Source organism: Halichoerus grypus, chromosome 8 (genome assembly GCF_964656455.1).
Source record: "Halichoerus grypus chromosome 8, mHalGry1.hap1.1, whole genome shotgun sequence".
NCBI classification, from domain to species: Eukaryota; Metazoa; Chordata; class Mammalia; order Carnivora; family Phocidae; genus Halichoerus; species Halichoerus grypus.
Genome location: NC_135719.1, coordinates 11,760,131 through 11,880,681, shown reverse-complemented (window position 1 = coordinate 11,880,681; position 120,551 = coordinate 11,760,131). Strand labels below are relative to the sequence as shown.

The window sequence follows — 120,551 nt, the reverse complement described above, 5'->3', positions numbered from 1 at the left end:
CTGGGCCCCTCCGGTGAGCTGGGATCCGAGAGGAGCAGGCCCTGCTGGTCTCGGAAGGTTCTGGGCCGAATGCTAAGCCGGGGCTGCCCTCCGGGCTGGGCAGGTGCCCTCCTCAGTGTCCGCATCCCCCGCCCTCCCAGCAGGGACTGGTGAACACTGTCTCCCTCTGCGTAGGCCGTAGGGGGGGTTACAGGCCTTTAACACCACGCTCTCCCGGTAAAACCACGTGAACCCGAGAAGCCAGCTCCTTCGTGTGCAAATGAAGATGCCCAGGCCACCTGCCCAACTGCACACAGGGAGGGGCCGAAGGGAGACAACGCACGCCCTTCCTGCCAGCCCCCTGTAGACCCCCGGGCCCCCCCAAGGCCACCATGGTGCACAGGGTCAGTGCGCACCGCGCTGTAGCAATGACAATCCCCTTTTGCGTCACAAAAAATTTTAAGAAAAAGATACCAAGTGCGAGCCCTCCACGGGGCAGCTGGCTCCAAGCAGGGGATATTCTGCCTGCTTTTGAGGGGAGAAGGCTGCAGGTCGCAGACTCGCCCGAGTTCCCGCACAAAACCAGATCTCAGGGCCACACAACCAACCGGGAAACACCCAACCCTCAAGCCTAAGGAGGGGGGGGTCCCCCAGCACCATGAGGGGCCTGATTTCTACAGGGCCAAAGGCTTTTATTGGGTCGGGCTCTGTCTCTTCCCCAAGGCAGGGAACAGAACAAATACACAGGCAGGTTGGGAGGCGACGGGCCGAGCGGGATTCCAGCCTCAAGGTGTGGCGGGCAGAGCGGGCGCGGGGCAGGCAGGGCAGGCACGGGGCGGGCGCTAAGACGGGGCCTCGAAGGCAGACCTGGTGCTGCTCCTTTAAGAGCCACAGGTTGGAATCCCGAGTCCAGACCCGTCTGGCAAACTGCAGGGCCTTGTGTTTCAATAAGTGACCTTTCTGTTGGTGCTAATTGAGGAGGACTTGCTTTGATGCCAGACATGCGAGGCCCCGCCAGGCAGCAGGGAGGGGGCCTGGGCCTGCTGCTTCCAGTAAAAGGCAGGCTTCTTGGCAGCCATGGGTTTAGAAGCCGCGTTGCTATTGTAAATCATAAGCTGATTATTGCAGCGCTTTAAAGTTTCCCAAAGCGGTTCCAGCCGAGCTGTGAGTTGCAACACGATTGCTAGTTGTTTATCGAGTTATCGGCAAGAAGAACCCTCAACTCTTCTTTGAGTCTTTGACTCAAGAACTCTAGGCGCTAAGAATCCCAGCCTCTCCTTCCCGCCCAGACCAGGATGAGCGAGGGCCCCTGCCACCAAGCCTCCGGGGTCGACGGTCACGGGAGCTGAGTGAACACACGGGTTTATTTGGTATCAAGAATTGAGAGCCTCGCAAAGATCGGAGTTTGGTTTTGCAGTCCCCAAAGTACTAGCAAAACCCCTTGGGTCTGGCAAACTCCTCCAACTCCTACTCAGACGGGATCTCCACCCGTGGGCTGTGCCACGCTTCCTCCGTCTGGGCCTCGCAGGAGCTGGGCCTGCCCGTGTGCCAAATTGCTAGAGTTAACATTTGTGTCAGTGTTTCCATTATAAAATGCCTTTTTCCCCCTTCATGAATATATAACCCAACTGTTAAATTACCCTCAAGGCAGTGCGCTGGCTGACACGGTGTTTTCACTTCCTCTGGATGGAGGGGGTGGGGCGGGACAACAAGGGTCTTCAAATGCACCTTCCCGGGCTCCCGGGCTCCATCCCCAGCACCGGCAACGTGGGAAGCTAAGGGAAGCTCTGCTCCACCAGGGGCTGCAGCTCCTCCGGCTCATCCCTCCTCACCCCGCCCGGTGCAGGGACGCGGGCTGAGGACGCGAGCTGCTCGGCCAGGGGCTGTTACCCTCAGCGGGGGCTGCTCAGAGACAATCTCAGAAACCTGCGGTGGTCAGGTCCCGGGCCCAATGCCACCGCTGGTGCCGGAAGGAAAACCGATGAGACTTTTAAGAGGCTCCATTTCAGACGCCGGCAAGCAGTCTGAAGGCCCCAGCGGCCAAGGGAAGGCAGCAGCCAGAGGCGTAGCCAGTCAGAGTTCACGCCGACGCCACGCAATGTAACAGTGTTCGCCCGATTCTAAAAATCCTTAGTAACACTTTTTAATATACAAGAATCAAAAGTACAGCAGTTTTACAATGTAGGAAAATTTAATACATACTATATAAACAACATTATTTACATCAGAAATCACTAGGACAGTGGCATTTTTCACAAATATAAATTAATTACTGTTTAGTCAACAGGTTTTAAAAGTCCACAATTTTACAATAAAGAAAAACCACCCGTCCCCAAACGCGTGGGGTACGGACGGACTAAAGCAGCCTGGACCCTTGGCCTGGCTCTCCCCGCCCGACACGGCAGCCCTCAAACAAGCCGGAAGACCACTGGCGCTGGGCCCCGGGCCACCGCTCCTGCTGACGAGTGGATTTTGGTCTGTAGGATTCCAGTGTCCCTGTGTGAATTCGTAACTGACTCGCGTGTGCACCGCACACCCTGACGCAGCTCTCGGGCATCAGGCTACGATGTCTGCAGCACGACGTGAGAAGTGTTCTGGTTTCCCGTGGAAGGGTTAAAGGAATGACCGGGGCTGGGGGCCGGGGGGGGCATCAGATCGGGCTCTGCAGAGGGCCTAGCTGTTTCTCTCCAGTCTCTGAAAAGACCACAGTGCATGCCTGGACTTTCACGGCATCCTTGCGCAGGCTATTTCTACTCAGATCTCAGGTGATGCTAACTCCCCACCCTCTTCCTCAACCCCTGCTGTTTCTACCCAATCATTAAATCCTTCAAAGCCAGGCTCCGCACAATACCACCCTCGCCGATTCCTGGGGCAGTTTACCCCATCCACAAGGGAGAGAATCCCTACCTGTGCAAATGTGTTTGTGATAAAAGCATACAATATACTGCTTCAGGTCAATGAGGAAATGCCTTTTTCCCAACCCACTCTTCAAACATACTTCAACACCTAAAGTAGTTGCTTTTACGGGGATACTGTAATTTTATAATCAATTTAACACTGATCTGGCGAATATTGCCTTTTGCTACATCATATGGCACTAAAAGTCCTGAATGTAAACAAAAGGAAGTTCCTTTTTCTTCATGATGAGACATCTTTGGGAATAACTCACATCTCTCACCAACTTCAGAGAAAATCACCCTTGCCGAATATTGAAATTCAGGGCCTCCTGTAAGGGAAGGGGGACGCCGCGCCTCCCAGAGGACACAGCCGGACTTCCCAGGGGAGAGACATGCTGGGGCTCACCCCTCCCCCCCAACCCCAAAGGACCAGGCAAGCCCATCTAGCCTTCCTCTTTCAGCGTCAGTACTGGCGGCAAGAAGCGAAGCTGGTGGCGGCCAACACGACACGTGCTCCCCCGAGCAGTCACAGTGGGATGACCGTGGCCAGGGGCGCCTATGCATTCCCTTGGGCTGTGCCCCAGGCCTGCTGACCCCCTACGAGCCCACGCTGAGCAACCCTACAACCCTAGTACCATGAGGAGATCAGTAAGGATGGGGCCAGGCCCACGAAGCTCCCAGCACCAGCTGAGAGGACCCAGACTCTGCTCTGGAACCCCCCCCCCCGGCCAGCCCCAGGACGCTGCATACAGCAGGCAGCAATGACCCACCAAAGCCACCTCTGCTCCGCGGGGTGCTGGGACTTGGGGATTTCTTAGTAAAGGCATGAATGGTGCTGCCCAGGGTACCGGCAAGTAAGTGATGATCATTTTATGAAGTCCTCACAGGTTAGTTCAGGGAGTTTAACCCTGTGTGTGCCCAACGGGAAGGTTTTCACCAGCTCTGAGCCTGGACACGTTTAGGCACGGTGTAGGTTCAAGTCAGTTATTCCATCCAGAAAGGCCTTTGGATACTCAAACAATACTGGTGATATCTAAAATGAATAAAACGGAAGGCCCAGTATCAGAACGAAAGGAGCCTGATGAATTGGGTGCAACCAACTTGCCTTCTGACTCCGTTCAACCCTGGCAGGACTCTGTCGGCGCAGTGCCCTGTCCTTGGGGGCTTCCTAGTTCGCAAAAACTTTTAACTCAGGTTTATACTTTCTTTGATCTCATTCTAAAAAAAACACCGGAGTTCAATTCTACTGATGCCCGACTAGCCGTAGGAGCCTGTTCCCACAGGCCACTGAGCTTCACCTGCCCACCCGCCACACAGCGTCAGCAGACGCTGTGCCACACGCCGTCTACGTCTTCACGCCGTGCGAAGGGAACTGAAGTCGCTACAAGGCAGTTGCAGAGGCGGAGCGGGCACAACACCCAGAGCCCCCTCCCCGGAACCCGCTCCTCACCTGCACCTGGGCACCTGCTAGCAGCAAGCCCCCCCTCCACCCCGGCCCTGGACTGGCACTTCTCGTCCCCGATCAGAAATCCACCGGGGATTCCGAGCCCCTGGCCTCACTGCCCCCACCCCAGCCCCGCTGTCAGCCCACTCTCAACCAAGGAAGACCCACGCCGGTGCCAGTGCTGCCCCACTCACAGTACTCAGGAGTCTGCCGGACGGGCGCTCACTCCCCTGGCACCAGGGCGGAGGCGGCCCACTCCGGAGACCAGGCCTCTGAAATATACAGATAGTGTGGGAAAAATTAGTGTTGGTCGGGAAGGGGCCGCTGCGGAAGCGCTTCCCCTCTGTCCTCCTGCAACACAGGTGTCAGGCTGAGGCCCGAGTGTGCGGTTTCTCCCAAGAACACGTCTGAGGAGCGTACCTGCTCCCCTTCAAGTCCCATTGGCGAGACCCACGCCCCGCTCCCCGTCAGCAGCATCCGTCACGTCACAGTGAAGCAAATTATGTGCCGTCCCAGCAGGTCCCGGCAGCCTGCACACACACGCTCCTACCCAGCCCACCGCACCCAGGCTTCCTTCCCTGGGGAAATACAGCCCACGAAGCTGGTACATACACAAAAGTCACCTCTCCCTCCTAGCACCCATCGCAGTGACAGGCCAGAACCAGGCTGGAATGGGATGGGGTGTCAAAGTGCAGGAGTGGCGACCCAAACCCAAGCTGGACCAAGTGAAAGGCCCCCACTCCTTGAAGTGCTCCTTCCGCCGGCAAGCTGGCAGCAGCATGTCCAGAAACTCCGCTTGCTGGTCTAGGTAACTGGCTCCTACTGGATCAGACCAAAAATATCCAGGTGCTTAATGACTCTTGCTCTCCCCTTCTTGCCCAGCTGTCCTTTATGTTTTCCGAACATTCCAGTTATAATCTGGGTTGTTTTTCTGTTCTAGTGATCTCTCCAAAGGAGACCTGTGATCCAGGGGTGACTTGGAATCGTGGGGAGACTTCTGAGAAGGGGGCGAGCGAGGGTCTGAGACTGCAGGGTGCAGGGGAGGCAGGGGCTGTTTATACTCCCCCAGTTTGTCTGTGTGGAAAGAGCGGTAATGGTCCGAAGGTCCTTGGCCATGGTAGCCCATAGGGGGGCGGTGGTCAGACATTCGTCGGAAATCCTGCTGGTGGTAGTTTTGAGGCCGAAATTCATCGGATCTCCTCCGCTTAGAGTCATGATGGTGCCTGAAATGGAGATGCAAGGATTAGCTGAAAAGACCAAACCCATCCCTTTCTTCTTCATCCACCGGCTCTTCCTCATGCACTCATATTCAAGGACACTTCTAAAGGACTCGAGAGTCTACAAATGCTTACATTACTAGGAATCGGGGGGAAAAAAAAACCCCACAAAAGTAGTAACAAAGGGCTATTTATAGTTATTGGCAAAACACAACCTATGAAATGACATAAGCCTCGAGTCTGCCATGAAACAAGTACACACTTGAATCACTGGTGGCTTTGTAAAGCCGTACTCCCTTCAGGAAAACTGGCAAGATCCACAAACATTTTCACATTCTTTGACCTGGCCCAGGAGAAAAAGAGCCACGGAAATTATTTGAGAAGTTATTAGTAACAGTAAAAGCCACAATCAACCCAAACAGTCAACAATAAATGAAAGGTTAATTAAATTATTTTAAAAATTGACTCAATGTGAAGAATATTAAAATTTTTAATTAGCACCACAGTAAACTGCTTGTTATCCTATTAGAAGAAAATTGGTACTAGTCAACAACAAAAAGACAAACAACCCAATTCAAAAATGGGCAAAGGACACAAACATTTCTCCGAAGATCTACAAATGGCCACTAAGCACATGAAAAGAAGTTCAACATCTTTAACGAAACAAATCAAAATCACAATGAGCTACCTGATTCACACCCACTAGGATGGCCTCGTTTAAACAAACATACAAACACATACACACACGCACACGCACACACACACTAGGTAAGTGTTGGCAAAGAAGTGGGAAAATGGCAACTCTGGTACATTGCTAGTAGGAGGGTAAAATGTTTCAGCCACCGTGGAGAAGTCAAACACAGAACTCCCATATAACTAAAAATTCCCTCCTAGGCATATACCCAAAATAACTGAAACAGGTATTCAAACAAATACTTTTACACCCATGTTCGTAGAGCACTGTTTACAAGAGCCAAAGGTGGAAACAATCTGAATGTCCATCAATGAATGGATAGATAAAAAATACACAATGGAATATTATTCAGCCACGAAAAGAAACAAAGTACCAGCATGTGCTACAATGTGGATGAGACTCAAACATGATGCTACATGTTCAAAGATGCCAGCCACAAAAGACCACATCTTTATGATTCCATTTATACAAAATATCTAAGGGAAGTAAATCCATAAAAACAAAATACAGATTGGTAATAATCAGGAGCTGGGGAGACAGCAGAATGGAGTGAATGCTTAATGGTTATGCAGCTTTTCTTTGGGGTGACCAGTGTTTGGAACTTGAGACCGAGATGGTTGCATGACATTGTGGATGTATTAAATGTCACTGAATTGTTCCCTTTGAAATAATTAATTCATATTATGTGAATTTCCCCTCATTAAACGAGAGAGAGAGAAAGAGAGAGGGGACAAAATGTATAGAACAATGGTTCTCAAGACACCAGATGTCAGGTAAACAAAGAACAGTGATTCCCTGAGGGATGGAAAGCAAATGAGATGAAGCTCATAATAAACCCCTCACTGCCTTGAGACAGTTTCCAGGCCTCCGCACAGGGGGAGGGAGACTTCCAGAATTAACAGGCAGGGGCAGAACCAAGGCAGCTGGAGTTCAGAGGATGGAACGCAGAAGAGAATTCTGCACACAGAAAGAAGTTCAAAGACCTGCAAACGGTTCCCCTTGGGGATTTGGTGAACACCGTTCAGGGTGTGCATGTGAAGAAACTACCCAAGGCCAGGAAATAACCACCCAGAAGGTTGGAGGTGCAAGTGCCCTGTTCTCACCAGCTATACCAAAAAACCTCAAGTTTCAAGGGACATCAGTAGAGTACCATGAAGCGTTCCTGCCTCTGGTGGGAAAAATTAGCCCTTGCCAGAAAGCAGCTCCCATTCTGCCCAAAGAATCTTAACAGCAAGACCTGAAAGGGTCGAACTGTTTGCAAGTAACCTGTGTCTCACAACAAAGCTCCAGAATATTTATAGGAATACAAAATACTTGGCACTCGGTGAGGCATCTAATCAAAAATTACCAGGCATGGAAAAAACCAGGAAACTAAGACCATAATGAGGAAATAAGCTAATCAACTGAAACTAACCCAAATGGTAGAATTAGCCAACAAGGATAAAACTATTTATAAGCTGTATCCCAGATTTCAAAAGGTTAGAGAAAGATTTAAATTGGGGGGGAAAAAAAATGCCCAAATACAACTTCTAGCAATAAAACTCCAATGTATGAAATGCAAAACATATTAGATGGGCCTCAAGGCAGGTTGACATTGAAAAATAAATCTCAGTGAACTTGTAGACACAGCAATAGAAACTATCCAACGGAGACAGAAAACAAAATTTAAAAAAATAACCAATACAAACAGCCTAATTATAGGTGTAATTAGAATCTCCAAAAGAGGTGAGAAAGAGGACAGAAGAAATAATGGTAAAAAAATACTCCTAATTTGATAAGAAAGATAAACCCACAGATCCAAGAAGCTCAACACTTCCCAAGCAAAACAAACACGAGGAAAAATACAGCAAGATGCACTATAATCATTGATAAAAACTAGGAATAAAGGGAAAAAAACACACGTTATGTAAAGAGAAACAAAGAGATGACAGATTTTTTCATCAGAAACAGTTCAAGTTGACAGAAGAGGAACATCTTTAAAGTGCTGAAAGTATTCATCTAGAATTTATACCCAGCAAAGGTATCTTTCATACATGAACGCCAACTAAAGACTTTCTCATAGAAATGCTGAAAGAATTTATCACCAGCAGACCCATAGTAAAATGACAGTTCTTCAGGCAGGAAAAAAAAGTGATACTGAATGGAAATACAGATCTAGACAAAGAAATACAGGGCAAATGCCCACTGGAGCCTGACTAGACGATACGGAAGGGTGGGAGGTGAGGGGGACACAGACCCCTCTCAAGGAGACAGCAGCCACTCGGCTAGAGCCACTGTGCTAATGTGTTACCAGATCCTCCAAAAAAAGAGGAGATGTTTATACAAAACTTTCCAAATTTAAATTCAAGCCCAAAGCATGTCGTTAGCCTAAGGAAGACCAAAGCGGCTGTGAGGTTAAAATATAGTCAAGTCCTAAAATTAGGAAGAATAAATAAAACCTCTTCAGCCCTTCCCATAGCTATTCTCACAGGTTACAATGCTAACTGGCTCATAATGGTCTTGTACAGTTGTAGACAGGGTACGACTTCAAAAAGCCCTTCACCCCTAAACTGTGGGGTTGTGGCAGACAAGGACCACGGGCTGGGACCCATCTCAGGATCCTGCTGCCTGAGAGCCTCGCACCAAGCTTAATAATTTGGTTGCAGACTCTAGTATTTTAAGGCTACCACTTCTCTACATTTCCTCAGAGGAAGGCAGAAAACCTTTCCTGGAACTACAGATGGCCCCCTACGACCCACAGAACACAACTTAAGACCTTAACTTGGCATTCAAGCCCTTACTAGCCAAAGTGTTCATCTTCTGGGCTTCCCTCTCTGGGTGCTGACCCTTGGCCTGGGCCTGTGATACCTATTCCATTTCTCTCCCCTTAGCAGACTCTCCAGGGCCCAAAGCAAGAATCAGCAACCTCTCCTCTTCCTCAGCCCCCAGGAAAAACCTCAAAAACCTCGACTTTCAACCATCCACTCAGCACATGGTGTCAGCTGCCTACACCAGGATCCCTCCCCAATACCCTGAGGATGCCCTGACAGCAAAAACATCAGCTCAGACTAGGGACCATGCCTGGCACACAATGAGACGTTCAACGAACATTTAATAAAGACATGAATGCGTGTGTCACTTGTCTCTCCCCCTCCAAGAGTAAAGCTCCTGGCAGAGATCAGCGCCTGGTGTCGCAGGACCTTCCGCCCACCTGTCATAGTAATCTCTGTGTCCCCTGTGGTCTCGGTCACTGCTGTACTGGTCATAAGGTCTCTTTCTGGACAGGCTGTTGGGTCTATAGCTCCCGGAACGGTGGGCGTCCACGTGTCGCCGGTCCCCATAATGGTGGTCCTTGTACCAGTGCTGCTCATATTGGTGGTGCCTGTCGCTGCCCCACGGAGGGTTGTTGCCACCACCATAGTTGAACTTTCTTTCCCTCTGCCAGTCTCCTCGATCTGCAGGAAAAGAAAGAACAGTTTCACGACTGCAACAAATGGCTGAATTTCACAACCACTGAAGTTTAAACTCAAAGGCTGACACGTGTTACAGAAACAGACATTGTATTTCCTCCTCCGTAGCCTCTTTGCTGCGGGTAAACACACCAGTACTGAGTCCCAACATTCTCTCCTCAAATTTTAAGGCAAAAGAAAATTCATGGCCTTTCTCTTAGGAAGTCCGAAGAACTATGGCTTTTTATTCTCCAAGCCTCTTTACCTTCCATTCTGCGGCAGAGCCTTAAAACGAGATTTCACTCAAAAAAAAACAAAACCAAACATTAATTCAGAGAACAGAACTTGGGGAGTTTCACAGCCGCGAGGTAGTGCCCTCTGCTCACACGTCGGAAGTTTACCTACCTGCTAGTAACCATAAGCTGTGCCCGGTCTCTGAAAGTACTTCCAGACTGGACATACGGACTGTATTACTCTCTCCCAGCCCACACCAAAGAGATGAACCTCCTCCTGTAAAAAGTGATTCCTTTCACTCTGGGTTTGGATCCGTATGCTACCTCTCAAGGGCAGGGCCAAACTGAAACGTTCTTGCTTCTTCAGCCTCCCTTTTCCCCTGAGAAGAATCACACTTATTTGAATCAGAAAAGGTAGTGAACACACAGAAGTCCAGGAATGGAGGCTACAGTGGGCTCAAGTGTGACCCCAAAAATATAGGTCCACTTAGAACCTGTAAGTGTGACTTTACTTGAAAATAGGGTCTTTGCAGATGTAATTAAGGATTTCGAGATGAGATCATCTTGGATTTAGATTGGGCCCTGGATCCAATGACAGATACTCTTCTAAGAGAAAGGCAGAGGGAGGTCTGAGACAGACACAGGGAGGAAGGCCACGCACTGATGGAGCCAGAGACAGGGACGACACAGCCACCGGCCACGGAGCACCGAGGAGAGCAGGCAGGCACTACACAGCAGGACAAGGGCTGGCAACAGATTCTCCCTCACGTCTCCCAGGAAGCAACAACCGACTGACACCCTGGCTTCAGACTTCTGGCCTCCGCAAGTGTGAAAGAATACATTTCTGTTGTTCTAAGCCACCCAGTTTGTGGTTCTTTGTTACGGGCAGCCTTAGGCTTAACCAGAAGGAACTATGTGGCCTCACAGGAAATCCATCTTCTATCTACAACTACGCTAACACCAAAAATAAGCCACCAGATAGATGTCTCTCTACTCATTTTGCTGCTCTTCTAAGCATTTTTGTATAGAGTCACAGAACAACACCCTGAAGGAACCTGCGCAGCTCGGAATCTGACACCATTGAAGTAACATGCAGTCAACCAGCGGCTTCAAGTCACTGCTGATCCACGGCGGGTCAGGCCAGAGAACCGACAAGTAAAAAATGTCGACTACTCAGCCTAATAACTTAATGGACAACAACAAAAAAGAGACACCTTCACGACATGAAAACAAATCACGTGAAGATGGCTTCAAACTGAATGGAAAGTAGTGTTTCAAACAGGGCGTCAGTGTCTGCAGGATAGTGGAGATGCTCACAACTCGAGCCAAGCCATTTATTTCCAGAGAAACCAAACAGTGCTTTTCTTTCTTCCTGAACCCACCATGAGGTAGGTCGCTGGTTAGGAAGTACTGAGCTATTAAGGAGATGGGTGAGAATCCAAGACTTAAATAAAAGACTACAGTGAGTGCACTAAGAAGAGTTCTTTCAAAGGATCAGAATATAAATTCAGTGACGTCACATGAATAACACAAAACCAGTCTGATCCCAGGGAAAAGTCAGGACAAATACAATTAGATCTACGAACACGGAAACACCGTCCAATCGTCTTGTACAGTAATCACCTTTTTCCCTGTCAATCAAATGGGGATCAGTTAATTCTGAACTACTTAGATTTTTAAGATTAGAAGACATGGGACTTCTGCTTCCGGGCAGTTTACAGCAGCAGAACTACATTCCGCCAAGAACAGTGAGAAAGGCCGCGTAAGCAAAACTTACCTGCCGGAAGACACCAAAGATCAGCCAGAGCCATCAGGACTAGAAGGAATAAGACTCCACAGAGCAGAAAAGCTCAGAGGTAGAGGTGACTGCCGAAGCCACGGCGGGCAGGGAGGCTGTGATTCTGCGCACAGTGAGAGGCTGAGTATCTGCACTGCTCCCAGCACAGGACCAGAGACACGAGCAGAGCCTCCGGAGGGCCTTCTAGGCGAGAGGGGCATGGCAGAGCCGAGGGGCTCAAACGCACAACCAACCTTCCCTTAGGACATGTGCTGAGTCTGCAAGGAGCAGAAGGCTAAAGACCTAAACTGGAACCCTCGGAACAGCAGAGCAGCCTGTGGCGGTCTCACGGTGCTGAGAAAACCAAGACTGAAGCTCAGAGCCTGCGGAAGGGCAGGGGGCAGAGAACGCTGCTACGGGCCCTCTGCTGAGCACTCGGAAGAGCTAAGCTCCAACAGGGGACCAGCGGCAGACTGGATCAGAATGATCGCCTCACACTCCATGTGCCCAGGGGAGGAAAGAATGAATCCTCTCTGGGGAAAAGCAACATCACCTGGAGCTTGCACAATTTCTAAAACACAGGTTCCCGCTTTTATTTTTTTTAAAGATTTTGAGAGAGCGAGACAGAGCGAGAGAGAGCACAAACGGTGGGGAGGGGTAGAGGGAGGTGGACTTGATCGCAGGACCCCTGAACCCAGGACCAACTAAGCCACCAGGCATCCCGTAGATTTCTCCCATTTAATCAAAAATAATTAGGCATAAAAGACAGGACTGTAGAACTGAAAACCAAGAGAAATAAAACATACAACATATGGCGCACAATAATTCAGATACTAGAGTTAGCAGGTTAAAATTTTTAAATAACTATAATTCATATGTTCAAAAAAAGAGGAAAAGATGGAGAAAATCAAGTTTTCTAAAAGCTTGAGAATTTTACAAGACTGAAATGTATTTTTCAAAAGAATCAAATGGAAATCCTAGAACTGAAGTTTAGAAAGAAATTAACACTTCATCCTAATTATTATGGAATACATGACCCTTTGCAAAATCCTACACTATGATTTCTATATATTCCATATACTTTTAGCTTTGATTCTATACACTTTTTTCCCTTTCTTCTTACTTGTATCTTTAAAATCCATGCTCAGTATAACCAGTAAAACAACAGATGGAGAAATTATTAACTTCCCGCAATCACCCCTCCATTCCCAACATCCTGAGGTCACTGGTCCTGGGTGTGTCTTCACATCTTTCTCTATGCTTATTCAAACATATACTACGGAAAACAGTTTGGTGGTTCCTCAAAAAATTAAATTAGAATTCCCATATAACTCAGCAATTCTACTGCCAGGAATATACCTGAAAGAGTTGAAAACAGGTCCTCAAATACGTATTACACACAGATTTTTCACAGCAGTACTATTCGTGATAGCCAAAAAATAGAAACATCCTAAATGTCCATTAACCCACGGATGGATGACTGTGACCTGTGTCCATACAAATCAGCCACAAAAAGGAATGAAGTACTAACACACATTACACTGTAGATACACCTTGGAAATATTGGACCAAATGAAAGAAATCGACACATATAGTAGGATCCCATTAACAGGCAGTGTCCCAAACACATGAATCCAGACAGACAGAATACACACTGGGGCTGCAGGCAGGGGATGGAGAGAAACGGCCCCACAGATGTGGGATTTCCATTTGAGCTGATGGAAACGTTTCGTGACTAAGACAGAAGTGGTGGTTACGTAACACTGTGAATGTACTAAATGCCACTAAACGGGATATTTAAAACGGTAAAGTTTGGGGCGTGTCTGCCTTCAGCTCAGGTCATGATCCCAGGGTCCTGGGATGGAGCCCCGCATCAGGCTCCCTGCTCAGCAGGGCGTCTGCTTCTCTCCCTCCGACCACCCCTGCTCCTGGTTGCTCTCTCTCTCTCATGCTCTCTCTCACAAATAAATACATAAAACTTAAAAAAATAACATAAAAATAAAATGGTAAAGTTGATGTTATGTGAATGTCACCTTAATAAATCTAGACATACACAGATTTTGTTGTTGTTGCTGCTTTCTCTCTCATCTTTTTTATCTCTAAAGCCAACTCACTCTTTCTAATAATAGATAATATGGAGCACCAGTGTCCTACTATTTATCTTTTTTTTTTTTTTTTTTTTAAAGCAGGCTCCCCACTAAGCAGGGAGGCCGATGTGGGACTCGATCCCAGCATCCTGGGATCATGATCTGAGCTGAAGGCAGATGCTTTACGACTGAGCCACCCAGGTGTCCCTCCTACTATTTATCTTATGATTCTCCTGTTAATGGATATCGAAGTTACTTCCAGCTTTCTGCCATTTTAAGACTGGAATGGCATCCTCATACATTGTTGTACAAACCAAAAAAAGGCTTATGTATTTAGATATTTCAGATTAATTTCTGGAAACATTGCAGCAATTCACACTGTTAGCAATTTCTGTGTATTCCACCCTTTTAATTTTTGTTGATCTGAATGGGCAAAAAAAATTGGTTAGTTTGCTATTCCCTTAATTTACATTTCCCTAGGAGCAGTGCTGGTCACCTTGTCATAGTGGCCACTTGAACTTCCTCTTCTATATGAATTCTCTATTCCTAACCTCTGTCCATTTTTCTATTTGCTAATTCTTTTGTTGTCAATTTACAAGGCTCTTTCAGTATTAACAGTTTTAACCATTTCACCATCCTATATAATGTAAATTGCTCATCTCAGCCTATTACTTGTTTATGGTGGCCATGTTCTTCTTCAAGCTGGAGTAACAAACGGCCTTTTGGACCTTTACTTCACCCTCTGTCTCACTGAGACAGAAGACAAAGTCCTGAAGGAGAAGACAGCACAAAGGTCTAGCTGCTATCTTCGGAAAATAAAGTGATTCTTTTGGCATCTCCTTTTAAAACTCCACTTAATGACCTACCTGCGTTACTAAAGTGTCTCTTGTTGGGGTGATTATAGTTATCTCGTGGGTGTCCGTGCATCTGTGGGCCATGGGAGGCAGGCAAGTGAGGCTTTTGAGGGTGAAGGTTGTGCGGGGCGTGCGACTGAGATATCAGGGAGTCCCGGCTGGAGCCCGAGGCCTCTGGTCGAAACGGCTTCTTACCACCAATCACATCATCTTTCTTCTTTTGCTCCTGAGAATAAAAAGAAACCAAAGCATCTTAAGCCCCCCGCGGAATTCCCAAGAACAGTACAGAGATCACCACCTCTAAGTATTCCTTTCTTGGCTTCCAACCCGCCATCTATTACATACTTATAAAACATGTTCCGAAATTCCCGAGCTCCCGCAGCACACCAGTCTCTCAAAGCAGCACGTGCTGCTCTGACAAGAAAGTCACCCCCCGCTGGCAAGTCCTGTGAGCACGGATCACGGACTGCTGGGTGCCACCCCACCGGGCATGCGCGGAACAGATGCCCAGGCCGTGCGCGTTCTCAGAGATTCAGCTTGGACCGCGTAAAACTAGGACCACCAACTTTCCTAGACTAACTAGAACCAACAAGCCCTGACTAGCCCAGGGGGTACTAGTTCCTACGCCAAAGTCAAGCTAAACATCTGTTTGCTTCTTTACCACACAAGTAAAATGTGACATAAAAATAGAAAATACAGTAAGAAAAAAATAAGAAATGCAAAGTGACCTAAAATCTCACCACCAAGGGAATTAATGTCTGTAATTTGGTCCATGTCTTTCTAAGCTTTTTTTTAACAACAAAAATATTATTTGGTATTCTTCTTTCACTTCATGTATTGTGAACATCTTCTCATGTAAACACTCATTTGCACTATTTTATTATGGCTGAGTAACTCCCCAGTATGGATATATCATGACACATTTCATCTATTCCTTATTGTTGGACGTTTAAGTCATTTCCACTGTAAACATGTTTAAATCCTTAATTACCTCATTAAGTTCTCAGAACTGCTTTGTCTACTGACAAATCGGACCTGTCCTTCGGCACAGCTGGGACAGCAGCACCCAGCAGCAGGACTACCACGTTCACTCAGCGATGCTTCCTTCGGAGACTCAGACGAACGTGGCCCTTGACCATCATGTGTCTGACTTCATCGTGTAGAACTTCCAATCCCCACTAGAGGGTCTTTCCCCCCTCGGGCTCTTCCTGACTATCCTCTCGGACTTTTACAATGCTTAAAATTTACATTAACATGCAGTGATATTAATATATTATTTCTGTATGTTACTGCTATATCATACTCTTCCATGTAAAATTAAATTAGAAAGTACTTGAGAGTACTACTCTACAGTCCCACACAATGCTAAGCATAGTGTTAAGTTCATGCAACAAATACTTCTGGGCACCTGTCCCGTGCCCAGCACCATTCCAGGCACGGAGGACATAGCAGAGGATGAAAGATGTAACATCTCTGCCTTCATGGAGCTGACATGTTAGTGGCGGAGGTGTTCAATGTTCACAGATCGGCCCTGAGTGGCTGATTTGGGTAAGGACCACATGGCAAGTCAGCAGATCTGGAAACAGGCATGCAGGCACAAGGAACACAGCCCCTGCAGAATCAGCAAAGTCACTTATGTGCCCATCCCCTACGCCAGAGAAGGGAAGGAACTTCTGGGTACCTTCTCCTATCTGCTCCTTTACATGAGCAGTTGAGACACTACGTACGAAAGCTGGAAGGACACCAGGTATACATGGCCAGAAAAGAACAGAAAAGTATTTTCTGCCCACAACCCTGTTACTAGTCAGGAGCCACGTTTATAAGCTACCACAAGATTGGTGAATAAGTGATTCCGGGACATAGGAACACAGGGTAACAACTCCTTGTCAGAATTTTAATACGCTTTGGTTCTAATACGTTGGCTATCTCACCCGTCCAGTCTCACTGTTACTTTCACCACTAGGGGAGCGTGCCGAGAGACTGCAGAGCTAACACCGTACCAGAGCACACTGTGGCGGGGACAGGCGGGGACAGGCGGGGACAGGCGGGGCCGTGCTGGGCACCTCCACCCCATCTGTAGTGAGGACGGAGAACCAAGGACCCTTCTAGCACCAACAATATCATCCCATGACCATCTCCCCAGGGAAAAACTGTAATGAATTTTTCTGTGGAACTAGTTTTTATCTGTTTGTATAAATTAGGATTAAATTTGTATTTTACCTCCTCTTCTTGAGATCTTTTCTTATGAGCCATCTTGTATAACTTATGCAATTTTCGAGCATCAAATTCTGTAAACTTGGAAACAAAAATCCATAGATTCCTAAAAAAAAATAAAAAATAAAAAAATAAAACAACAGTTCTAAGCAAATTATAGAATTCTTTAAATGACTTACTATTCTCCTTATTGATGGCAAGCTACTGAATTCTGCCATGGATACTCGACCAAGTGTAGAAATTAAATAACAGAAATATTCTTTCAGGCCTGCGTTTCATTAACACATCTTTAGATGCCAATGTCAACAGAGTGTGGCCGATGGGTCTGGAGACGAGGGCTCTGTCTCCCACCTAAAACCCCTTACTTCACCGGCACCCAGGAAAGTCTTGGAAGTCTTCCTCCACGTTCCACACCTCCAGATTCAGCCACACAACCCATCATTACCACCATCTTCCTGGTTGGGACCTACATACATTCGGGCATCCCCATGTTGCTGTCCCTTCTTCCGTCCCAGTTGTCACCACCAAGACCTCTCGTTTCTTCCTTAAAACTCCAAGCAGCACCTCCCTGCAATGCCACTGCACTCACCCTAGCAAGGCATTACGCTGGATGGCAGAGTGACTAACAAGACGGGCATCTAGAACAAGGAGGCGGCGGTACTCGCAGTGAGCTAGAGAAGGAGTGTCACCTCCTTCTTTGACCACGTCATGCCACCCACAGAAATGGGACTGGCTCCCGGAGTAGTAAACCTGCTGCACCTTCCCTTCCTTTTTAAGATCGCCTAGAATGGGCTTCAGTGGTCTTAACGAACTGCCTTTAAACCCTAAAAACCTCCCAGCCCCCCTCACCGGCCCACCTGTAAGCCTGTGCCGAAACCTAAGCAAGTCCACCCTACTCTTCCATGCCCAGCTCAAGTACACCTGCCTGCCTCTCAGAAGAGCATCCTCCCTGACTGCTCTTCTGCAGGCCCCTCCTCCTTCTCCAACACCTATCACACCTGGTCGTGCAATGACCACTTCAGGATGGACAGTGTCTCTGGAAGGGGCAAGGACCTTCTTATGAACGACTGTTAGCCAGGTCAGTGTCCCGCACACTTCAACACAGGCCCCAGTGCCCGGCAGGAAGCTTAGCTTCAGAGATCTATGTATTAGGATGACCTTTTGTTCTCTTCCAACAGGGATTAACTTGACTAGAAAAACAGCCCAGTGGCTAGGCACAGGAAGAAGTTGGTAACAGTATAAAGGGGAACAAAAATAACATTTTGAAACTTAATTTTTTTGATAGGTGTGAAGCATGCTATGGATAGCATCATGACAGAAAGTTTTCTTAAATCCATTTTTCACTCAAAACCAATCCACTGTGATTGGGTATATTATACCAAATAATTACATGAACCATGAACTACATGAGTTCAAAGTCACTTTGGATTATGGAAAGAGACTTAATGTTACAATTATCTTTGAGAAAGAAATCCCAGTTGTGTTTTCCTAAAAAATCAAAAGTGAATATATAAATGACTATATACGAGCCATGATACGCCTTACAAATTAAAAGTTCTGGATTAAACCGCATTAATACAAATTACTACTAGAGTTCTTTAATTATCAGAGAGAATGGAAAAATCATAGTTCTGGTGATTTTAATCTTTGTTTCACTTCATGTGTTAGTAGAGAACTATTCAAATAGTTATTATATCTATCAACCTGAGGTGGGTGAAGTAGTGAGACTAGATGATTTCTATCCCTTCCAGGTTTACAGACCAAGTCTTTGCTCTGAGAACAGGCCAGCAAATCCAGTCTCCCTGCTGTTCTCTTATAAAATAATGACATCATCCTACCCATTCAAAAGACTGTCTCAGTGGAATGGCTATTGCAGGAAAATGAAATTGAAACCTGCGGGTACGTTGCCAATAGATGGGTTTTATCGGGGGGAAAAATTCTCATTAGATGGCTATGTCAGCTTTTATAAAACAAACACAGAACCCTCCCCACACACACATTGTCAAATCACACCAGGCAATCTGAGGCCGAGGTCACTTACCTTCTCCACAGTTTGATATGCTCCTGGTCTGAGTAGGCTTTAAGGCACTCGGCTATCCGGTCTCCGATTTTGAGCAGGCAGTTTCGGGTGTGCTCTAGCTGTTCTTGCACGTTGAGCCCCTTGTCGGGTTTGTCCAGTTGTTTCAGTGCCTTCTTCACAGGCCTCATCCGCTCTTTGCACTGGAACAGGCCAACAGAATAGAGACATAAAACACTTGCAGCAAAGACATCTTGTCTTTGTTCCCTGTGCCCTAACTTCCCAGAGAAAACCCAGCCCACCCTCACGGCATGTTACCGCTAGGGGAGGAACGGGTTAAAGCCCAGGGAACACGCATAAATGTAAAGTCAGGAAAACCTGAGGTGCAGGTCCCAACAGCATCTCTTAGAGTGATGACTTCTGTACCTTCCTTTTATCATAGCTCCAAATGCTGTCTCCTCGTCTGCAAGAGGGCTGTGATGATGCCTCATCAGGCCATTATGAAGATAAAATGAGAAGCAAGATTATAGGCCTAACCCAGAAACGTCCCACCACCAGATAAACTATCTGAAACTGCACGATAAAATGGTTACAAGTCCTTTGGGCATATAAGAAACTAAGGGGAAAGGCTTGCAGATAAAGATGGTGAGCTGAACACAAAAGTTGTTTTCTCCCCCGCCCAACTCCACTGAACAACAGTAAAGGGAATGTTTCAAAAAACCCACAAAGACAAGGGAAAATGAAAGAGAAAACAAAAGCAACAAAATATTGGCAGCAAGAGAAATGACTTAAGAGGCCCGAGATGAGAACCAACCTGGCTTATACTACCACATTCCACCCCAGAGGCAAACTAGGTGCCTCTGAAGTAGGAGAGTTAAAACTGAGTGGTTTTTTCCAACAATGCTTAGAAGTAACAAATACCCAGATTCACAAGAGACACCCAAACTTCCAACTGGGCCCAGCAAAAGGTACAGAGGTTATTCTCTGCAGAAGATAAAGGAGCGGTGTCTGAACTGGGCTACGTACTGAAGCAGGAGTGTATGAGCAGACACACCCTAGAGGAGCCCGCGCCTGGCCTTCTGCCTCCCAGACTCCAGAATGAAGAGAGCCAGGCCTTCACCCTCCACTCAGGAGACTGGAGGGTCCTTGTCCACAAAATCTGACCTTCTAAGAGGGGGAACTACCCAGTGCAAGCCTCCCAATGAAGCAGCGCAGCGACATCACCAGAGAGTAAACACGGGAAGTCGACCAAGCCCCACCCACATGCTCAGAGCTTCGGGTCGGATGGTTAGTGCCCTACTCCCAAATGTGTGTGCAGACAACCAATGATTACAAGTCATCTGCAAAAATATCTAACATCAACAATGGAAAACAAGTTAAAGGGAAATATAAAAAAAAAAACATTCAGAGAACCATGGGCAGGGGAAGATCATGGATATAAAACATGACAAGAGAAGTAAAAAGCTTAAAAGAAATACTAATGTGAGAAAGTGGAGGGGCTCTCCTAGAAAGTAGAATTTAAAAAGCAGAAATGAAAAACATGTAGTAATATTATGGACCACTCCCAAAGTCCCGTTTCCCAGAACAAAAAGTTCTGAAAAGATAAAACTAAGCATTAGGAGGAAATCACCACAAAATAATTCAAGAAAACTCAGACCCATAGGGCATGGCTGTCAACCACGAGCTATCTGGTACAACAAACCACTAAGGCACATGAGCATGAAATTTCAGAACAAAGAAAACCCTACAAACTTCTATCACTCTGTGGTAATTCCATCTGTTTACTTTTCAGAGTTAAACCTCAATTTTCAAGAAGTACACAAAATAAAAAGATGTACCATAACCTGGAAGGTGTCTGTAATGACTGTAATGGGTAAGAAAGAGATCAGTATCATGAACGCATAAAGGATTGCTATAGAAAAGGTAAGACCAAATTACCCCAAAATAGGCAAAGAATACAACAGACAATCCGCTGGAAACATGAATGCCTAACAGATACGAAAACAAATGTTCAACTACACCACTGATCAATATTTCATACCCCTCAGACTGGCAAAAACTGAGAAGTCAGAAATAAGCAAGTGTTTCTGAGACTGGGAAGCGATCGGAACTCCAATTCCCTGCTAGGAGTGTATAAACCTCCACCATAGCTGGAAGGGCTAATTCAACAGTACCTAGTGAAGTGGTCGATGTGCGTGCCCAGGGAAAGACCTAGCTCTGCGCAAGCTGTACACTACTCTAGAGAAGTGCTTACACATGTGTAAATAAAAATATTTACAAGACTTTTGCTGCCATTTTTGGTAACTAACCTTTGGAAAGCCCCAAGGTTCATCTACAGGAGAAACAATGAGTTGTGGAAGTCAGGATATAAAATACTATGAAACAGGTTTGTTTGTTTTTTTTTAATTTTTATTTTTAAGTAAGCTCTGTGCCCAGTTTGAGGCTTAAACTCACAACCCCGAGATCAAGAGTCGCATGCTCTACCAAGTGAGCCAGCCAGGCACCCCTGAAACAGTTTAAATTACCAACATGGACAAACCTCAAAAATAGAGATGCTGCGGGAGGAAAATCAAGTTACAGGATATACACAGTATGGCATTTTTATGAAGTTTTTGAACATGGAAAGCAATACTGTATGCTGTGTAGACACACGGGAGGCTGTCCAGAAGGGTTAAGAACCCAGGCGCACTAACTTTTGCCCTACCATCTTAACTATGTTAACACACAACTTCTGTGACTCTCTTCATTTTATTTTTTTTTAAGATTTTATTTTTATTTACTTATTTCTTGAGAGAGAAAGAGAAAGAGAGAAGTGTGAGTGGGAGAGCTGGAGGAGAGGGGCAGGGAGAGAGAGAACCTTAAGCAGACTTCCCGCTGAGCAGGGAGCCCAACTCGGCGCTCGAAAGCACAACCCTGAGATCATGACCTCACCCGAAACCAAGAGTCAGATGCTTAACCGACTGAGCCACCCAGGCGCCCCTAAATATTTTACTTTTAAGTAATCTCCACACCCAACGTGGAGCTTGAACTCACAACCCCAAGATCAAGAGTCATGCTCTACTGAGTAAGCCAGCCAGGAGAGAATTACCTACCCCATAGGATTGTTGTGGAGAAAAAAGACAAAAATGCACCAACAGTGCCTGGCTGTTTATTGTCGTTACTGTCTTTACAAACAGAAGTCATAAAATGCTAAAACCAAGCGCAAGAACAGTAACTGGATCTAAAACTACCCTTACTTATGCAGAGGTAAGAAAGGAAAAGCGCGGGTTTCTTTCTTTATTTTTAGATTTTTATTTATTTGACAGAGAGAAAGCACAAGAAGGGGGAGCAGGAGAGGGAGAAGCAGGCTTCCCGCAGAGCTAGGGAGCCCAACGCGGGGCCCGATCCCAGGACCTGAGCCCAAGGCAGACGCTTAACGACTGAGACACGCAGGCGCCCCAAAGCATGGGTTTAGAGTGAGAAACACCAGGGGCTTCAACTTTACTCTGAGTCTTAAAAACTCACACTTAACAAGGCTTCGTGGTACCTGTTATCAATGTCTACTTTATTTCTTAAATTTTTCTACATTTTTTAAAGATTTCATAATATTAAAACATGGTAAAAAGAGCCAATATGTGAAAGCATTTTTAAAAATAAATGGTTATTATTAGAAGCATTAGGTTAGGATTTTCTCTTATAAATACTGGACTAAGGAAAAACCAGAACAGATCAGATCAGAAGGCTGGTTGTACAATGAATTTATTCATTTAGTCAGTTTATGCATTTACTGATATCCCTTTTTCTTTAAAAATACTTCTAACACCTAAATGTACTTTACATAAGAACCACTACTTGCCGTCAGACAGCTGAGGACAGAACAGTCCAGAGAATTAAGAAAAATGAGGTAAGTGCAAAGAAAAAAAAAAAAATATATATATATATATACATACGTATGTATGTACACAGATTTTTGAGAACACAGAGAAAGGAGCAATGAGAGAGAAGACTACCTTACAGGATGAGGTCAGTATTCTATCCTTTGCTGCCACACAGCAGGAGTATTTTGAGATTTGGAAGACGAGGTTCTCTTTGAGACTGAATTAACTGATCAAGGGAGCTGTGATTTATGGAAGGCTGGGCAGAGGAGGTGGGAGGAATCATGGAGAGCAGCACAATGAAGACCATGCAGCTCCACTGAGGGGCTAAGGTCCCTGAGGACACGCTGGCCTGTTTCCGTTCCTGCACAAGCTGGTCCATGCGCTCCCCTCCTCCATCACATTCCCTGTCCCGTATGAGGAAAGAGACCATGTCCTGGACATGTCTTAGCCCTGAGCACCGCAGTGTGGGAGCATGGAAGGCACACCACGCTCACGCTCACCACTGCTCTCACTCACTCAGCCAGGACCCTGGCCTCATCTTGTCATGCTGTCCCCTGGTTCTCACCACGCCAGCCACGGTGGCCTTCTGTGACCTACTCGTTGCACCACAGGTGGTCCTGCCACAGGGCCTTTGTGCATGCTGCTGCCTTGCCTTGACATGTTCTTCCCTCCCCTCATCTCTTGTGACCTTTCCCTCTTCCTTCAGAACCCAATTCAAACATCGCCTCCTTAAACACGCCTTCCCAACAGCCCCTGCCTGGGTCAAATCCCCTTCTCCAGGATCTTCAGAGCATCTGCTAACGATCCCCCACAGCCCATTAGAGTAGCATGAGCACGATCCGTGTGGCTATCTATCTCCCCTACTCAAATGTGAAGTCTGCAGAGACAGAAGCAATTCTTGCAACATGGTAGGTAAATTCAGGGTTGACACACAGAAAGTACTCAATAAATGTTAGCTCAGGGAACACTTCTGTTTCCCAAATGCCTCTAAGGGCCCCTGCAGCCTTTCCCTTTTTTTAAAGATTTTATTTATTTATTTGAGGGAGAGAGGGAGAGCGCGCATGCACGCATGGGGCCGAGGGGAAGGGAGAGAGAGCAATCTCAGACTCTACCCTCAGCACAGAGACCAACACGGGGCTCGATCCCACAACCCTGAGATCACAACCTGAACCAAAAGCCAGAGTGTGATGCTTCACCAACTGAGCCACCCACCGTCCCCGCCCCCCCAACTCCCACAGCCTTTCTGCCTAGGAGCACAAGATAGGAAATCAATTCCCCAAAATTCTTCTCACTAGAGAGTAAGAAAATCTCTTCCTGCCTGCCTAGTCCAGAGCAAAAGGTCTTCAGATGTTAGAAGCAACGTGTTCTAAGGTAACATACTAATGCTCAGGCCGGCTGAGGCTGTGTGGCTGGACCGGGGGAAGGCAAGCGCTGTAACCGCACACACCAGCACCCCTCAATTTCAAGACTTACTATGCTGAATGTCTCCTGGTCCAGATCATCCTCCTCATCCTCTCCAATAGGGACAGGCTCACTTCCTGCTGTAATATGGACAGGACCCTGAGATCGCTTTGATTTACTTGAAGATTTGGCATCACCACCTTTAGGCTTTTAAAAAAGAGTTACAAGGAATCATTGTCATTTGTGCAATCCTGCCTTGCAAGCTGGACATCTTACCTGTCACATCACTCCAGAGAACAAATGTGACAGGCTAAGTTTACAAAAAAGATAAAATAAAGTCTTCTGAAACATCATGTAATCAAATCTACATGATTAACGAATGGCTTAATCGTACATCACTTCCATTTCTGTCTCCAAACACACCCAATTATAACTTCAGCTTCAGGACAATGCTGTTTTGGCTTCTATTCCCTCATCCATAAAATGCACAAAAACATCAACAGGTGGAGATTATAATAAACTGGCAGAGCTCTTGTACAGTATGATACAGCAACTTTTATTAACAGCTTATAATCGTACACTTTGACCTAAGAATCTGTATTAACTACAGTGCTGTAAATGACTGAAATGTACATGACTCCACATGAATAAATCTCATTTATCCATGAAAGGATGCAGAAGGATAGAGGTGACTTTGTATATGAACATTTAAAAAAATACTCTTTGTTTACGACTGTATAATATATAGTAGAAGTATAAAAACATGGATAGGAAAGGTCTCAAACCATGGGAGGAAAAAGGAGAGAGGCAGAGTAATGAAATCATGAAAGAGGAATTGGGGGGGTGGGGGGGGCTTCAACAGTATTGGTAAGATGTGCACAAAACACAAAATACACCAGCCCAACAAAAGGCACTTAGAGTAAACATGAAAAAATGTTGGCCACAGTTCTATCTTGGGTGATGGACGAGTGGATGCCTGGTAAAAAGGCTCTCTGTGCTTTTATTTTGGAAATATTTCCCTTAAAGAGTATCTTTCTGTGGGAGCAGAAATGCAAAGGTATCTGGCATAGCAGGTTTCCTAACATAAGATAGTGAAAGTGATTTCAATATGGGAAGTCTACATTGCTTCCAAGATGTTATAATCAAAGAGAATCTTCTTTATCTATTTAAAGTGATTTTAACACTTATTTACTCATTGGGAAAGTTGTTTCTGATGTACTGCTTCAGGGGGGAGAAAGGGCTACTCAAAGAATCTGATTTGATCTTCATTTTGTACTTATACGTATAAGACAAAAATTCCAAAGATGAAGAAATTTACTAGAGATTATCACTGGATGGTGGAATTATAGCAGTTACTTGTTTGTATGTTTTAATGATTACGGTTAATGGCAAAATAAATTTCATCAGAAGCCAGCAAGCATACGTGCAACATTCTACCAGAATCTGTGGTTTGGAATTAACCTCACAAAAGTCCCAAAGTGAAAATTATATAATAGCAGGGCTTTTCATCCATTTCTACTCCAAAACCTTCTCTTGATATATTTGGGTTGACTCCTAAACTTTTCAAATATTCAAATTCATCTATGGATTGTACTCTTCTACCATGAATATGAGGATGGACATATTTCACATCATTACCTGTAAATGCAGCTTTCTCTCACCTGTCCTATCTCATCAAAATTTCCCCTCTGAAACACGTAGTAAGAGATCAACTAAAGACCTTCTATATTAAAAAAAAAAAAAAATACCCCACAACTGCATGTTCCCCTCTCTGTAAGAAGAGGTGCAGGCATCCCTCTGACAGCCCCATCCTTCCTTCTTGGATGTACCCTTAAAGAGACAATTATTTCAGGATGCTCAAGCCCCATTCTCTGTCTAAATCCTAGAAGAAATTTCAGAGGCTATGAGTATCTCAGTAAGCAGAAGGACACGGATACCTTCTCTTTCTTATCTTTTGACTTCTTCCTTTCCTTGTCCCCTTCTTTGTCTTTCCTAGAACTCATTTGTTTCTCCTTGTTCTCCTTGTTCTCTTTCTTCTTCTGTTTCTTTTTCATTGGACTTTTTTCTAAGCCATCATCCTAGAAAACAAACAGGACTATGAGCTTTTGCCACAAACTTTAGATCTACTCGTCTACTTTCTGGAGAGAGGAGCACTGTCCACAATGGTTCATACTTGCATCTACACTTAGAAGCTTGTTTTCAAGCACACAGCCCTAAAGCACTTGCCCATACAATTCTAAGCTCTCTGGTAATAACCAGATAAGCCAGTAGAAACAGATGCTCTGCAACTCACATCCTCTCTTTAATTCTCATAGCAACCCTTCAACCATAAGCATTATCATCCCCATTTCACAGATGGTAAGAACTGAGGACCAGATATATTATAAATCCGTCACCTAATAATTGTCACGGTTGCTACTGCTTTTTGAATTTATGCGTGCATGACAATTCATGCAGTTTCTGTCCCCACTGCTGATCCTCTTGGAGCTAATCTCAAAGTACAATCACACTTGAAGGGCAACGACATAAAATCCCATAAAGCTATCACTCACTGAAAGAACACACTGAATGCTACCAATTTTTCACTTTACTCAAACGAGAGGTCACAAACTGGCAAGCCGTGGGCCAAATCTGACCCACAGATGTGCTTTGTTGGCCCACGATGAACTCAACTGCACAGGCATGAGGCCCCTGGTGAGCCACAGTCCCCACCACCACTCCCTACCTTTTTCAACCACAAGGCTGGGTGTCATGGGCCATTTATCATTACACCTTGCACGGTTCCCCCTTCACTGACTTCCATTACCTATGAATCTGTGACGGCTGGCTTAAATGAACAAATCGCTCTCTCACACGGTCAACAGAGACATATATATTCTATTTCCACTTTATTGACTCTGCATGTAAACCAAACACATTTGAATGGTTTTACACCAGCTGGCACGATAAATGTAGCCTAAACGACAACCCTCAAGTGAAATCCAGCCGCATACCTTTACTTCTCCCTCTTCCGATGGATTGTCTGAGTGTCTAGGAGATGAAAACTCAACCCCATGCTCATCTTTCAGCCTGGGTTCTTTGTTTTCCTTCTTTACTCGAGGCTTCCTCTTCTTTAATTTGGCCTGGAAAGGAGAGAAAAAAACGATAAAACCACAAACTTCAAGAAGCATGACCAAATAACGTTATGACTATTCAGACCAGTAACAGCCATGTAACTCAAACGAGAAAATTCAGAGGCAACTCAAAGGAGTGCAACCAATTTCACCTGGGGGAGAAAAAGGAAAACAGTAACGCAGGCCCTGTACACGTCCCTACACCACATAAAAGCATCCGTATCCTTGAATCTATTGATTCCAGTGTTCGAAATTCATGCTAAAGACAGAATTCAAAAGAAGGACACGTACTTTCATGCACAAAGACACAAATAAATATATGAGACTTAAGAGTAACATTAAAAAATCCAGATGTATGGTCTATCTAAAAATTAAGGTAAAGGATAAAATGCTCTCAATCCACTCTAATATGACACAGAAATCTAAAACAAGTATAAACATAATCTAAATCCTTCCCTCCAGAACCTAACGTGTAATTCATGCACGTGTTATCTGAAGAATGACACTACTTATGACACTATTACATGAAAAAGGACAACGTATGTGATTATGGTGATTTTTCTCCCCTAGAAATCATTTTGTTTATAATATAGGGAAATTAATGCAAATGGCAGAGCTCTAAGAGCACTAGGAACACGCACCCAACAAAGACTGCTAGTACCAGATGTAACATCTCACTGTGATTCCCACCTTTCTAGGCCTGACTTTGAAATGAAAAATTGGGAAAATAAAAGCAGATAAGGTTCAGATGAGTTCGTTAGCAACTTCCGTTGGTGTTCTGTACTGAGTAAGGCAGTCGTAACTGAAGGTCAGTTTCTGAATGAACTGTAGATTCTAACTATCCATACTTTACCTCTGGGACCCATCATTACAAGCAGCCCAGAGTCAGCTGTACCAGGTAAACCTGGTGGTATTCATACAGTAACCACAACTATGTTCCAAAATTGAGGACGCAGCATAAAGAAACAGCAACATATGTCTGGACCAATGGCACCTGCAGAGGTGAGGACTATTTTGAGGCAAAACTGGAGGAGAATGGGCATCTAAGAAAGTTGCCAATTATCAAATGAACATTTCTATTATCACCAACGAAACCATCATGACTGGAACCTCAAAAGCAACACCTGACTGTGGGAAGGTACCATTCTGTGCAGTGCCTGGAACGGGCAGGCAGCCCTTTTCCTCCCTAACTCTGCAGGGTCGGAGCCTCGGCCCTCTAAAGGATGCCCGGCTGGCAGCCGCACTCACCTCTTCCCCACCTGTCACGGCCCCCTTCTTCTCCAGACTCTTCCTGAGCAGCTTCAGCAAGTAGTCTGCTCGGGTCTGCAGCTGCTTCCCCTGAGGCTTTTTATCTGTCTCCACAGGCAGAATCTTCAACAGGAAAGGAAGAGAAGCACCCGCCACCACCCATGTCCCGGTTAGTGGATCAGGATACACAGAGACAACAAAGAACTGAGCAGTCCTTTCCCTCCCCAACCACCCAAAATACAGATAAAGCCTCAGATCCTATCTCATGTCCATGGCTCCCAGTCACTGAAAATCCCTTATGAGCCGTTCTCGTTTTACAAAATGGGATGGAGAAATCCAGCTCTCCCACTGGCTCCTACCTGTGCTGTTAACAGGGTAGAACAACTCAGGTAGGAGGGGCTTGTTGGCTTCATCTGCTAGAGCATCCCAGCCGTCGTGGATTTCCTCCTTCCAGGAGCAGGGAATCCCTGGAGCTAGGTTAAAGCTTCGTTTTAGATTGAAAATGCTTCTTAGAGCATTGCCGGAGAGCACTGAGCTATGCCAGGACATGATCCGTCCCTGCTACCCCAGCTGGACCTCTCAGGCCAGACTGGATTTGGTCTCAGTGCTTATGGCGGGGTGCTGTCACCCTCTGAGAACATCACACATGGGATGAGCATTGTTTGACGTGCCAGGAAAAGCCCTGCCAGGAGCACAACATGGAGCGCATCCTACTAAAATTTGAGCCAGTCAGCCTTCCCTGCTTACAGCTCTGAGCACGGCCTTACTACTCGGTAGCCTGATTCACAACGGATAGGGTGGGAGGCTCGATTCTGTGGGAGAAGTACGGCCAGTATTTAATTCCATTACAAAAAATACCAAGGTATGGCTCCTTTGTGTTCAGAACTGAAACACGACAGCTTCAAATACAGTTTTAAACAAGAGGCCAATATTTAAGGCCGAGGAAGCCTTAATAGTTAATAATCTTACCCTGGTATTTGTTGCAATGAGATTGGATGTATAAGAATTAGAATTTTAAGATTTCTCCTGTGATTTCCCCAAAATTTCACCTGGCTATTATCTTTATCTAACAGTTCCACAGTCCACTAAAGATGGTGATATTCCCCAAAACAAAGAAATCCCAGGAATGTATTACTGTACTGATTTCCGATTTGATCCCCCACCCCCCAGAAAATAGTTAAAAATAAGTTATCGATATAAAAATATTGTATATAACAAATCTCTGGGAATCTCCAGCATCACAGATTTACTTACTTTGTCAGTTAACTTAAGCTCTGGATCCGTTTTAATTAGCTCCCAGTTTCCATAGCCATGTTCATAAATTCCCAGCAGGAGTCGCGAATCATCCTCCACTCCCCACTCTACATCGAAATGTGCAGCTTTCACTCGACAGGTTAAGCAGTATCTAAAGGGATTTCAGAAACAGGAGGACATGAGAGGAGAGGCCTTTCGAACTTGGAAATGAACACAAATGAACATGGAAAAAGTATCCTGATGCGTTACACAAAAGACAATGAAAACACTACATAACACACAACTAGAACTTCAACTCTTTCTTACAGCACAACCACTCATGCATGTGCACAGAATAGACTCACTTTTTTTTTTCTTCAGGGTCCACAGGGATCGATTTATGCAGCATCTCAAACTCTTCCTCATGTTGTATAATGGATTTCACATTAACCTGAACCCCCGATATTTTGATGGTTGGGCCTCTTTTTTTCCCCGGTCCTTTCCCTAAAGGATACGAATTTCACATCAGTTAAGTGAGAATTCGCTGGAGTTCCACAGAAAACATTATCGGCAAACCCTGAATGCTTATGCACTTGATATATATCTCTGGCTTATTTTTAGTTCAAAAATATAACATAAAGTCAAAAAAGTTTCTCAATTAACGTTCATAAAATGATCTCTAAACAATTAAGCTTTTTAAGATTTTGGATTTTTTTTAATCCACTGGTATTTGTAATTCTATTTTAATCTTTCTATCTATTTTATACTTTGGTTCTAAAATTGAAAGTAAAAAAGATTCTGTAGGATTAGTAATAATACTGAGGGTTTTTTTTGTTTTCTAACTATCCTATTAACAGAGTTCAAGAAAACTCAAGTGTTTTAAAGATGATTTTCTCTACTAAAAAAAAATAGGAGACCAAGTTAATACCATTTGAAATGAACAAAAGGTGCCATGGAAGGATTTCCTTAGCCCTAGTACCAAATTAAAATAATCCTAGAAGTAAAAATGAAACCCAGTCAACTCTAGCCAGATGTTGGCAAGATGATGGTACAAGATAATGACACTTGTCTGTGAGGGGAAAGATGGCTCAGAGCCTGGGAGAAGATTTTTTAACATTCAAGTTGATGAAACAGTACTATAATCATAAATATTTAGATATTCTCCTGTAATCCTCTAGAATTCACTTGCAAATGCTATTCCCAACAATTCTGAAGACAGCTGGAACAGAATGTGTGAAAATGAGAAAGGCACTTCCCTAAAAATCAGAAATCTGGGATTTATTCCCAAATGTGCACAAAGTCCCCCTTCCTCCCTTCTCTTTTCCCCTCTCACTTCTAGTTATTGACTTCTCTGGGTCTCAGTTTCCTCATCTGTAAAGCAAAAGGATTGCAACAGAAATACGGGCAAAGGTAAAGAGACAATTCAGAGAAGGAAAAACAAATGATTCCTAAACATTTAAAAAATACTTGACCTCACTCCTGATGAGAGAAATGTAAATTAAATACAGACACATACCATTTCTAACATATCACGGTGAAAAATTCAAAAATTTGAAAACATTATGTTGATGAGACCAAAAGCAGACAGACACCCTCGTTCAATGCCTGGTGGGAGAGCACAGTGCAAAATGGCGTGCATACAAAATTATCTACCACAATACTAAAGCAAGAGATTATATAGCTGAAATGTCCCTTAACAGGATTATGCATGTCTTTAAAAAAAAAAAAAATCAGGCAGTGGGAAAAAGACTAACCATTTTTAATGGCATTGAAATATACAGTAACCATATAGAAAAATAAGTAAAACTGGATACGCCAGGAAAAACTCCAAGTGGATCAGAGATAAAAAAGTAAATGAAATCACACAAGTACAAGAGGAGAAAGTCACAGTGAATTCCTCTTTATACTGGGCGTAGAGGCAATGTTTTTAACTGACTCAAAATCTAAACACAATAAAGTAAAAGACTGATACATTTAAAAAATTTCTTCTAAGTTTTCTTAAAATGCCATTAGCAAAGTAAAAAGACAAATCACAAACTACAGGAGAAAACCAGCAACTTTAATCAGAAAAAGAAATCCTAAAAATTAAGAAAATGGACAAAAGAGAAAATGGGTGGTTCACAAATGGCTCTGAGAAAACACTCACAATCTTACTCATTAGAAGAAAAACAAGATACCATTTCTCACCTATTAGTTTGGCAGAAAAAAACACCATTTGACAACACCCTCTTGTTTGTGAGGCTTGTAAACAAGCACCAGTATCCATTGCTGGTGGCAATATAAATTATGGTACCAGACTGCTGGAAAGTTTGGTAAAATCCAACCAAGTCATGTTTCCCCAGGACCCAGCAGTCCCACTTCCAGAAACCTATCCAGAGGACATGTTGGTAGAGATACAAAAGAGCATACCCATTATACTACGAATTCATTGCGGCTGTCTTTAGAACAGCCAAAAACTAAAAACAACCCAAATATTCATTATTCAGGAACAATAAAGTCTGAATTAAGATCTACCTAAGTGGTGGAACACTGCAATTACAAAAGAAAAGAGGATTTCTACACGATAGAGAGTGATCTCCACACGTGAAAATACATAGGTGCAAAACACAACAAATGGTATGCTATCTTCTACAGAAGAGGGGCACACACACCGAAATTCTTTGAAAGAAACAGTGAAAAGATAAACCCAAAATTAATAGAAATGGTGACCTATGAGAGGAGCAGAAAGCAGGACTTGGGGGGGGGTTGCTGGCACACAAGTAAGGTTCTCCAAATGTACCTTGTTTCAGAGTTTTGACTTCGGGCCATGCAAGTGTTTCAAAGTTAAGTCAAAATGAGAAAAGCAATCCCTAAAAACTGAAAATAAATGAAAATGAAAAAGACTGTACTATCTATTAAGTTGGTGGCCTAACTACACAGAGAAAAGTACTTCTAATAATTTTAAAACACGGTATTTTAACTGCACAGAGCTAGTGGGATGTATTCCAAAGACCAAAAAACAAAACAAAACAAAAAAAAACTTTACTTTGAGCAGTAAGATTGGCACTGATGTTTAGAAACTCGTCTAATGTAGGATAGAACAAATACATAATTATGTTAGCACTGTTAGAAACAAAAATTTTCCACTTAAGAAAAGAGTTATCAATAATCTTCCATCTGAGGGGCGCCTGGGGGCTCAATCGGTTAAGTGTCTGCCTTCAGCTCAGGGTCCTGGGATCAAGTCTCGCATCAGGCTCCCTGCTCAGCCGGAGTCTGCTTCTCCCTCTCCTGCTCCCCCTCCCCCTGCTCATGTGCTCGCGCTCTCTCTCTCAAATGAAGAATCTTAAAAATAATAATAATAATAATCGGAATCTGAATTAGAAATGCCATCCTGGATCCAGAGTACACTAAACACCAGTTCATGGCAAATACAGGTAAGGGCAACGAGTTACGCAATGGCAGGAGGAAGCAATCAGCCAGATCCAGAACACGCATCAAAAAAAGAGGGATGTGGGAGGCAGGCGACTGTTACAAGGAACTATCTCCAAAATATATTGTGAGATGGAAACAGCAAGGTGCTTCTAGAAGACGGTGCCTGCTGCATTTTTTGTAATACAAACTTTCTCATTTCTAGAAAGATAAAAGAAATAGGGATACCAGTTTTTCAATCTGGAACCATGTGAATGTGTAATTTATTCACAACAATTAAAATGAAAAATGAAACCATGGTACACTTCAAGCTGACTCTTGGCTGTATCCTGAGTGCTATATAAAAGCATGTATTCGGACCACTGTCCAAACCACGTCAATTTCTTTTACAAAAAAGGAAAATACAACCAATGAAAGTTTTGACTATACTTAAGACACTTTTAAATTCTACTACCTTCAATAATATCATTAAAAAGAAAATCGAAAGCACAAATACTTCTTTCCTGGTATTAGTGAACACCACATTAAGCACTTCTTGTGAATGCAATTAGCCAGGAATCACCCAAACCCTCTGAGGCAGACCCTGTTATTCCCCTCTGCAAATCAGACCACTGTGAGGGTATAACCTGTCCAGCCCAATTATAACAAATTCTAGTGCCATGAAAATCTCACTGTAACAAAAATGTTTACAATATTCACATCCAATGTTTTATTTATTCCAATTAATTCCCTAAATCCTTTAAGTTTGCCTAACACAATCCGTATTTGTATATCCAGGATAACTAGTGATGCTTGTGATCTAATGTCCTCATTTGCAGTCAAAATACAGATGTATCCACTCAATTTGCCCACTCGGGTCTTTACATCATTCAAACCAATCTAAGGTTTCTGTAGCAACATCAGAAGAAACCATTCTCGTTGCTCATCACTCTCCATTCTCCACCTTCTGCAAATCAACTTCGTTTGTGAGTTCTTTGATGATCTTACAACACTGAGCTCACATAAAGGCAGGTCAGAATGCACACCTCAAGGATTAGGGATGCATGGGATAGAAGTCTGTTCTTCAAAAACAAAGCCCCTTAGCAGCACAATTCCCAGTCCACATGTGCCAGGTTTGGGAGAACTTACCCTCGCTGGCATTTTCCTTCAGCTGCTCTTCATACTCCTGCATCGCTGACACACAGCTGTTGTGAATCAGTTCCCCCAGGCGTTTCAGATCTGCTACAGACTTATCCACCAGCTCAGCATCGCGTGCTATGCACTCCAGCCTGGGGAAGGTCAAATACGGGGACACATTAATGCCCTGTGCCCACTTTTCTAATGTCCCACGAGATACCACAGGTCTCATATAAGCTTGCTCCTGCAAAGACAGTCTTCTTAACTTTACTGATCATTCCAAGTGTCCAACAAGAAGCCTCCAACAGTGACTGAGGGCTAACTCATTCATTTTCCATCATCAAGAACTGTGCTTTGGAATAGTCCACAGAGTAATTTCAAAGAACAGAGCGGAAAGGAGTCGGCTTTCCTTACTAACTAGATGGGTTGCCTGACGATGGCAGCAAATGTGCCAAGACTGTCTGCACTCCTCTGCTCCTTTCATTCACTACAATATTCCTAGAAGCAAAGTACTTACTTCTACAATATGTTTCACTGATCTCATATGGAGCATGCAAACACATTAATGTCTAAAAATCAGTCTGCCAGAAGGGGCCAGATGAACTTTTCCACACCCTGGTGCTTTTTATGGTCACTGGCTCACAGGCAAGCATTCCATCCTGGGTGGCCAGCAACAACCCTGGAAAGGTGCACCTGACTTCTTTGGCCTCACTGTTACTACTGCTACCCATCACTGCTTCCTCTCCAAATGGAGAGGCAAACACACAGGCTGTAATCTTCCTCCACTCCAGAAGTTTATCAGGAAGAAGAGAAAGGCATCTGCTATTTCCTTCAAGTCAGTACTATTATTCACACGACATATTGCTGATTCTGGACAAAGCAAAGTACTGAACTAGTTGACATAGTCTTTTGTTAAAATCCAACTTCTGAGTTCATTTCCTGAATGCTTGTAAGACAGGGCAGCCAACCCTTTAGTAGTTACTGCTGGCAAGGTGTTAAAAAGTTACTTGCATTTAATCCTCATGACACTCTACTAAGAAGCAGAAAGTTATAAAATCACAGATTTACTAAATAAGGACTAGGATGCAAATACTAAATAGGTGCATTCTTCCAAATGGAATTATCTGAACATCTCTTCTGGAAATTATTTCTCCGTATTACAGTTTTGCATATACTTGCTTCATGTTCCTCAAGCAAAATCTCTGTATAGATGGTCATTTTTGTCATCCCTCCCCGAAAGGACATGTACAATAACACAATATATAAATATTTGTAAAAGAATGTTTCCAGGACAAAAAAACATTCCCAGCATTAGTATTAAGTGGAAAACAGTACCAAAAAAAAAAAGGCCACTACATAATAAAAATGAAAAACAGGTGGATAAGGAGCTTACCGTTCAAGAGGGAGACCGAACTTCTTATATGCCTTGATGAACCTGAGAATATGATCAATAAAACACATTAAAAAACAGACGCTTTAGCTCTGTTACTGCAAACATATCCCGTGGTGAAATATGCCACACACACTGTGTCCAAACAGACTGAGCCCAAACCACGCCACGAAATAAAAGAACGCTGAATGTCTTTGAAACTGGTCCACTTAAAATAATGAGTGCTAAAGATGCAGTCAAATTAAAGATCAATGTTATTCTCAGTGAATGATCAAGAAAATGTTAAGGGACTTTAACAGAGAACAGTGACCTAAATCTAGTATTACCCTTTTAGAAGGTACAAGTTCATGGAGTTCAACACGTAATAAATGATTCAACCACAACTCCTGTGATAAGACCCCAATATGGTTAACTGCTCTATTCAGTTACTGTTACTACCGATTCCCTACCGTAGTATTTATTATTTTCTGGTCCATGACACAACTATAAGATTTTTAAGACTGCCTCAATACTTTTGGGAATAAGGCAAAGTAAAATAAGTATGTGATTTAAAACTTCTTAGACAAAACTATTTTGGAAACTCTGCTGACTCCTCCTGCCCGACCTTGTCTCCAAACAAAAATCCAATCAATCCTACCACAAGTCTCTACCTTATACTACACGCCAGCCATGTCATCCGCTACATCACAGTCATCACCGTAATGAGCCACATTACTAAAATCATCTGGTTAGGTAACAGTGTAAGGCAAGATACTATGGGGAGATAAATGGAAACAGAGAACATAGCAATTAAAGAAAAAGGGGACAGGAATGAGGAGGCCCTTAGCTGAGAAACAATACTAAAGGAACAGCACGAACACAAGGATTAGGGAAGTATTACATGGGAAAGTGAACGTGAAGCTTATTCCTCAACTCCACATTTCTCCTTCTTAATATATACTGAAATAAAATTTTATGTGTGAAATAGTAAGATATTTGGGAATTAGTTTGAAATAATACTAGGAGGGAGAAGCATTCCTGGAATGGTGGAGTAAGAACCTCTGAAAATCTGATCCTCCATAAAAGCAACAAGAACACTATCAAAATATTGTCAAGATGGACTTTGTTAGAATGAAATTAACCAAAGGCTTGCAACCATCTAAGGAGCGTTTACTCAAGCAAATGGCTGGATCTCAGCAGGAACTGAAAGCTCTCTGGCATTTTAACTTGCTCCTCTCTCCATGCTCCACGACAGCCTTGAAACCAACACCTTTCAACTACAGTGGTCGTCCAAAGCAGCAGCAGAACACGTCTAGAGCTACCCTAAAGCTCTTTTCCACAAGAACAGTGCTATTTGACCTGACAACACCCTAAGAAGCTCCATTCTCAGGCTTGCTTTGCTTGACCTCTCTGTGAGAACTACTGTCCATAGTTCATTGGTGAAACAATTAGAAGCAAAGGTTTAAGACCACAGCTGCTTCAGGCAACATTACCAGGTTGGGGTAAGAACATGATGACCAAAACCTGAAAAGGGAAAACTGATGGGAATGTCCACAGGGAGCTTTGAAAAGCTGACATGTTCCTGAGAATCTATAAAATCACACATGAGCAAGGCTATGTGAGGAAAAGACCTACCTGAGAGGTTGTTCATCTCTCACCTCCAGCTGGCCCAGGGCTCTGCGCAAGCAAGAACTGAAGGGTAAGGCAGAGCCGTACAACATGCCCCCGATATACACACGGAGCCCTTCAGCGAAGGCTGGTAGACTTATTGGCTCAAGGCACTTAAGGAAATCTCTGTCCAACCATTAGCTAATGGCTAAGCTAGATGAGCAGAGACTTGAAACCACATGACAAAGACTAGTTTCACTAGTCTTAAGTCTTAAGAAAGTTACTTAATGAACAAAAAGCAAACAGCAAACACAACAAACTCTGGCTGTCATGGGAAATTTGATTTCCACACTTGCCACATTATATTACTTACAATGTCCAGTTTTCATCAAAAAATTATGGAAAACACAAAAACAAAAAAGGCCCATATACAGGGAAAAAAAAAGCAATCAATGAAAATGGTCCCTGAGGAACTCCAGAAGTTGAACTTAAAAACTGGACTTCCAAAACAAAGAAGAAATTAAGACATTCCCAAATAAACAAAAATAAAGAATTTGCTGCTACCAGACTTGCCCTAAAAGAAATACTAAAGAGTCCTTCAGGCAGAAATCAAAGTACACCAAACAGTAACTCAAATCCACACAAAGAAGTAAGAGCCTCACTAAGAGTAACTGAATAAATATAGAGGCAGCATAAATGTATTTGTTTGTAAGTCTTTTCTTCTGATTTTTTAAAAACTGCATAAAGCAGTAATTATAAAACTGTGTTGACAGGCTTATAAAGGGTAAAGATATAACTTCTGTGACAATAGTAACACAGAAGAGGGGAGAGGAATGAAGTTATACTGGAGTAAAATTTTAATATACCACTGGAATTAAGTTGATGATAATCCAAACTAAACAATTCCAAGTTAAGGTACTAATTATAATCTCCAAGGCAACCACTAGAAAAATAACTTCGAGAATATAGTAAAAGAAACTATACAGGAGAATAATAAGAAACACAAAGAAAAACAAGGGAATTAAAATGGTATATTAAAAAATACTTATATAACACAAAAGATGGTAGTAATGGGGGAATAAAGGAACAAAAAAGACAAGACAAAGGAAATAGCAAAATGCAGACATAAATTCTATTTTATCAGTAATTACATGAAATGTAAATGTGATTAAAGACTCCAATCAAAAGGAAGAGACTGACAGAATAGATTTTTAAAAAATAACAGAACTATATATTTTAAGAAACACAAGCTAGATTCAAAGAAAGGCATACTGAAGTGAAAAAGACAATGTGCATACAATACCCAAAGGAGAGCTGAAGTGGCTATATTAATATCAGATTTTTAAAAATGAACTTTAGGACAAAAATTATTTCTAGAGACAAAAAAGGATATTTTATGAGGATAAAGGGCCAATCCATCAGAAGACCTATCAACTATAAAATGCATGCACCTAAAAACAGCCCTAAAATACATGAAGCAAAAACTGACCAAAGCAGAGGGAGGACTAGATGATATAACAATAACAGGTAGAGACTTCAACACCCCATTTTCAATAATGGCTAGAACCACCAGGCAGAAGATCAATAAGGAAATGGAAGACTCAGATAACCCAGAATCAAACAAACATCTGTAGAACACTGTGTCCACCTACAGCAGAATACACATTCTTTTCAAAATAATACTGAGGGTAGGAGGCGTGAGGACGTTACATACAAGACTGACTACAAATTTAAAATGGTTAGGATGATAACATGGTAAGTATGGGGGGTATATACCCTATTCTTTCAATGTTTGTATATATTCACACTTTTCCATAATAAATTAAAGAAAGAAGAAAATAATAATTATAAGATTTAGGGGACAATAAAGACTTCATGATTTAAAGTACATTGACCTAGAGGACTATCTGATACAATTATAGTATGGATTGGATCATAAAGCTACCTTCATACTATTTTCTTCAGCCTAAAATATAAAATATCATGCAAAGTGGTTGGAAAAATGGCTTGGAAGCAACAATTTTAGATCTTTTTGGAAGGCGATGTGTGTGAATTAAATACCAACAAATGCGCAGTAAGTACAGACATAGATATCTAAAATCAATTACAGGTGGAAAAAAGGCTGCAGAACAGTATGCCGGGTGTACTACTAATAAACCAAACCACCACCAAACTGGTATCAGTACTAACACTGACAGGAACTGAACTGGGGAGACGAGGAATGAAGGCAGGGTTTATCCATTTTTTATATTCATACTCTTTCTTTTATATACATAGACACGTGTGTGTCTCTATGTATGTTTTCATGTATGTATTCCTATTCGTCAATAAAAACAAGTAAGGAAGGCTCAGCCCAAGTCTGCCTCCAACTGTCTCTTTTGCCTTGGCTGGACTTTCTTTGTGAAAATGCTCAGAGTAACCAGAGAACAGGAAGAAAACAAGAAGAGCTGAGCAAATGACGAGAGAGTGCTCAAGCGAGGAAAACCCTAGAGGGCAGAAACTTCTGGAGACTTGGGGCATGACTCTGGCCCCTGCCTTCTTTGCAGGTACCAGCCTCTGCCCGCCCTGTCTTCAATGTCAGGAATGCCATCGACCCACAGCGCACAGCATACCCTCCACACGCACCCCAGACAGAGAGCAGAGCCCCACCAACCTGCGTATCTCTGCGTCGGTAAAGCCCTCGACGAGGTCCTTCCGCACGCTGCGGGGGCGCCCTCTGCGCTTTGGCTTCTTGTCATCATCAGAGTCATCTGTCTCGCTCTCAGACGCAGAGGATCTCTGCGCCTGCCTCTTAGACTCAGTGTCAGAGTCACTGTCATTTGTCTGAGCCTGAAAAGGCAAAGTCACATTGCAGCAAGTGCCAGGTGCAAGAGGGAAAAGGACTAATTCAGCCCATCTTAACTCTTTCACACTTGGGAACTTTTCATCATATCAAAGTCCATTTTCCTTTAAGAAAATAAGGAGGCAGGTGTAATGTAAAAGGAAGACCTGCTTGGCACAGTCACCTTTCCGGAGACATACTGCGACGTAATGACAAATGAAGTAGAATAAAAATATTTGAATTGTAGGTTCGTGTTTACTTCCTTAGGTAAGTTACCCCTTTGTGACTTTGTTTTCCGTTTGTAAAATGGGGATAACTACCTATTACTTGGGTTTGCATGACGATTAAGTGAGTCAATAGGTGTAACAGCACAACTGTGCCTGGCACACAATTAGCGCTCAATCAATACTGGCTGCTATTAGCTAATACTGATTTGCTATGGTCTTGGACAAATCTATGTCCAACACACTGGGTGATAAAACTTACTCTACCTGCTTCAGTGTTGCAAAAATCAAATTAGATCATGTTTATAACGGTTCTTTATAAGCTGTGAAGTGTATGTTCTTTGTTTACAGTTATATAATCTCTTACAGTAAGTATTTAAACCAGTGCCACAAACAAATACTTACAGGCAAAAAGAGGTTGGCTCTGAAAGTCAAAGGCACTGTGAGTTAGAACCAAATCTTTAGGATTACTGGTTCTGATCTCAACAGCAAACTGCAAATGTCTGCCAAACTCAAATCCCAGCCGTCTACCTCACCCAGAGCCAATTTACAAAGATCAAATGTCCCACAGGTGTACGCAGGGGCACGCCAGTTTCCCATCTCCCTCCACTGGTTTCGCTGTAACTGCCTCCCATCCCCAGGCAACAACGCCAAGCCTCTTCCTTGAATAACTAGCACTTCTGTAGCCTTTACAACAGAAGAGGTCCCTTCTTATCTTTCATCTCACTCGATCACCTTTTTGGTGGAACTCCGAATTCGAGGCAGCATGTAAATTTCTTCCAGCTCCTTCTGACGCTCTTCCTCCTCAACTTTTTTCCTTTGCTCCTCCGGAATGATCTCATCCCAGTCCTTGTGAGGACGCTCTTCCAGCTCTTCTTCGTCTTCCATTGTCGCAAAGTTGGCAACCTTGGAACATGGACAACTCATTGTCTGACATGTCCCTATTTCCCAAACACTGCCTGCAAAAACACCAACTCACCCAGCATTTTTAATCTAAGACACTATGCGTAATATCAGAACTCCTGTGATATTATACAATCAGATAATCAATTTTCTGCTAATCTCTCCCTTATCCTCCCCCCAAATCATCTTGCCAAACCCTCAAGTTCATCAGAAATATTACCGAGAATTAGGGAAACAGATATAAAGTTATAAACTGTCTTACAAGTTTTACGGAAAGACTTATTAAATCCTACACATTTTCTAATAAATATGATACTAATTGGAAAATTTAGATTTACTTAGATTTACCAATCCATTATGAAGTTACAGTTCCAAATTATAAATTGCTACTAAATAGCACTCATTTGAAACCATGCATAATTCAAAGCCCTAGCAATCACTAGCCAACTACCTACCTTATTCATTTTTATCAGAAGTACAGAAACTAAAGGTATGTAATGATTTCATATACTCCAAAGTACAATGTTAGAAATGAAAATGAGAATTTAAAATGCAAAAAATTCAAACAAACCTAGAAGAACACTCCATTTATGACATACCAAATATTTAATATCTGGCATCAATTTGTACTGAGAAGATATACATATCCCAGAAGGAAAACCATCTAAGTGTATGTATTTCAAAGACTCAGCTGTGGTTACACAGACACATCTACCAGCTCTGGCCGGCCTATGACCAGTGGTGGGCAGGCCCCAGGCATGGGCTCCACATCCTTTTTATTCCTTCCCACCTAGTCTTTAAGGCTACAATCAAGCACAAAAGAGCTTTTGGAGGTTCCATTCCTCAAAGTCATTTGGAATGGACAGTGAAGTCAGAAGTTTATGACTTTTGGCCACAATTAATTCTAACTTCCACCACAGATACCGTGATCTTCACGATCAGATTTTTTAAAATTGCAAGACAAAGACAAGTGTTAATTTCTTAGACTGAAAACTTAACATTTTTTGTTTTATAAAATGAATCATTTGACCAATCTCTTAAATTAAGTACTATCGGTAATTACTTTAGATCTGACTTTTAAAACAGCCAGACGAAAATTACATAAATGATGTAAATATATACATTAGTGGTTCACGCAGTTGGGAAATGAACTTTTCCGAGGGTGCAGAATGGTTAAGGGCCACATTAATCAGGCCAGACCACCTGTCTAGGATGTAATCACAACTCCACATATGTGTAACCTTAAGAATCTACTTAGCCTGTCTGTGCCTCAGTTTCCTTATCTATAAGTGAAGAAAATAATATCTGATTCATCCTACGGTTGTAACAGGGCTTGACACACACAGTAAGAGATACAAGTATCAGTTATGATTACTTAAGAAAATTATAATCTTAAATTATCTCAAAAAAAAGCTTTGCATGTTTCCAACATGTTAAATTAGGGTTTTAAAAAAAGAGAAAGGAAAAAAAAGAAAGTGTTAGTGGAAAAAACAAAGTCAATTCAGTTGAAGCACTCCAGAAATAAAAGAGCCCCTAGGTAGGCAGACTCCTACTATTAATTAAATCACCTGACCAGGTGCTAAAATGTAACAGCCAAAAGAGCTTTAGCAAGGCAAAAGTCACCAGCTGACCACTTTTGATTAACCTGTTAATACGCAGAAATTTTTATACCTAAGTCATCATATAATATTCTAACTAAAACATTATCATGAGGATTACTTCTCTTTAAAAGGGAGCAATGGGTGGCTCAGTCGGCTAAGTGTCTACCTTCAGCTCAGGTCAGGATCCCAGGGTCCTGGGACGGAGCCCAGAATCCGGCTCCCTGCTCAGCAGGGAGCCTGCTTCTCCCTCTGTCCCTCTCCAACTCACTCTTTCTCTCTCTCTCTAATATATATAAAATCTTTTAAAAAAATAAAAGGGAGCAATAGTCCTAGAAGCGGAGTCCAGTTGAAACAGTAATAATTTACCCTTAACCTCAAAACACACTGACTCTGATCCTAGAGCTCTCCGGTCTATTTAGTTCCTTCTGTGTTCTTCCTCTGAGACAACTTCTACTTGTGGCCAACACTGAATCTCATCACACAATACTGCTTCCTTCCAAACACCTCACCATGTCTCCCTCAATCCTACAGAATCTACTGAACTTAACCATCACTGGAACTTTCAGGTATCTCCTGCTTCTCTAACCGGTATGGAACGAACCCATGCCAATTCTTTCAACCATATTCTCACATGAGATTGGGAAACCTTTGCCACTTTGACTCTCCTTAGTCTCCCAAGCCCATCTTCCACTTTGGGACCACGAAATGATCAGTCCCTCTGACCTCAAGTACTTGCTGGAGAAAATCATAGGACCCTGCTGACCAGCTCCAATGTGAAGTCTTACCTTCCAAATACAGCTCACTCTGTATCAAGTTCCTCCTTCCTGGCACCACCTGTGGCTGTCCCAAATCATTTCTACTTATTTACTGGGAATTACAGTCACAAAGGAAGGAATCCCACCTCTTCTCTCCCCTCCTAGTCCCTGAAGTGTACTTTCCTTTTTCTTTCGAAGGCCAACTGCGCCACCTGTGTTTTTTATTACATCCCTTCCAGTCTCTTCTAAGACAATGTACTATCACATTTTCCTTCTTTCCTTAGAACCTTCGATCTCTCCCTATTCTCAAGCTCTTTCCTCAACCTGGAGACATTATAACGTCTTTCAAAACCCTCGCCTTGGCTCTTCCATCCTCATAAATCACCTTCGCTGTTCTCTTTATGAGCTTTTAAATTAACTCCACACTCAGTGCTGCCACCTCCTCTTCATCTGGTGCCCAGCTTCTGCATTTAATTTTCTATCAGATACTTAAAAAAAAAAAACCATCACCAAGTCATCAAGAGCTTTCTGTCACCTTGTGTTTTATATATTTGACCTCTCTTTGTCACCTGATTCTATCAATGTCTCTCCCATAACACATTCCACACTTCCCAGAGCTCCACACTATCTGGGTCTCCACCTATCCCACGGATGCATATTCTTCCCTCTTCACTGACTTTTCCTCTGTCCACTGACTCTGGGCAGAACCGACCACGTCAGCCATTACCTCCATGCGGAAGACTGAATGTACACTCACAACGCGCCTGGAACTCCGGAGGAGAAAGAAAGGAGTCAAGTTACGTAAAGGAAAAAGTAGAGCGCCTTGCACAGAGAAGTACTCACAGACATTAGTTATTATTAGTTAATAAATCAATGCTGAGGACTCCCTCCCACAATAATTTCCATACCTTAAACTGTGACAGAAGCTCATCTGTTGCACTCGTTGACACTTCGTTCTCTCTGGTTTCAGCCAAGCGCAAAATTTCATCTATGTCCATTTCCTAAGGGACACGAACAATACAATATGGTAAACAGTCAAGTTATCAGTATGGACTGAAAACACTTGGTGCAAATAAACCAAATCTCCTTCCTGGGATCCCATTTACCGTTACAGTATTCCGATTTATATCCTGTACCTCTAATGTCTCAAACTATTATTTATACAAATGACAAGGTGAACTTCAGAGATTACATGAAATACAATTGGAATTAAAAAGACTAAGGACAGAATCCTCACATGTTTTTCTCTTTCCTATTCTATTTAGTAAGAGCTTTGAGCTCTATAATAATAAAAAAAAAAAAAAAAAACAAACTATATCTTTCAAATAATTACTATTCTTTAAAAAAGCCTCTAACAGATTCAAAATCTTCTTCCAGAAAAATTAAGACTCTCACAAATACTTGTCAAAAAAGTTTTTTACTCATTGTTAATTACCTGAGGCTCTGACTCCTCCCCTTCCAGTTCTTTGAAGAGATCCTCTGCTCCAAATTTCAAAATAGCTGTCAGCTCTTCTTTATTAAAAGGATTTGAGCTGTAGAAGTAAAATGTAGTTGTAATCTCTCAGGAATGTCAAATAACCACCATGAAGTTCTACTATAAAATAGCTACCCTTCATAAAGGGGTGAAATTACTGGTGAAAATATAAATTCTGCCAAGAAAAATGATCTCTCAAAGATTTTTTTTTTTTTTTTTATCCCCAGGATGAGTCTGTGATGGTAAACCTAACCCAGCAGAAGACTAGAAAATGAATTATTTTCCTGATGGCTCATCTATTACATGATTAAGCAAGAAACTTAATTAGCAACATGAAAGAAGAGAGTTCTTTGCTCTTTGCCTTTTGACTCAGGAAGTTATCATTCACCAAGAATTTTCAACCTTCTCATCTCTGGTCTAAAATAAAAGAACTAAGCTTTTTCCACTTAGGTTACTCTTGAATGGAAGATTATCTGAAAACATTCTATTTAGGGAAGGCTCATTTGATTTCCACCTGGGACGCAAGCTGCAAGACGGCCACAGAAGACGCTGAACAATCTGGTCAAAATGTGAACTCAGTCAGAGAAATAGCTGTGCTTCTAAATAAAGTCAATTGAAACTTGACTATTTTCCTTCTACACCCTTCTGTTTTCAATAGGAAGAGTAACAATCTCCACACAAACATTTTTACCAATTATAAGAAACCAGCTGCCAACTCCATCTGGCAGACTCTTACTACTGACACGTTCAAGGCAACCCTGCGCTGGGATGAAAGCCTAATGGAGGACACACGGTGATCACTGCTGCTGCGTCATACGTCACAGAGCCAAAAGCAAAAGGCAAGAGAGAAGGGCAAGAAAGACAGAGGGAGAGCACATGAGCATAGGGCTGATAGGCAAAAAAGAAAAAACAGGGAAAACCGATAAAATGAAAATTACATCTTCTCGTGGTCTTGGCTTGGCCTCTTCTAGGTAATTAATAGGTAACGTCAATTATAGAGAATCCTATTAGAAGGATGAATTCTATCAAATGCTGATGTAAAATCACAGTTTGGCTCTGACCACCTCCTCCACCTGGAACTTACTTGGACCTCCCCGAGTTGTTTTCCAGAACCGTCCGGCCAGTGGTATCCATGCGCTGAATCACCAGATGGTCCAATACCATCTTCTTTTTGGCCCGTTCGATGATCTCCTCCTCCACAGTCCCCTTTGTAACCAAGCGGTAAATATTTACCTATAGAAAAAGAAAATGTTATGTTTATACCTAATCACCAAAAAAAAAAAAAACTACCTCTGTCTAAAACCAAGAGAAGAAATAAAAAAGACTTATTCTCTTCTACCAGAAATGCCTGTAAGCCATTCATCCAAAAAGACAGCTTAACTAGATCCAATATTTTTACTGTAAGAGGTTATAATCTTAAATAAAACTGCCTCTAAAAAACTATTTCAGCCTATTCTAATGATAAAAATCTTGTTAAAGAACAATCAGTTTCACTGATGGAAAGTTTCACCAAAACCAAACCTTTGGCCGAGTATGAAACTTAGGAGTTACCCAATACTAGAGCAGACTTTAAGATTCGCACGTGAAGGAAACACACATGTATTTCCCCAACATAGCTCAGAGCTACGTGTATAATAAAAGTAGACCACCCTGAACAATGATAGATTAACAACTTATCCACATTAAAATAGAGAAACATTCCAGTTCTGAATCTATTCATCATCGCTCTTTCTTGGAGTAAACCTGAAAGCCACTGGTGACATAATCTTCAAACAGGAAAAGAGAACAGTTCCCTACTAAGTTCATCTTAGCCCCAAAGACACCTTCTCTGTACTAGTTAACAGAAAGGCATCTACCCTTGGGGAAATGAAAGCAAAACAGGAAAAAAGCATTTTACAAACAGCCTGAAAAGGCTAAATAACACACCCCCTCTTCCGCCTCCCCCAAACCATGTCCAGATGTCTCTCTCCACCAACCTGCTTCTTCTGACCAATTCTATGGGCTCGGGCTTGTGCCTGCAAGTCGTTCTGGGGGTTCCAGTCAGAGTCAAAGATGACAACTGTGTCCGCCGAAGCCAGATTGATTCCCAGGCCACCAGCCCTTGTCGAGAGCAGGAAACAGAAGTCCTGTACACAATGCAATATACTACTTTATGCAGTGGCCTTCTCAGAAACAGTTTCATAGTCCAATAAGCCCTTATACCTGGAAACCCCTGCAGGTGTGAAGAAAAGTGAGATATGATGGACAAACTTTATGGAGGCTACAAGAATGCTAGGGATTTGATGGTAGAGTGAATTTTCATTTCATTAAGCTGAAAGAGTCAGTGCAGGGAACTAAGAAGTAAAGCTGATTCCGATAAGTCAACCAGAACAGAAGAATTAGTGTTCTCTCCTGGCTAAAACTAGTGTTACAAGCAATTAACAAAATCCAGAAAAACTTAATTAGCAAGGGGATCATTCCAGCAAGTTGCCTACACACTCATTCTCTGCGTAAAGGTAGATTACACCACATAAGGTAGTCGGTATAAGCAAGGATACTTTATTGTTAGATGGGTGAGAAACACAACAACACTGCACCAACAGATCACGTGCTGGGACTGCTGAGAAGCACAGGGTCCTCGATCAGCACAGCACATGCACAAAGAAAACCAGAGCACGTGTGGCTGAAGACCCACGTGCGGGAAAGATTCATATTCTGGGGTGTCCACAGCAATGACAGGGACTGAGCAGGCATGGTGCACCTGCCTGCATCTGAGAGCTCAGAAGTACGGGGCAGGAGGCAGAAAATAAATTACCCAAAGAAAAGAAAGCCACAGAGATTTCTATTTTTAGGGTATGTCAAAGGCTGACACCCTTTTGGCACACAAATGATACTCAAAAGCTGGTAGTTCTGAGTTGTATTTTGATCAATGGGTGTATTTAATATACACAGACACAATGAAAAGCTCTTCACATTCTAACTACACTCACCAGCATCCTGCCACAGAAATAAAAATGGAGAGAATGGTCTCAGAAGAACTTTAAACAAATGCTGAGGCCCATATACTCTGTGATCCTTGGTAGAGATACCAAGTGCCATCACACTCTAATTTACAGAAGCCTACAAAGAAATAGTGGACACCTGAGAATGAGATACCTAAATCAAGTAAAATCTGGGGTCTGAATAATCATATAAACAATTTTCACTGTCATTCCTTTTTTTTTTTTTAAGATTTATTTATTGGGGGGGGGCAGAGGGAGATGGATGAGCTGAGGGAAATGCTGAGCACGGAGCCCAACATGGGGGTCGATCCCAGGACCCTGAGATCACGACCTGAGCTGAAACCAAGAGTCGGATGCTCAACCGACTGAGCCACCCAGGCACCCCTTCACTGTCACTCTTTACCAAAGATAATGTGACTTATAAGATGTTATTTGTGTCTATTATCAAATTGAAAACAAACTCAATGAAACACAATGCTGCTAAGGGGGAGATGGAAATATTCATCACAAATAAAATGAATATAAACTGCTTTGGGAAATCTAGCAAAGTGTATCAAAAACCTTTTTTAAATGCTTGTACACTCTTAACACACAACAAGAAGTAAGTCATTAGGTTTAATTACTGGGTTAAATAAATAATGTTACAAGCATGAGAAAACATTAGAAACTAAAATTTTTTTTAAATCTTTAATGACATGGGAAAAATGCTCACAGAATTTTGAATAAAAAAATGACAACAAAACTATTTGCAGAATGATCCCAGATAAATAATCAGTTTCATCTATTATGAATGGAAACACACCGAATGATGTGAACAACAAAAGTTGTCTCTGGGATGGGAGATGGGGAGGGGAGCTGTGCAATTTTTCTTCTTTGTACTCTTCACTATCTTCTAAATTTTCTCATTGTGCATATAATATTTCCCCCAATGATAAAGTATTTAATTTTTCTTAATAGAAAAGGCTCAGATGTGCAGAATAATGGTAGAGAACCTGTATTCTATAAATAGCCATGGGGTGGAGAATTGAGAATTATAAAGAAAAGGCAGCTTTAATAATGTTTCTCTGAGAAAGAGCAATATGAAACATTCATACTATTTTTTTAACTAAGAGTAGGGAACACAAAACCAGTTTGAATAAATACTAAATAATAAAACTAGCTAGCATTTACTGAGTGCTCACTATGTACCAGGCAATGAGCCTAGTGCTTGCTGGGTGCTGGTCACTGCATTTAATCCCCACAGCAGATACTGGAATTATCATGATGTTACAGGAGGAAATGGAGGAGAAAAAGAAGGGACGGGAATTAGAGGGTGAGCAGTCTTCAGTTAATTCAATTCCTTTTCTCCTGAACTATTCAGAGCCTCAGTTCTGTCCAGATTCACACCCAAAGCTCCGCAAGGAGAAATAACATTTTAGGCTAAAGAAGCCAGAATGCTATAGTCTAACTGGGACCACATGCATTTCTAGAGGCAGAAGACATTACCATTTTGGAGTAACACAGAGTTTTTAAAGCCCTACAGAAAGCAGAATATGAGGTCTGGTCTGTCTATACGAAGTAGTGGCCCAGGCTTCAGAAGCGCTCATGTTCTCCCCAAAACACTAGTTCTCCTTCTGGCTCTCTCCACTGCAACCTTCACCCGCACACAGAGCTGCAGCATTATGTCCGTGGAACATCATCTCCCCCACTTCTCTCACATCCCACAGCATTTCACAGCTTCCTATACACAAACTACAATGTTACCATGGTTTCTCACTTTTCCTAAGCACCCCTTCTATATGTGCCTTAAAATCACTTTAGAATGCAAATCCAAGCTGGACAACAGAACTTAAGCTGTATCAATCGTACCAGCAATCCACACATCTGAGCCATGGCCAATGTACTTTTCAAGCCTCAGTCACCAAAAAAATACAGATCAGAACCTTCTGTCATACATACATGTCAAAATTAATCCTACTGGCCAGCCTTCCCGACTCTTGCCTTGCTGCTCTCCCAGGCCCAGAAATTTGGTATCTGGAAGCCACTAGAGAACACTCACAGTTGCTATTAGAACTACTCTGTCACTAATCCAGACCAGGGCAGATAAACAAGCATGCATATGCTTTTCTGGAATAACAAACAACAAAATTAAGAGGCATCTTTTATTTTAGTGATCTCTCATTTCCTTCCCAAAGCAGGTGAACTGTTTCTGAAACGAAATACATTAAGCCAGAAAGGCTTTCCCCTGGACAGAGAGCCCACGCTGCCCAAATAATAAAGCCATGCATGGTGTACCTCAGACCCATCTGCATTGAAGTGGTCCAGTGCCTGTTTTCGGATTTCTCCCTTGATGGAACCATCCAGACGCTGTAAAAATAGACCACAAGAAAATCATAAGGTAGGACGATCAGCTATACTCAGAAGAGAACACCAGACTTGCAACCTTTATCACTCCAACACCCACTTAGCAAAAATAACCAGAATGTACTGGCAACATGCTGTCAAGGGACTGTGCTTAAGCAGCATATCCTACTTGTCCAAGCTCTCCTGTTACAAACTCAAGGTCAGAAGCTTCTGACTCAGAGGGCTATCTAGGTTTATCCAAGGATCAGAATGACTGCTAGGACCTGTAATGAGAAAGATGGCAACCCCCACTGTGCTCAGAAACGATGTTTGCTTCTATATCCGTAGGGACTGGAGAGATTAGGTCACCGTACCACTGCTCACCTAATTAGCTCATGCAGAAAATGATCCTTCTTAACTAGTATGACTACAAGTTGCACAGTTATTAAGTGCTACACAAATCAAAAAATCATTTACATAATTTTGTTTGGAAACATTTTGCCATAACATTGTATTAAAATTAAGTTGATCATATATTCCAGCCTTTCCAAAAATTACACTCTGAAATCAGAGCGAAGTGTTTAAGTAACCAAAATGCATATTTAAGAAAGCCTCTGGCATTTACTAGTTCTTTTATTAGAGTTATGTGTCAGTTCTAGGTCCCAAACAACGTCACCATGGAAAACCACATGTCAAATAAATACTTGAGAATTATTACCTGTATGCTATACATACAAAGTGCTTATTTCTTACTCTTTAAAATCATTTTCACATGTCTTCCCCTTACAATCACATCTGGAGATGAACAAAATACCTCATTTTACACAAGGCAAATCTGACCCAAGAGGTGATGTCAGCTGCCGAGTGATGGGTGAGTGGCTGGGGACATATCTGTAGAAGGACCTACCTCTCCCCAGCTCAGGTCTCTGCTGTTCAGGCCCACCTGAACACAGTCAAATCACACCAGGGAACCCCCTTTCTTCTTTCTACCAACTCTACTCAGAGCCTCAACCCAAAGATATGTTTAAATGGCAGTTAATAGCCTATATTTGATATGAGAAAACCCAAATGCCTTCCTTTTAATATTCCCATTAATAGAAGATAGCAGACATGACAGACCCGAGTGGACTCCAGCCAAATATTCCCTACAGAGAAAAGCAATGCATTTTTACTTTACTTGACATCAAATGATTAGCTTGACCTGAAAGCTCGCAGAGATCCGATGCACTGAGAGACAACAGTCTTTTTGCAGTGTGCTTGGTTTTTCTTTTGTTTTTGTTTTTATTCCTAAAATAACCACAGTATCAAACCATATTCTAAGACAGCTGCTGAAAGACCACATAAGGTATTTTGGATAGGACAATAACTTTCAGGGCATTTTTAAAAGACAATCTGTTATTGAGCTTAAAGCTTGGCCTTCTTAGGAGAGAATCACTGACCCCAGTTTCTTCAATAACAGGATAATTCGTAAGTTGGTTGAACAGTCCAACCAAAGAAAAAATATTAAGTCAATCTTAAAAATCAAAGCACTACAAAAATGTTATGCCCAAAGTCAAGAAAAATAGCATGCACATCCATAAATAGATCAGAGAGAAATTTCACACAGTCTAACACCCAGAAAAAAATATTGTGTTGAAGAAACTCATTTCCCCCTTATCTTTTCTTCTTATCTTGTAGGCGACAACTGAGTGAAGATGAAAATCCCCAGTAACAATCCTACAGAGAAGAGGGGGCCACCACCACCTGCTTCAGGGACCAGCAAGCCTTCACGTGCACGGCTCTGCTGAGTTCCCAGCCTCACAGCCAGGGTCAGCTTCCCCCTGGTGTGAACGCACAGAACTATCGCCTCTCTTTCTTCCTAGGATTTGGGCTTCTGGAATTAGGTCCACACCTCCTTCCTCGCTACTCTTACCCCAGAGTTGGAGCTGGAAGACATCATCTAACACCCTTTCTCTTGTCTGCTTTTCCTCTATTACCCATCTCCTTACTGCCCCCCAACCCGAAAAACAGAATGACCTCCCATGACCACTTTCATTATAGGGCAGCTTAAAGGTATGGAAGTAAACATAAAGACCCGTCTGGAACCTTCGTCTCAATTTGTTTCCAACTAGAAAATCTGTCTCCTAATTTTAGGATAATTTAGCAAGCAAAGCATACAACCTGGTGGGAGGGAAGCAGAGAGGGACTCCAATCGCTGAGCATCCTTACCTGGAAAGGATAGTGCTTGATCGTCAGGTACTCAGCCAGGATGTCCAACATTCTGACCATCTGGGAGAAGATAAGGACTCTGTTGCCCCTTTCTCGAAGTCTTGTCAACAGTTTATCTAATAGAATCAGCTTCCCACTGCTCCTGATCAGGGACTAGAGATTGAAAAGACATTCCAATCATCACACTCAAACCCATACTTCAATCTGCCCTTAACTGCTAAGAGTTCCTAGCTTGACAATCTTCCTTCAGCTTGGTGAAGCCGCCTGCAGTCCGGCTGACAATTCCTGAAATGCTCTTTACCTCGCATCTGTGACATTAGACTTCCCGTATTTTTCCTAGTGAACTACCCTCACCAATTTTCAAAGCTTCTTCTGATGCTCCTTGAAGAGTCATCAGAGGAGGAAAGAGCTTCTACCGACATTGGAGGATTTGAGAACGTAATTATAAACAAGGTGGCCACGTACCAGGAGAACCTCCTGCCCATTCTCTCGCTCGTTCTCCTCGGGGGGCTTGATCAGGTAGCAGTGGTTACAGCACTTTTTCAACTCCATCACAATATTCAGGAAACCAGACGTGCTGCCTCTTGTCCCTTTGGCAAGAGCCTTGTAATTCCTGGTCAGAATCCATCTGCAAATCAAAATAATGATGTTCTTCAATTAGAAGAAACAGAGAATCAGAGGCCTCAGAAGACTGTGAGAGAGAGCAGTGCTACTGGAAGCACAAAAACGAGAACATAAAAGACATGAGACCATTAAGAAGGCATGGAGGGATGTGGTATTCTGCACCTCCTGCCACCTGTCTGGGTCTGCTACATCTTTGGTCTGATTCAGAATGTTAACCACAGGGTAAACACTGCTCTACTGGGCATTTCGACCTGAGCACAGAAAACTGAAAGGAAATAACAACAGTGAAACATATATATACACACATACGCACACGTGTCAAATAAGGACGGTTATTGAAGCACTCTTTCTCACATCATACAAACGGAAGAAAGCTACCTAACAGGAGGAGACTAGTTAAATTAGGATTACGATCAGATGGAAGCTATGTACCCATTTACAAATTGTTGTGAAAGGGCATTTTACACGATAAAATGCTCATGGTAACTGTGTTTTATATCCAAATTTTAAAAAAGGGAAGGAGAAATACGTATGTATATCCACATGTAAGCTTTAACCATACACTATAAAATATTAAAAGTGCTTTTCTTTTTTTTAAAGATTTTATTTATTTGACAGAGAAAGACACAGCAAGAGAGGGAACACAAGCAGGGCGAGTAGGAGAGGGAGAAGCAGGACGCTTAACGACTGAGCCACCCAGGCGCCCCTAAAAGTACTTTTTTTCCTGAGCAATGGAATTTCTTTACACTGTTAGCAATCCCACTTTCAGGACTCTACCTCAAAGTAGAATGCTCAAGGATTTTCACTGAAGCCCTACTTCTAAGAGTAAAGTATTTGAAACAATCTAAATGTCCACCACTAGGGGGCTGCGCTGAATAAACTATGCTACAGATCCACAATGGAATACTACACAGTTGTAAAAAGAAAAGAGGAATAGCTTTATAATCTACTGTGGAGTGTTTTTCAATCATTAAGTGAAAAATGTAAGGTACAGAAAAATGTATATGGTATGCTGTCGATGTAGGAAGGAGGGAGACAGCAAAAAAGTTAAAATGCATTTGCTTGTGTTTTAAAAATTAAAAAATAAAGGAAAGGTAGACATTAAGAATTTTAAAACTGGTAATTATTATTACCTCGGGTAAAGAGGGACTAGAATGAAGGGGACAAGGAAATAAACTACGTATCTTTGAACACAGCAGGCTCTGTAGCTTTGCCTTTGGGAACTCTACAAATATTACAAATAATTATGAAGCAAAATTAAGCAAAGCCAACTTTAAAAAAAAAAAAAAAACTAAATGAAATAAATAACCCATTGTATCTAGCTGGCAGCCTAACCATAAGTAAGAAAAACTATCTCAAAGTACTTTAAGACTCATCCATTTCTAATGGAATATACCTTTAAAAACAAAAAAATACCATTAAAAATTTTTGCCCTTCCTCTGTTTTTGTTATTCACATTGCTGATGGTAATCCAGGCACTATTACTACTAAGACTGTGTGTGTGGTGTTAAACAGGCTGGTGCCGTTAAGAAGTGGAATTTCTGGTATGGGTATAAGACCATTAAGGTCAAATAAAATCTCTCAGTTAAAAAAATCATGATGTATTTCTTATCTTTAAAAACAAATTTCCTAAAACAAATAAAAATAAAAACAAACAAATTTCCTAATTCTGTCCACTGAAAAAGCCTGTCAACGATGTCCAGTGCGGCTGCAGTCACAGCTCCCGTGCCCATTCTGAGGTCTCCAAATTCCACTTTCCAATAAAACAGTACACAGAGCTTGTTGGATATATGGCTGACTCCCGCTGTGGAGCAGGAAACAAGATGAATGTGAACATTTTATTCCAGAAAGCAAAAAGCTCTGAGCTACAACTAGGATTATGTCAAAAGGACTCCAAACTAACTTGAATGAGCTCCTCCTGGCTAAAAATGGAGCCATTAGACCAGGAGTATAAAAGAATAACTGTCACAGAATAAAACATGAATATGCTTATCGATGAATTTAAAATCATACCAAAACAAATCTCACTGGTCAAAACTTTTGAAGAAGGGTCAATATAACCTATTATTTCTTTTAAAGATGTAAAAACGCCAACACGAATGGACCTTAAGCATATTATGCTGAGTGAGATAAGTCAGACAGAAAAAAACAAGTACCATATGATGTCATTAATATGTGGAATCCGAACAAGCCAAACTCAAAAAAACAGAATGTAAAATAGTGGTTACCTAGAAATGGGGGAATGGGACAGATGTTGTTTAAGGGTACGAACCTGCAATTAGTAAATAATCCCTAGAGATCTAATGCACCGCATATAGACAACAGTATCTGCTAAGAGACTGGAACTCAAACGTTCCAACCATTAAAAAGAAAGGGTCATTATGTCATGTGATAGAGGTGCTTAACTATCGCTACAACGGCAACCATCTCATTACATATCAATGTATCAAAGTAACGTGTTGTACATCTTAAATTTACACATTATATGTCAAATATATTTCAGTTTAAAAAATAATAGAGGCAGGGCGCCTGGGTAGCTCAGTCTGTTAAGCGTCTGCCTTCGGCTCAGTCATGATCCCGGGGTCCTGGGATCAAGTGCTGCATTGGGCTCCTTGCTCAGCAGGGAGCCTGCTTCTCCCTCTCTGCCTGCTGCTTGTGCTCTCTCTCCCGGCTTATGCGTGCGCTCGTGCTCTCTCTCACACAAATAAATAAATAAAATCTAAAAAAAAAAAGAAAGAAAAGAAAAAAAACGAAAGCACATTCTATACCACCCCCGTCCCAAACCCAGCTTTCTGCCTATCATAACCTAACCAAGCCCACAACCTGCCCAGGCCACGTGGAGTGCCAAAAAGGAGAGCGTCTCCCCCTTGCAGCACAGAGCTGAGCACTTTTCCTTCTCAATTCCCACAGTGCCCTGCATATGCCTTGGTTATTAAACAACACTGTATTGACCCCTTGTCTCTACTCTGTCTTCCCTCTTAAGCAACACTTCTGGCAGGAACACATTGCACTCATCTTCATACTCCCAGTATGTAGCAGGATGCCTACCACACTGCAGAATCTTAATAAATGATTCAGTGAATAGCAGAGAAGAAACAGATGAATGAGTGAAATATGCCTGTTTGTTGGAGGGGGATTAGCACTAACTAACATTACTTCAGACCACCTACAGAATGAAAAGTGCTAAAGTGCTATGCAAATTCTCACCCAAATAAAAAAGCAAGAACAATAAAACTTCCTCTTTCTAACCATGAATATACTGCTACTCACATCTGTGTTCAGGCATCACTGAAAAAAGCAGTTTGTCAACTGTGTACCTCATGGCTTCCTTGTACAGATGCTAATCCTAGTGTGGCGTGACCCAGCCCGTAGCTTACTTGTAATACTGCTTCTGCAGAGCCGACATCTCCACCCTGAGGATCTGTTCCACTTTGGCAGGAAGGGATTTCTCCACGTCCTTTTTAACCCTCCGGAGGAGGAAGGGCTCCAGCACCTTATGGAGACTCTGGTAGCCATTCTCCCTCCCTTTCCCGTGGTCCTCTTCAAAATCTTCCCAGAATTCAAACCTGGAAATAAAACAAGACAGCATTTGTTACAGAAGCAACCAGGAAGGGGGGAAAAAAGCATTTTTCAAACTAAAATTTCAATTAACTAAATGGAAAAAAACAAATCTGAGGGAAAAAAAAAAAGTCTCTTCCCTATAAGGAAACGTAAATTTTACCAGTCGCTAGCTCATGGACACAAGAGAGGGGTAAACAAAAAGGGAAGGGAAAACCAACTGAATCAATCCCATCTGTCTACAGTGTGATAACATTAGGTTTCCAATGCTCAGACTGGGTCTAGAGTTCACAAGACATTTCAGTATAATATGCAATGAGTATATAAGCATAGATAAGTTATTGTCATGAAACATTCTGCAGAAAAATTAATAAGTTATCTTTAATAAGCTGCAATTTCTTGGGAAAACAAATTCAGAGGTAAGAGAATAACTAGTGGCAATATTACAGCTGTCACCGCGTAAAGGTGAAAGTTTGTTACACAATTTCCATCAATAATCTTCACTGTTCCTAAATGAAGAAATGGATTATAATGACAGTCAACAAGACTATGGCCCCCAAATAAAAATAACAATACAAGTGATAACAATTTAACAGTATTAGAACTTGGGGACACAAATTTTACTAATAAATTTAAAAACCTGTCACCGTAGTAATTCTGCCTCAATTCTATAGATAAAAGTTTCTCATGTTTAAATCTTAATTCAATCATCTCTGACTCACTAAAAGACCTATGGCAGAAGTCCAGAATAGGTCACTGTGAACAGATTTCTTTCAAAAAACAAAAAAAAATTGAAGGAAACTTCTTTTATGAGGACTGAAAAAACTGTGCATTGTCCTGCCACTAGAAGGCCGGGGAAGCGCTTGGAGAACCAGCTGGACCCTGTGTGCAGACTGATGCTCAGCTGGGGAGAGCAGGCCAAGGAAGGAGGTGAGAACCGTAAGCTTCCCGGCCTGCTCTCTGACAACCAGGCGGCCCCCCTGTGCTGAGACCAGTCATGCCCCAGAAGACAGAACACTACCCAGAGTCTGGAAGACGCAAGAGCATCTGCCCTCTGCGTCGCGACGGCAAGTCAGAGCACAGATGCCAGCACCCCACAGAGCACCACAGCGTCAACAGCGTCTGCTGCTGTTTCTGCACGGACGATGGCCACTCATGTCATCACGTACTGGGAGGTGGATCAACACCTGAGCCTCAGTAACACCCGGTAAACACACGAAACAGCCACCTTCGGAGAAGCAGACAAAAGACCCCTGGAGTAGAAATCTAAAAACATCACTAAAGCTTACAAACTGATAAACCTGAGTGTATTCTGTCACACTGCTATGCAAATACTCCAGGAACAAAACTAAATGAGGAATTAAAACTAGTAAGCGGATTAAAAGGAACTACGCCAACTGGACTATCTCGGTGCTAGGGGATGGCACGTCACCCACAAAACTTATGAAGCAACTGGAAGCCAGGGACTATCACTGAATTAGGCTATTCTCTGAAAAGCTGGGTGACAATTTCAAGCTAATATTTTAATTCACATAATACTCGCTATCATGAAGTAAAACTGTATTAGTCTAAAAACTTCAATATAAACCTTATTTACAAGATTTACTTCCCCTACTGTTTTAGGCAATAAGTATTTTCACCTGCCTAGTGTACTCTCACCAAATTAAAAGTTAACTTGACACAGTATTTCTTTATATACACGCTGAGTGGTTTATGCATTGTCTATGACTTCTTTCCCTCTAAACAGCAGAGATGAGTCGCTGTAACAGAGACCGTAACGCCTATAAGCTAGAAATGTTTATCAGGTCCTTTAAGAAAAAGTTTGCTGTTCCCTGCAACAGAAAACTATCAACTTAAAATACTACATACATAAAAGATAGAGGGTTACAGTGATGAACTTAATAATGACATCATGCCACAGCCTAGAGATTATTTTAGATCTATCCCTGTTATTAACTTGCGAACATAAAATGTGACTCTCACGAAAGTACAAATAATTTTGATTACTTAAATTTTCCAGACTTTGGGATTTTAGAAAATAGAAGTTCACTCTACTGAAGAACAACAAAGAAGAAAATTAAATCAAAGCAGTGAAACGGTATGCTAGAAGTCATGTGATTAATATGTAAAGGGAAAGGTGCAAAAAAAAATCAGACCGGCCTAGACAGCAGAAGCAAAAGTAAAACAAAACAAACAAAAAAAAACCCACACATTTCTTATACTAAGAGCTTACATCTCTGAAATATGCTCTATCAAGTTATTTTGTGGAGTGGGTATGCAGTATACTTTGCAAGTGATTATGAACAGGCTTGCCTTATCTTTTTCTACCTTTAATACCAAGCCCCATGCTTTGCAAAACAGTACAAACAAAATAATTGATTGGCACATATTTATAATAAGGGTAAGTGATCAGATTTATAAAAAGGGTGGTAGTGTGGTCAGAGCCACCATGCAGGAAAGAAAGTAACATTTCAGTAGGTTAAAAAGACGACTAACTTCTGGATTTAAAAACCAATGGCCTGTCACAGTCGAGGAGGTAAAGGTTCAAAAGTTATCTGACCAAACTTAATTCCTTTCTATACACTAATATTTCTCCAATGGATCATTTCTTTGAAAGGACTAAGTGGTTCCGTAGAGCCACCTGGAACCTAAGGAACTACCACTAAGGATGGGGAAAATACTGCACAGGATTTTGGTCACCTGCAAAGCAAGCTCAGGCAGAAACAAAGGTAAACCTTAACTCCTTGACTAATGGAATTATATACATCTTTGTGGCAAACAATCTTTTTAAAAATGTTTGAAAATGATAGTATTTTTTTAAAAGTTTTATTTGAGAGAGAGAGTACGAGCACAAGCTGGGGGTGGAGGGGCAGAAGGAGAGGGAGAAGCAAGACTCCCCACTGAGCAGGGAGCCCAACACAGGGCTCAATCCCAGGACCTGGGATCATGACCTTAGCCGAAGGCAGACACTTAACGCTTAGCCGAAGGCAGAGTCACCCAGGCACCCCGAAAATGATAATTTTTTTTTAAAAGATTTTATTTATTTATTTGACAGAGAGAGACAGCGAGAGAGGGAACACAAGCAGAGGGAGTGGGAGAAGGAGAAGCAGGCTCCCATGGAGCAGGGAGCCCGATGCGGGGCTCGATCCCAGGACCCTGGGATCATGACCTGAGCTGAAGGCAGATGCTTAACGACTGAGACACCCAAGCACCCCAATAATATTCTAAAAACAAAGTTTTCAAAGAGAAAAAGCTCTCTTAAACACACACACACACACAACTGCATCTCTAATTCCATCATTCCAAAAGTAATTCAACTGGCCACAAGGAACACTTTAGAAGAACTATTAGAACGATAATCTCTACTAGGAATGCCACAGTTGCTAAACAGCAGCAAAAAAAATTAATTATGAACAATTAGGAGCCAAAATCTCTACCACCCAATTCAGTAGTCAAGCACAAAAGGGCAAATCTAGCTAACCATTCATTGGTGAAAACTATGCACCATTCTTTTTTGAGGTGACAAGCACAGATGTCCCCATGGTGCCTCAAGACTCCTACCATGTAGAATGCTTTTACCTCATCTCAATGGTGCTATGAAGGATATACTTTTTGTCTTAGAATCTAAAACTCAAAGGACATTTACCTTGGTCACAGAAGACCTCAAACTAATCTCCGTCCAACCAACTCATTAATTGTCTGATATGGGACACACTTCATCATCTAAGTCAACATTCTGAAGCTAAACTGTTCCAGTGTATCAAAAAGATCCGACACGAAAAGTTTAAAGTAATAGTTTAAAGTAATACACATGAAAATTCTCTACTCATCTGAAGAGTCTTAAAACTCTCCTTGAAAAATAAAAGTGAAAAAAGGACAGCCACAGACAAACGAAAACACAGAATTTGTTGCTAGTAGGTCTGCATTACAAGAAATAGTAATCTGTTACATTTTACCAGAGGTAGGTCAGCATTAATCTGAAGAAGAATGTGATGAGATGCACATTAAAAACTCTAGCAAACAGTAAGAAAATAACTTTTACAAAAATCAATTAACAGAAGAAGTAAAATGGCACATTAGAAAATAATTGTTCAAACAAAAAAGCAGTAAAGGAGGAATAGAAACAAAAAAGACAGACATATGGGGGAAAAAACCAAAATAGCAGACATAAATCCAACCATAGCAATAATTACATTAAATGTGAATGAACTAAACCCTTTAATGAAAAGGCAGAGATTGTCAGACAAAATCCAACTATATGCTGTCTAAAAGAGACACATTTTAGACTCATAAAAAAAAGTTAAAAGTAAAGTGATGAAAACAATATACCATGCAGTTACCAAAAGAGAGCTAAAGAGCTGTCATATCACACAAAATAGATCTAAGGAACAAGAAATATTACTAGAGATAAAGAGGGAGATTTCATGATAAAAAGATCAATATATCAGGAACACAGAACAATTATGAATGTGCACAAACCTAACACCAAAACCCCTCAAAATACATGAAGGAAAATCTCACAGAACCAAAAGAAGTACATCATTCAACAACTACAGTTAATTACTGAAATGTTTCACTGTCAATAATAGAATTAGACATGAAGTCAGCAAAGGTATGTAAGACTTGAATAAGACTATTTATTAACTAAGTTGATGTAATGGACAGAACTCTACCCTATGAAAGCAAAGTATTGTTCTTTTCAAGTGCACAAAGAACATTCTCCAAAATAGAAAATATACTAGACCATATAACAAGTAACAGTAAATTCATTTAAAACATGTTCTCTAAGACAAAATTAAATTATGAATCATTCAGGAAATACCTAAATATTTCAAATTAACCAACACACTTAAAACAAAACCCATGCACCAAATAAGGAATCACAAGAGAAATCAGAAAACAGGTGAAACTGAATGAAAGCCAAAACACATGGTATCAACATTCGCTGTAGAGGGAACCTATACCTTTAAACACCCATATCGGGAAAAGGAAAAAAGGCCTTAAATCAGTAATCTAAGCTTCCACCTTAAGAGAAAATGAGAAAATTAAATAAAAGGCAATAATAAAGATGAGAACAGAAATATGTAAAATAGAAAACAAAGAAAGTCAAAAGTTGGTTTCTTTTGAAAACATCCCCCAAATTGTTAAACCTTTAGCTGAAACGACCATGAAAAAAAGACACAAATTACCACAATCAAAAATTACTGAGATCACAATTTATCCTTCAAAAAGTAAAAGGATCATGAGGAAACACTATAACATTATGCCAACAAATCAGACAACTTAGACAAAATGAACAAATTCTTAGACACAGATTAACAAAACTAAGTGAAGAAGAAACAGAAAACCTGAATAGATCTGTAACTAGAAACTGAATTAAGTCATTAAAAATTTTCCCACATAGGGACACCTGGGTGGCTCAGTCGGTTGAATGTCTGCCTTCAGCTCAGGTCATGATCCCAGGGTCCCGCATCAGGCTCCTTGCTCAGCGGGGAGCCTGCTTCTCCCTCTGCCTGCTCTGCCTGCCACTCCCCCTGCTTGTGTGCTCTGACAAATAAATAAAATCTTTAAAAAATTTTTTTAATTTTCCCACATAGAAAAGCTAGGGCCCACCCACATGGCTACACTGGTGAATCCTATCAAGTATTTTTAAAAAGAAGTAACACCAATCCTAATAAATTCTTTCAGAAAATAAAGGAAGAAAGAACATTTTCCATTTCATTCTATTATCCTGATACCAAAGCCAGGCAGACATCACACACACACACTCGAGCACACGCACACTTGCATAGAACTAGAGACTAAAATCCCTCAAAAACAAAGATGCAAAAGTCTTTTAACAAAATATTAGCAAAATGAATCCAGAAACACATAAAAAGGATGCAACATCATGACTAAGTCAGATTTATCACAGGAATGCAAGACTGTCTTAACGTCTATAAAGTAACTATTGGTAGAATAAAGAACAAAAACCATAGTCATCTCAATAGATCCCGGGGGGGGGGGGGGAACACGATGACATGAGACAAAAATCTAACACTCATTCATTATAAAAACTAGGAATAGAAGAAAACTTCCTCAACCCATTAAAGGGTATTTACAAAAATTCTATAGCTAACATCCTGTTCCCAATTCTTATTCAACATGGACATTCCAAAGAATACCACAGGGCAGGAAGTAAGAGGCATCCATCCACATTGTAAAAGTAGAACTTCTTTTACTTGGAGAGGTGATCCTATACCTAGAAAACACTAATAAAGAAAGAACAACAACAAAAAGAGTGGAAATAATTTTTGCAAGCTCCTAAGATACAAGATTGCTATAAAAAACTCACTCTATTACAATCTGAAAATTAGATTAAAAAATCAAAATAAGTATGAATAAATTTAACAAAAGAAGTATAAGCCTAATAACATTGAAAACTACTAAACACTGTTGAGAAAAATTACAGAAGATCTAAATAGAGGAAACTTTCTATGATGATAACTTAGAAGGCTCAATATTGTTAAGATGATAATTCTAAATTGATACCTACATTCAACACAATGCCTATCAAAATTCTAGCAGAATTTTTTTCCTTTCAGAAATTAACAAGCTGATCCTAAAATGCCTATGGGAATACAAGGAACTAGAACAGCCAAAGTAATTTTGATAAAGAACAAACTGAATTTGTATTTCACCATTTTAAAAATCAGTATAAAGCCACAGTGATCAAGACAGTGTGGCATCAGTATAAGGGCAGAAATACGTTATCAACAGATCAAAACTGAGAATCCAGAAACAGAACCTTACATTCATGATCTCATTTGATTTTCAACAAAGGTACCAAGGCAAAGGTATGCTTTTCTTTTTTTCTAAGATTTTTATTTTATTTATTTATTCATAAGAGACAGAGAGAGAGAGAGAGGCAGAGGGAGAAGCAGGCTCCCTGCTGAGCAGGGAGCCCGATGCAGGACTCAATCCCAGGACCCGAGGATCACCACCCGAGCCGAAGGCAGACGCCCAACCATCTGAGCCACCCAGGCACCCAAGAAAGGTATGCTTTTCAACAAATGGCACTAGGACAACTTCCAAAATCCCACTGCAAAAAAATGACCTTAAGTCCTCACACTTCACACTATAAACAGAAAGTGCAAAATGGAACAGAGACCTAAACATAAGAATTAAAATTCCTATAAGAAAATAAAGAAGAGGGCACCTGGGTGGCTCAGTCATTGGGCGTCTGCCTTCGGCTCAGGTCATGATCCCAGGGTCCTGGGATCGAGCCCCATCTCGGGCTCCCTGCTCAGCAGGAAGCCTGCTTCTCCCTCTCCCACTCCCCCTGCTTGTGTTCCCTCTCGCTGTCTCTCTCTGTCAAATAAATAAATAAAATCTTAAAAAAAAAAGAAAGAAGAAAGTCTTTGTGACCTTAGGTTAAGCAAATATGTCTTATTTTATGACATTAAGCACAATCCATTAAAAAATTGATAAATTATACCTCATCAAATTTATAAACGTTTTGTTCTTCAAAGACAACATTAAAAAAATAGCCACAGATTGGGACAAAATACTTGCAAATCATAAAGCACCTGAATCTGGAATACACAAGAGTGAAGGAAGGAAGGAAGGAAGGATCTCTTCGACTCTTGAGACAACCTAATTTACAAATAGGCAAGGAAGACTTAAGACATTTCACCAAAGATACACAAATGGCTAATGAACACATGAACAGATGTTCAACATTATCATTCATTGTAGAAATGCAATTCTGAGCCACAATGAGATACCACTACACTCCTACCAGAATGACTAGAACCCAAAAGACTGACAAGTATTGGTGACCATATAGAGAAACTAAAAATTCAAACATTTCTGGTGGGAATGGCAAATGGAAAACAGCCTGGTAGCTTCTTAAGTTAAATACATACTTTCCAAACAATCCGGCAATTTCACTAAGTATCTAATGAAGATAAATAAAAATATATGTCCACGCACAGACGCAACAGCCCAAAACTGCAGCAACCTAAATGTCCATCAACTAGTGACTGGACGCACAGATAATGGAATACTACTCCATTTTAAGAGAATTAACTCCTGATAAACTCTATGACACAGGTGAAGCTCAAAAAAGTATTATGCTGGGGGCGCCTGGGTGGCTCAGTCGTTAAGCGTCTGCCTTCGGCTCAGGTCATGATCCCAGGGTCCTGGGATCGAGCCCCGCATCGGGCTCCCTGCTCCGCGGGAAGCCTGCTTCTCCCTCTCCCATTCCCCCTGCTTGTATTCCCTCTCTTGCTGTGTCTCTCTCTGTCAAATAAATAAATAAAATCTTTAAAAAAAAAAAAAAAGTATTATGCTAAATGAAATAAGCCAGAAACAAAAGACTACTTATTAGGATTCCATTTATATGAAATTCTAGAGAAGTTAAATCTCTAGAGATGAAAACCAATTACTGATTGCCTAAGGCTAGAGGTAGAAGCAGAAATTAACTAGACAGACAAGACGGAACTTCTCTGGGTAAAGAAAATATTCTAAAACTAGATTATGATGGGTGCACAACTCCAGACATTTACTGAAAAATACTGAATTGTATCCTTACAATCAAGTATTTCATGGTATCTAAACTGTATTTCAACACTTTACAAAAAGTTAACAACACATGGGGGAAGGGACCACTTTTATGTTTTTCATTATGCTATCCAAAACACGCCTTGCTCAGTTTATGCACGTAGTAGGCACTAAAATCTTTTCTGAGTTCAAATAAAAACAAACTGTGGAGCATTTCTCTATCAGTGTGACCCCTGACTGCTTACTGCACGCCAGAACCTACTCTAGGCAATGTGGACCACTGACGGATTACGTAAACCAGATCCCTGCTGCTTCTTATGCATAAATCTAATGACATGAGATGAATGAGGAAGAAATTAGACAAGGGAAGTGCCGTGAAGAAAATAAAACAGGGTAAGGTGATAAGCCCGTCCCACAGGCAGCTTCAGTTAGGTGGTCTGAGGAGACATCTTAAAGGAAGTGGTCATGTAGGCTGAGGCAAAAATGTTAAGACGTGACTGGCCACGTGAAGATGAGGAGGGAGAACATTCCAGACAAAAAGAGTGGCAGGGGCCTGGCACATTACAGGTAGAGGAAGATGACAAAATGGCCGAAGCAGAATGAGTGGTGAACAAAGTGGGACTGGAGGAGTCCGAGTACTATTGAGGGGCCACACAGACCAGGGTCTTCCAAGTTAGGGTAACAGATTTAGATTTCATTCCAAGGATCACTGAATACCACTGGATAACTTTTAAGTTTCAGGAAACATGCATAGCATCTCTCCCATAAAAATCTTCTCAATAAAAACATTCCACGATTCTTTAGTAAGTTAAAGATCTGAATAACACCTAATGCTGACAGCTTATTATCAAAGGTTTGGGTTTGGGGCGCCTGGGTGGCTCAGTCATTAAGCGTCTGCCTTCGGCTCAGGTCATGATCCCAGGATCGTGGGATCGAGCCCTGCATCGGGCTCCCTGCTCCGCGGGGAAGCCTGCTTCTCCCTCTCCTACTCCCCCTGCTTGTATTCCCTCTCTAGCTGTGTCTCTGTCAAATAAATAAATAAAATCTTTAAAAAATAAAAAAATAAAAATAAAAGGTTTGGGTTCAAGATATTAATGCTTATCACACTGTGTATCTTATATACATCATTTCAATTATTAATTACCTTGTAACAACAGTGAGAAGGTCTGAGGTTTCCTATTTACCAATTATTTCCCCAAAGCATTAACTGATTTAAACATCTGGTAGGTAACTCCTCCTTGATATGCTGAATTCTGTGCCTCCTAACATTTATTATGGAACATTTTACTAATTTTGTTCCTGCACCAGTTTAATGTTTTGCTGTCCCCAAATCATGCCATCTGTTTTCCCTAAGGTCTATTTTTTAAAAGTTAAAAAGCATTGGCATTTCAGACATTCTCCATCTTTCGAAATACATAGGAAGGAGCTTACTTCTCCGGCATAATAAAGTGCAGCAAGGACCAGAGCTCCTTGAGGGAATTCTGAAGAGGGGTCCCCGTAATCAGGAGCCTATGGTGGGACTTGAAATCAATCAGAGTTTTATACAATAAAGAGTCATCATTCTTCAACCGATGGGCTTCATCCACTCCCAGAAAGGCCCAGTTAATACTGCCCAGCACAGTCTAAAGTAAAAACAAAACAGAACGAGCCACCAGGTCAGAAGGGAACCCAAAAGTACTTTCAAGTGTTAATTATCTCTGTACAAATACCATCACAAAGGTATACATAGAAAACATTTATTTTTCATGGACTTAAATTGTATTAGGACTCCTCTGTTTATTCTGTTTTTGGCCAGATTGGTGTCTACTCAGAAGAGCACATCACCATCCAAAAGGTTTTGGGGAGAGGGGGAGTCTCTTATGCCAGGCATTGCTGCATGCCCCACAGCAAGAACTCAAAAATTGGTATGCTGGGCAAAAACAATACAAAAACAAAAAACATGATTTTGCACTCTCGTTAAGTCTTTTCTGCCTATTCTCCACCCCAACCATGAAGCACAGAAACACCAAGAGCCACCAAATTGAACTCATTTACACTTATTATCACCAATGGGACCACCTGCCACATACATTTCTTAGTAATTGTAGAAAGGAGATGGTGTAAAGACCTTCATTTTTCTGTCCTCCTTGTAGAGACCATTCACATCATCTGCTGTGGAGAAATTCCTTGACAATGATATGATGGGAAATGCCCGGGATGGAGCTTAGGTAAGTTACTGGCCTCAATACCCTTTCATCCTGTTTAATTCAAATGGACTAAGCAATCTCAAGTCCCCTTCAACTGTAAAGTTCTGATTTTTATTTACAACCTCAACATTCTCTGTGGATTGTTTGTTCATTTGTTTGCTTTTTAAAATAAATAAAGAAAAGTAACAAGGCAAGCAGGAAGCAAGGACCCCACAATTTGGACAAGTCACACACCTTATCTTTTAGGAGGATCTCATATGTTGTTATAAGTGCATTGAACTTCAGCCTTTTAGTCTGAGAATGAATCCATTCATATTCCCGTATCTAGAAGAGAAATCAGTAATTAAGATACAAATTCTACTTTTACCTTTCTATATCACCAGCAATCTTGTGATAGATGCAATAGCAACATGCCAAATAAAAAATAAACCTGACTAGAATTTAATGAATATTTTATACATTCTAAATTGACCTAAGCAACCACAATATAGAGCAGTTATAAGAGAATTAAAATATCACTGAGCAGCAAAAACTTTACAGCCAGGTTTCAAATAAACTGTCATCTTCCCCCCCCTCCACTCCAACACAACTGACCAAAAACACGCATTGCATCTGCAATTAAACCCTGGTGACTTGAACTTATCTAGCAATCTCCCAAAATATGAATTTTCTTAAGAATATTTTATTATTCTTTGTTCTTTGGTAGGATAATACTTTTATTAATAAGTAGAACAAATCCCAACCTCTGGCTCAGTCAGAAATGTCATTAATCAAGAGCAGAAAGATGTGGCCTCCAAGAAAAAGGAAAGGGAAGGTTACAGGATTAAATGTAATTTAATATGAATGAAAATAATGTCAATGTAAAGGAACACAAAAACGAACATATCCATATGCAGTATAACTGGACACCCAGCAAGCATGATGGCCCATGACAAAGCTCCTGCAGTCTGGTTGTCCAGTTAGGAACTGCAGAACCGGGCAATGAGTGTGTGTGCAGGTGATCACCACCAAGTGGGAAGAAAGAGCAAAAAAAAAGGAGTATTGGACTCCACATAGAAAACTTCCCTGACTCAAGTTTTTTTTTTTTTATGTTATGTTAATCACCATACATTACATCATTAGTTTTTGATGTAGTGTTCCATGATTCATTATTTGCATATAACACCCAGTGCTCCATGCAGAACGTGCCCTCTTTAATACCAGTCACCTGGCTAACCCTCAAGTTTTCAGAGTTCACTTTGTCTTCACCTTTGAATGCAGTGCTTGAAGCCATTTTGCATTATCTAGGAAGGTTTTTTTTTCTTTTGTAACGGTTAACAAATGGATTAGCAAAGCTAAGAACTGCTATATGCTTATAAACTCAAAATCAGAGCAGTGAAATCTGCCAGGGTTTAGGTTAGACAATTTGAATGAAAATATTTAATAAAAACAAACTTCAATCAGCATAATACATAACTCTCAAAGGCTTGAGGATTCCTGATGGCTTGCTCTTGTGGTAAGAAATCTCCCAGAAACAGTTTACTCTAATATACAGTAATGAAAGAGCAAAGGTCTGGGACCAGACACTTCTCTGTCCCAACCCCAGCTCTGCCACATTCTAGCTGGCCTGGAACAATGTTAAACTCTGAGAGTCCTTTTCTTCATCAATCAGTTAGAAAGAGCACCATCTACTTGGAGGACAATCATGAGGGTTACAGGTAATATACACAAAGCACCCAGCATGGGCCCTCACACGTAACAGGTACTTTTGAAAAAGTCAGTCATTATCAAGAAATGATTTGCTAAACAGAGATCAACTCAAGCTGCCTCTGTGCTCTATGTTCCTGATGCTCACGTTAAGGTTGAAAACAGACAAGTAATTCTCATTTCTATAGCCCTAGGATGGCTCATTGTCCTTTCTCTTTATTACTTCCTTAAAAATTCTGCAACCTCACCAGAGAGAGTAGCTCTCTGCTAAGCCAGCAAAAATAATATTAAAATTCCATGAGGTATTAACTCCATCTCATGATCCATTATAAAGCGGTCTTGGAAATACAAAAGACAGAGAAAACAAAAATACTGTAATCCAACTAAAAGAGATTCCCATTCATATACTGTCATTGCTTTCCTTTAAAATAGTAAGCATGTTTTAAAGAATATCTGAGTTGCATTTTTGTGATACATAAATCTCCCAACATTGGGGGCATAGCACAATGTCAGAATCATAATGTTACTGAAGACTATAATGGCTTTAGGTCAATTTCCAAAATACATTTATAACACAGATTCTATCCCAATTCTTTTTGTTTACACACCGTATTTCTGCTCATCAGGTCACCTATGTAAACCACTACGTTAATCTCTGGTGCCCAGATTTCAAACTCCCTCTGCCATGAGGTGAGGGTGGATAAAGGGACGACTATAAGAAAGGGGCCATACAGCTGGTGTTGGTGGAACAGGTAGGAGAGGAATGATATGGTCTGGATGGTCTTTCCTAGGCCCATTTCATCAGCAAGGATTACACTGTTACTTCTGCAGAAAGAGGAAAATAAAAACAAAACAAAACAAAATCATTAGTGTACACACACACACACACACACACACACACACAAGGACACCAACGCCCCACAATTCACCAAGCGGGCACTGCTCCGAGCCTTGACTGTATTACTTCTCCTGCATGAGAAGAAAGTAGAAGCTATAGGAGAGCAGAATAACAAGCGCTCTGAGTACAATCGAACTTTGGGTCATGACAAGAGCCTCTTCAGACTATGTTCTTGACCTTGCGTTTGGGTGTTTGTTGTACTTCTAACCCTGGTAACAGAGGAGGTCACTTTTGTTACATTGAGGTGTCCAAGAACATGACCTTGGGCTCCATCATTCCAGAAAGCAGGCAAACTGGCTATTCCCCACTGCTGCTGAACCCTACAGTCTGCCAGTCACGTGCCTCTGCCCAAATCACCCGCCCATTCCACTGTAGGCCACTGGGCTGTTGAATGCTACGCACACCACTCCCTGGGCCTACGTGCTGCAGTGCTTGTAGCCTGTTCTAAACACAGGACAATCTACAGCAGAGGCGGGCTACAGACCAGATTTCTGAATCCACCCTACACCTACCAAATGAGAATAGCTGGGAAAGACCTCTGGGAAAGGCCTCAGGGATCTGTACTTTTAACAGAAACTTCCGGATATTCTGATGTAGGTGTATTCCTTTGACCGCACTTTGAGTAACATTGCTCTAGGAGACAGTCTTGATTTCAACTGGATACTAAGAGGAGAGGATTGTCCAGATAGAAGAAAAACACTCAAAGAAATGGCCAGAGTAGGAAAGTATGTTGGGAAATAGAAAACAGCCCATTTGGCAGGGAATTAGGAATAGATGTATGGCAAAAGGCTGCAAACATTAAGAGTCTTGAAAATCAGGCCACTGAAGGTTTACACATACTAACGAATGCTTAACCAATGAACCAGAAAGAACCAAAGTAATATACAAGTTAAAGAAAACTGATTACAAAATAAGACATTCAATTTATCAAGAGATTAAATTTTTAAAAATACATTGTATGTTCCACAGAATGACTAATTTTAGGGGAAAAGAACAGAAAAGGACAAAAAATATACTGAGGGAAGGAGAAGGAGGAGCCATACCTCTATAAATTTCAGGTTCACCTGATTTTATGCACTATTCAGATACAGTATGTCCCTTTGAGTAATTTCCCTCCTATTTCTCTCACCATTCCACAGTAGTGGGGAGGAAACAGGGTTCATTTTCTCCAACATTTCCTCTCCCTAGTAAGCTGCCACTGTTCGTATAAACACACTATAGAAGATTTGATTTGCCTGTTTTTCTAAAACTAGGCCAAAACAGCATATTACTTAATGTGAGGTTCCGGTGACCCGGGCCTAACAATTGCGTGGGCCCTCTGCAGCTGACTCTGAATTGTTCAGGTGGAGTAGAGAATGCCTGCTGGCCAAGGACTCCACATGAACACAGTGTGACTGTGAACCAGGTACATGACCTCTTCGTTCCTAAGAGCCTTCACAAGAGGGTCAAACTACATAGCTTGAGGTTCCATCTAGCCTTATAACTATCCTAAAGGAAGATTAGATCTCACTGTTCTCTGAAACAAAACCCATTTTCAAGCAATTTAGAATAGTTCTATCAGACCCACATTCTTAGTCATACAAACAGCATATCCTCAAGAGCTCTAATGTTCCTAAATGTTAGATACTGTATTAGATTTTATAGGACAAAGAGGATAGGTTGTTTTAATTGGGAAGCAGGCATTGTGTATGTATCCCTAACTAGAAACCACTTTCTTGGCATTGAGAAAAGCAGCTCTTATGTTTTTATTTTCAAAAGGATGAAGTTTAATTCTGAAATAAGAATTTTTGTTTTACTATAAAACCCTGAAAAAATTAAAAGCTGCATGTGGGGGAAGGAGTTTGTAGGCAAGTCTTAAAGGTACTTCTCACACTGTATGCCCTGTGAGGACAGGTAAATGATGTCTGTCTTGGTTCACTGTTCAACTGTCAAGGCCTAGAGGGGGCCCTCATACACAGTAATTAGAGACTAGGATTTGCAATTGAACTGAAGAATGAAATTCATGAGTACTGCCTCAAAGTACCTTTAACCTTCAAATGCTTTTGTCGCAACTTTTTTTTTTTTTAAGGATTAAGGTGGTTTTGTTACAAAAAGCCTAATTTTATAGGTTCAACCATCAGAGACCTTCCTCTAAATGGGACAGCACGTACAGCAATCTCAGGAGGGGGCAGATTTCACGCTATTCTTCAGCACTGCTACGGGACATTAAGTTGAAGGATTCCCTGGCCTAGAAGGAAAATGAACAGAAAACAGACATTTTCCTCTTTCTTCTGAGGAATACTCCTTCCATGCCAAAGATCTGGGCAAATTATCTTGCTATTTATACCCATGAATAACATGTTATGACACAGGTCTCTGGCTATAACGAATTACCCCCAAATAACTAATTAACCAAGTACTCGTTACTTCAGATTAAAATGAAATCACACACACATATAAACTGCTAGAAGAGCCTTCCCTTAATCACATACTTTTTCTGTTTCTGTAATACACAACAGAAAGAAATAATTACTTGCACTTAATAAAGAAGCCAGAAACTGTAAAGAAAATTTCATATTTTTCTACCTACTTGCACCAGGAATGAGCAAGCCAGTTGAGACCTTCTAGCTGATAATCACGGAGCTCCAGATTCTCCCCTCCTAAATATGCTGGCTGTTTCTTTAAAGCCACAAATCGTGGTCTCTGCTTCAAGGCCTGAAAAACCAAAATTAAAGCCCCTGAAGAAGACTTTCTTGCAGTTCCTATGTTAAAATGCTAGCCATGATCTATGTGCTCTGAACCACAGCCCGAAGGTCTAAATTTCACATCTGCATCACCAGCTCTACCCATCTGAGCCCACCCACCTCCTTTCATTGTGGTCTGTATTCCCAAACCAGATGCATCCCAAACAGTTTTTGGTTCACATGCTCCTGGTCCTGAAGTCAGTCTGTGAACATAACTACACAGCACTTTTTTTATGTTGTCTCCATCATTCAGCAGGGAGTGCTGTACTATCATCTTTATGTTATCTCATTCTAAACTATATAAAACAACACCTCTGGGAAAGTCTGTATACGCTAAACCCAGCAGAACTTTACTGTAATAGCGTTTGCAAATTGTGAAATGCAGCCCCCACCTAGCTGGAACCCCCAGGTATGCTGAGTTTGGTTTTCTAAAGGAAAGGGTTTGAAGGACAGTGTGGTCTAGTAGGGCCATGTCTCTATGGTTTGCACAGAATACAGATTCCATGGCTAAATCCATTTGGGAAACAATGTAATAAAAGTTACATAAATTTCGTTACGCTTGTGCATATTGTGAGTTTACAGGGAAAATTCATTTAGGAATGCTTCCCAAAGTTCTTTGGCCACAAAGTCTTTTTTCAGGAAGTATTTCCCTAAAGGGCTCTGTGGAATTAGCACCCTACTATGTGAAGTATCATCCTAAAAGTCTATTTGATAACGTGATCACTGATCATCTCAGCTCTCCTCTGTGAGCACCCAGCAGTAAACGGAATCTGACTCCTCGCGCTCAGCCACCGAACACCGCATCCACTTCTGCCAAGTCTCCCCCATAAGGCTCCTCCCATCCGATCCTTCCATCCCACCACAACCTCCCTTGTCCTCACACTATTCTTCCCTCATGGACTTCTATGGCATCTTCCTGGCCGGACCTGCTGGCTTTTGTAAGCGCCTCCTCTAGAGTCTCCTACACACTGCTGTGAGATGGAGATAAATAGTTTCCATCCCGCTGCTCTTCTCACATCAACACCCACAGGGTAAAGCCCAAACTACCTTCAAGGCATTCAAGACATGCACCCTCGGACCTAAATGCACTCACTGTATCACTTTCCTCTCTTCCCACCCAAAGAACATCTTTCTCCTGCATCCTTCATGGGAGGGCAATAACCTGGGCCCCCCTTCCTCTATCTGGCACTAACCCATTCTTCAAGGACCAGGGCAGTTCAGGTACCACGACCTCCTCTTTAACTCTTTAAAACCTCCTCGAGGACTACTGGAGCTCAGTGATTTCTGCCTCTGTACTTCTCTGACCACAAATTCTTGATTATACTCTGCCCCAATTACACACTGCATTTCAGAGGGAGGTTTGGTGCCATGAACTGGATGTCAACTTCTCAGAGACAGAGCCCATGTTTACAGACTTTTATTAACGAGACACACCACTTTACATGGGCAATGGATTCCAATGAAGGGAAAGGATTTGTATAATCGATCTAGCAACTAAAAAAGCCTACGTATTTATATATATATATATATATACACACATATATATATATATACACATATGTGTGTATATATATATATATCCCCTTTTCTGTCACTTCTCTTTGAAGTGCTTAAATTCTCTCAAATATTCTGCACACTATCTCTAATGAGACATACCCAGGTCTGTGAATTTAAGAATAAAGAGCTCAGCAAAGCCATTATACAACTCATGCTCTCCCTTTGTTTTAATATTTTACTTTGCTGTCAAGCTTAATTCATCTTCTTTCACTTCAAAATGGGAATTATCATTTACTTTTGTAATATTTTCTCTTCCCAGTATCTATGTGACCAACCCTTTCTATCAATACCTCTTTCCCCTGGAAAATCAAAAGCCAGCAATCACCACACCTTGCATTCTCTCGTCGGGATGGTTTTTGAGTTGTTGCGGCTATGGAAGCTGTCGATACAGCTCTGGAACTTCCTGCCAATCAAGGCCTCATCCTCCCAGCTGCACTCTGAATAGGGCAGCCCCATCCACTTGCACAAGTATTCAGGTTCATTAGAAGGCGCTGGCTTCCGACTATGAGCTATTTTATATACAAAAATTAGTAGGTTAGCAACTTGTCATTAAAGGAGGGGAAGTGACAATTCCGTTTTACATATAACCATTGAAACACCACACGGCAAGACTGTATACTCTGCAGAACAGAACTGCTCTTAAATGCTAACATTTATTAACCAAAGCTTCTGCTTACCTGGAAAATCTGTCTGACCCAGTGTAGATTTGCTTGTCTTCACAGCTAAGCAAATGGAAAATAAAATAGAAAAGTTATCACTATAACCAAGGAAAGAGTGACATTTTAGGTCCTATGAGTAAGAATACAAATTTACTCTATAATCTTGCATCATAAAAAAAAAAAAAAAGAAAGAAAAGAAAAAACAGTCCTGTTCTCACAGCCCTGTGTAGCTATTACCCCATTCCTCTGTTCCCGCTTTACAACAAAACTCCCCAGGAGACATGTTTCTACTCACTGTCCCCCTCATTCTCTCTTGAAGCCACCTCAATCAGGTCGGATCCACTTCACCAGCACCACACCGGGGCCAAGTTCAAGGATCCGGTCTCAGTCCTCACAGCATTTAGCTAGCAGCATCTCCTCCTTCCCAAGCCCCATGAATTGCTTGGCTTCCAGGATATACTCCCTCAGCACCCCTCTGATCTCACCGGCTGTTCTTCCTCGTCTCCTGTGGCTTCTCCCTGACTTCCAGAACCTGGAATGCTCTCAGACTTCCTGTTCTCACTATGTATACTATTCCTGATAATCTCAGTAAATCTTAGGCTTTAAATACTATCTACGCAGTGATAAATTCCCAAATGTAAATCTCCAGCACAGACTAGGAGGTCTGAACTCCAGGCTCACATATGACAGCCTCCACAATACTTCCCACTCAGACAGCTAAGACGTGTAGCAAACTTAAAAGTATCAAACCAAGTTCTTGACTTCCACTCCAAAAATCAGCTCTTCCCTTAACCTTCCCATTTCAGTAAATAGTACCTCTATTCTCCTATCTGCTTGGGTCAAAAATCTTGGCTACATACTTGACACCTTTCTCTCATCCCCCACATCCAAATTTACCAGCAAATCTTGTTAACTTTTCCTTCAAAATAAACCTAGACATCTATTGTCAAAAAGTAAACCCACAAAATGCGTTTTTTTAATTTACATTACCCCAAAACCAAAAGCCATTATTCGTGGACCTCAAACACTGCTGAAGTAAGTTTCCATGTGCTCACCAATTACTCTTTCGACTATCTGATACTGTTTGTTCAACTCTGAGGCCAGCTCTTGTTGGCAGTTAAAATATTCCACATCTTCAGGAGAGACTTTTCCTAACCTAGACAGAAGACAAAAAAATACATCCCAGTTAAGATTTGAGAGACCTACACACATCTATCAGAGTAAAGTCAAAAAGAGGAAAAGAAACTGAGTCTTTACTTCCATCTGTCCCTTTAGCAATCCTTTACTAGTAATTAAACCAGGTATTTCACAAAAAACATACACTTTTAGAAAACAGACTCTGGGGCGCCTGGGTGGCTCAGCTGGTTAAGTATCTGCCTTTGGCTCGAGTCATGATCCCAGGATCCTAGGATCAAGCCTCAGCAGGGAGCCTGCTTCTCCTTCTCCCTCTGCCTACTTGTGCTCTCTCTGTCAAATAAATAAAATCTTTAAAAAAAAAAAAAGGAAAACCTTAGACTCATAGGACACACCAGTTGTTCTTTATAAAGACCTAAAAGTAACTACTTTGTGTGATAAATTCATATATCTAAACAAAATAGGACAATAAAACTGTCTTCCAGATTTAAAAGGAAACGTGCCTTTTTTCATATAGGTATGTGCTTTAGGAGTAATTCAATGTAGCTTTTATGGAAAACCAGTTATTCCTGGCACCAAAATTCTATAGAAGGGCGACAGGACAACCTGACATGAAGAACTACTGTACTTCTGAGGATTTTAAATCTCTAACCACTTTACAACACACCCCATCTTCAGAACACGCAAAGGAAAAATAAGGAATTTACTGAAGGAGCACATTGTGCACAGTAGTGAAAGGGGAACTAGAACCCATCTGGCCCTATTTCTAACACAAAATAACCTGACCACGTTACACTAACAGGTGTGTCTTCAGGGTTGAACTTGATTATTAATTAGTTTAGGCTTGTGGGGGCTACAGTCCCCAATATTTCTCATCTGCAACTCGGCCACATTCAAAGTTGTAAGAAAACTAAAAACACAATGGTCTTATCACAGCTTCAGGAGTTACCTGTTTCTGTCACAACATTTCTGCAAACTGTGTAAAACTAAGAAAAGTGTTAGGTGCCCCAGAACCCAGACGGTTCTACAATATGAGCTCCTGACATCTAAGCTACCCCAGCATACACGGGAAATAACAAGGTGCTTAGGAGCTCTGGCTGCCAGTTACAATCCTGGGTCCCCCCGGAAAAGCTGCTCTGTGCCTCACTCTTCTTACCTACAAAATATGTTATGTACAACGGGGAGAGTCTCATGGGCTTATTGTGAGGATTAAAAATATCGCATGTGCAAAATGCTCCATGAACTACTTATTATTATTAAACTCTACAAACTTGGTGGCCATATAGGGAAGTACGGAGTGTCTTTGGGTCTCATTTTATAAAATGGAATTGCGGCTAGCTCGGTGCTCAGATAATCAAGGCAAAATTAGAGTTCCTAGACAGCTGTGTGCTCCACGCATTACTGAAAAACCTTCCCTTCCCTCAAGGCTGCAAATATACCACTGCTTCAAAAATGTACCATTGCTTGATTTCATCCTCTTTCTTCTTGAAGTTCTCTAATTTTTTTAGGCCCTTCACTTTCTGCTGCTGTAAGGATTCTTCGCTCTCCCACGTGCTGTGGATGTAAGACCAACCCTTCCACTTGATGAGGTACTGGACTTCACCTTCATCCTTTTCAGTGTCAAAATCACCACTAGGGTCTCCATTAGCTTCAATCGCATATACAGTAGTAGAAGCTCCAGTGGCTGCAAAAGGATTCAGGTAAACTTTAAAAAGTGTATTAAGCCAGACATTGAAAAAGCTTCTCAAGCATGCATTCATCTAAAGAGTCTCTTTTCTGGAGGAAGCACCAAAATCCTCTGACTTAAAAATACGCAGAAATTCACAAACAATACAGGATGAACAACATTTATAATTTCAAATATTGTCAAAGTGCAAACCCAATTTCTACACTTTAAAATGTTTTCCAGAATTTGCTGGTGAAATCAAAGAAATCCTTGTGTCCAAACACAATTAAAATGGTAGAGAAATGTGCTTTTGGTTTGGTCCATACTAATTCAGAAAACAAGTCCGTCTCTCCAGGAATATTAAGAAAATAAAAATCCCCCACCACCACCCATGCCAATTACCCATCCACCCAAAGTTCTCTATTAACTCTATTAACCTCGAGTGAGGCTGGGTGAAAAAAAGACAAAGAAAAAAGAATTAGGTAATATTTTGACATTTTCTATATGGAAGGTTACTTTAAAGAAACTGAATTAGGAGATACCTCAAGTTAAATACAAAAAAATCTTCACTATAGTCCACATATGTATTTAGCCAGTTTGATATGTTTCACAAGGAGATTCAGAAACACCTAATTAAAGGTAAATTTGTTTAACGTTTGTAAGCAAGAATCTCTGCTACATCACTGCTTTTTAAGAGATTAACACATCTTTACTATCTTAATTTTCAAGTCTCAAAGACATATTGCACATATCCCTACATCCTCAGCAATGAACCATGAGACTGGGTCAGAAAAACTTCCAAATTTCATGCAAACCGGTGCAGCCACTGTGGAAAACAGTATGGAGGTTCCTCAAAAAGTTAAAAATAGAGCTACCCTATGATCCAGCAATTGCACTACTAGGTATTTATCCAAAGGATACAAAAATACTGATTCGAAGGGGCACCTGCACCCCAATGTTTATAGCAGCACTGTCAGCAGCAGCCCAATTATGGAAGGAGTCCAAATGTCCACTGACAGACGAATGGATGAAGATGATGGAATAGTACTCAGCCAAAAAAAGAATGAAATCTTGCCATGTGCAACAACATGGATGGAACTAGAGTATCATGCCCAGTGAAGTTAAGTCAGAGAGCGACAAATACCATATAACTTCACTCATGTGGAGTTTAAGAAACAAAACAGGTGAACATGGGGGGGGGGGGAAAGAGATGTGAACCAGAAAACAGACTTTTAATTGTAGAGAACAAGCTGATGGTCCCCAGAGCAGAGGTGGGGGGGAGGGAAGTGATGGGGATGAAGGAGTGCACTTGCCGTGATGAGCACCGGGTGTGGATGGAGGTGTGGAATCACTGTACTGTACACCTGAAACTAATATTACACTGTATGTTAACTAACTGGAATTAAAAAAAAACTTGAAAAAGCAAAAACAAGACAAACGTCCACATTTCACAACCAATGTGAGCACGGACTGAAATTCATCATCTTAGAGCTGAAATACAGAAGACTTGGGCCTTGCTGAGCAGATAGAAGAAATTTGCTTCCCGTAGACACACACCTCCTTTCTTTCCCAGCCTCGAGTCTAGGACCTTCTCAATAGTCTCGCTGTTATCCTGCTGCTCGTCGGCTCCTTCCCCAGTCATTTCAATGAGGTCGTCGGAGTCTGTCTCAAAGTCATCGTCTTCCTTGTAACTGCATGAACAAGAATGCTGGATAAAGGAGCCTTAAACACCACCAAAGAGAACATCAAAGAACCACACCCTTTTGGCTCCAACATGTTGTTTTAACATCAGCTACAGTTAAAGTGGGCTCAAAGTTCTTTTTTCTCCTAAGTAATAATGCCTGTCCATAGAGAACAGCAGGAAGGCTTACTCACAGTTCAAAATAAAACCAGACTACACTTGCAGTGATTTGTGTAAGCAAGACACACACAACTCCAAGAACACAGCTATGCTTTTGTTTGGTGATATGAGATCATGACTATATAAACAAGGGAACAACTACAAAGAAAATGCACAATAAATGAAAAAAGTTACTGTTTCATTAAGCAAAAAGGAAGCAGTATGTCTAAGACTAAATGTTCGAACCGTATAGTTTGTCTCCCGATGACAAGAATATGAAATTCAAGTATTCTCAAACTGTTGAAAACTTCCACTAACATACTTCCTGGTAATAAAATACTAAAATGTCACCTCCCACCATATATAGACAAATAATGGTTTGGGAGTCACACGAGAGAAAAACACACTCCTGAATGTACAACAGTCGCAGGAGGAAAAAGTGCCAAACTATATGTTGGCATACTCAGCACCTAGTCCTAGCTGTGGAATCATTAACTGGACACAGGGATAGGTGAGTATCTATCTCCAGGACTTAGCTTCACCATCTTTAAGTAGACCAGAAGAAACCTGTGTATACTCTAAAAGAAAATGAAATGCCCTTCGACTCATATAAAGTAAAATACTGATGTTTGCATCTGTCCCTTCCTCTATTTTATTTCCTGTTAGTGCTTCATATCCTATTAGTAAACTTAATAAAACTATTACGCCCGAATATGTAATCTGATCCTCAGGAGAATCTGATTAAAGGAGCGATTTAAAAGTGAGAATACGATCCAAACATCTTTCCTGAGAAAGGATGATATGAAATGAAGACAGTATCACTAAGTCATCTCGACAGAACATCAACCTGAAGCGGTTTTCTTTCCAGGAACGAAGGCCTGAAATGAGCCACTGCTATGCCTTACACATTCCCACTGGCCCACACCATTCCTTCTGCAAGAACACTGATCAGATTTCTGAGTACAGCCTCCAGACCCGGGTCATTACTTTTGCCTATCAGATGCAACATACTGGACTTACCAGGGCCAAGTTCGAACCAACTACACTATCACCCTCACACTAATGAAAGACTTCTGGGGCATCACCTACCTAACATTTTTAGCCGCTCTGCGACGAGTCTGCCTTTTAGGAGCTTCATCATCTTCATCATCGTCATCAGAAGAATCCTGCCTTTTTCTCTTCCCGCGCTGAGTCTTAGGCTGCTTTTTAACACGAGCTTTGGGCACTGTTCTAAAATGAGAAGAGAAAAAAATGGCGAAGTTTTCACTCTATTCCTTGGTGTTTATTTCAAATCTTTATAATTTCCCAGAGCAGCAGTACACACATAGGATTAACCTGGGGAGTGTCAGAAATGTATATTCCTGGGTCCCATTTGCTGAGATTCTAATTGACTAGAAAATCTGCATTTTCAACACGAAGGTGTTTCTAATGCCGAGAATCCTCAATCACATACAAGAGACACACTGGATTCTCAGGCAATGGTTCTCAACTGTTCTTCAAGATTACCGGACATAAAAATATACATGCAACATGTTGCTCATGGTACCTCGCCCAACTCAGAAATGTTTAACAATTTTACTTCTGGGAATTGCTCAGATACAGGCATAATAAGCTATTTATCCTAGTATGGTTTACAGTAACAAAAAATTAGAAAAACACTAAATCTTCATCAACTGGGAATCAGTTCTTGAACAGAATACTAGGTAGGTAGCCCCCCCCTCCAAAAAAAAGCGAAACTTTTCCATGTACTAAGAGGAAAAGATTTCCAAGAGAATGAAAGAAAAAATGCAGAACAAGACACATGAAATGTTACCCATGTAAAAGGAGCAAAGGACAAGAAATCACTACACATGTATTTTTGTTACGTAATATACCTGGAAGACAACCTAAGAGTGTGCGCACCCTGCCACACACCAGCGGAACAGGCTGAGGAGACAGCCCCATGCGTGACTCCCATGCACAGCCAGGACCGAGGGCCACAGCCTGGGTGCTCCCGGAAGGAAATCCGCAAATACGCTACCCGTGGTATAAAGGTGAAAGGACAAAGAGGGAGATGGAAACCCATGGTCCTGTCTGTTTCTCTCGTACCTTCCATAACCAACACTACACAGACAGATGACCAGGGATTCAATAAATGACGAGTAAGCTCTGGAAGAGACAGCTGAAGTGGCTTCCCAGTCCTGTGAGCTCAAACTTGGACAAAAGGAGACCAAACTGAGATGATGAATTTCCCTGCTGGGGTGGGGGCTGGTGTACAATGTCCTAAGTCAGAGGTACGGAAATGCTTTGCTGCAAATGGCCAGAGCATAAATATTTCTGGCTTTCCCAGACAAGAAGCAAAACTGAGGCCACTACACAGGCACACTGACATACGAGGGAAAGTAAATTTTCACACAATTCTTATTGACAACACTCAAAATAATCATCACTCAATACACTTTCTGTGATACACATCTAATGAAAAGAACAGAATTCTTTTTGTAGGGATAACATTTCACTTAATTAAGGTTCACATTTAGTGTTCCCTATCATCAAACTGTAAATGTTTACCTGTAAAAGCTATACTTACTTGCAGGCCATACTGAAATAGGTGGTGAGTGGGATCCGGCCCACAGGCAGCAGCTTGTCACCCCATCCCACACAACACCGTGAGGTAAACTCCCCTGCGACCTCTCTCTACCTCCTGCCTTCCTCTGTCCAACACCAGTACCTCTGGCCAGACATCTGACCAGAAATTACCAAAGTCTCCTGCCACCTCAGCTTGCTTCCTCCTCTGCTTAATGTTAGATTCTAAGACCAAGGTAATAAACAGTGAAGCATGCTTTCAACAGCCAGTGTTTTAAACTTAGGAATTACTTCTCCCAAAAAGAGCCTGTACACTATTCAAATACACAGGGAGCCTTTTTTAAAAGCAGAAGACATGTCCACCCCTCCTAACTAGCACGCCATGGGGTAAGAAACAGAAGCTTCGCTTTGCGCGACATACGATACAGAGGGTCAAATGTAAGCGTCCCCATCATCTAATCACTTGCTAACAAGGTAGCCTGGCAAGAAGTGAACCCCAGACTTCCAAAGCCCAGAATCACAACATGGCGTATCCCATCAACCCAGGCCGTCGTTCTAGCACTGCATCATCCTTCTCCACCTAACAGAAATTAAGCGCCACCAGAAGCAGAGATGTTCAAGCAAACACTGCACCTTCTGGGGACAGGTCTTCTGGCTTTCACTTTTTTTTGCTCTGGTTCGCTCTCTGCACTGGTGCCTTGTTCCTGTTCATCTTCTGAGGGCTCCCGTTTCCATTTTTCTCTGTGATCAAAAGCAAAGCAAAATGATTTTTTTTTCTAGAAGAACTCCTCAAGATTGTTGAAGCTTGAAGAATCTGACAAAACCAATTTCAATCAGATTCTCCAAAAGGCAGAACATGTATATTTTAGGCATTAGGGCTAAAAAAGGTTTATTCTAGCTCCATTTAAATTTTGGCTGTGTTCCTTCCTGGACTGTGTAATATCTATTCCTATGTTTTCTCTGGTGACAAAAATAAATGAAAATGGAAACTAAGGAAGTATTTCTTAAACTACTCTGGGGGGAAAAAAAGCTGTTAAATCTCTCATAACTCTATTTTTATTTACTACTATCATTGAACAGATTGAAGCTGTAATATATACTAGACTAGTGCTTCTCAAATTTAAGATGATCAGAACTACCTAAAGGACTTACTAAAAGAAATTTCTGGACTACAGCCACAGTTTCTGATTCAGCAAGTCTAGTAAGAGGCCTGAAAATTTGAATCTTAACAAATTCAAAGGTGATGCTAATACTGGTTAGAGACTCGTTCTAGAACTACTATACTAGATATTTTAGTATCTTTAGAATATATTTGATGAAACAGTTCCTAAAATTATTTTTCACTGATAAACCTACCACCTACTAAATAATCTGTTCAGCTAAAGATGTAGTTTTTAATAATTATTAGATACAGTAGGTGTTCCTTTGCTCCTTGAGATCTTAGAAGGCTTTAAAGAGCCATATCTTATAGGTCTCTCCTACCACCCCAGCGTTTTTGAGGTTTAAATAGCAAATACGGGACTTAGGCTCATTTCTAGGAAAGAAGGAAGAACATATAGCCACTGGGCATGAAATATCCAGAAAAAAAAAAACACACTGAACTCACAGGCAAGTACCTGAGGTATGACAAAACAATCACCACTGTGTCATTTCCCTTGGCGTAGGTGACTGCTTCTGGGCAGGGCCACTTCTGTTCCTCTTTGTACCAGAGCTTAGCACAAAGGCAAGCAAATGGAGGGAGATACTCCTTTGTTAAATAAGTAAATAATTAAGAATGAACCCTATCAGTCTAACAGACAGGTAGGGTACTTTTTGGAAGCAGAACTGCTAAGACACTAAGGCCTATTAATATTGCCTAATAACCTTCCTTCTCTCTTTTAAACAAAGACGTCCTTATGTCTAACTATACTCTGGGCACCTGTCTTAGTCTCCTTCCCTAGAACTTAGTACAATAAACGTTTGCTAAGGAATCAAAGGAATAGAAGGGGATGGCCAGGAAGGAAGATGTCTCCAGGCACGGCGAGATTGGTACATGAGGCTGTATTCTTCCTTGGACCAAGTTCAGAACAGTTTAGCCCTTGGAAGGGGCTCACATTGTCAAACTGGAGATGTGGTTTCACAGGAAAGAAGCTTGAAAGAATACAAACAACTAAGATGTAAGGGAGAGAAGATCTTATGAGAAAGATCCACAGTCAAATATTAGTTGTAATTTACGTAACTCCACAGGAACTGAGGATCTCAATCAGGGCAGCTAAGGAGTCCACTTCTACAACTCTACGATACTAAAATGGCCGTCTACTTGACAGAATCAGTGTTGAGGCTGGAGTTTTCCAGTTAAACTGCAGGTGTATAGACTTACGGACAACGAGGAAGACTCAGAATCTTCCAGTATTGAGAATGTACAAAAACTGAGCAAAACAACTGGCCCAAAGGCCTCCTCCTAGAGAAGGAAACTAAAGCCCAGTGAGAACAAGATGTTTGGCATTTTTTGTCAAACCTCCAGCCTTCCTCCTCTCAATCATAACCCATTGAAGACCAGAGAATCAGGAAAAGCCAAGCTTACACATTCTGGGAGGATCTGAACAACGGAAGGCTTAAAAGGCCTAAATGAGTTAGTCTATGCAAATATTTGAAATTCGCTGGATTATTTTAAAAAATTTTTTTAAAGATTTTATTTATTTATTTGACAGAGACACAACAAGAGAGGGAACACAAGCAGAGGGAGTGGGAGAGGGAGAAGCAGGCTCCCCGCCGAGCAGGGAGCCCGATGCGGGGCTTGATCCCAGGACCCCGGGATCACTACCCGAGCCAAAGGCAGACGCTTAACTACTGAGCCACCCAGGTGTCCCTGTTTTAAATTTTATTTTAACTTTCAAGAACAGGGGGGAAAGTAACTTAGGATCAGTGACACTAAGTCACTTTGTATAAAGAGGAGGTGAGAAGAGTGATCAGTTACAAAAAGATTACTTCCCAACCTTATAGATGTCAAGGGCTCTCCTAGAGCACTGGTGTCTTATAGATAATGCAAATTTTAGGAGGAGGACTCCCTGACTAAGCCATACATTACAAGTCAGGCTACAATGAGAACTTGTCTAAAATATAGATTGTGATTGGGATGCCTGGATGGCTCAGTCAGTTAAGTGTCTGCCTTCGGCTCAGGTCATGATCCCAGGGTCCTGGGATGGAGTCCCGCATCAGGCTCCTAGCTCAGCAGAGAGCCTGCTTCTCCCTCTCTCTCTCTGCAGCATCCCCTACTTGTGCTCTCTCTCTCTGATAAATAAAATCTTTAAAAAAAAAAATAAAAGATTGTGATTAAAAAAATTTTCACATGTCAAAGGAGACTTGAATTGCCAGATCCAGCTCTAAGAGGGCATAAGCGGGATTCCCTAAGAGGGAATCAACAGAATTTTTTTAACCAAAATTTTGGGAACTGGGGAGAAAAATACTAAGATTTGGCCACTGAGGCCCCAAGGCAATGTAAATAGACATGAAAAAGTCAGAATGCAAACTAACTAGGTATAGTTTTCTTCCTTTACTGGAAAAAGGTGTTTGGCAGAACACAGACCCTGAGACACAAATCAAATCTAAACAGCTATGAAGGAGGGAATGAACAAAATTCCTTTGCAAATAAAACAGGCCTGAACTCTGGCCAAGAGTCACTGAGGCTTCCTACTAACTATCTCTAAGAACCCAAAGAAAGGGATCTCTTTCTCCTCTACTGTAGAAGGCATATCAGGAAAAAAAGGAAAGAGCTGTTTAAACTTCATTTATTTTTAGTACATTTTCCCAGAGAGAACACCTTTCAGGAGCAAGTTCCAATGAAGAAGGAAAATCTGGGGCTACCAGATTCTCCTCCACTGTGTCACGAGTTTGTGATCGAGTTCCAACTCAAAGTACTGGAAAGAAAAAAATAACTATGATCACAGGAGAAAAACTTCAAGTGATTTATGGCTAACACTTTTTTTTTTTTTTAATTACAGTTGGGAGAAAAGGTTCTGGAACCATTCTAGAGTGGTTTGAAGCACTGATGGGACCATGAGTCAGCAAAAATCCTATACAACATTTCACGAATTTGGACAACATTAGTAAGTACGGCATGGAACAGAGTTCAGTGACCAAAACAGCAGGAGGGGGTTAAACACAAAAATTTTGTTAGTTTATATGACTAGGTCAGGGGTTACAATCTCAAATACCCACTGGGCCAGGTAAGGACTATAAATGGGATCAAATGGAGAACCCCGAGTCCATCAGGTTAAAAAGACCACTGTTCCGGCGGTCAGCATTGACAGATTTTTCTCAAAAGAAGCTAGAAATCTGGATTATTGAGCACCATTTCTCAAATTTTTAACGTTGCCAACTAACTTGAAAAATGTTTTCAATATTGTACAGAAGCATTACACTGTATAACTTCTAAATTTTTAAAATGCTAATTCACATTATGACTCTGGGGAGAGTTAGTCCCTTGTGAGACTCTATTCTTTAAAAATGCCAAAGTCAAAAAAGCAAAGAAGTGTGAAAGCACTGTGAAAGTGCTCTAAAGAAACCTGACTACTCATACAGTATCTAACCCTAGAAGGGACCCTGCAGTGGAGGTAGGAAATGTTTTAAGATATTATTGGGTCAATTAACAAAATGGGAATATGAATTAAGACAAAAGTATTTTAGCAATGTTAAACCTATTTATATTAAAACTACCCTGTGCTTACGAAGTAAGAGTATTCTTCTTCTTAGGAAATCCACACTTCAGTATTTAGGGGTAAAAGGTCATGATGTGTGTCAATCTTAGTCTTAAACGGTTCAGAAAAAATATTACGTGCATGCATATATTAATATATACAAAGAAAGCACCCACAACAATAAAGCAAATGGGGCAAAAGTAGTAACCAGTGGGGCGCCTGGGTGGCTCAGTCATTAAGCGTCTGCCTTCGGCTCAGGTCATGATCCCACGGTCCTGCGATCGAGCCCCGCATCGGGCTCCCTGTTCAGCGGGATGCCTGCTTCTCCCTCTTCCACTCCCCCTGCTTGTGTTCCCTCTCTCGCTGTGTTTCTATCAAATAAATAAATCTTTAAAAAAAAAGAAAAGAAAAGTAGTAACCAATGGCAAATCTGGGTAAAGTACACAGGCATTCCTTGTACTATTTTTATTCTTATAACTTTTTTAAAGTTTGAATTAAAAAGAAAAGTTAATAAAAATAGCTTTTAAAAAACTTCAAAATCTGTGGTACAGTCTGAAGGGTTTCAGAAAAGCATTTCCCTGTGCTCATATTTCAAAATTTCCACTGAGTCTCTCAATTCTGAAATCCACATGCCCACACACTAGGTTCTGTTAAGCGTGCTCAGATCACAGAGGGCCCCCTTCAGTGCTGTGCCTTCCAATTTGAGTCTTAACAGCTGTAACACCTCCTCAATTAATCCTACTAATTAAACTGACTCAAGAGAAGAGCTCCCCATAAGCCCCAGTACTCACCTGCTGCCCAGAGGATGGCAGGAAGTGAGGCTAGCCCAGTGCCCCCAAACAAACAAGCATGAGGGGAACTCCGCAGCTCTCAAAAGTTCCTAAGGAAGAGCCTGGGGCGGGGAAGCAGCCTTATAGAAGATACACCCACCTACAAGGAATCTTAGTTCTACTCAGCGGAAGGAAGGCCTCTGAGGGCTGTCAACTTTAGAGAACTCTCCGGATTGACAGAAGGAAATAAGTACGGGGGCCAGTGGGCTTCTGCACAGTAGGTTTTCAAGCATAGCACCATTTAGATCCCAGTCAAGAGACCAGCAGAACGTAGCTAGATGGTGGAGAAAAGACCATGTACATGGACTTCCCAAAGGCCCCCAAAAGGCCATTAGACCCAGAATAGCTTCCCAAGCAGGCCATAGGACTGGAGTAGAACAAAAGCCTTCTAAGATGCCAAAAAGTACAGGCTTGCCTACAGTTTTTCCTCCAACTCTTAACTAAATATTTAAAACACAAATGAAAATTGGATGTGCTCTGGGGAGGGCAATACTAAATACCTTAACTTTTCCTAGCATAGTTTCCAGCAACCCTGTTAGAGTTTTGGAAAATTCTAACTCCTTTGCCTTAGGCCAAATACTTATTAAGGAATACTAATATTTTAGGACAGAGAATATATATAACTGGGGTTCTATTTTAATAGGCACCATGGACAACTATTCACCATGAGAAACCCCTGAATTTGTCTGCCAGGTTTTCAATATCTGCATTTTCAAATGCAGCCCCAAGGAGATGGGCTGTAGAATTCAGATTGTCAAAGAGATCCAGACCCCCTCCAAGGATGATTTTTAAATTCTAAAATAAATAAATAAATAAAATATTTTTTCACCATAAGTAGAATTTGCAAATTTTAAATATAATGAATATATAATCTATGTTCTAAAGGAATTTCACACAAGCCCAAGAATTAAAATTTTCTGGCTTGTGAACTGCAGTATTAAAATTATACAGTAACAACAGTGTGAAATTTCATACTACATTGGGTGTCCAGTCCAGCCAATATAATTTTGCCACACCCAAAGAACACATGAAAAGGAAAAAAAGCCAATCTACATTTGTTCCTTGTTCAACCAGAACAGAATCTGTGCACATCTTAAAGAAAACCACAACTGGGCTAATGGGCTAACCAGGTGGGACAAGCTGTAGCCCAGCCCATGGGGGACACATACAAGACGGAGCCTCTGGGCTTCGAGGGCTGCCGAGGCAGCGGGGCACAGTGGACAGTGGCCCACAACAGCAAGAGGGGCAGCAGACTCTGGGACCCAGGGTGGACTACCACACAGCAAAGGCGGTGCCACAGCAGTGGATGTGCTCAAAACCCCTGGGTGAAGTACGTGCCCATGAAAGACTTACTGTTTCTTCAGCTGCCTCTGGCCTCTTCTTTTTGGGCTCCCACTCTCAGACCCGCTACTTGCCTTCAGTGTGTGGGGGGGGGAGAAATGATCACAGACTTTAATTCACAGTTCTTAGGGACAACACGACCCCCTGGTTCAACAATCTGCTCCGTAATAACATTATTCAACATGAGCTTTCAGACAAAAGAAACCTGTGTTTGGTGGTGCTCACTCTTCTCTTCCTTTGAAAATTAATTCGTCTATTATAATGGGGTTACCTCTAACACCAGGAAGTATTTCTCTCGGCTTGACTTCTACAAGGGCGCAGTCCAGTAAAATTCTCTGATGACAGAAATGTTCTATATCTGCAGGATCCAATCTAGTAGCCAGCAGCCACATGGGGCTGCTGAGCCCCTGAAATGCGCCTAGTGCGACTAAGGAATAGAATCTTTCCTTTAACTGGACTTTAATACGAATTTTAAAAGCTACATGTTAGTGGCAACCATACTGGATACTGCAGATCTAGAATATCATGTGAAAATGCCACAACATTTAGTGTACCATTAAAGGTGGTGACCTACTGATCTATTCCATTTCAGATTCATTAAAGAGCACGATCAATCACGAGCCAACAGTGCTCTGCTGATAGCACTAGGCCAAGGGAAGTTTATAGTCAAAAACATCTGAACAGCTCTTTTCCCCCAAAGTTAGGCAAATTGGCAAATATTCCTATTGCTGTTAGTCCTGTGCCCTACCAAGAATGTGTTAATTTATATACAAAAGAGGAAAAGAGTGACACAACTATGTGACTGGTTGTAACCAACATGGCTCAGGAACCTAGTCCTAGACATCGAGGAAAAAGAAAGCTAAGGTAAACCAGCTCAGAGGTCATTCAAAAGAAAACACCATGAAGGCAATATGGACATTACAGTCAATTAGATCTGTATAGTACATTTACCAAAATCCCACCCCCAACTCACTAACCTGTGGATATTAATATTTAACTTTCATCAAAAGGATGTTACATAGTTAAGAACAGCAAAGTCCTCCTAAGAATGCAGGAAGGGCATTTCACTGAGACACAAAAGAGCATCTCTTCAGAATGCGGTCTATAAACCTAATATAGAGGTAAGAATTGACAAAAATACCAAACGAACTGAGAAAGGTGAGAAAAGTCTGATGCTATAGAAACAACAGAACCCAGTACATAATACCAGTTTTTAAAAATCACCAATCTGTTCAATCTCTCACAATTAGATCAGAGTAAATATGTGTGAAGTATTTTATACTGCACACTAAAAACGGAAAGCAAATTTAAATTAGTTAAAACACATTACTTAAGTTAAACAAACTCTCCTTCCTTTCTCAGAAAATAAATCTGAAACTACGTCCACTATTACATTTACCAAGCAAGTGACTCATTTAACAAAATCTAGATTTAGAAACTAGGTATTTTAAAAGGTAAACGTCTTGCAATAATCAATTTCGCTTAAAATACAGAAACATTAAAAAAAAAATGAAAATAAAAATGTGAGGCCAATTCTGTGTAATACTCTAACACTCTACTAAAACATTCATTATGACACAATCTTCCTGGTAAATTTCTTTAAAAGCCACCTGTGGTTTTCCTTGCGGTTCTAGGTTGAGAAAGCTCGCATTAGAGTCACTTAACTCTCAGGCATAAAGCTCAGTCATGCTAATGGGAACATACACACCACAGTTGAAAAGGATGAGGTAAGGTAAGGAGTTTAAAGTATCCCCTTAAAGCATTTCTTTTTCTTACCTCCTCCTTAATATTAAATCGTGATGGTTCTTGTCTGCTTCGGTTTGACCGCCTAACCCCATAAACATCAGGATATTCTTCCCACATCTGTAAAATTAACAGACCATGTGTGAATCCTTTTTTCTTGATCCCCCAACCCCCATTTACTATTTTCGTTACTGGAACATGTATGTCCACCTAAGAATATTCAAGTAACTAAATATCAAAAGGGTTGTTTTGTGTTAGCTTTGTTTAGAGATAATAAAGTACCATTTGTATTATCCTGGAACACAGTGAAGTTTAACAACGCCTCTTCTTTACTGAATGACTCTTAAAACTACATGGCACACTGATTACTCATCATTAAAATATGAACTTACAGTTGAATAACACGGTAAGGCTTCTACTAAAGACAAAGTCTTTACTGATGAATTTTAAGTCCCTAATGCTTTCCAGTTTCAGCTGTGACTGCACACTGACCCATCTGGGAACTCAAAAAACAAGCAGGTTCCCAACATGTCTAATTAAATAAGAATCAGGACATTTGTCTATTTCTTTAAATTCCTCAGGATGCATAACATGCCAGAAGCACACATATTGGGCATTTCTGACACTCAGCTAGAAGTTCCCAGAACGAGCACCACTGCCACTCTTTCTCTGGAACATTCCATGTTATTCTCCAACAGTAGTTACCCTTTGCTTGATTTTCGGGACTTGATTTTTAGTAACAATCCTCACTAGTGATCCAAAAAAAAAAAAGCAGGGACACCTGGCTGGCTCAGTCACATGCAACTCTTGATCTCAGGGTTCTAAGTTCAAGCCCTATGTTGCGTGTACAGATTACTTAAAATCTTTAAATAAGTAGGCAGCTCTTTCTGCCCATGGGTCCTATTCCCGTGCTTTCCTAAAACCATCTTTTTGCACCATAAAGAAAGAAAGAAAGAAGAAAGGAAAGTTTAGTTGAAGAGAAAGGGCTATTTTTGACAATATACCAACATCATCTTATAAAAAGACTCAAATCAACAAATCTACAGAAAAAATGTAAAAGGCCCCGCCAACCTCTAACAATGAGAGTCTATAACCCCCAATCTCACTCTCCTTCCCACAGTAACTACTACCAAGTATATCATGTGTTCTTTTAATGAAATCAGTCACACAGAGGCAAAATGAATCTGGACGGATTGTGGAACACTGAAATGAAGAAGTTAATAAACATGCAGAAGAAATGCCTGAAAGCCAAGATTAGAAATGTGGGTTTGTTGTCAAAATACAGGTGACAGCAAATGTCATGAAAATATTTAGAAAGTGAGGCCAGACGAGAAGCCACTGGCTGAGACTCATGAAGTGTGTGGAAAGTGGACCCCAAAAAAGACAAAATCGATGAAAGACAACTCAGAAAAACAGAATGTCACTAAGGCAAGGGAGGATATTACCAAAGTGCCTTAAAAAAAAAAAAAAAAAGCCAAGTAAGCTGAAGAAAACCAAGGCCTCCAAAGAAACAAGCAAAATGTTCCAGGAAAAGGCATTTTAGAACAAGAATCCAATTTAATCACGTAATCCAGTGTTCTCAGTTTATAAAGGTGACAAATCCATAATGGCCTTAAAATAACCTCAGAGTCAAGAGGACAAAAGGTCCAACCAGAAAGAGTTAGGAATAACCAAGTAGCAGGAAATCTAGGTGACAGAGGCAGCAGAACACTGAACAAATCTGGAAGAGAAAGGAAGGGGACAAAAAGGTTTACTCTAGTCATGCCAACCCCGACCTCGACCCTGACCCCTTTCTGGACTTCTGCTAGAGCTATGAAATTTCTTTACTCAGCACAGGTATTTAAGGAGCTTTTTATAAACTGGGATGGCTAAATCATTTAAAAGACCACCAATTAGTTTTATCATTTTAAAATATTAGGCATCCAAGCTCAACTGCTGGGACTGTATTACAGGATATGCTGTAACGTATACATATTAACATCATCCTGAGTTCATCTCCGTCCTTTTGAGGGCTATAATATCTAATTCAACCCTTCAGTAAAAAAGCTACCATGTAAAGGGATGTGTATACAGAAAACAAAGAGTCTTCCGCAGAAGTTCTCATTTTAGACCAGTATCATTAAAGTCACAATCCAATCATTCTAACTGGTTAGTACACCCATCCCCGAGTTAGCCTTATTATTTAACTTCTTGGAATTGAAGGCCTTAACTTTGAAAGTATATTTTAGTATTTCTGCCTGAAGCTGTACTTCTATTTTGAAATTCAGTCTTAGTAATGATTTCCCTTCTTTGTTCCCTTTTATTTTTTTATATAGGATTAAATATATAAGGTCTTAAAACTTAACCACTGTGAATCCTGATCAACACAATTTCAGTGAAGTTTTAGACACTACGTTAAGTAATCGTTTCTATGGTTTCCTTTCATCTCTGCAAGTAAAGAACTCTTCACTGCACAGATGAAAGTTATATCCACACTTTTTCCACCCACTATACTTCCTTCAAAAGTATGCGGTGGTGTTCTGAAAAGAGCACCTGATCCAGATGTAGAGGAAACCAGGCTCTGACATTTACACTCTGAAGATTGCCAAGCAAAGCCTTCTGCTACAAGCCTGGGTAGTAAGTTTCTGAGTTTAGTGATACTCAGAGCAAAATCTCTAAGAGGAGCTTCTACACGCAGGGTCTTCTTGAATTCCTTCTTATGAAAGGTCCACCCACACATTGAGCAGGGAACAAGGTACAGTACTTGAGTGTCTGAAAGTCACTCCTCTGTTGACTAAAGTAGCAAGGACAGCTTTCATTTTCCTACCCTCACAGCACATCTGTTGAAGCATCTGTTGAAGCTATTCTGCAGAACCTGCAGGTAATTTAAAATTGTACTACTACAAAAATCTGAGCGCTTAGATGAAGATTTCTATCTTAGAAAATAAAAACGGATTTTGCATAAAGCTTTTAATTTCATTAGGGCATTTTATTTTTAAATTTCTAAAAGAATATTCTTTCCTATTTTCAGTGACTGAAACACAATTGTTTCAAAATGGAATTTTAAAAGATCAGCTGCATTCTTATAATTAGGCCAAGTCATTAATTTTTCCCCAAAAGGAATGCACTCCAAAGTTTGTGCATCAAAGAGAACACACTATGCACTTGAATTTTTGCCTTTTTGCATTCTTTGCTAGAAGATTCTTCTGTTAAGTGAACCATACCTACATTGCCTAGATGCAGATACTTTTTTTCCTGAGAAGTATTTCTCTTCCATCCTTCAGGTAAGAAAAACTACCCTTATTCTTGAATTGTTATCATCCATCACTAAGCTTTACAACTGCTTCCATAATCATCTGTCACTAACTCTCTCTGGTACTGTGCAGTATTGACTACTAAAATGTTAAAAACCAAACTATTAGGGGTGCCTAGGTGGCTCAGTTGGTTAAGGATCCGACTCTTGATTTCAGCTCAGGTCATGATCTCAGGGTCGTGAGATTGAGCCCAGTGTCGGGTTCCGTGCTGGGCATGGAGCCTGCTGAAGATTCTCTCTCTCCCTCTCCCTTTGCCCCTCCCCACTGCCGCTCGCTTGCTTAAAAAAAAAAAAAAAGAAAATTATAAAAATTTGCCTTTTTGCCTTGTAATTTGAGGGTTCATGTAATTATTTTCCTTATGGCCCTATGTCTACTATATCAAATAGCAGAAGAGAAAGCAGTCCCCGTTTATATCCAAAGGCAGTAGATTATTACAAAAGGTAGCTATAGTTTTCATTATCCAGATCCACTAATGAGTTTTCCATGGGAAACAAAGGTCTGCTAGTTTGTCCTAGCTAGCAGAACATTTTCACTGTATAGCAAAGTAGATACCTTCTTCACATCAGCTATCCGCTCCTTCTTAGAGGCTGGCTTTTCTTTAGCTTCTGGAAGGACTGGCTGGGATTTGGAACCCGCCGACTCACTTTCAGATTCCGACTGGCTCTCTGAAGACTCAGAACTGCTATTTGACTCACTGCCATGTCCACTTCCTGGATCGCTGCCCTGCTCACTCTCAGACTGGCTGCCTGAGTCTGAACCGGAAGCTTCTTCAGATGCTGAGTGACTTAATTAAAAAAAAAAAAAAAAATTTAAAATTTAAGAACTGCCACATAAATCTGTTTTTAAAAAATTTCACATAAATCTGTATTTTAAAAAGTGGTAAAATGATAGCAGAGAATAATTCTGGTAATACAAAATCAAAATCTTCAAATTCAGATTTATATTCTCATATTGCAAATAATGTCATTATTATCATTCCCAACACCCTTAGTAGCTACCATTTCCTGAGTGCTTAGATCATGCCATATACCACTTAATTTGTATAGGTTAGCTCTTTTATAAAACTCCAAAGAAGGATATTATTTTCTCCTTCACTCAGATGAGGAAAAACTAAAGCTCAGAAATAATTAAGCAAGTCTCCCAAGTTGACAGAGGCAGAATTTGAAACCAGGTCAACCAGTCTGGATCCACTAAGTCTTATTTGTTCAGTAAATCAGTCTCTCCCTCCTCAAGACAGACCCCCATACACACACACTCAAAGGAAAAACCCAACACAGAACAAAACAAAACCAAGACAAAGTTACCCAAAGAGTAAGAATGCAATCTAGTTGCAATTATCCAATCACTGGTTCTCAACAACAGGTGCAAATCAGACTCCTCTGGAGAGCGGTATGAAAACAAATACACATTCACCCCAACCAGAGGTCCTGCCTTGCATTCTCTAGCAAGGAGTTCTGGCCCTGGTAGACTTAACAGAAAAAAATAAAAAGAGCATTCTGAGTCTGATGTGAACCCCTAATCCAAAAAAGACCACTATCGGCTACCACACATTCCACCCCTTCCTCATTCCAAACACCCCTCAGGAAAGAGCAACCTAAGGAGGCAGATGACAGCAGAAGCCACAAACACCAGAAGGCTATGGGAAGACAGGGTATCAATCCCGGGAGCCAAGTAGGCAATATGCCCTCCCCGTAGAGTAAAAACCAATTCAGGGGCACATTGGTAGCAGTGAAGTTACTTTAAAGGAAAAGACCTAAACTGGACGGACTCCAGAAAAAAGACCTGGGCAGTTCATTCAACTCTTCTGCTTAGAGCTGGAGCACAGGAGGGGGGGCAAGTAGCAACCCAGACCCCAGGGTTAACGGTAACTTAACAGAAGGGGCCTTGAGTTTAGCACGCAGGAGAGAAAAGACACATGGCATGAAGCCCAAGAGGGTAAAGAAGGGATGCTTTGAATTTACCACCACTGTATCTTCCCAACTAGCAATGAGGGCCTATCACTTGACAGACATGTCCACAGAATGGATAGGGCAGTACACGGGGACCTGGGATTGATCCCCCAAATCCCATGTGATCCACAGTAAGGACATTACAGCACAGGGGCCTTTTAGTTAAGATGAGGAAGCAATCAGTGAGTACGGGGGGGGGGGGGGAGCCTAACTTGAGGAAGGGGAAAGAAGGGAAAAACCACATATTAATTGCCTAATCATCTAACAGGTACCCAGCATTACTCGAAGGACTTTATATGTATTATCTTGCTTATTACCCAGAACAACCCTATTAGGAATTATTATCCCCATGTGAAGGATGAGAAAACAGAGGGACGCCTGGGTAGCTCAGTCGGTTAAGCGTCTGCCTTCTGCTCAAGTCATGATCCCATGGTCCTGAGATCAAGTTCTGCATTGGGCTCCCTGCTCAAATGGGGCCCCCTACCTGCCACTCCCCCTGCTTGTGCACCTGCACACGCACGTGCACGCTAAATAAAAATAAATAAATCTTAAAAAAAAAAAAAAAAAAAGGATGAGAAACCTGAAACAGCAGGGATCCCAACCCCCAAGCCTGGCTCTAATGCCCATATTCTATTTTACCACAAGGGTTCAAAACCTTAGCGACTCAGAAAATAAACCTTTTCCCTGTTATACAATGTCCAAAACCAGTCAAGCATCCCTGTAACAGGTGACTCAACACTTCCAAGGCCTCATTATACGGACTCCTTGGCCCTTTGGACAGTAAAAGCTGACTAATCCAGCTGACTAAGGCATCTTAAGTCACTTATTGTCCCCCTGTGACCAAGCATAATGTGGTCACAAGGCAAAGAAAAGAAGAGGAAGGCTGGACAGTGTAGTGCCAAGTGCAGGCTTCAGCATCCATGGCTCGGGTCTCGGTCCTAGCTCCTCTCTCACTGCCATGCCACTCTTTAACCTGCGCCATCCTTGGCAAGGTCATGAGGGCACCAAATGGCAGGCAGGACAGCAGGACCCTATAAATGACGAGGCCTTACCCAAACATTAGGATTTTCAGAATTTCACATCTAAGCTCAGGTTCCCCTTCTAACACAAAGTTCTCCCCAGCTAGCGCTCATTAGTGAATCGGTACCACACAATTTATGGCCATAGTTGGAATTTATTACCTTTGCCTCCACCATTCGATCACAGACAGTTTTAAAGGTACAGAGGCAGCTCCAGAACTTCCTCAAGAGGAGTTTAGAAAGAAATCCCTTTTGGGCGCCTGGGTGGCTCAGTCGGTTAAGCGACTGCCTTCGGCTCAGGTCATGATCCTGGAGTCCCGGGATCAAGTCCCGCATCGGGCTCCCTGCTCAGCGGGGAGTCTGCTTCTCCCTCTGACCCTCCTCCCTCTCGTGCTCTCTGTCCCTCATTCTCTCTCTCGCAAATAAATAAATAAAATCTTTAAAAAAAAAAAAAGAAAGAAACCCCTTTCCACTTGAAAGGGTGTTAGGAATGTACTTGGAGGCTGCCATTTACATAGCCAAAGCACCCACGTGCTCAGAGAGGCCTGGAGGATTAGGAGCTGGCTGCCCACCTCCCCCCCAGCCACCCTGCGCCTGGTCACTGGGAATACCCAATCTCAGTGCCCTGTGAAACCTCCCTCCACAAGTTCTCAAGACTCAGTGCTTCAGCCTCCCTTCCCCCACCCCCACCACTCCAGCCTTACCGAACCACTTGTAGGGCCCACAGGAAGCCCGAATATTGCTCACCTCCAATCTCTGCTGGTGGCAGCTACCTCTCCAATTCTTGAAGCCTCGGGTATTACACCTTCTCTAGGAAAGCATTCTTTGTGCCCTCTCCAATCCTAAACTCAGTGCCTATTAAGTACTTCCCTAATACTCTGCCACAGCGTTACTGCCCCTGGGAACTCAAGCGGACAGCCTCACTTCCGTCTGAGAGTCAACCACCACGTTCCACCGGCTCTCCCCACTTTTAGCAATGACACACACCCCAGCCGGGGAACGGGCTCCAAAGCCCCAGCTGTTCACACCTATGCCTCTTCGCCTCCCTTGTGTCCCATCCTATACAAGTAACGTGGTCACTTGTCAACCTCCCCAACAGACCTGAGAGCTAAACTGTCTTCTCTGATGTTCCCTGTGCCTGGTGTGCTAGAGAACGGACAGGGGGACTCCCTGACTTCGCCAGGATACGCAATCTTTTTGAAACCCTTTTGAAATGAATGGTTTAGTTTTTTAATTACTATAATGCGTATTATCTCCAGACAAGAGATTAAGGCCAGAATCACATATTGGCAGTCACCACCAAATAAAACTGTCACAAGACCACAGGATGTTCCATGAAATACAGAACATTCCACCAAGACAGAAAATATCCAACTCTCAACTTAAAGAACAGAAAGCCACAAATAGCAGCATTAGTCTGCTGAAGATAACCAGAATAGTTCAGTTAGCTGGAAATCCTGTGAGCATTTTGTGCTGAAAAGCAGTAATCGCTGTAGATGTGATGGGAATGTCCCATGCCAGCACCTACATCCAGGTATGTATATAAGTAGGATCCTCACTCCCTTTAACTGCCTCATAATATGGATACACTACATTTCATTTAATCTGTCCCCTATTCATGAGACATTGAGGATATTTTTTTTTTAAAGATTTTATTTATTTATTTGACAGAGAGAGAGACACACACAGTGAGAGAGGGAACACAAGCAGGGGGAGTAGGAGAGGGAGAAGCAGGCTCCCTGCCGAGCAGGGAGCCTGATGCGGGGCTCGATCCCAGGACCCTGGGATCATGACCCAAGCCGAAGGCAGACACTTAACGACTGAGCCACCCAGGTGCCCCGAGACATTGAGGATATTCTTAAACGGTTCTCTTAACCAATAAGCTACAAATATCCTTGATATACTTCTGTATTTCTGTATTTCTGACTAGAATATTTAGATTTCCAAATCGCTCACTGTAACCAACAAACTATAAATAACCTTGTATATGCCTTCTTGTGCAGCCGCCTACTTGTGTTTGTGTAGGAAAGCGACCTCTGGAAATGTAACAGTGTAACAATAGCTTTTAAGGAAAAAAAAACACAACCATGTTTCTATCAACACCTATCTACGTGCATAGATACATTTTATTTTTTTTTAAGATTTTATTTATTTATTTGACACAGAGAGAGAGCACAAGCAGAGGAAGCCGCAGGCAGAGGGAGAGGGAGAAGCAGGCTCCCCGCTGAATGTGGGGCTCGATCCCAGGACCCTGGGATCATGACCTGAGCGGAAAACCAAATGAGCCACCCAAGCCCCAAGCATAGATACATTTTAATCACCAAACTGTTAACAGTGGTTTATTCTGTTGGATGAGTTATTTCAAGTATACTAATGGATAGGATGAACTACTTGTGTAATTTCAAAAAAAAAATTAGTATGAAAATCAAACCTCTAAAAAAATAAACACCAAATTCACAACTGTACTTACCTCTAGAGGTGAGGGAGGCAGATGTGATCAGAGCATAATGATATTGATGATGTTTTGTGACTGAAGATTAGTGGTGAGTTGTAAGTATCAGTCTTTTCAACATTGAAAATGGTTCATAATAAATCCAGACAAAAGAACCAAATGCAAAGCAAGGGATAGAAGTACCCCAATCCTACACAAAATGAGCTACAGATTTGAATGAAAGACTGTTTTTTAAATTACTTCTGAAACTATCAAGTCAAATATGACTTTAAACATAAATGACTTATTAAATATAAGACTTAAAATAATATTCAGGGGAGGGGCGCCTGGGTGGCTCAGTTGGTTAAGCGACTGCCTTCGGCTCAGGTCATGATCTCAGGGTCCTGGGATCGAGCCGCGCATCGGGCTCCCTGCTCAGCGGGAAGCCTGCTTCTCCCTCTCCCACTCCCCCTGCTTGTGTTCCCTCTCTCGCTGTCTCTCTCTCTGTCAAATAAATAAATAAAATCTTAAAAAAAATAATAATAATAATAATATTCAGGGGAAAACAAAAGTGTTTAAAAAAAAGAAAAAGCCTTCCCACAGCTAATGTCATACTCAATGGTGAAAAGGCTGAGCTTTTCCCATCAGATGAGGCACAAGACAAGTGTGCCCACTCTCACCTCTCCTATTCAACACAGTACTGTTAAGTCCTAGCTAGAGCAATCGGGCAAGAAAAGGAAATACAACATAACCGAAAAAGAAGTAAAATTGTCTCTATTTGCAGATGACATGATTTTATATGGAGAAAATCCTAAAGACTCAACCAAAACACTGTTAGATCTAATCAGTGAAGTCAGGAAAGCTGTAGCATGCAAAATTAACATACAAAAATCAGTAGTACTTCTACACTAAAAAAGTTTCTGAAAAAGAAACAAAGAAATTGATCCCATTTACAATAGCATCACCAACCATAAAATACTTAGGAACACATTTAACTGAAGAGGTGAAAGATCTCTACTCTGAAAACTTTAAGACATTAATGAAAAAAATAAAAGATGACACAAATGGGAGGCGCCTGGCAGGCTCAACTGGTGTAACGTGTGACTCTATCTCAGGGTTATTAATCAAGCCCCACACTGGATGTAGAGATTACTTAAAAATAACTTAAAAGAAGACAACACAAACGGAAAAGTATCCCATGTTCATAAGTATGAAGAATGTTATTAAAATGTCACCACTACCAAGTGCCAGCTATAGACTCAATACAATCCCTATCAAGATTTCAGTGGTATTTTTTACAGAAGGAGAAAAAGCAATCCTAAAATTTGTATGAAACTGCAAAAGACCCCAAAGAGCCAAAATAATTTTGAGAAAAAAGAATAAAGTTGGAGGCATCACACTTCCTGATTTCAAGCTATACTATAAAGCTACAGGCATCAAAACAGTATGGTACTGGCATTTAAACAGAAAAATAGATCAGTGGAACAGAACTGAGAGCCCAGAAATAAACCCGAGCATACACAATCAACTAGTATTTGACAAGAAAACCAAGAAAACTCAAGAGAGAAAAGACTGTCTCTTCAATAACTGGTGCTGGACTAGCTGGATATCCACATGTAAAAGAATCAAACTGGACCCATATCCCACACCACTCACAAAAATTAACGTAAAATAGATTAAAAACTTAAATTTAAGACCTGAAACAATGAAATTCCCAGATGAAAACACAGAAATAAAGCTCCTTAACAGCAGTCTTGGTAATGATTTTTTGGATATGACATCTAAAGTACCAGCAACAAAATCAAAAACTCAAGTGGGACTACATCAAACTAAAAAGCTTCTGCACAGCCAAAGAAACCACCAACAAAGTGAAAAGACAACCTACAAAAGGGAAAAGAAATATTTGCAAATCATATCTGATAAGGAGTTAGTATCAAAAATATAGAAAAGAACTCCTAACAACTCAACGGCAAAAAACAAACACATTAAAAATTAACAAATTAATGGGGCACCTGGGTGGCTCTGTTGGTTAAGTGGCTGCCTTCGGCTCAGGTCATGATCTCAGGGTCCTGGGATTGAGCCTGCTTCTCCCTTTCGCTCTGCTTCCCCCTCATGCACACAGGCACACGCTTTCCCTCTCTCTCTCAAATAGAATATTTTTTTAAAAAATTAACAAATTAGGGATGCCTGGGTGGCTCAGGTCATGATCCCAGGGTCCTGGGATCGAGCCCTGCATCAGGCTCCCTGCTCAGCGGGAAGCCTGCTTCTCCCTCTTCCACTCCCCCTGCCTGTGTTCCCTCTCTCACTGTGTCTCTCTCTGTCAAATAAATAAATAAAATCTTTAAAAAAAAAAAAAAGAGACCAACAGGTATATGAAAAGATGCTCAACATCACTAGTCAGTAGGGAAATGCAAATTAAAGCCACAATGAGGATTCATCTCATACCTGTTTAGAATGGCCATCACCAAAAAGACAAGAGATCAAACAAGGGTTGGCAAGGATGCAGAAAAAGGGACCCCTCGTCCACTGCTAGTGAGACTATAAATCGGTACAGTCACTATGGAAAGCAGCATGGAGGATACTCAGAAAATTAAAAATAGAACTATCCTATGACCCAGCAATCCCACTTCTCGAAATATATCCAAAGGAAACAAAAACACTAACTCAAAAAGATACCTACATATCCATGTTCACATGTTCATGGCAGCATTACTTACAACAGCCAAGACATGGAAACAATCTAAGACAGACAAATACTAAATATCATATGGTCTCACATATCTGTGGAATCTAAAAAAAGAAACTAATAACTTTTTTTAAAAACTTGTTAAAAAAAAGAGATTAGACTGGTAGTTACTGGACACAAAGGTGGCGGAGAGAACTGGAGGAAGGTATTTCCAAAAAGTACAAACTTCCAGTTGTAAGATAGGTAAGTACTAGGGATGTAACATACAACATGATGACTACAGCCAACACTGCTGTAGGATATACTGGAAAGTTTTAAGAGAGTAAATCCTAGGAGTTCTCATTACAAGAAGAAAAAAAAAAATTTTTTTTTTTTTTACTGTATCGGTATGAGAAGATGGATGGATGGACGCTACTGTAGGAATCATTTCTCAGTATATGTAAATTAAACCACCACGCTATATGCCTTAAAATCATACAGTGACATATGCCAATTATTTCCTCAATACAACTGGAAAAAGTAAATATGATACTTCCTTTAAAAGAAAAAACTCTTAATAAAGGTATAACTCAATTAATTTGCGTACTTCTCTCCTAGGAGGGCAAGTTCCTAAATGTTAAAATAGAAAAGCAGTATTTTTTTAAAAAGGAAAAAAAAATATTTAAAAACCAAAAAAACTATAAATACCTCCACATTTAAATCACTGACAATCTAATTATTCCCTCAAAAGACACGATTAAATTTTATGCAGATTTGTTATAAAGACCTAATCATGATACTAAATCATTATCAATACATAACTGTAGCTTGTGATGCTGATTCAGACCAGGAGATGTGGAAAATCCACAAGACTCGACTAAATGGGTCAAATTGAGTTAGTGGTGGGGTGGGGGGAGTCCTTTAATTAAGCTTTCACCTAAACAAATAGAGTCATAAAATTACCTGATTTCCAAAGGCATTAATAGCGATAAAGCAATTAAAAATGGAATATTCAGGAATCCATCACATATACAGAATCCTCATGAAAAGTAAGTGAATCTTAAAATTACTCAAAATCTAATTTGCAGACAAGTCTTGTAATTTAGGGCTGAACAATCACAACACGGAAAATACACTGTAAAAAATAACAAAAGGGACTCATCAAAACTGGAATTTTATTTTGTTTTTTTAAAGATTTTTTTATTTGAGAGAGAGAAAGAGGCAGAGGGAGAAACAGACTCCCCGCTGAGCAGGGAGCCCAACATAGGGCTCCTTCCCGAGACTCAGGGATCATGACCTGAGCCGAAGGCAGATGCTTAACTGACTGAGCCACCCAGGCACCCCAAAACTGGAATTTTAGATTCCAATAGGAAATAAATGCTTGTAAAAAAAAGTTTAACACCTCTTTTCACTTGTGGATAGAAAAAGATTTGGTATCTCTTCAAAACCCTTTTCGAAGTTCGCAAAAATGGAGTGATGAAGTTTATTTTACAACTGTTCTTTGAAAGCAAGTGACATTAGCTATTGTTCCCATTTCAATTTTTTTATCGCTGTTTCCCGAATGGCCACAAGAGGTCAGCACAGCAACACTTCAGTTAAAGAAAAGCAAGCCTGTGGGTCCTCTGCCCAAGAGCTGCCATTTCAGCACTTGGGGTAGTGTTTATTTTCTGAAACTTACAAAATGGCTGAACTGTTTGGCAGAGGATGGGTTTTTTTAATCAGTGAAAGCAAAATCTGGGAAAAAAAAAAAAAAAAAACAGAAAGCAACCTACACTGAAATTCCTTAAAACTTACTTCCAGACTAAATTCTATCAATGATTTAATAGGTAATATTTATGGAGCACTTAGGTGTCAGGCATATGCAAAAATTTTCCTCTAAATCTTTATAAAAACCCTCTAAGACAAATTATCCTTACTTACAGAAGAGGCCTAGCCCAAGTGTATATACATGATGTCATCCCACAGCCCCAGAGAATGGAATTCACATTGTCCCACCATCATACTTTCTTCAGTTAAACAAGTCATTGAACCACCCACAGTTAATGCAGAGCAACTCCTTCTCAATCACTTCTTTGTGTTTTGGGAGGATGGAAAAGCAAAGATCATTAAACCATGAGTTTCTTATTGATAAAGAATACTAGATGCAGTTCCTTAAATAAATGGAACTGCATTTAAGACCTTTATTAAGACCTCCTCCACCAATGGTAGGTTCAAGTCCTACCATTCTGAAGAATACACGAGACACATTATAAACAAGGTTAAAAGACAAGTAACAGATTGAGAAGAGGAATTTCAATATAGTATGAGAAGAATTACACAGATCAAAGAAAAATCCATAGAAAACTGGAAGAAGGACAAGGGACATCAACTACAGAAAAACTTATGAAAAGGAAATTAAACCTCAGGGGTGATTTGAGAAGTGTATTATTACAACAGATTATTTCACATTCAACTGCTTTGTAGAAATTAAAATGTATGATAATACTAAGTGATGCAGAGAAAATAGGCAAGATAGTACTCATACACTGTTACTGAAAAAGCAATCGGCAGAGGCTTTGCAAAGCAACTTGCCATTTTCCAGTAAACCTCAAAATAGCCATATGAATCATTCAATTCAATCTGTGGATATATAACCTGACGAATTATTCAATTTGTGCAGGAGGGGGAAGTATAAAAATGTTCATGGCTCTGCTCATAAAGACCAAAAATATAAAGGAAATAAATGTAGATTCATACTATACAATCAACTACAAGTTAGACTAGGAATGGATTAGATCTATAAACATCAACACAGCAATTTCAAAACTATTAGATTTTTAAAACACATTACGCAAACAATGTAATTTTTAAAATGCCAATTTTTTATATGCCAAGTTCATGAACGTGACTAAAGAGAAGGGGTAAATAGGATTTTAGCCATATCTAATTTGTTTAGAGCTTTAATTGTATTCTTTGCATTTTTCTGAGTTTTTCTGAATTTCTCAAAAAGGACTGTTTCTAATATTGCAGAATTGATCAGTATTCAGGAGCAGACCTTTCTGGGGTCTGACAGTTCCTCTGGAAGTTACTTCAAACACTGGTAACACCATGGCTCCTCTTACCAGAAAAGGAAAAAAAAAATGCACACAAAAATGCTGCTTACAGTTTCAAGAGACAAAAACTGAAGTCTCATCAGCACCTCCCAGATTCGGAAATTCAGTGCTAACAAGGGAAAAACATCGACCTGTAATAAGCATGCTCCTAACATTCTCAACTGGAACCCAAAGTCATCTTGTCTCGATCATGCTACCTCTGCTCCCCCAAACCAAGGAACACTGAGTAGTCCTAAATGGCTCAGGAAGCATCAAACAAATGGCACCCATGCACACACACCACCAGGAAAAAGTGAGTGAGAGCAAGAAAGCCTGGATGAGGTACAAACCAGATAACCATTTCACGAATAGCTACCCAATTAGATCTGCCAGTGCACTAAGGATCCTACAAGAACATTAAGACTTTCTAATCCACCGAGTAGTGAAAGCAGGCACTGCGGGGGGGGGGGGGGGGGGCTCTTTCTATAACCAACCATCTCATGTGATGTATTTACCACCACTTTAGAGCCCTGAGGACAGATGGCCTAGTTTGACCACAAATTCCTTTCAGCCCTTTGGGTCTTAAACTTTTCTTTCCTTACTAACTTTTAGGCTATAATCTTAAGACTTCCATAAGGTAGCAAGTCCAACGTTCAAAGGAGGTTTAAAAGGCCTGAATGCTAACCTCAATAGTAAATGATTTCTGCCCAGTGTCATAGGACGTAAGTGGGGTCCCTGGATCAAGCCACAGAAAAACAATAGGAATGGTGAGAACTCCCAACTTTTTTTTAAAGATTTTATTTATTTGACAGAAAGAGAGAGCACAAGTAGGAAGAGCGAAAAGCAGAGGGAAAGGGAAAAGCAGGCTTCCCGCTGAGCAGGGAGCCTGATGTGGGGCCTGATCCCAGGATGCTGGGATCATGACCTGAGCCGAAGGCAGACGCTTAGTGACAGAGTCACCCAGGCGCCCCCCGACTCCCAACTTTCTTAATAACAACCAATATTCACTGTGGCAAGCACTTTGCTAAATATTTTAGACCACAGTTTCTGAAGCGTGGCATTATTGACATTTGGGGCCAGATAACTCATTATCTGTTGTGCAAGGCTGTTCCGTATGTGTTACAGGATGTTTAGCAGCATCCCTAGCCTCCACCGAGCAGATGCCAGGTGCACCCCAGACCCAACCAAAAATATCTCCAGACACTGCCAAAAGTCGGGGATGGGGATGTCCCTAGTGGGAAACCACTGCTTTCAGAAGCATTATTTTATTCAATTCTAACTTCCCCAAGAGACACATACCCTACCCTTTCTCCTTTTTTAAAAGATAAAGAAAAAAGCTCAGAGGTTCCTGCCCAAGATTTTACAACTAAAATGCAGAACAGAGGGCGCCTGGGTGGCTCAGTTGGTTAAGCGTCTGCCTTTGGCTCAGGTCATCATCCCAGGGCCGCACCAAGCTCCCTGCTCAGCGGGGAGGGGAACCTGCTTCTCCCTCTCCCTCTGCTGTTCCCCCTGCTTGTGCTCAATCTCTCTCTCTCCCCCTCTCTGTCAAATAAAATCTTAAAAGAAAAAAAAAGCAGACAGAAACCCAAATTCCTGTCCCAATTAGCCCTTATTTCCCAAAACAGCTTCAGCAGAAGAAACAACCGTGGTTGTTCAACCAGGTTCCTGAGCACCTCCCAAACCCGACTGAATTCAAACTTACAGGTGAAAAGTCTGTGAATATGTTTAACAAGCAGTCAAAGTGACTCTTAGCAAGTAAATTTGGGGACTTAAATGCCTAAAATGCTATAAAGCTAAATTCAAAGGGAAAAAAATTTTTTTTAAATCAAGCAAGGGAAATAAGAGAATTTGACCCATCACTTGCCTCCCTCAAAGTCACAACTTACCAGCCATACACTGGCTCTATTTGAATGTCAAATAGCTTCTACTGGAAATGAAGACACTCAAGATTTTCAACACCCACCACCCACCACAATCAAGAGCTGTTTCCTTTCAGAGCATGTCTACAGAGCAACTGTTTCCAACCCTGGCTACACAACAGACCCACCTGGGACGCTCTGACAATGCCAATGATCTCCCCTGCCCTACTACATAACCCCTAAAATCCAAGCAGGTTTGGGGCCTTTAAAAAAAAAAAAATTCTCAATGGATTCTCATGCAAAAGCTATTTGGGAAGTAAGTATGGGAACTAAGTTTAGAACAAAACACCAAATTAGAAGCCCCGTCCTCATAATCCATTGCCAAATCTAAAGTGGGGGCGGGGGAGCAATGGGAGTCAGACTGCAAAAGGACACAGTTCTTCTGAGATTTCCAGTACCTCCCCCTCCCAACCACCCTCTTTCCTGGTGAGTCCCCAAGCACCCTCATGGGAATCACTTCAGCAGCCACATATTAACTAGAAATGCTTTATGCAAAACGATGACTTTTTGAGCAGCACTGAGTTTCCGGCATCAATCAACCCTACAATGCATTCAGATTTTGAGGTTTGGTTTCTTTAAAATGCAGTTTTTTAAGAGAAACAACGTATAGGATAATTCCAGATTTGTACCATTTTCCCCTACATACAGTTTCCTCTTAGCCATCTAATTTGATGGCAACTTTTGACAAGATGCTTAAGTGACCCCTGGAGCCAACCTACCAGTGTTTGAATACAATTCTACCATGTTCTCCCCCTCCCCACAACGCCTCAGTTTTTCTATTTGCAAAACAGGGATGGTAATCACACCTACCTCATAGGCTTGTGAAGATTACCCACTTAACACATATAAAGGAACTTGTTCTAACAAGTTCCAGGCTCACAGTAGGCTCTATAAATGACAGTTATTGTGTCTTTCCAAAGCAAACAACTTAGTTTTCATTGAAATATCTCTCACAATCATCTTGTCCATTGGTTTGGTATGTTACTGAAATGCAAAATTACCAGCGACACCAGCATAAACAAATTTGAGAAGTAACTACAAATCCTTGTTATGTATACAACTCCAGTGAAGGAACACAATGGGATGGGTATAAAAGAGCTCAGCAGGATGGAGGACCACCCACAGCCTTTCAAAGGAAGAGAGCTCGGTGACAGTTAATTTGGGGAGTTGGCTAACCAGAAGGAGGGCACTAGCATTTCTGCTACACTAACCCTCACATTAAATAATATACACATTAAAAAAAAAAAAAACCTTAAAATTTAGTGCCTGTCACAAAGCAGTCAAAAGAGTGTAAATCTACTCCAGTATTTTCCCATAAAATTCTTACCACATGCTGTTTTCCTTTATGATAAAATCCAAACTGAAGGATAACCAGCGTTATGGGTACTGATGAACTTAGAAATAAGCCATACAAATGCCATTCTCTGAGGTTTATTATCATATTCTGTTCCTTTTTTTTTTTTTTTTTTATGCTGGTGACAATTCACAACCCACCAACTCTAAATAACTGCTCCACAGCAGAGCCCACCTCCACTGCTTTAGACAGTTACCCGTATCAGCTGGAGGGAAAGGGGATTCTGAATGGAATGTAATTGCATTCAAAGTCAATTCTGGAATCCAAACTTTTAGAGGGATCTAACAAGGGCTAAGTGGAGAATTATAGTAAGAAAGTGACAGCACTAGAACTTAAAGCATGTAGGACAAGAATTCGAAAATCTTGGGGTCGAAAGCTTCCATCAGCACACCACTACTGCAGGACCAGGCATGACCTTTAATGCAGAAACTGTTCCTCCTCCATCACACACAACAACCCTTAACAGCACCCCACCCACTTTCGCTTCCAGACCTCCAAAGGCAAGCTGCTAGTAAAACTGCCCTAAAGGGGCACAGAGACACGCAACAGGAACATCAAGGGCTAGAAAAGAATCCAACAAGAGTGCTCTGTCAAAGATTCAAACCCATGCAAACATGTGGAAACACATGCACATTTAAAATGCATGTAGAGCGTGGCGCCTGGGTGGCTCAGTCGTTAAGCGTCTGCCTTCGGCTCAGGTCATGATCCCGGAGTCCTGGGATCGAGCCCCGCATCGGGCTCCCTGCTCTGCGGGAAGCCTGCTTCTCCCTCTCCCACTCCCCCTGCTTGTGTTCTCTCTCTCGCTGTGTATCTCTCTCTGTCAAATAAATAAACAAAATCTTTAAAAAAAAAAATAAAATAAAATAAAATAAAATGCATGTAGAGCTTTGGAAAATTAACTCAATCCTAAGGAGCTGGGCTGCACTGGAGTATTCTTTAAAGATTTTATTTATTTGAGAGAGTGAGTGAGAGTGCGCGTGTGTGCAAGAGAAAGAGAGAGAGCACAGAAGGAGAGGGAGAAGCAGATTCCCCACCGAGCAGAGAGCCCCATGCGGGGCCGTATCCCAGGACCCTGAGATCATGACCAGAGCCAAAGGCAGACGCTTAACCGACTGAGCCACCCAGGTGCCCCTGGACTGGAGTATTTTTAAGATGCCCTCCAGGGTCTGCTATAGGAACAAGTAATAGAACTCAAATCACTCACAAACCAAAAGGAAAGGGAATGAAGAACGTTAAGAAAACCAACAACACAGAAATCTTAAACCTAGACTACAGTTCTAGCAGAATAAAACTGGACTTTGGGCATTATGCTAAGTCAAATATATGGTGCTATGGTGCGGGTGCATTACTAAAAAGCAAGCCACAGCCGACTGGACATTGGTTATAAATATTACTGCAGTTACATCTATATCCAAACAGCACTGCTCCTTGGATTCCTTATTCACTCTTGCACAGCTTGAGAGGGGAAATGAGGCAGAGGGAAAATCAGGGCAATAATCACTCGCTCCAGAAGGGGGTAAAAGGTACCTACTCAGTGTGACTGCCAAGAGTTGGGCTGTGACTCACACAAGAAGCTGTTCTGGTCCAGAAAGAATCATACACTCCCTTCAAAAGGCTGGCTTTCTCAGAAGGAAATTCTAAGAGAGGATTAACTAAAAACACACCCAAGGTTTCAACTAACTAAAAGGGGACTTGCCTTCATTTTAGAATGATTTAGACAGATTCCTGTATCAGCTGGAGAGAAAGGGGCCTAAATTAGGCCTAAACGAGCTCTTGTGGGAGGCCAGGACACCAAACTCACTCTCAGGGACAATCTGGCTCTTAACAAGGAATTTAGTTCAAGAGGGGGAAGAAAGTAAGATAAAGCATTGGAAGTAAAATATTACTCATGGCTTACATTTAAAGAGCACTTTGAATTAACAGGCTCTTTGCTAATAAGCACTCTATAGACATTACTTAACTTCATAACCCAGTGAAGATTATCATTATCCACATTTTTAAGTGAGAAACCCACAAGTCCAAACAGTGAGTACTTCACAGGCCTAAACTGGGAAAAAAATTTTCAGGATCCAGGTAAACATTGCACTGGTGTGTATTAGGTATACAGCTCTTGCCAGGTATGGAAGTTAACAGTTAAACACATCACAAGTAACAAAATAACTCATTAAATTGAATCCAAAGTATAAAATCAGGACCATCCTTAGAATGATGCCTTAGCCAAGGCTCATCTGCACCATTTCCCCAAACTAAGGGAACTCTCCAGTAAAGGGAGTTTAAAGTACTTTTCATTATGGAATATAATCCAGATGATGTCACTGAATTAACCAAAAAAGGTGACCCTAGCCAAATGTCTTAACAATAAAATACTAAACAGGAACTGTTTCAAAATGTACCGTGAAAGGCTTCCACACATCTAGGTTCTCCATGATTTATTTCACAAAGCAAAGGCTCATTCCCCACCTCATAAGCTGCACTCCAACTTTTTCTAAAAGTCTCTGTCCCCAGGCTTGCCCTACCAATTAAAGTTTAAACTGTTTCAGGGGAAAGGTCATAGCAGACCTATAAATAACGTGTTCCAACACTGTACTAAGTTACTTATTACAAAATAAACATACAATAAACCTTAAGTCTAGGAATTTGATGGTATTTGGTATTTGATGGGTATTTGATGATTGAGTCAACTTTTCGTTCTGGCTTTATACTAATAACGCTAAAGCTCCAAAGCAATAGCAATCTTGCTAAGGTATAAATCTGAATTCAATGCCGGGGCAGGCTAGAAGACAGGAGACAATTGCTCACCTATAACAACAAGCATAATTTGGCAGCATAGCTTATTTCTGTACTAAATAATTCTTAGGTGATTTAAAAAAAAAAACTTTCGTCACTAATGTGACCCCCACCCCTCAAGAAAGCCAACGGAGTTCTAAGGTTTGCAGAAAGAACCTAACAGTCCTTAATAAACAACAACAACAAAAAAGGCTCATAAACAAAAAATTTACTAGGTGTCACACAGAGCAGTCACTCAATTTTTGTCAGGAACAAGTTTTTATAGGAGAAAGTATGGGGACTTTGGAAATCCCAGGGGCCTCAAGAAGTTATCTCACAATTGTTAAGGATTTGCTGTAGGAGGGAAGGGAGAGGAGTAAATTAATTATAAAGTCTGTGAAAGGTGTCCGGGGGTGGGGCGCTTAGTCAGTTGAGCATCTGACTTTTGATTTCGGCTCAAGTCATGATCTCAGGTTTGTGAGATGGAGCCTTGCGCTAAGTGTGGAGCCTGCTTAAGATTCTCTCTCTCCTCTCCATCTGCCCCTCCCCCTGCACGCTATCTCTCAAAAAAATAAAAAATAAAATGTTTCAGATACTGTCAGATAAAAGTCAACAAAACTTCCAGATTCACCTCTCAAACAATAACCTGCTAAAACTTTCACAAAATTCTTCATCAAATACTGTTTGATCACGTTCCTGTGAGGACTTAATCTTTACAGATGTTAATTTCCAAGGTGCCAAATATCAATTGGAAACTAGGTTTTAAAAAGCCAAAGAAAAGACAGATTAAATCAACACTTTTCTTGCCATTTCATGCCATTCTGCACACAGAAGGAAAAGGCACAGAAGTCTAAATGAAAAGCCTGCTTACTCTGGTTCTTTAAAAAGTTCACTGGCTCCAAGGGACATGCAAACAGTTCATAAATTGCTGTTATCATAATATGCACTTTAACGCACATAGTAATGGTATCTATATTTTGGGCTAAAAAATCTTCAACAGAGTAGTTTTTATCCTGGAACATGAATGCAATGCCACTTAATTCTTAACCTAGTTTTTAGGAATTTAAAGACATCTAGTAAATAATAAAAATTTAATACAACTAACCAGAATTCAATCTCAATACACAGAAAGAAACTTCGTTCTTGCTGCTTTAAATGCACTTCTGGAGTTTGAAGTTCCAGTTAATGGTCAAGTTCTACAAGTATTTACTGCTAAGGCTAATTCTTTTATATATAATTTATACCTGAGCATGTAATTTAAAAATCTCTTATCAAATCTTTGATGAACCAAGTCTATAAAACAAATAAAAATCCAGTTTCACCTAAAGTTTCCATGAACTATTCAAAGAATTCTTCCTAAAGAATCAAGACTAAGTGAACCTACAAAACCTACCATAACAGTGAATTTTACCTTTTTTAAACTTTATTCAGAGATGCCCAAGTAAACCTTTCTACCTACAATCGACACCTCTCTTAGAGTTAACATATTTTACTCAGTAAGAAACATCTAAAATATGGCCAATTACCTGACAACTGTTACTGCTAAAAAATACTCCAATAGCATAGAGGGGGGGAAAAAAAAAACACACCTTTTTGTCAGGGTACAGTAGGAAAACATAATACAGCCTTTTCTTCACACTTAAATTCATTACTTGTGACTGAATAATGAAATCATCATTGCTAAACTAGGATTATTTTTTTTAAAAAAGAAATCCTTGCCAAGGGTTTCCCAGTAAGACAGACCATGAGCATAACCACAGCATTTTAACAAGTTTACCAGGACCGAATTAAAATTTCCAGGATCGGGGATCTCACAGATTTCCCAAGGTTCTTCCAAGTGATTCACTCCACTATCAACCAAGTTTTGGGGAGTCACGGTTCCTTAACAAAGTGCTATTAACACTTAAAAGGAGTTGTTTTCTAACACTTGTATGCATAGTAATGGGTGCCTAATGCTGTATTGTTGTTCTTTTAAAGTTAACTTAATATTTATAGTTAAGTGAAAACTCCTACGCTCTTTTCGAATCATCCCGTAATCTTAAGAAATAAATCACTTTGCACATACTGACCTGAGTTTTCCTCCATCAAATGCCAACTGAGAAAATGTATGGTACCAAGTAAAAATGCACGGGGACAAGTTCAAATAATCTTCCCTTTGTTTATGAGCCATGATTAGACAACAGCTGTAATACCCGTTAGGACGTCTCACTTTAAACAAAAATATCTCCTCTGACAGTGAAAAGGTTTTGGTCAATGATTAAGCTTACTAATCTCTTCACACTGAACAGAAAAAAAAGAAGAAAAAAAAAAAAAAGACTCGCTAGGATATGAGAAAGGAAAGCGAAAAAAATGTAAAAACTGGCAGGTTTTCGATTTGAAGGTTTCCGATTAGCGCCTTTTACTTTCCCCAAAAGTAGAAGCCGCTCCTGAGAGGAACACCCTTCCGAGGGATGGGAAAAGGAATACACGCTGCAGGGTGTGGACGGCTAGAAGGAAGGGCGCAGAGGACTGCCAGAGGCGAAATCGGTCGGGAAGAGGCCGCCCACCGGAAAGTCCCAGCCGGAGCTCCGCTCCCTTCCCCTTTCTACCCCCCGCCCCCCAAAGCTGCTGGCTCGCTAGACGAAGAGGAAGCACCCTGGTTGCGCACGCAGCCCAACGTCACTGCGTTCGCTCCTCCCAGGAGCGAGACGATGCGCCTGACGTAGCGGGGCGGGGCCTGCCGGAGGCCGCCGCTGTTGACCCGCTGTTACCAAGCGTGCGCACAGCCAATCAGCAGCAGGCGCCGGCGCCGGCGCCGGCCGGCCTTTGAACTCGGCACGGCAACTTCCTGCTGTTTGGCGAGTACACAGTGCAATGCAGTATGTCTGTCAGCGCTGCGGCACAAAGGAACAGCCATTTTGTGACTGAGCTGGACCTGCACCAAGATGCCAGGGGCTCACAGAGCTGCTGCCTGCGCTAACTACCGAGCTGCCCTTTATTTTAGCACCAGAGAACCAAAAAAGGGGAGGCTGGCGGGGGGGCGGGAGGAGTAGTTTTGATATTTCAAGTTTCCATTCGATTTTCAATCTTCTCAAAAGTCCCGATTCTTAAGAATTATCAGCATCATAAAATGGCTGCCACTTAAAAACTGCCTGTTCAGTCCACAAGCAACTGCATTATGCCATTTCTAATTAGCCCCAGGCTTTCAGAATAACTGCTAAGAGCTGATTAAAAAGCAGAAGATTTTGCCCGCACCGCAGGTTGTCAAAATAATCTGGTTCAAAGGCAGACGATTTAGAGATAAATTTAATAAACTGTCTCAGTTCTTTAGGTAAAACTGCAAACGCAGCGTCCTAGAACACACAGAACTCTTTGTGTGCACAGTTCCATTCACATTCCCTTCTCTCCTGTCTCCATTCTTTATTACTGAAGTTACCCCCAAACTGCCAATTATTTAGGTAAGAAGTGTGTGGCATACGGTTCTATATATGTCCTTCACTAAAACTTTGTTTTAAATATTTAGAAACTTTACAGATATATCAAGAATTTTAAAATCATATTTTTGAAAGTGAACTTTTTAATCTTCAGAAATCACGGTATACAACATGTAACATTTAAAGCATTAACAAAAGAAGACAGGAATAACAAACTTTATATAATAACTATAGTCATTGCTTTATTTCCAAAAACAGTGAAGTATCAGGTTTACCTAAACTTGCACTCAAGCCTTTCAGATCCTAAACTAATTCTCAGAACAGAGTTTACTTGACCTGCAAACTCCTCCCTTCCTCTCTTGTGGCTCAGGCTGCAAAAGTGGTTTTTGTAGTATTCCCTAAGCACTAGATTTTGTGCCATAGAAACTAGGTCCTTTACGAAGAAATTCTGATAGATTAAGGACCAAGTACTAGTACCTGAAGTCTCCTGAACTTTAGCTTCCTAAAAATAACAATCTACCACAATAAACACCACTAGCATGCCATTAAGCTTTCCAATTTTAAAAGGAAGTGATGTCATAATTATGTACATGTATTAAGGTATGCAATTTCAGATAACTAATTTAAAACTCCATCTTCAAGGAGTCTCTCAGTTTTTTTGAACATTCATCAGGTATGTGAAACTACTTGACAAAATGCATTTAAAAGTACAGTACATGCTTCCTTGTTAAGCTGTAACCCCACTGCCAATAAGTAAATGCATGACAACTTCCAAATAGTTTTCTAGGAGAGTAAATTATTAAAAAAAAAATAGCAACACTGCTTAATTTTTGAAATTAGAAGGCAGTCTCATCAATGATGTTAACCACAAACCTTGCATAAGAAAGCCAAAACCTAGGTGAGACTATGCAAATCATACATACTCAAGGGAGTAACAATTTTAGGTACTGAATCTTTAATAATTTGTCAAATACACCTGGGGATTCCTATTTCTTCAAATTGCCGTTACTTTTCAGAAAAATCAGCTTAGGATTAGTGCAGAAGTTTTCTGTCCTAAATCAAACCTAGATAATTACATGGGCAATTCAGTTCAAGAGACAGCAGTCCAAACTGTATGACAACTCAATTTACAAAAGAATTTGGAAAGGTATTTTTAAAAGCAAGGGTTGAAATATATTAGTGTAATAAAACAAACTTCAACATTTGTAATAAACCAGTTCAAAACTTTCAAATTCAATGAATCTAATAAGTATATTACTTCTATAAAATTATAAAAGTAAAAGCAAAACTGGGGGGGAAACTCACATAACCAATGACATCCTTAACTGTAGGATGTAAAATTCATAACAATTTATAAGAACACACATCAAGAAACGCATTCATATGTACTTTTAAAAAATTAATATACAGCTCATACAACAAAACGTCTAAGAGGCTTTATTACTTAGTCACTAATAAAATACTCCAACAAATGTGAAACAAATCGTGATCTAAACAAACAGTATATTTGTAAGCTTCAGAAGATAAAGCATTCCAGGCGACTCTGTCAAAATAAATCAATAAATTTAAAGCTGCTACAACTAAAATGCAAGAATAAGATACTACACATCTACCAACCAGAAAGCACTGTCTGAATATAAGCATATAAATGCAAACCTTAAAATACTTTAAATGCAAAATATACAAATATAATCACAGTAACAAACACAAAAGAGAAGTATATTAAGAGTATTCCAGGATTTCTGTGATCACAGGTTTGATTTCATAAATGCAGGAACTGTAACCATGGTGTAAAGGTTTTGATAAATCTTATCAAAATTTCCTAAAATGTCAAGAGTATCAAAAGAAATATAGAGTCAAGTAAAAACATAAACTGAGAGGCATCAGTCAAAGGGTCCTTTTTGCAATTTCATTTTAAAATGCACATTTTTTCATTCATATAACTTTCTCAAACGTCTATTTACTATAATTTACTACCACAAGGCTCCTCTATGGCCTTCAGTTACAAGTTTGGGTATCCTAGATTCTTCAAAGAAAAAATTTGCCTTGTATGTAAAATGGTGCAATGCAGCAATGGCTAAACCGACAAGGTCATTTTTCTACAGCACAAAAACCTAAAAACTGAAATTTATTAACAGAAAAACTGTAGTTTACAGGAAAGGCCCCTTTGAATAAAGGTACCTTACCTTTTGACTGCTGTAAGAGGCCTTAAGTCACAACTCAACTTTCATAAATTGCTACCAAAAAATTAGGGTGTGGCATATTAGCAATCTCAAGGTCACGCTTTAAAAAAACGAATCCAAATTAGTAAAATACTTAAAATAAAACAGACAGCTTTCCCTGTCTGTCAAGGTAAACGATGTAAGCTGAGGTTTCCCCCCCCAAAAAAAAAGAAAAAAGGAAGAAAGTTGATAGCTCATACCTCGATGCATTGCTGTGTAGCGAACTGTCCTCCTCTTGGCTTTTGTCCTTATTTCTCATCATCTTTTAATTCTTAAATATTTAGGGGGAGGGGGAATCTGTGTTTGCTTTGAAGTCCTGTGCCCAGGTATTTACTGTCAAAAGTTGAAAGAAAGGTAAGGTCCCAGCTTCTATCGATGGTTTTTATTATCAGGAACAAAGTCCTGACGATGTAACGATATTGTTATAATACAACAGCGGTAAGCACCAAAAAACAAAATATTTCTATTTTTTCCTTAAAAAAAAACAAAAACGGACAAACCGAACAGGGGGAATCATCACTATCAATAAGGAAAGTTTCTCAAAGTAACACACTGGATACAAATAACAATCTCTGTATCTTATTGCGTCATCCAGGAATTTCTCATATTTACAGAAAATAAAGCAAACTTATACATCTAAATCTTTAAAATAATCACTAACGATCATGGACTTACCTGATCCATGTAGTAGGTCCAAAGCGAGAGTCCTATTCTAGTAGTAGAAAAATATCAGATCCCAAATAATTAAAAATAAAAACAAAATTCTCCGTTACAAAAACGAAAAATAAATACAATAATCCTCCAATATGTTAACTGGTCAAAAAAATAAAGCAACAATTAATACTAAAACGGGTCCGGAAGAAAAAAAACCTCATTAGGAGAGCGCACAAAAATGGAGGTGCGCCATGGCTTCTAAGCTGGAAAAAACAACGACCTGGGCTCTCAGTACGGCTGCTTCTTTCCAACAAGGCACGAAAAGAAAGCTCCTAAAAGCTGCTTTTCTCCCTTAAAAAGGCTCGAATCGACCCCAGTAAGTCACTAGGAGAGGCAGGGGGCTGCGGGGGCCCCCTGAGGCTGCCCGAAAGTTAGGGAAAGTTGCGTAAAGTGAGGCGAAGGCAGGGAGCAGAGCGCGCTCTCTCTAAGGCACAGCCGCCATCTAGAGCCTCCTTCCCAGCTCTGAGAGCTCTGCCTTTGATTGACACTCTCTACATTTACCCCACAACTCAGGTGATGTACCATAGACCCACCCCTTCATCTCCACCAAAAAAAAAAAAAAAGAAAAGAAAGAAAAAAAAAGATCCTCCATCCCAGGGAGCCTGAGGACCCCTACCCCCACACCTCCCTGCCCCTCCAGACCACCCCATCAAGGGGAGGAGGGAGGGTTTCTTAACCCCCTCTGGCTCAAGCACCCTTTTTAAGCCAGAGAGAAATGTAATTTGTTCCTTTTGTCTAAAGATCTGCTAAATATTTCAGTCCTTGAGCTAAAATAACTTCCTCTCTGGACAGGAAGTGGTGTTTTATCAAGCCATTTTGAAAGAGGGATAATTCTTAGAGAATATAGAGCTGAAGTAAAGTATTAATCTTTTATAAAATTAACCCCCCATGGGTAAAATGGTTTCTAAATAAAAGCAAAACCTCAATTTCATAAATTAAATTCAAGTCTTGCCTTCTTTATGAAGCCTAAAAATTATCTAAAGACAAAGTTTAAGGGGGAATTTTCCATCCCAACTGGGAAAAAAGGGGTACAACTCAACAGCGCCTCCCTAGTGTTCAGTTGCATTACAGCAAAAATTAATGCAACTAGCTTTTATCCAAGAATCTCAATTTTTCTTTAAACCTTAATAAAATTCTCTAACCCATTATATATAACCTTGCAAACTTCACCAAAAAATCCTCATAACCACAATATATTTACTTCACACGGAGTCAGGCAAAACAAAGATCTTAAATTCAAGAGCATGGAACTACTATGGGCACCCTTAAATAACAAACCCAAGAAACTCCACCTCCAAACCAACACAACACATATATCCCAACCATTCCCTTTTATTTCAAATCAAATTCTAAATACATACACCCATTTCGAGAATGGCAAATTAATAACAATTGGTCCTATCTGATGGCAAGTTATCAAAATAATGTCATAGGGCAAATTCTCCTAAATACCAAAACCATGAGATCTTTGGAAACAAAATGACCACTAATGCCAAAAACAAATAATTTAACACATTTCTCTCAACAAGCACCCCAGAAAACATTCACACATCCAAAAAACTCAACTTTCCTCACTTAACATCATAGTATGCCAGTACAATGTCCTCCCCTCACTGAAGAAATCCATTTTAGATTTATACCTAACAAAAGCAACAATGTTGCATCTAGGTAGTAAAAATCCATAATCAAAACCTAGTTTCAATTCTGTACTTTCTACAAAACATAAATTTTCTACCAAAATCAAAATCCAAAATTCCACTTTTGATTAATACAGACCAACCACCTCAAATCAGTCAATGAGAACAAATATTGCATATGTATTGATCAGAGATGTGTGCACTATGGTATTTGACATTAATCACACAAAATGATTATTTCTCACCAAAAGAAAAAAAAATTCAAGCTGAACTCTTCCTTGTTATCTGCATAATGGGAAAATATAATCAACAAGTCATTTGGTCCATCAAAATGAAGCCTACCCTACCTTTATAAGTTACTAAAACTGGTATTAATTATCAATAAATGGAACAGCAGCATTCACCTAGAATTCAAACAATAATCTATGACACAGCATGATTTATTTATTCTAAATTCCTAAACAGATTAAGAAAAATACAAAAGCCCTATTTCATATTTATTTAAAATGTATTATAGACATGATTGCCACCAAAATTTTAAGTCCCTTTATGAATACCCTAAGGACACTTCCATATAAATCCAACCTCTTCCCCGATATTAACCATTAAAACAACAGGAGGCATCAATTTAAATGTTCAGATGAATATTCTACTATAAGACATAGTATTAAAAAGCACAGGTAAAAGAGACCTTTTCCATCAACACAAAATAACCCATAAAAATATTTCATAACTCATCCTGAATTTTGAGGCAAAAGGCATTTTGTTTTATAAGCTCATTACAATCTCATGGCAAATTAAAGTTCCTGTTATTACCCCTTGGTAAGTTATTTTCCAAGATGTTTCAAGAAAGCACAAAATAGCATTTCAATCAAACCACCATCTCTTAATGCACAAATAAATTTCCACAACTTTGTGAAAAAAGACAAATCTTATTCAACCAAGTAAAACATCTTCCAGCACACCATTTCCATTTTACCAGCTTTATTCGGTACATTTTACTGCTGGGGAACTGTAAAGGTCAAAGTGTTAAGGCAGTAACTGAACATTTAATGAAACTTCAGCTTCAAAAAAAAAAAGCCCAAACTGAGAAATTTTAAAGTGTTAGAAATTTTATTAAAGTTAACATTCCACAAAATCATACTAATACAAGTCAAACTGCAAAAACTTCCAGGCATACAAACTAACATCTGTGTTAATGTGCCATCTTTCTTCTCCAAATGTCAAAAATGTACTTGTTTTAGTGATACAAAAAGTCTTTAGAAAGTCAAATCCACTGTCCATTTGTGCTGGGTAAGAAACCTATGTCTTCATTTCATGAAATCCATGTTAAAAGAACCCTGTCTTGGTTGTTTATTATCACAGCACTCTTGTATTAATCCATT

At 41.1% G+C, this 120,551-nt stretch overlaps 1 protein-coding gene across 7 annotated transcripts; it reads right to left on the bottom strand.

Annotated features, from left to right (window-relative positions):
* Nucleotides 1-2,106: 2,106 nt before the first annotated feature.
* CHD2 (chromodomain helicase DNA binding protein 2) lies at nucleotides 2,107-119,238 on the bottom strand. 7 transcript variants are annotated; one of them, XM_078078927.1, is made up of 39 exons: nucleotides 117,491-119,238; nucleotides 117,016-117,148; nucleotides 94,559-94,790; nucleotides 90,747-90,833; nucleotides 88,983-89,044; nucleotides 82,757-82,864; nucleotides 80,648-80,788; nucleotides 79,276-79,409; nucleotides 77,511-77,736; nucleotides 75,974-76,074; nucleotides 74,937-74,981; nucleotides 74,590-74,768; nucleotides 72,549-72,673; nucleotides 69,690-69,906; nucleotides 67,630-67,719; nucleotides 66,641-66,831; nucleotides 56,485-56,673; nucleotides 52,949-53,111; nucleotides 52,484-52,636; nucleotides 50,228-50,299; nucleotides 46,949-47,098; nucleotides 46,057-46,205; nucleotides 44,934-45,030; nucleotides 44,407-44,499; nucleotides 40,975-41,145; nucleotides 39,848-40,023; nucleotides 35,611-35,652; nucleotides 34,230-34,369; nucleotides 30,059-30,197; nucleotides 29,715-29,865; nucleotides 28,461-28,583; nucleotides 27,093-27,221; nucleotides 26,037-26,177; nucleotides 24,172-24,306; nucleotides 18,866-19,044; nucleotides 16,831-16,930; nucleotides 14,623-14,836; nucleotides 9,422-9,665; nucleotides 2,107-5,543 (listed from the first exon to the last, which is right to left on the bottom strand). In XM_078078927.1, the coding sequence occupies exons 2-39, from the start codon at nucleotides 117,075-117,077 to the stop codon at nucleotides 5,210-5,212; spliced, it is 5,484 nt and encodes a 1,827-aa protein (XP_077935053.1). In that variant the 5' UTR covers nucleotides 117,078-117,148; nucleotides 117,491-119,238; the 3' UTR covers nucleotides 2,107-5,209. The 7 variants fall into 7 exon arrangements, with proteins under 7 accessions (XP_077935053.1, XP_035925653.1, XP_035925658.1 ...); XM_036069760.2 differs by lacking the exons at nucleotides 117,016-117,148; nucleotides 117,491-119,238 and adding an exon at nucleotides 113,250-113,672; XM_036069765.2 differs by lacking the exons at nucleotides 94,559-94,790; nucleotides 117,491-119,238 and having other exon boundaries at nucleotides 117,016-117,147.
* Between the last annotated feature and the right edge of the window lie 1,313 nt (nucleotides 119,239-120,551).

What these genes read in the sequence shown, in the direction of transcription:
- CHD2 (XM_036069760.2), bottom strand. Translation starts at nt 113,350, where the DNA reads ATGGCTCATAAACAAAGGGAAGATTATTTGAACTTGTCCCCGTGCATT. An exon ending in ATGGGCAGGAGGTTCTCCTG is followed by an intron (nt 52,637 to 52,948) that starts GTACGTGGCCAC and finishes TTCAATCTCTAG; the next exon opens with TCCCTGATCAGGAGCAGTGG. An exon ending in GAATTGGTCAGAAGAAGCAG is followed by an intron (nt 46,206 to 46,948) that starts GTTGGTGGAGAG and finishes CTTTTTCTATAG; the next exon opens with GTAAATATTTACCGCTTGGT.